General features: G+C 43.3%; 1 protein-coding gene and 1 long non-coding RNA gene across 2 annotated transcripts; one reads left to right on the top strand and one right to left on the bottom strand.

Moving 5' to 3' along the window:
* Positions 1 to 23,012: 23,012 nt before the first annotated feature.
* Positions 23,013 to 82,916, bottom strand: ADRA1B (adrenoceptor alpha 1B). The gene is made up of 7 exons (XM_029052040.2): positions 82,780 to 82,916; positions 82,337 to 82,470; positions 78,347 to 78,490; positions 67,284 to 67,351; positions 66,709 to 66,837; positions 48,231 to 49,374; positions 23,013 to 24,187 (listed from the first exon to the last, which is right to left on the bottom strand). Exons 6-7 carry the CDS (start codon positions 49,183 to 49,185, stop codon positions 23,607 to 23,609), a joined length of 1,536 nt encoding a protein of 511 aa, XP_028907873.1. The 5' UTR covers positions 49,186 to 49,374; positions 66,709 to 66,837; positions 67,284 to 67,351; positions 78,347 to 78,490; positions 82,337 to 82,470; positions 82,780 to 82,916; the 3' UTR covers positions 23,013 to 23,606.
* Positions 35,443 to 46,740, top strand: LOC114806612. The gene is made up of 4 exons (XR_003754658.2): positions 35,443 to 35,924; positions 36,739 to 36,892; positions 45,482 to 45,544; positions 46,685 to 46,740. It is a non-coding gene; the product is annotated as an uncharacterized LOC114806612 (long non-coding RNA).
* Positions 82,917 to 144,179: the final 61,263 nt, after the last annotated feature.

Here is a 144,179-nt window from a genome sequence, read left to right on the forward strand (position 1 = left end):
ATAGTAAGCCCTTAACAAATACCAACATTATTATTATTACTCCCACTGAGAGAGCAAGGTTTGCATGGGTTCTTGGACGTACAACTGGAGATGATTTATCAGTGTGCAATGGGTGAAATGCATAGCCAAGAGAAGAAAAAGAAAAAACGATCTGCACCGACGGAATGCTGTGTAAATGGCTCTGCGGCCCTCACCTAATTTTCAATCCAATGAAAGGGGGATTGGTGAATGCTACTTTTTATTGCAGTTAAATTAGTTCACCCTGAGAAGATAAATCAATGAATCGATCAATTTTATTCATTGAGCGTTTACTGTGTGCAGAGCACCTTACTAAGTACTTGGGAGAGTACACTATAACGGAGTTGTTAGACACTTTCCCTGCTCACAAGACTGGCTTGGTGGATGGAGCACAGACCTGGGAGTCAGAAGGACCTGGGCTCTAATCCCAGTTCCCTCTCTTGTCTGCTCTGTGACCTTGGGCATGTAGCTCCTTATCTTCACTCCCAAGCCCTGTCTTCTGCCTGACTTCCCTGTCACTGTGGATGGTATGACCATCCTTCCCGTCTCTCGGGCCCACAACCTCGGTGTCATCCTTGACTCGGCTCTCTCGTTCACCCCACACATCCATTCTGTCACCAAGGCCTGCCGGGCTCACCTTTATAATATCGCCAAGATCCGCCCTTTCCTCTCCACCCAAATGACTATCTTACTGGTACAGGCTCTCATAATATCCCGGCTGGATTATCGTGTCGTCCTTGTCTCTGAACTCCCTTCCTCCTTTCTCTCCCCGCTCCAGTCTATTCTTCATTCCGCTGCCCGGCTCGTCTTCCTGCAGAAACGCTCTGGACATGTCACTCCCCTTCTTAAAAACCTCCAGTGGTTACCTATCAACCTCCACACGAAACAAAAACTTCTCACTCTAGGCTACAAGGCTCTCCATCACCTTTCCCCTGCCTACCTCTTCTCCCTTCTCTCTGTCCATTGCCCACCCCGCACGCTCCGCTCCTCTGCAGCCCACCTCCTCACCGTCCCCCGTTCTCGCCTATCCCGCCGTCGACCCACGGGCCACGTCCTCCTGCGGACTTGGAATGCCCTCCCTCCTCACCTCCGCCAAACTAACTCTCTTCCCCTCTTCAAAGCCCTACTCAGAGCTCACCTCCTCCAGGAGGCCTTCCCAGACTGAGCTTCCCCTTTTCCCTCTGCTCCCTCTCTGCCCCCGCTTCACCTCCCCTCAGCTAAGTCCCCTTTTCCCCCTTTTCCTCTGCTCCTCCCCCTATCCCTTCCCCTCCCCTCAGCACTGTGCTCGACTGCTCATTTGTATATATTTTTATTACCCTATTCATTTTGTTAATGAGATGTACACCCCCCTGATTCTATTTACTGCTATTGTTTTTGTCTATCTCCCCCAATGAGACTATAAGACCATCAAAGGGCAGGGATTGTCTCTATCTGTTGCCAAATTGCCGAATTCCAAGCACTTAGTACAGTGCTCTGCACATAGTAAGCGTTCAATAAATACTATTGAATGAACGAATGAACTTCACTTCTCTATTCCTCAGTTACCTTATCTGTAAAATGGGGATTAAGACTATGAACCCCATATGGGACAGGGACTGTGTCCAAGGAATTAAATCGTATCTACCTCAGTGCTTAGTACAGTGCCTGGCACATAGTAAGTACTTAACAAAATCACAATTACTATTAGTATTGTTAATAATGATCTTAGTTTAGAGAAGGAGATAGGATTCTAGTTCTGGCTCTGCCATTTACCTGTTCTTTGACCTTGGGAAAGTCATTTCACTTCTCTGTGCTTTGGTTTCCTTTTCTGTAAAGGAGGTATTATTATTGTTATCATTATCATCATAATTATGATAATTGTTAAATGCTTACTTTGCGACAAGCTCTGTACTAAGCGCTGGGGTAGATACAAGATAATCAGGTTGGATTTAGTCCCTTCTCGACGTAGGGTTCACAGTCTAAGTAGGAGTGAGTAGGATTTAATTGCTATTTTACAGATGAGGAAACTGAGGCACAGAGAAGTTAAGTGACCTGACTAAGGTCACACAGCAGAGAAGTGGCAGAGCTGGGGTTAGAATCCAGGTCCTCTTTCTGACTTCCAGGTCAGAGAAGTAGCGTGGCTCAGTGGAAAGAGCACGGGTTGGGGAGTCAGAGGTTATGGGTTTGAATCCAAGCTCTGCCACTTGTCAGCTGTGTGACTGTGGGCAAGTCACTTAACTTCTCTGTGCCTCAGTTACCTCATCTGTAAAATGGGGATGAAGACCGTGAGCCTCACTGGGACAACCTGATGACCCTGTATCTCCCCCAGTGCTTAGAACAGTGGTCTGCACATAGTAAGCGCTTAACAAATAACCGACATTATTATTTTTCTGATTCCAAGGTCCTCTGACTGCTCTTTCCACTAGGCCACACTGCTTCCCTCCCTCTTAGACTGATCCCCACCCACTTAGACTGATCCCCAAAGGGAATCAGGGCTGTGTCTGATCTGAGTTGCTTGGACCTACCCCAGCACGCTGTACAACGCTTGGTAGCCGGTAAATGCTTAATCAATACCATCATCGTCATTTTCATGAGACTACCAGGTAAGACTAATGGGCCTGGCAACAGAGTTTTGCTCCTTTTCTCATATCCTCTAAGTGACCAAGAACTAAGCATGAGCCACATCTAATGTCAGTCAGTCAATCGTATTTTTTGAGTGGTTACAGTCTGCAGACCACTGTAGTAAGCGCTTGGGAGAGTACGCTATAACAATAAACAGACATATTCCCTGTCCACAGTGAGCTTACAGTCTAGAGGGGAAGACAGACATTAATATAAATAGATTACAGATCTGTACCTTAGTGCTGTGGGGCTGGGCGGGGGGATGATTAAAGGGAGCAAGTCAGGGCGACGCAGAAGGGAGTGGGAGAAGAGAAAAGGAGGGCTTAGACAGGGATGGCCTCTTGGAGATGCACCTCCGACAAGGCTTTGAAGCGGGGACGAGTAATCCATGGACGCTAGCGAGCTCTCCCTCCTTTCCATATGCCTAACTGAGAGCCTCCTTGGGTTGCCCTACAGTGATTCAGGGAAGATGGAAAAGCCTGAGACTGTCTGCCAGTTTGGGTTAGTGCTCGCTTTCCAAATGCAAAACTATATCTAGACAGCTCCCAAACAGTCAGCCTGAGGCTGGCACGGACTGACTGGTATAGAATCAGGGCTAAATTTTTCCTGGAAAATTCCAAAGGGAATAAACCACTTTCTGAGGTAAATGTGATGTTGTGTCTGGAGAAAATTGGTATCCTGGGCAGAGCAAGCATCAGGATGAGTTTCTAGAAAGTGGAACATCAATGGAAATGTTGCAGAACTGAAGAGGTGGAAGTGAGGGGGGCTAAAAGAGCCCTGTACACAGATGGACCTCCTGCCCAACAGACTGACCCCCAAGGAGCAGATCACATCTGTGCGGCAGGCTGAAAAAAAACCTGCCGAACAGACCCTGAAAGCTTTTTGTGTCAAAGATGAACAATGCCGGATTGCGCAGTTCATGGACTTGAATTTATAAAGTTTGGGGGGAAATGAACAAGGTGAGCTAGATGACAGCTTAAAAAGGTAAGATCTCATTCCCTCCTACTTAGATTGTGAGCCACGTGTGGAAAAGGGACGGTGCCCAACCTAATTATCTTGTATCTATCCCAACACTTAGTACAGTGCTCGGCAAGTACCACTGGAAAAAAAATCTAATTTTAATTTTGGTTTCCATAGAGTTTTATATGTACCCACTGATTTCTCTCTGCCTAAAACCGGTAGCTTTTCAAGATTGTTATGCTCCTTGTGGGCAAGTAATGTGTCTTCCAACTCGGTTATATGGTCCTCTTCCAAGTGCTTAGTACAGTGCCCTGCACACAATAGGCGCTTAATAAATATGATTGATTGATTATATAGTACTCCCCCAAGTGCTTAGAACAGTGCTCTGCACACAGCAAGTGCTCAGTAAATATGACTGTTTTTAATTAGTCGATAGGGGTTTCACATGGGGAAAATAAGAAGGGAACAGATGTTGCATTTCATTGTCAGAGATGAGGGGGGAGAAACTCTTAATAAACCAAAAGTAACAGAAAATCTGTTTCTGAAGAGAGTTTTTTGATGTTCTCTATGAAGCCTTTAAAGTATCCAGTGAGAAGACAAAGAAAGTTGTTTGAGGAGACTTGAAGTGCTCACTCGTGGTGGAGGAAGGTTTGATAGGTAATCTGAAGTGCTGGAGAAACCATCCAGAAACCTTCCAGTTACAGTGAGTGTAAAATAGGAACATTTTTTGCTTCTTTACCCCTTCTTCCTTCCTGTCTTTCTCCCCACTCCCTACCATTTGGATATGGAAAGGAAATAAAAATCTCAAGCCACAACTGGAATGGCTGCGCTAGCAAGACTGTTCCTTTTTAGGCTCAGCTGTCCTGGACTATGCAATTTATTCTGAGTTAATGGAAAATATTATCCGGCCCTCATGTCACACTATATTAAATATCACTTCCATTTAAAAGACTAAAATTATGGTGGTGCCAGTTCATGCCAGGCAATTACTAATCCCAGGTGTGATGTCAACTACTGCTAGCCCTGATCTTAGCCAAGGAAGCTGTGTCCATCTCCGGGATATTCAGATACCATGATCTAATGCAGTGCTGTTTATTAGGTAGCTTTGAGTTTTACCAGCCTCCATCAGAGAGGGGAAAAAGAGAGGGACCCAGGAAGGAAAAGGGCTGTCAGGAGTGGAAGTGGGGAAGGAAGTAGGAGTAGGGAGGACAAACGGTTTTTGCAAGGCAGAAGAAGAGGATGTTAGACGCACCTAAAAGATCCATCTCCCGTTTTGGCACTCAGTCCTGATTCATTCATTCCATTGTATTTATTGAGTGCTTACTGTGTGTGGAGCACTGTCCTAAGCACTTGGAAGAGTACAATACAACAGTAAGCAGACATATTCACCTCCCACAACAAGCTTAAGTCTGTATTCTGCAGAGACCCACCTCAAAACCACCAGCTCTCAGCCTTTCTAAGCTGTGGGCTGAAGAGACAATCTGTGTGCAGAGCACTGTGTTCAGTACATTGGATTGTTGCCTGGACTCACCTGCAATAAGGGAGCAAGATGGATGCTTCCTATTTCTGCTCCTTCTTACTTATAAAAGCAAAGGTTTGTTGTGCCCCCAATACTATCCAGAAGGCACAATCCCTGTCTAGCTAATAGATTGCTGCTTGGAATCACCAATAAAAAAAGGAAAAAGATGGATGCTTCCTATTTCTGCCCCTTGTTACTTACAAAAGGAAATGTTGGTTGTGTCCCCAGTACTACCTGGGACAGTGGGCATAATGTAAAAGAAAAGAAAAGAGTTGGGGAGACGACCTCTTATAAAGTGATACCAAGCCCTCGCTGTTAGGCTGGATCCAGGGCTACATGGCCAAAGAAAAGCAGACGGTGCAATATTGCCCATTCAATCTGGGATGTCAGTCTGGATATTGAATGACACCTCAACAGGAAGCTGGAATTAAGGATTTGGATGATTCTACTTTAAATCCAGGAAATGTTCCTTCCCAAGAAAGTGAGGAGTTTTTTTTCCCCCCCACCATTAAATTTTGAGGAAACAAATAAAACCAAGGGTGAAACTTGCAGCAACATCGAAACTTCCCAAACTAGTTACAATCACCTCCATTTCCAGGCTGCCTCTGGCTACTTCATCTGCCCAGGCTTTTCCCTGGGTAGTAGCAAGATGAACTCTCGTTGAGCAACATAAGCTTCCTTAATCGTACAAACATCAATGGGCGTTTCTGGAAATTACTTGGAAAATCCACTGAAACCCAGGAAAGTTGGGTGAGTGAAACAAAAAAAAATCACAGCCTTCTTGTCACTTTGGATTTCAAGGCTGTGGTGGATTTCTGTTGATACCCTAAACAGAGTTTAATTTTTTTTCTAAAATGTATTTATCGGCCCACCTCATTCCCATTCTTTCCAAGCCAAAGAAAAGACAATTAAAATCTTCGGTGAATCTGTTTTTCTGTTTTAAAAGAGTCGGTGATATTCATCTCTAGAAGCTACTTAGCTAAATACGTCACTAGGAGCATATTTTAGAAGCATTGATTAAGGAGGTGACAGACTGTAACCTTTCCGATCCATCGTCCAATTATTCCAGCATTTGGGTTTTTTTTTTTAAATTGCTGCGGTTCTTCTGTGGCAGGTTTTAGACCACAGGATATTAGTTCAAGGTTTTCCAAGTGCCTAAAATTACTGGAGCATATCACAACACTCTCCAAACCTCATTTTATCATTCCGAGCTGTGTGGGTAGACTCCACCCAGAGGTTGGTAAGGACACAACTTTTTTTTCTCCCAGTGACTTTTGCTGTCTCCCCCTCTACTGAATAGTGCTAAAAGCAGAGCAGTCACTACCAATTAGTTTACAGATGGAGTGACAGGGGAAAAATTAAAGGTCAAAGTGGACACGGGGGCACTCAGATTGACTCTAAGTTCACACAGTTGATCCTTTCCCGAAACAACCGCAGATTTTGTCAAACGAATCTGTTATTGATGGGAAGCAGCCTGCCTAGTGGAAAGAGGACGGCCCCGGGAGTCAGAGGACCTGGGTTCTAGTCCCAGCCCCATCACTTACATGCTGTGTGACCTTGGCCAAGTCCCTTCACTTCTCCGTGCCTCTCTTCCCTCATCTGCAAAATGGGGATTCAATACCTGCTCTCCCTTCTATTTAGACTGTGAGCCCCATGTGGGACCTGATTTTTGTATCTATCCGGCACTTAATACAGCGATTGACACAATAGTTCACGTTATGCTCCGGTGCGGTTGATAAACATGTTGGTAGATCCTTGCCTGTGAAGATACAAACTTTTGCGGTAGCTTTCTACTGGTATTTCAGTTCTTGGACATTCCAGAGGCTTTCTTTGCTCCTCCGACTCAGTGTAGGCTCAAGTGAATAATGATGATGATGATGATGATAACAACAATTAAGGTAACCGTTAGGTGCTTACCTTATGTCAAGCACTGTTCTCAGGGGAAGATATAATACAACCAGAGAAGGCAGAATCCCTGTCTGTGTCTTCTCTCATTGTGTTACATCTACTCCCGATGGAGTTCACGTGGCATTCACAGTCTGAAGGAGAGAGAACAAGTATTTAATTCCCATTTTACAGATGAGGAAATCGAGGGACAGAGAAGTTAAATGATTGGCACCAGGCCACAAAGCAGGCAGGTGGGTTAGAACCCATGTCTCCTGACTACCAGCCCCATGCTCGGTCTACTAGGTCACATTGTTTTTCTATGAAATCCACAGAAAATCCTCTCGATTTGAGGACTTAACATGCCTCCAGTCAGCTGCTGACTAAACCAAGACCTTCCCCAGAAGTGGTGAATGGACACTCATCTGGCCAGCAGTTGGCAGGCTTGATCCAGGCCTGGTGAGTCCTGCTTTGACAAATGAAAAGTACAGAGAAGAAATCAAAGCCCATTGAGCCTGAGGAACAGACGCCAACGGTCATGACTTCTCACCTCACTACACACTCCTCTCCAGGGCAGTTATTGCTCCTGCCTGCAGGACAGGATGGGGTCATGGAAACAATCAGGGGTCATGGGGAAGTGGGAGTCGCTCCTTCCACTGTAGCAGATTGTTCATGTTGGGGGTGGGGGGTGGGCCTGATTGCCCTCATTTCCTGCCAGCAGATTACAATTGAATGGCGCTCCTGAGCCTTGTAACATCCGCTGAATAGTGGTGAGGGGGTAAGGGGGCCTCTTCTGGAAGCTGCCCCTGAAGTTCGGCCTTCAGAACTGTAGTCCTGGGCAACGGACCCCCTGGGATCAAACCCAGAATAAATAAATGGCAATATACCAGCAAATTCTAGTTTCCTAGAGAATTCATTTTGCTTCAGCCTTTTGTTTGATTTTTACTAATTGTTTCAGCAATTTAGAGGAAAACGATCATTTTCTAAGATTGATTCAGAGCTCTGAATTGCCTGCTGGAGGCAGGGGCCTCCATAAATGATGCCCAGATCTGGGTATTCTTTTCTTCTCTTCTCAATCTACATTCACATCTTTGGGGAGTTCATCTTCTCTCTCATGGTTCAACTACCCCTTCCAGATGCACGGCTTCCAGATCTGTTTCACTAGTCCCGATCCCTCTCATGCAATCTTGCATCACCTCCTCCCTCCAGAATACCAAATCCCAGGCACCCATTTGACACCTAATGGTCGACACAACTAAAATTGAACTCATCCTCCCCACACCACCCTCTCCTCCTCTTAACTTCTTATCACCACTGACACCACCACCATCTTCCCTGTCTCTCAAGCCTGAAACCCTGGCATTATCCTTGACTCCTCTCTCTCTTTCAATCCCCCGTTTTTGTATTCTAATGTCTGTAGAATTCACCCCTTCCTCTCCATCAGATCCACCACCAGGCTGCTCCAAGCGCTTGTCATATCCCAACTCGATTCCTGCATCGGCATCCTCACAGGACTTCCCTAACTCTAGTCCTGTGCTTCTCCAGTCCATTCCTTACTCTGATGCATGAGACCATTTTCCTAAAATATAATTTTTCACACATTTCCCCACTCCTCAAAAACCTCCAGTGGTCATCTATTAATTTCTCCATCGAGCAGAAACTCCTGACCGCTGGCTTAAAAGCACTTGATCAACTCTTTCCCCACTAATTATTATTTCTCATTACACCCCAGCTTGCCCACTTTGCTCCTGTCAAGACAATAATAATTGATAATTGTGTTATTTTTTAAGTGCTTACTACATACCGGGCCCTGCACCATGCATTGGGGTGGATACAAGAAAATCGGGTTGGACATAGTCCCTGTCCCATGTGGGGCTCACAGTCTCAATCCGCATTTTACAAATGAGGTAACTGAGGTAGAGAGAAGTGAAGTGACTTGTCCAAGGTCACACAGCAGACAAGTGGCAGAGCCGGGATTAGAACCCATGATCTTCTGACTCCCAGGCCACGGTCTACCCTCTTTGTCATGCTCCACTGTGTCTTATTGTTCCCTCTCACACCTTCCTCCTACCTGGAACTCCGTTCCCTGGAACACCCTTCCCTTTCACATCCAGAAGATCATTTCTCTCCCCATCTTTAAGGTCCTGTGGAAATCACATCTGTGGATCCTGTGAAAAAGTGGTGTGGCTTAGTGGAAAGAGCATGGGCCCCCCAGCAGTTATGTGTAGATACACATCTTCAGAATCTGTTACTTCTTCCTTTCTGTCATGTATTTTATTGTCTGGGATGTTGGAGAAGGCTTTTGCCAGTGGATTGCCCAAAAAATAAACAAATGGGTTTAGGAGCAAATTAAGCCAACGTGGTCTTTGGAAGACCAAATGATTCCACATAAACTAGTGTATTTTGGAAACATCATCGGAGTACTCAATCTCTGGAAAAGACACTGATGCTTGGAAAAGTCCAGGGAAAACCTGGAAGAGGCAGACCAATAGCCAGATGGCTGGAGACCATAACAGGGATAACGGAAGAACCGTTAGCAAGATCACGGATTATGGCAGACGATAAGACACCTGGAGAAAATCTATCCGTAGAGTCTCTGCGAATGGAAAACGAGGGCATTTGATAATAATAATAACTCTGGGCATGTCACTCCCATCCTCAAAAACCTTTAGTGGTTGCCTATCAACCTTCACAAGAAACAAAAACTCCTCACTCTTGGCTTCAGAGCTCTCCATCACCTTGCCCCCTCCTACCTCTCCTCCCTTCTCTCTTTCTACTGCGCAACCCATAGGCTCCACACCTCTGCCGCCCACCTCCTCACCGTCCCCCGTTCTCGCCTATCCCGCCGTCGACCCCTGGCCCACGTCCTCCCGCTGTTCTGGAATGCCCTCCCTCCTCACCTCCGACAAACTGACTCTCTTCCCCTCTTCAAATCCCTACTGAGAGCTCACCTCCTCCAGGAGGCCTTCCCTGACTGTCTCCCCTTTCCCCCATTCCCCCTTCCCCCCACCCTCTGCTCATCCCCCTACCCCTTCCCTCAGCACTGTGCTCCCTTGTATATATTATTTATCACCCTATTTATTTTGTTAATATGGTGTGCATCTCCTCGATTCTATTTATCACGACGATGTCTGGTTTTTGTTTCGTTCTGTTTGGCTCTGCTGTCTCCCCCATTGAGACTGGGAGCCCGCCAAGGGCAGGGATGGTCTCTCTCTGTTGCCCAGTTGTCCAACCGGAGCGCTCAGTCCAGTGGCCTGCACATAGTAAACGCTCAATCAATACGATCGAACGGATGGACGGATGGATGATAAGCATCTTGAGGGAAGGGACCATGACTGCTAGGTCCACAGTCCTCTCCAGAACGCTTAGTAGAGTGCTCCTTGATAATGGGGAGGCGCTCAGTAGATCCTCTTGGGCTGGGACTGTCTCTGTTGCCGATTTGTCCATTCCAAGCGCTTAGTACAGTGCTCTGCACATAGTAAGCGCTCAATAAATACGATTGAGTGAATCCTCTTCGTCGACCGGTGTGGAGGCCCAGCAGCGATTGAGGGTCCTGGCCCGAAGGTGGCGCCATTGCCCCTGCCATGCCGGGCCTCGCAGCGCGGCGGGCACCATCTCACCTCCAGCTCCTGCAAACCCAGTGATCACAGGGCCTGGAAAACTGAAGGAAAAGGAGCCATTTCGCCGGAAAAGCAGCCGGAGCGACAGTGGAGGAAACAGAAAGGCCAACGGGGCGATTTAAAGGCCCGTTTCCCTTGCGAAATCGGCCGGGTTTTAATAACGCCACCCCCTTTGCATTCTACTCTGCGGGACTGGAAGGCTTGGGGAAGAGGTATCCTTCCCTCTGGTGCCTCTGCAAGCAGTCAATCAATCAGGACATCATGGGTGCCATCAGGATGTGTTTTGGGAACCTGCACGGTTAGCCGGAGCTGTCAGATCCAGGGAGTCAGGAGACACGCTGGTTATATCTCCCCCGGCGCTTAGAACAGTGCTCTGCACATAGTAAGCGCTGAACAAATACTAACATTATTATTATTATAATGACGGTATTTGTTAAGCGCTTACTATGTGCCAAGCACTTGGTGGGGGGGGATACAAGTTGATCGGGTTGTCCCCCGTGGGACTCACAGTCTTCATCCCCATTTGACAGATGAGGAACTGAGGCACAGAGGAGTCGAGTGATTTGCCCAAAGTCACACAGCTGACGAGCGGCGGAGACGGGATTAGAACCCATGACCTCTGACTCCCCAGCCCGGGCTCTTTCCACTGAGCTGCGCTGCTTCTTTAGTTATGCGACCTAGGGAAGCAGAGATGGAAAGAACACAGGCCTGGGAGACTGAGTACCCGGGGTCTAACCGCAGTTCCCCCCACTTACCTGCTGGGTGACCTTGAGCAAGTCATTTCCCTTCCCTGTGTTTCAGTTCCCTCATCTGAAAAATGGGGATTCAATACCTGTTCTCTCCTCTACCTAGAATTGCACTTGTGAGACCCTATTTTCTTGTATCTACCCCAATCGATCAGTTGATCGTGCTCATTGAGCACTTACTGTGTGCCGAACACTGGACTAAGTGCTTGGGAGAGTACAATATGCTCAGTGCGGCGCTTGGCAAATACTTAGTGCTTAGTAAGGAATTAACAAATACTACAATTACTAAATCCAGGATTTGTTTCACTGGTTTTGAACAGGGCTGCAGGGAAAGGTGGAAAAAGCACTGGAAAGGTGGAAAAAGCACTGGAAAGGTGCCAGACCCTTCAGTGTCATCTGTATAATGTTCCACCGAGAGTCCTTCCTGAAATCTGAGGTGACTTCCTCTCTGTGCAGGGGTCCCGGGCTGGTCAGTGGATTTTGCATGTCTATCTATTCTAAAAGACTAATAATGATGATGGTGAAGATGATAATTGTGGTGGTCATTAAGGACTTACTATGAGCCAAACACTGTGCTGAGTGCTGGAGTAGTTAGATGATAATCAGACTGGAAACAGTCCCTGTCCCATACAGGGGTCACTGTCTAAGGGGAAGGGAGACCAGGTATTGAATCCACATTTTGCAGATGAGGAAACCGAGGCACAGAGAAGTTATTCATTCATTCAGTCGTATTTATTGAGTGCTTACTGTGAGCAGAACAGTGCACTAAGTGCATGGAAAGTACAGTTCAGCAATAAAGAGAGACATTGCCGGCCCACACCAGGCTTACCGTCTAGAAGTGGGGAGAATGTTTTGTTTTGTTCTGTTTTGCTTTGCTGTCTCCCCCGTTTAGACTATGAGCCCATCATTGGGTAGGGATTGTCTCTGTTGCCCAATTGTCCATTCCAAGCGCTTAGTACGGTGCTCTGCACATGGTAAGTGTTCAATAAATACAATTGAATGAATGAATGAATGAAAAACAAGTGAACAGGCATCAATATAAATAAATAGAATTATAGATATATACACATGAAAACAAGTGAACAGGCATCAACATAAATAAATAGAATTGAAGATACGTACATATGTACACAAGTGCTGTGGGGTGGGGAGGCAGCGAGTGGTGACGCGGAGGGGACAAGGAGCTGAGGAAAACAGCAGATCTCCTGACTCCCGGCTGCATGCTCCATCCATTTGGAGCCATCCATCTTGGCTTCACAGCTCTCCATCACCTTGCCCCCTCCTACCTCACCTCCCTTCTCTCCTTCTACTGCTCACCCCGTATACTCCGCTCCTCTGCCGCTCACCTTCTCACGGTCCCACATTCGCTCCAGTTCAGCCGACAACCCCTGGTCCACATCCTACCACTGTCCTGGAATGCCCTCCCTCCTCACCTTTGCCAAACTAACTCTCTTCCCCTCCTCAAAGCCCTCCTGAGAGCTCACCTCCTCCAGGAGGCCTTCCCCCAGTGAGCCCCCCCTTTCCCTCTGCTCTTTCTCCCCTCCCCATTCTCCCTTCTCCTGCCCTCTGCTCTTCCCCTTCCCCTCCCCAAAGCACTGTGCATATTTGTATATATTATTTATTACTCTATTTATTTTGCTAATGATGTGTAGATATCTTTGATTCTATTTATCTTGATGATATCTGTGCCAGACTACTCGTTTTGTTTTGTTCTGTTTTGCTTTGCTGTCTCTCTCTCCCCCTTTTAGACTGTGATCCCGTTATTGGGCAGGGATGGTCTCTATCTGTTGCCGAATTGTACATTCCAAGCTCTTAGTACAGTGCTGTGCACATAGTAAAGCACCCAATAAATACGATTGAATGAATGAATGCATTTAGGCCATGCTGCTTCCCAGGAAGACATCAGCTTTGGCATTTCCCCTCTAGATTTTTTCTGAGATCACTAAATGACCTAGCAGATCACAGGTCTGGACCAGGTATGTACCAAGAAACGTCAGGATCCAAGCTAAGAGAAAGTATAGTTCTGGATTCTGATTGCGGCTTGGGTTCTGTCTTCCTCAGCAGTGGTGGGCAGGAGACTTCTCCTCTTTGGGCTTCAGTTATTTCACTTATAAAATGGAAATTACAGTTTGGATTGGAATGTTGAGGAGGATTTGTATTGAAGTGGAAAGCACCCCAAGTTTTAAATGCTGAGTAGAATGCCCAACAATAAATGCTGCTTGGGTTGATCTCTTGCTCATTTGGCTAAAGGGGATTTTGATTTAGTCTAGACCAAGTCTATCCTGTGATCGGTCCTGTTCCTGAAACATTGCTCAACACACATTAACATTCCAAAAAGCTCTTCCAATTCCTGTTCTAAGCCCTGGCTAATTGCGGTGAAACCCCCAATGGCCACCAGCCAATCCAAAGAGGAGACCGAGGCAGCCATCCAGTTCGATAGTTCAAACCACAGAAACCTGCTTTTATACTCTGAGAAAAAATGAGGTGAAAGGAATTATCCAGCTTATTTTCTCAAGTCCCAACTTCACTGTGGTATAGAGACCTAAACCAAAGAGCCGGCATCATCTTTTGGAAAGTTGACTGGACAGTCAGGAAAGGGGGGGGGTTGAAGTCCAGGTTCTGCCCCTGGCCTGGGTGACCCTGAGTGTCACCATCTCTCGCCTCACCTGTGAAATGGGGGTAGGACGACGATGACATTATGAAATTGTTTTTGATCATACGATATGAGATGAAATGAAGATCATGTATGTCCTTCTTCTCCCAGAGATATTGTGAGGGCAAAAAAAGATGTTTGTTGGGAACATGCTCTGGGAAAAATGAAGTACTGCAGAAATTCAAGGTACTATTCATTCAATCATAGTTACTGAGCACTTAATGTATGCAGAGCATTCTACTAAGCGCTTGGAAAGTACAATTCGGCAACAGATCATCATTAGTATCATTGTTAGGTGAGTCTGGCTCTGCCTGTGCCACTAGTAAAGGCTATTCTTCCTCCTCGGCTCTTCCTCTACAAAGTTGGGGATACCTGTGGGCCGGGAAGCTCATGCAGATGACCATTCGGACCTTCCGAGCGCAGTGCCTGCTGAAGGGTTTAACAGTCACCGCCACCCCATCAGTCAGAGGCAGGCCTGGGTTGCGAGGCAAGTTGGAGAGAAAAAAAATAATTGTGTGATATATTGGGCTTGGAAGGTACTGCTGGTTTTTGTGGGGACCTTAACAAAACATCACACTGGAAGCAATCATCACCAGTGAGGCGTAGGACCCAGGGGAGCCAGAAGAGGCTCAGATCAGCCATCTCCACAGTTGTGACCATTTACCGTGGATCCCTGAGTACATGGGATCAGAGCCAGCTAGAACCGGGGGCTCAGCAGGGTTTTAATCATCACTTGTCGAGAGCTTGCTGCTTCGGGGAGCTCAGCGGTTACTCTCACCATATCCTTACTAAGAGGGAAGAGCCACTTCTTTCCAAAGAGGAGGAAATGGAATAGCAAAGAGGGATATTCTCCAAGTCACAAAGGAAGCCAGTTTCTCTCTGCATGGAAAGGAGTGTGATCTAGTGGAAAGCGCATGGACCTCAGAGTCAGGAGACCTGGGTTCTAATCCTGCCTCTGCCAGTTGTGTACTGCCTGATCTTGGGTAAGTCACTTAGCTTCTCTATGCTTAAATTTCCTCATCTGCAAAATGGGGATTACAAACCTGTTCTCTCTCCCCCTTAAATTGCGAGCCCCATGTTCTACAGAGACTGTATCTGAACTGATTATCTTGTATCTATCTCAGTGCTCAGTACAGTGCTTGGCACATTGTAAGCATTTAACAAATAATGAGATGTACATCCCCTTGATTCTATTTATTGCTATTGTTTTTGTTTGTCTGTTTCCCCCAATTAGACTGTAAGCCCGTCAATGGGCAGAGACTGTCTCTGTCTGTTGCTGATTTGTACATTCCAAGTGCTTAGTACAGTGCTCTGCACATAGTAAGCGCTCAATAAATACTATTGAATGAATAATGACCTAGTTTGGGATTTGGGAGTTCAACACTCTGGCCTGCTCATTTTACAGGTGAATACATCGTTTTTTCCTTGACCCCTAGTACCCATTGATCCCAAGATAACTTTGATGACAGCCATTCCATTTTATATCTGTTTCCTCTCTCCTCATCCCCAGAGCCGGCTTCAGACAAGTGACCACTCTGAGTTGGGGAGAAATGTGCGCAAGCCACTCTGTTCAGTGTGATGTCAATCCATTTCCCTGGGTGGGGTACGTGCCGGGTACCAGCATATGATGTCAGATGATAGTCTGCCCAAGCGCCCGAACCCAGAGCTTTTCTCCAGAGCCCACCTGCCCTATCCCTGCTCTTGCTCCGGGGCTGCTGCATGCTCTGTGCGGCTCTGGATGTTGCCGTTGCCGCCCCCGCCATCTCTCCCGGCATGCAGGGTGATGTGAGCCTGTCTCCTGCCTCTGTGAGCCTGACCCCGCTGCCAGCTTCCCACTGCTCCCATTTCAGCCTCACCCAGACGCCAGCCCCTTCCCCGCCTCGGTTGCTGCTGCGGAGACCTCGGTCCCTGCTCCGCTGCCTCCGTGCCCGTGGGAGTGGGGATCCCGAGTCCGTCTGGCTCTGAGATCCCACTGTAGCTGTCCCTGGATGCCCTGCCTTCCTGCCTGCTTTCCCGGGGCAGGAAGAGCTGAGCCCAAGTCAGCCAGCCAGATTCACCCAAGCCCGGATCTCAGCCCCAGCCTGGAGCTAGGGGGAGATATATGGTGCCTGTCAGGGACGACTGACACAGCAAACCATTTTGAGTCTCCCCTGGAATACCACCCTGCTTCTTTTCACTTCATGGCCATGGATCAAGCATCGCTGTTGTCTCTGACCTCCCCACCCCTCCTGATTCGCCACGTTTCTAGGTTCTCCAAGACTCCCTGGCATGGCATAGTTGACGGAGCGCGGACCTGGAAGTCAGAAGGTCATGGGTTACAATCCCAGCTTCGCCACTTCTCTGCTTTGTGACCTTGGGCAAGTCACTTCACTTCTCTGTGTTCTCTGTTCCTCGGTTCCCTCATCTGTAAAATAGGGACAGAAACTTTGAGCCTCTAAGGGACGGGGGCCGTGTCCAACCTGATTTTCTTGTACCCGCCCCAGTGCTTAGTACAGTGCCTGGCACATAGTAAGTGCTTAACAGATACCATTTTTTGAGAAGCAGCATGGCTCAGTGGACGGAGCACGGGCCTAGGACTCAGAAGGACCTGGGTTCTAATTCCAGCTCTGCCCCTTGTCTGCTGTGTGACCGTGGGCAAGTCACTTCACTTCTTTGGGCCTCAGTTACCTCGTCTGTAAAATGGGAATTGACAGTGAGTCCCATGTGGGACAGGGACTGTGTCCAACCCGATTAACTTGTATCTTCCCCAGCACTTAGAATAGTGCTTGGCACATAGTAAGAGCTTAACAAGTACCATAATTATTAATTATTATTAAATATATACAAAATAGAAAGTCAAACCTTTCTAGTAGATTCCTTCATTTCAGTGGGGTAGAGGGGAGCGTTGGTAGTGGGTGAGGAAGCCTGAAAAACACTAAAGAAGGCTTCCTACATGCGGCAGAGGGTGGTGGGACAGTGGAGACACTGTGCATGTACAGCAGCCATCTTGCCAAGGACTCTGGTACAGGTGCCATTTTGAATGTCCCAAGCAGTAGCCATCTTGAGAAGCAGTGTGGCTTAGTGGACAGAGCACGGGCTTGGGGGTCAGAGGTCGTGGATTCTAATCCTGGCTCCACCACTTCTGAGCTGTGTGATTTTGGACAAGTCACTTAACTTCTCTGTGCCTCAGTTACCTCATCTGGAAAATGGGGATTAAGACTGTAAGCCCCATGTGGGACAACCTGATTACCTTGTATCTATCCCAGTGCTTAGAACAGTGCTTGGCCCCTAGTAAGCACTTAACAAATATGATAATCATTATTATTACTATTATTATCAGCATACATACAGCTGACCCTGCCAAATCACTCTGAAATGACTTCTTACTTCGCCTAACATCTGCTGCTGGCCCTTACCATTCTCTCAAGCCAGTTTGTCATTGTGGGCAGGGAATGTGTCTGCCAATTCCGTTGTATTTCTACTCTCCCAAGGCCTTAGTATAATGCTCTATACACTATATGTACTCAATAAATATCATCGACTGATTGAATGGTCTGTAATATATTTATCTCAGAGAGACCTCTCATAATCAAACCCTGCGTGGAAACTTCTAACTGTGTTTCATTCCAGAAAATAATTAGGCCTCTTCCCTGGGACCTCTAATTAAGTCATTATCTATTTTGGTTTTGCATCGTTAGCCCTAACGGGAAAAGGTATTTGTCTGAATATGTCCTTTTTAATACCATAGCAAAGAAGTAAATTGTAGCAGAATTTACCAGCAGAAATGTCCCCAGACTACTTACTTCAGCTCCGAACCACTTGCTCTGGGCTATCGGCAGCTGGAATACATCTGAAATTTCTCAGGCGCTGTGGTTTTCTAGGCTTACCCTCCACAGAGTCTGGAGGCGGAAGCTCTTTTGCAAAACACCACTCTTCTTGACAAACAACACAAACCCTAAGCTGTTAGCCTTGTTGATTGTGGACCAAAAGGACTGTAACCCAAAATAGCCTCCCAGACTGGTGAGGTGGAAAGGAAGGAGAGCTAATCTGCTTGCTGATAAGAATTCAGAGTTGGGGCTCTGGCATTTAAACATTGCAGTAATAACAGAAGCTGCAGATTTGGAAGTTTCTTCTTTCTTCACAGCTCGGTCCACTGACCAAGCTACATAAGGGACTCCTGGACCTTGAGCAGGCTAATCACGGATGACATCTAAAATTACTGGGATCAGGAGAAGGATGTGATATCACATGTTTTTTGGCAGATTGTAAGCTCCTAGAGGGCAGAGATCATAGCGACAAATTCTACTGTGGTCTCCCAAGCGATCGATAAAATGCTTGGCACATAATAGGCACTCAATAAATACTATTGGTTGATGGTCTGATAGGTCGGGTGTGCCACACGATATAATGACATCATACTTGTCATTTGGTGGAAGTTCACTGAGTTTGTCTGAATCTAGGCCATTTCTCCAGGGGGATCCCTACTCTTCCCACTTGCTCCAGAGCCTTTGCATTCCCCTCCCAGCTCCGGGGAAACACGGGCTCCACTTCTAGGCCATGAAACTTGGCAGCAGAGGTAGGCTGGAAGTGAAAAAAAAATGTTGGTCATAAAAGCATTCGGTGCACTAGGCATACCAGACATATCACCTGAGAGCCAGCCTATCTTAAAACAGGACAAATGGCCTCGGTACTCTTCAGTTCGCTGAAAGTGACTTCCTTTTGATTCATGCATTTCCACAGTGACCTTTCTGGTGCTTGTGTTTGTTGTCTCTATCTGTTGCCGAATTGTCCCCTCCAAGCGCTTGGTACAGTGCTCTGCACATAGTAAGCACTCAATAAATACTATTGAAAGAATGAATGTGACAAAATACTGTACACTTGCCTGTGTGTCCATGCTGTATTTGTAATAATAATAATAATAATTATAATAATAATAATTTTGGTATTCGCTAAGTGCTTACTACGTGGCAGTCACTGTATTAAGTGCTGGGGTGGGTACAAGCAAATCGGGTTGGAGACAGTCCCTGTCGCACATGGGGCTCACAGACTCAATCCCCATTTTACAGATGAGGTAACTGAGTCACAGAGAAGTGAAGTGACTTGCCCAAGGTCACAGAGCTGAGCCAGGATTAGAACCCATGACCTTTTGACTCCCAGACCCATGCTCTATCGACTCCCAGGCCTATGCTCTATCTTCTACGCCATGCTGCTTCTCAGCAGCATTTGGTCCCTCTAAGCTGAAAGCTCCTCTGGGTAGGGTTTGTCCTTTGAAACATTGCACCTAGAACTCAGCGGCCAATGACGGGTGTTTAGAAATGCCAAAATTTGATTGTTATTCAGAGTCACAGCATCAGCACGCTCTAGAGAGAGAGAGCTCGTAGCTTTAGACAGAATCGGGGAACAGGCCTATTTCTCTGCTTTGAATGCCTTTGTAGGAAAGGTTTGTGGCTTTGTAGCTTGGGGTTGGAGGAGAAGGAAGAAGGAAGGAGGGGCAGAAAATGTAGAAATGGACAGAAAAGGAAGTCAGGGGCAGGGAAGGGAGAGAAGGGCAGATGGGGAGGTGGGAACTTCTCATCTCTTATTTCAGTTTCATACATTAACTGGCTACCCCGGGATTTTTCAAATTTTACATTAACATTTGAGATTGCTCAGACAGAATATTGCATTTGTCTGGCCCTGGTCAGAAACCTCTGAGGAGGGGGCAGACTAGTCAGGTCTTAGCCCTTTTGCTCATCACCTCAGCTATAACCAGGCTCTGTCTGGTGAGATAATCTGTAAAGGGAAGTAAGGTTTCTGGGGCTACTTGGAGCCTAGTGGCCAAGAGCTCTGGGGTGGCACCTGATGTTGGGAGGAACTTGACCTTTCAGGGAGAATCAATTGTAATGGAGCATCTTAGTGGGCCTAACCCAACGCAGAAGATGTGGGTGTGGGTGTGGACAAGCAGGGAAAATGGCTCTCTGCTCCTTTTCATCAGTGAGATGCCAGAACCAGTTTGGAAATGTGCTCCACCCTAGCACACAGAGAGGGCTCCTTCACCATAGCTGGCACTAAGAATGTCTGTTTGCCCAAGGAAGAGTTGGGCCCAGCGGAGAGTGACTCACTTTTCAATTTACATCTTCTTGCTTTACCCAGTAGATAGTAAGATTATTGAGAGCAAGGAGCATCATCATGTTTTATGCGATGACCTCTTTCTTGACAAATCTACTCCATCCGAATCCTCCTAGACCTCTCAGCTGCCTTCGACACTGTGGACCACCCTTTCTCCCGAAACATTACCGAAACTCGGCTTCACCGACACAGGCCTTTCTCCTGGTTTTCCTCCTCTCCGGCGACCACTCCGTCTCTTTCGGAGGCTGCTTCTCTACCCCCGACCCTGTAACTGTGGGGAGCCCCTTATTCACTCTAAGGGCTTTAACTACTTACCTGTATATGGATGATTCCAAATCTTCATCTCCAGCTCTGACCTCTCTCCTTCTCTGCAGTCTCACATTTCCTCCTGCTTCAGGACATCTTTACTTGGATGTCCCACCGACACTTAACATATTTAAAACAGAACTCCTCATCTACCCCCACCCCCTACCCCCTGCCACCATGCACTGTCCTTCCTTTCCTCTTACTGTAGACAGAACCACCATCCTCCCCTTCTCACCAGCCCATAAGCATGGCATTTTCCTCCATCTATCTCTCACATTCAAACCACATATTAAATTTATCACCAAATCCTGTTGGTACTTTTCACAATATCATTAAAATCTGCTCTTTTCTCTCCATCTGCTAAGTTGATCTAAGCACTTGTCTTATCCCGCCTTGACCACCGCATCAACCTCCTTGCTGACCTCCCTCTCTGCCTCCTGTCTCTCCTCACTCCAGTCAGTACTTCACTTCGTTGTCGGGATCATTTTTCTAAAAAAATTCACTCCATATTTCCCCGTTCGTCAAGAATCTCCACTTCAAGCAGGAGCTCCTTACACTCAGTTTTAAAGTGCTCTATCAGCTTGTCCCCTCCTATTTTACCTCACTGATTTCCTACTACAACCCAGCTTGTTCAGTTCACTCTGATAATGTACTTCAATTTCATCTGTCTCACCGCCGACCCCTTGACCAAGTCCTTCTTCTGGCCTGGAATTCCCTTCCCCTTCATATATGACAGACCACCACTCTCCCCAGCCTCAAAGCCTTATTAAAATCTCATCTCTACCAAGAGGCCTTCCCCAGTTTAGCCCTGATTTCTTCTACTCCCTCTCCTTGCTGTGTTGCACTTGGATTGGTATCCTTTAAAGACTGGCTATTCACCCCACCCTCAGAACCATGGTACCTTTGTAAATATCTGTAATTTGTTTTAATGTCTGTCTCCCCGGCTAGACCTTAAGCTCCTTGGGGGCAGGGAACATGTCTACCAACTCTGTTGTATTGTATTCTCATTCATTCACTCATTCATTCATATTTATTGAGAGCTTACTGTGTGCAGAGGACCGTACTAAGTGCTCAGGAGAGTACAACAATAGACATATTCTCTGCCCACAACGAGCTTACAGTCTGAGCGGGGGAGACAGACATTAATATAAATTACAAAAACTTAGTACAGTGCCTCTGCACACAGTAAATGTTAAATGAATTAATCAATTAATTGATTAATTGATTATTCCTGTACAGATGGTACAACTGTATAACCCTCCTCAATCCAGATTCTGCTCCCTTCACCCCATTCAGAATGCCCTCTCCAAAGCCACCATTGATCTCATTCTTGCCAAATCCAGCAGTCATTACTCTATCCCAATACTACTAGACCTGTCGCTTCCTTTGACACCATTGAGCACCCCTTCCCCTAGAAACTATTTAATCTTGTTTCTTCTGAACCATTTCCCTCTTACTTGTCTGTCCAATCCTTCTCAATCTCTTTCTCTGGCTCAGTCTCTGCCTCCCACCTCCAATTGTGGGTGTCCCTTAAGGCTCGGTTTTGGGTCCCTTTCTCTTCTCAATTTACACTTGTTCCCTTGGGGAACTCATCCTCTCCCAAGGCTTCAGCTCCCTCCTCTATGCAGATGACTACCAAATCTATCTCGTTAGCCTTGACATCTCTTCTTTTTTGCACTCTTGCCTTTCCTCCAGCCTCCAGGACATCTCTAGCTGACTCTGCCCCTTGTCAGCTGTGTGACTGTGGGCAAGTCACTTCACTTCTCTGTGCCTCAGTTTCCTCATCTGTAAAATGGCGATGAAGACTGTGAGCCTCACGTGGGACAACCTCATTCCCCAGTATCTACCCCAGCACTTAGAACAGTGCTCTGCACCTACTAAGCGCTTAACAAATACCAACATTATTATTATTACCTTAAGCTCATTGAATTTCTTAATTTCCCTGGCAAAATCCTCTTCATCTCACTTTCCCATCACAATTGACAACATCACTATCCTCTCTGTTTCTCAAGCACACAAAATGGCATTATCCTTGTGTCTTCCCTCTCTTTCATCAATGTCACCAATTCCTCATGGTTCTTCCTCCACAACATTGCCAGAATTTGTCCTTTCTTATCCTTCCAAATGGACACCTTGCTTGTCATGATTGTCTTCCCTGCTAGACTCTAATAATCGTGGTATTTGTTAAGCACTTACTATGTGCCAGACACTGTACTAAGCACTGGGGTAGATACAAGGTAATCGGGCTGGACACAGTCCCTGTCCCACATAGGGCTCACAGTCTTAATCCCCATTTTACAGATGAGGTAACTCAGGCACAGAGTAGCAAAGTGACTTGCCCTTGGTCACCCAGAAGACAAGTGAGGGAACCGGGACTAGAATCCAGTTCCTTATGACTCTCAGACCTGTGTAACTGTAAGTTACTTGAGGCCAGGGACAATGTCTACTAATTCCAGTGCACCCTCCCAATCAACATAGTGTGCTGCACATAATATCTGTTCAATAAATACTTTTGATTGATTGAATGATTGTGTGCCTGGAGTGGGAAGAGGGAGGACTACGAGAAGGCATCAAAGTCCAAAGCTATTAATCCAGTTTTAGGTCACACACCAGAAGGGTTAACTCGTGGGAAATGACTTTTAATGTTTGACGGTTTTCTCTAAAGTGCCAACGTTCAGTGACGCACAAGGAGGGATTCGACAGAGGTGACGTGGACCACTGAGAGGAACAAAGGAAAATCACAAAACAAAGCGCCACCCGTTTCCTTTTAGGTTTCCACACATAATCTCCCCAGGGTACATACGTTCACACACACACACACACACACACACACCCCCTACACATATACACATGGTATATCTACTAATATACACATATATATGCTTATTTATATATATACGTATATATTGACTGGGGCACGGCATGGTGGACCATTTGCGGTCAGTCCTCATGTCTCTTCCACGGTTGGTGCCCAGATTTCTGTGGTATCCCTGGAAACGTGTCAGGTGTCCTGCCCCTCACCAGGGCAGCTGGACCAGGACTGAAATGAGGCTGGTCCTGCTGCCCCTCAACCCCCTACTCCCCTCACCACCATCCCCCGACCCCAGAGCCCCACTGAGAGTGAACGTCAGCTTCCTCTCAATCCCGCCATTCCCCTTCCCACCAGGGAAGCTGCCGGTGGGGTCGGACCCAGACGGAGGGACTACTGTTTGTCAAAACTGGCTCAGCCCGAGGGGCATATTCCTCTTGAAGCCAGCCTGGCCATTCAGCGTGGGCCCAGAGCCTCGGCAAGCCCCATTGCTGGAGGAGCCGTGGCCGCTCAGCCCCAGATGGCCGTTGTGCTCTGTCAGGAACTTGAAGGTGAAGAAGTGTCCGGGGTCCCTGGGTCTCCCCGGCTCGTGGTGGGGAGGGCTCAGGTAGGTGCTGGAGCTCTTCCACTCCTGGAAAGTGTACATCTCCACCTGGGGGTGGGTGACTTTGCTCAGGTAGCCGGGGCTGGGGGTGGCTGAATTCAGTGTCCTCTGGCTGCCGCTGAGGCAGCTCCCGCTGTCGTCCAGGGAATCCTTGCGGGATTGCTCAAAGGAGCCTCGGTTCCACGTCCGGTAGTTGTAGGCCCACCAGCCCAGTCGTTTGCGCCGGTGGCACTGGCACTTGAGAATGCGGGTGAAGGCGCGCTTGAACTCCTTGCTGGAGCAAGGGTAGATGATTGGGTTCAGGCAGCTGTTGAAGTAGCCGAGCCAGAAGACCACCTTGAAGACAGCCTCGGGGGCCTTCAGGGTAGAAAACAGGGACCCTGTAGGGGAGGAGACATGGCAGAGGAAGAGAAAGATGGATCAGAAACAAGTCCCCTTGGAGGGTGATAATCAGATCACCTCAGCCTCAGCCTCACAAATAAGCAAACTGACAGGACAACTCGTATGACTTTCTTTTATGAGCACTGCCTCCTCCCCTTTAAATTCTGGATATAAAATGAAGGACCTGAGTAGAAGCTGTGTGGGGGGGCAAGGCAGATACGGCCCCTGTAGTCCCTGTAGTCATGGGGCGGAGAGGCTCAAGAGAGGTGGGAATGAGCATGTGTGAGCAGGGCGTGCAGGGAAGTCCGGGCATGGCTCGGGATTCTTCTTTACTCACCAGAGAATCGTTGTGATGACCTGGTTAGCCAGGGTATTTCAAAGGTGGCCGATAGCCTGTAATGGCCTAAAGCCCGTCCCGAATTAAGACCACTGACTCGGACCCTGAAGGAATTAAGGGCCATCAGGGGAAGATCAGAAGTCTATTTGGAGGGAGCCTGGGAGACTTGGGCATGCATTTATTTTGAATGAAACTGAGTCCTGAATGAAAAAGCCTCAAGGCTCAGAGTGGTGAAACCTCATGAATTAAAATATGTAAACCACGTGATGGAAGAGTAACAGCAAATACATTTGGAGAAAAGGCTTATGATGAGTAACGAACAGCATTAATGAAAAAAAGCCTCGTGCTACTACTTCTTCAGGGTCAGTAGCCGAGAAGTATTGGATAAATAACCGATCCTGGTTACTACCCAGCTCAGTCTTGACATCCATTGCTTCTGCAGTTTTGCCTCCCACCCGTGGGCACTGAGCGTTTGCTCTCTAGCGGCAGCTCAGTTGAAAAACCAAGCCCACACCAGTCCCAGCTCCTCATCTTTCCTTGGCCCAAAACTGATTCAGATCCTGGGAAAGTCAGAGTCCAGTTCCTGAACCGGGTCCTCTCACCATTCCCCAAAGTGACCCCCATCTCTGCTCTACCAATCAATAGTATTTTTTGAATGCCTACTCTGGGCAGAGCACAGTATTATACCCTGGAGAGAGCAAAATAGTGTTAGTAGACATAATCCCTGCGCTCAATTTTAAAATCTATTGTCGGGACACATCCATATGCAGCATGTTGGGCTTTTATTTCTGTACCCAAGGGGTTGGAATCAGTGGCAGTCTAACCCAGGTCTCTCACACTGCGATACTACTCTCACTAACTGGGTAAGCTTCTTATGGTCCAGGCATCAGGCAGCCTGACCTAATCTTCTTGCTCTCAGGGCTCCCTGAGCAGAGAGAAGTAGCAAGGGACTTTCCTTTGGGGAATGGAAATGGGTTGTGGGGACACTCGGAACAAGGGCTCACTGTTTCTAATGGCCCCATTGAAACCAGAGCTAAGTTTGGCCGCTCTCATCGCAGGGCCCGGCACCTTGGTCTTGCCAGAACGGAACAGCAGCAGCTTCTGAACGTGCTTTGAATGCGGCTGAGTCAGCGACAGCCGTTAGTCCTGGAATGCCAGGGCTCTGGTGGTGAGAGATTTGATTCCAAACATATTTTCCTTTGGTCACAGGCCAGCGGGGCCCCTCGTGTTATGCATAGGTCTACTCTAAAGACTAGTGTTGGGCTCTATTTACTGAAAGAAATGGCTCCGGTGAGTGGACATTGAGGGTGGGGGTGGACACCCCGACAACTCTTCTTTCTCCTTACCTCCCTACCTGAAATTCAGTGGAGTTATGACTGAAAATGGGCAGGAGAAAAGAGCAACTTTTTTTTTGGACACTTACATTTTCAGGGATAATAGAGAGGGATGTTGAAGTGAACTGGTATGACACTGTACTGCACTAACAGCCCAGCAAATTGGACTTTAGAAGGATTATAAATAAGATGGGGTTGATTAGGAGATGTAGCTGGAGCAATTTCAATGAGTTGCAGAGTAAAATAGACTAGTAAAAGCATCATCCTCATTGGCTTGATTAGCCCATAATCAACTAGATTCTTTACTGAGTAGCCAAATAGTTTCTACTCAGTTTCTATTCTAAATACTAAAGGAATATTCTAATGTACGGGTAATATATCCTCTTTACCTAGGATACATAATTTACATAATATTTACTAAAGATTCTTCCTTTTTTATTTTGTGTGCGAATAGCTTGTTTAGCCTAGGGGAAGTGTGGGTTGGTGAGAAGATATTTTTACCAGCTGGTCAATTTTTACAATTTATCTGCAAGCATCTAGTCAACTGATTATACACTGAAAGAAAACCAAAAGTGGAATTTGCAAATCAAAGAGCTCTTGATTTATCTATTCTCTCACTTAGTCTCCCTCCTTCCTAAGGAAGCAGGCCTGGACCTTCTATGCTTATATTTGCGCCACAATTCTAGCTCGCACAAATCCTCTGTCCTCCCTTTCCACTCTTACTTAATAATAATAATTATGGTATTTGTCAAGAAATTAGTAGGCATCATGCATCATGGGGTAGAAATAATAAAACTAGACAAAGTCCCGGTCCCACATGGGGTTCATAGTCTAAGGAGGAGGGAGAACAGGTCTTTAATTTCTGTTTAACAGATGAGGAAACTAAGACACAGAGCAGTGAAGTGACAACAGGCAAGTGGCAGAATCAGAATTAGAACCCAGAGTCTCTGATTCCCAGATCTATGCTCTTTGCACTAGATCATTCAGGAGAATTCCCAGAAGAGAGGCAACCTGTACCCATGAACCCTTTCTCTTTCCACATCCCAATCCCAATCCCCCCATGGTCCCAAAGCTACTTGGTGAGGCATGCTAAAACCTAAGGAGGAGGAAGGAAGTTGCTGATGGTGGAGAGTTTTACACCCAAGGGTGACTGGGTCTTTTAGGGTGCATGCAATATGTGAGCCCAATGTAGGTGGAAAGGTCAGGCATATTCCTTGCCTGCTAATTATTTTTGCATCTTTTTGCTAAAGTGAGCACCGAATTGTTGTAGGGAAGACCTCTGCTGACTCCACTATATCAATCTGGAAACGCCAAGAGGGTTTCCCATTGCATAAAATTTGACTCTCTTTTCCTGTGTTTCCCTCAATAATTAAAATGTGCCTGGGCTGAGCTTCCTTCGGGTCTGAAGCCCTGGAATGACACAGGCAGACTACATCATGACTTCAAGGAGCAGACCCTCAATGACGGTCAGATGCACTGAGGGAACAGGTCCACTCTCCCCCGCTGCCACCCGGAACTGCTTGGGTTCTGGGCATCTATGTTGTTGCCCACAGACTTGCCTTGGGAGGTCCAACCTCTGATCTACAGGGTCTCTAGCAGTTAGGGGGCCAGGCAAGGCGAATTAACAGACCAGAATAGGCAGGGGCAATTGGCAACATCTCCAACACCAAACGTGGGACTTGGTTCAAACTGACCACCCTGGAGCAAATAAATGGATCCTCAACATAAAGAACAAATAGATACACTTTATCTACTGCAGAGGCATAACTCAAACACCCATCTCCAAACAAAGCACATTCTGAGAACTCCACTTTAATTGTGAGAAAAAATGGTGGAGAAGCCAGTATTTCCCTAGCAAGTATTTCTTTGAACCTAGCCAAAACAGGACAGAGAATATCAGCTCCTTCACTTTCCAAAATGAAGATTTACAAGTTAATGTTGGTAAAATGATCGGGGCCTCTGAGATGAAAGGAATCCTAAAAGAACATAGAATGATTATTGGGGAAAGAGAAGTAGGATAGGAAAAAGTCAGTGATTGGGGTCACTTTTCCCATTATTTGTTATATTTTCTACTCTTTCATCCTTGTGGGAAGTGCATTAGTTTCTTCCTTTCTCTCTCTCTCTCTCCCTTCAATCTCTCTCTTTTTCTGTCTCTAGTTTGCTTCTTCTCTTTCCTGGCTGAAGTTTTCCTTGCTTTTGAACTTTCTTTGCAGGTTATATTAAGTCAGATTGAGGGCCTATAACACTCTCCAAATCATGTAAGGCTGTTTGCCTTTGTCTGGAGATAGTCATTGGATTTCTTTTTTTTTTTGTTCCGAGGACCGAAGTTATAGTGATCATTTCTCTACCCACTCTCCCCCCTTCCCCTCCCTTTCCCTTTCCACTGCCCCCCGCCAATAAAAACCTTCTCCTGCAGGGGCTCTTCACCTCTGACCCGAGATACCTCAGGAAGTCTAAATCCGAAAGTTCTAATAAAATCTGGGTTAAAAATGGCAGGTTCCATTAAATTGGTTGGAAGACTCTGTATTTTTTTTTTATAACAGCCTTGTTTTATGGTGAAAACAGGGTATTATTGCTGTCAGCTGGCAGTCATTCAGTCTGGAAACTGTTCTAGACATGCTGGGGGTACTTAATAAATATTTGTTGACTGGCTGCCTATCTCAATCCTGGGAATTGAGATGAATATTCAGCCCAAAAGTCTTCCTTATAAGGGAGCCATGATAGAAGTATTCCACTCAGTAATGCAAAAGTTGAGTCGATTTACTTCCCAGGAAGTAAAACTGTCCATGGCTGGATAAGAGGTAAGCCCACTCTCACCTCATCCTGCTTTAAACTCCCTCCCAACCCCACAGCTTTTAAAATTATTTGCTCCCAATGCCCCTATATCCCGTCTCCCTTTCACCTCTTCCTGGGCCGATGCTACTGGGACCTTCCCAGCCAGCATTAGTTGGGAATGCTATGAGGGAAATTAATCAACCACTTATATTTATTAATCACTTTCAGAGCACTGTATTAAGTGGTTGGGAGATACTACTAGAGTAGACATGATGTAAGCTCGTTGTGGAAAGGAAAAGTATCTTCCAACTCTGATATATTGTACTCTCCCAAGCGCTTAGTTCAGTTCTCTGTACACAGTAAGCACTCAATAAGTACGACTGACTGATTGATGATACAACAAATTGACTTCTGGTAAAGTAACTCCTTAACACCAATTCCTTTGTCTCCCATATCCTCCCCATCCCTCCCCACGTCTTTCACAGATTTATCCTGAGATGCCCTGGGGGGGTGAGATTGAGACTGAACAAATATCAAAATGGAATTCTCAGACATCAGGGACCGGAGGGAAGGGAAAAGCAGAAAACTGTTGTGAAACTGCATCGGGTAAACTTCGTTTTGCAGTGGAATAAAACTCAGTCTGATTTTATTTAGGTTCTAGAAGAGGTGGGGAAACTATTGCCCATGAACTAGATCTGGCCTTCTAAACCTCTTACTCCAGTTTGGCTTTGAGGAAGCTGCTTGCTACTCCGGAGACTCCTCCTGCTTCGCAGAAGTCGTCAACACACTAAGCACTTCTTAGCGAACCATGGCTCTGAAGACAGCAGCATGACAGGGCTCAATGAGCCCCTTCCTGGCTATTCCTGAGACAAGTAGAAGTTCATGTGCAGAACTGTGAATTGACCCTTTCCTCCTTCCTCCATCCCCTCCAACTCTTATCTGTCTTATGTCAGGGACCCACAGGCCAAAATAACTGCTCACCCCTGACCTGGAAGCTACTCTTCCACTCTATCACAGATTCAAGGAAGCTGCTCAGAACTTGGCCTGAAGGAGGAAGAAGGAGTGGTTCGCTCACATATTCTTTGCTGATGTTCACAGGACAAATTGGGAGCTAAAATAAAGGGCAGAGACATAGACTCATCTTCATAGAATTAAAATGAAAGAACTGTTAGGAGGCAAATTTTCAAAGGGGCAGTTTCAGACTTACTCATCCCCGGGAGATTAAAAGCTGGGGGTTCTTCACAGCCTCCCTTCAAGCACGTTCAGCCCTAGTTCCTAGTGTGCCCTTTCCTCCAGGTGCTTTTGTGGCTAATTTTAGACTGAAGCAGGTGGTGACTGGAGGCAAGATGGAAGGGAAGGAGGGGTAGTGAAGTGTATGCCTGGGGGCCCTTAGGATGGCCATGAGGGATCCCCTGAAAGAGCAGAAACCTCCAGAGAATCTTTCTTGGGGTCCTCTCAGGGCAATGAGTCCTGTCCATTTTGCCTATTGGATAAAGTGGCCTTGAATTAAGTCAAGAGAGGGGAAATATTATACTTATTTTGCCTAATTGCAGGAGTAAATAGAGATGCAGCATCACTAAATGGGTAAAGCATGGGCCTGGGAGTCAGAAGGTCACGGGTTCTAATCCCAACTCCGCCACGTGTCTGCTGTGTGATCTTGGGCAAGTCGTTTCACTTCGCTGTGCCTCAGATGGCTCATCTGTAACTTGGGGATTGAGACTATGAGCCTCTCATGGGACAGGGACTGTGTCCAACACGAATTGCTGGAATCCATCCCAGTGGTTAGTACAGTGCCTGATTAAAAGTAAGTGCTTAATAAATACCATCATTATTGTTATTATTAAATTGAGAGTTGACTGAGGAAAAATTGCAATGCAGAAGGCAGATCTAATTTCCTTTCAGGATGATCTGCACATTCTTTACACAGAACTTTAGGGTGTCTGACAGCCCCTGTCTGGAGTCGAATTTGTTGCTGTGTCTTAGAAAAGGGCAACTCGCACAGGAGCAAAGATTGCCTTCCTCTTCTTCTAGGCTATAGGCACCAGATGTTCGAGCCCCAATTCTCAAAATGTCACTGAGTCTCCATGGATCATTTTGAAAAGCAGCGCCATGACTCCCGTAAGCAAGCAATCAGGCAGAAGAGAATGGAAAGACTGATCTACGTGGAAAGGTGGTTTTCAGCTTGGAAAAGGTCTGATCTGTGGGACTCTCTCATTTCTCTCCCCCCATCCCATCTTTCTCCACATGCAGATGGTGGTGGCAAGGAGAAGAAAGTAGGGATAACGCTCCCAGAGATTTGGCACATTTCTGTTTGAGTTTGAGCCAGAAAGGAATGTGATCCAAGGGAGGTAATGAAAAACACTAGTGTGTGAAAAACTGAATCTGGCACAGTACTCACAGAATCATTTCTATTCTGAACAACAAACCCAGAAATCGGTCTTTCTCAAACTATCCCATTAGTAGTCACCATGTTAACTGATTTGCATGAGACTCAGGAAGAGGATGCAACCAGAGGTCTTTAATTCCAGTTGAAGCAGGAGAGTGTTGGATTAGACATAAGGAAGCGCTTTTATGACTGTGATTAATCATTTGAACTGGTTACCTGGGGGACTTGGGAATCCCCCTTGAGTTCCTTCAAAAACACTCGTAGTGGTCTATACAGGTGAACTCTATGATTCATTGGCAGGATGGGCAATCATTCAGGAAGAAGAGAAAGGACAACCAAATCTGTTGGGATAGATGGCTTTCTCTCCAGTAGGCCACCTCACCTTCTAGAAATGAGGGGGGCATTTATCCCATTTGAAACTGGGCCATCTGGTTTTGGAAAGTTTGTCCCCTATCCATCATTGATTTGGCACTACATGCCTCTTTGGCTGGTTTTTCTATTTGAAATTCCCACCTTCTTCTCACCTTGGCTCCTGCCACCAAGTGCTAACAGAAGCACCCAGATTTATAGAAAGGGCTCACAGTGGTTCTGGAGAAGGGGATTCCCCTTAGGACAGGCCTTTGGCTCTACAGATTTTTGTAAGAGGTTCTCTATGACATCATCCCATTAAGGTTTGTAACATATGCCTATTTCTTCCAAGTTGGCAGAACATGGCCAATATTTGTAAATGTCATCAGCTGCTACTTTATCTGGAAAACACCCAGATAGTAAACCATTACCTAGTGGAAATGGACCTGAGAATCAGGGGACCTGGGTTCTAATTCTGGCCCTGCTAATTGCCTGCTGTGTGACTCTGAGCAAATCACTTAACTTCTCTGCACCTAAATTTCCTCTACTGTAAAATGGGGATTCAGTACCTGTTCTCCCTCCCATGAACTGTGAGTCCCTTGAGAGCCAAGGACTGTGTCTGATTTAATTATCTTGTGTCTACCCCAGTGCTTTGTATAGTGCTTTGTCACCTGGCAAATATTATAGTAATATAATACTATATTATAATATTTGTAGTTGTCTTAGGGGCTTGTTAACAAATATTATTATTAGTATCATTGTTAGTATTTTAAATACAGGGAACTCCAGTGCCTAAAAATACGTAATGGCCTTTGATATGAGAGACAACTGTGCTCTTAAGCACAAGACTTAAATTAAGGTAGGAGGCTTGAAACTGGATTCTTGTTCTACCAGCTACAGAAGGTATCGAGTACTAGGCAAAGCCTATGTACTATCCGAATTAATGCATGCATGGGACTAATGAATGTAGCCCCTCATCAGTAAGAAATCTTACAGGAAACATTCAGGAGTTAAAAAGCATTTTAAAGAGTCTCGTGTCCCACACTATCAGAGCAGGGCAAGTTGTGCCTGACATGGTGGCAGAGAATGGCCTCAGCTGTTCTTGTGCCGTCAGAGAAGGAGGCAAACTCCCAGAACAGGGGCCGCCCTCTCCAACCAAACCACAAACATATAAACACACAAGACCTACTCACAAACCAACCAACCCTTACGCAAACTCTCATACATCAACTCCCGACCCCCACCACCAACCAAACACAGACACACCCACGGACACACAAATACACCCACCCATCCAGCACTCCGGCCCATCCCCACCTGGAGGACTGAGAGCTTCTCCCTCTTAGGTTTTAGAACACTGGAAAGGTTGTTCTGGCAGTGACCACACAATGCTTAGAACTATGCTTGGCACAAAGTAAGCACTTCACAAAACCATTATTATTATCTCTAGAAATCCATGCCCTAAAAGCAGTTCCTTTAGCCACAAGGTTCTGGGGCTATTTTTGTATTTATTGTCTTTGTATTCTTACAATGTTTTATCTTTATCATTTCATTCTTTCCTCATATCCAATTACCAGCCTCCCTGCCCTTATTTTACATAGTGAGTCCCCTGTGGGTCAGCGTCCATGTCTAATTTATCCTCTATTGTAATCTTCCCCAGGACTTAGTACAGTGCTCTGAACTCAAGTGCTCAATAAATACTGCTGACTGACTAAATGAATGAAATTCAGCAAATGAAAAAGATTCTGAAGGCAGGTTAACAATGTTAGTCACTATTAAACTGATGAGAAGTAAAGTACTGCTTCTTAATTAGTAGGTAACAGTATCATTGACCAAATTAATAACCATAAAGATGCACGGATGAATAATACAGGCACATCTATAACTTTGACAACCCTCGGGAAGGCAGGAGAGAATAAAAGACACTTTTTGAGTTATTAATGTGGTTTAATCTAGATCATGGGCTTAATTTCAGGCTTCTTTTCTCAATAATGAATTTGGTAAAACTATTTATATGCCTCACTACATCACACGATCAAATATTTTTGGGCTAAAATAAAAATTGTGCTCATTCAGTTTCTTACTGAATTGTATCTAGTATTAAACCTTTCTCTGTTTGTTCAGCTCTGCCCTTTGGAAAGGGATGGAAATATGCTCAGGATACCTATTTTGTTTAGACAAGGTGTTTTACTGTGATTCATGGAACAGGATGTCAAGAAAAGATTAAACCTCTGTAAGAAAAACAGACATACATCATACAACCAAGTGCCTCTGGATTTTAGTTTCATGGGCTAAATATGTCCAAGTACTCTCTAATTAGCTAATCTTGGTAAAGGGAAGGTAGAGACTAAGCAGCTGCCTATGCCTAGGGCACCGTGGGAATGAGTTGATTTGTTCAGGCCTTTAATGGGGCTTTCCTAATTCAACTGGATATCATGCAAGAATAGTCTGAGAAGAATGACATGGAAACCAGCTTCAGGGCCACAGCCACGAGCAGGTCAATAGGTAAAATTACTATTTTTTTAAAATGTTATTTGTTTAGCACTTACTATATGCCAGGCATGGTACTAAACACCGGGTTAGATACAAGATAAGTTGGACACGGTCCATGTCCCACATGGGGCTCCCAGTATGAACACTGTACTATTCTAATGAAAGGAGTTATTTAGTGAATTGACTCCCACTAGCCAAGACTCAGCGCTGCAGAGAAGTCTAATGTAGGGCTTAGCTTCTCAGTCCATTAGGCGGACATTAGTGAGAAAACTAGAGTCCTGTTATAGCCCAGTCCACTTCCTTATATTTCAGCCACACAGACCCTGGTGTAGGTATGTAGAAAGCATGCACTTATATGCACAAGACATGTGTACTCTTTTTTTTGTAGCAGTTATGCAAATAATTGTTCTTTCCTTGGTGTGCTTTTCTTAACTTCCTTTGCATTTCCCTCATTCTGTTCCTTTTCAGCCTCCAGTTCGATTCAATTTAATTGTATTTATTAAGCACTTACTGTGTGCAGAGCACTGTACCAAACGCTTGGGAGAGTACAATACAACAATAAACAGTAACAATCCCTGCTTCAGCCATTTTGCCTGCAGCACTGGAATAAGCAGATAACTTCTTCTATTTCAGATAGTGGGAAAAAATTTTCAATATGCCGGATACTGCATTACAGGAAACTAAGAGAGCAAGAAATACATGCTGCCATGAAATGTAATTCAGAGTGACACAAATGTGAGAGCAGCTTAGCTTAATAGAAGTCTTTAAAAATGGGACCATCTTTGGGAAATGATCAACATGGACCAGAATAGCCGAGAATGAAAAATAACATTAGAGTGAAAAATCCTTAGAGACAGATCTTCACATTCGTAGATTCTCCAGGTGCTTTATTTTTCCTCCTCTTTTCTGCTAGGCAGTGCCAGTCATGAGGAATAGGAAGTGATGTAAAACTCAGATCAGTCAATGATGCAGTTGTCAGTCAGTCTACAGTATTTATCAAGTGCTCTGAGAGCCAGAACTGGCTTGAGAAATATTACCAGGAATAAAAATAATACTAATAGTAATGTAATTTGTTAAGCACTTACTACGTATCAAGCACTGTTGTGCCGAACTATACTTTTCAAGAGCTTAGCACAGTGTTCTGCACACAGTAAGCACTCAGTAAATATGATTGAATGAATGAATGAACGTTGTAAGTGCTGGGATAGATGCAAGTTAATCAGGTCAGACACAGTCCCTGTTCCACATGGGACACACAATTTAAGTAGAAGGCAGAACAGGCATTGAATCCCCACTTTACAGATGAGGAAACTGAGGCCCAGGCAAGTGGCAGAGATGAGATTAGCCAGGTCCTCTGATTCCCAAGCCTGGCTCTTTCATTTAATCCACATTACTTCCCCAGGAAAGCAGTGAGAGACCCATGCTAGTATCAATATTTGCAGGTTGAAGATTAGAGGGGCAGTTGTTAGAACAGCAGAAGATCATGTGCCCAGCATGAACAGTGAAATTCTGGAACATAGTCTCCTCACAATCCCTGAAGTTTTGGGATGCTATCAGTCTCCTAGCTTTGAAGCCATGCTCACTATGACACAGCTGAGTGGAACACATGAAGAGAATGAACGACAGCTGAATGGAGAACTGAACTTGGAAAGCTGAAAGCAAGAAGAGCAGAGGAAATGTTTTAGGGACCTGGAAAAACAGAGCCTCAGATAATGCTGCATCCCAGCTGAAAACTGGGAGTCCACTGGGAGGCTGGCATACTGTTATCAGAAAGAGAATGGATCTCTTCAAGCAAAAGCTTCATGAGGACCAAGAGACAGAGACAAAAGAGAAAACAGTGCCACTATTGCTGGAAACCTTAAGCATGACAACAAGGGACAAGCTTTTTGTGTGCCCAATGGAACTGAGACTGCAGGTCTCTTGTTGGCCTTTTTGCTCATACATGCACTCATAAGTGAACGTTATCATCAGATGTGTCTTATTTGACTATTTAGGATAAGTACATGTGGCCCGGCTCCACACGGTTTCTTTCCTGTTCCAAGGAGAAGAAAGGAGAAGACAAGGTTGTTGCTACTACATAGTTTCTATTCTAGTAGGGAAGGCAGGATCAAGACCAAGAAATATATATATATAATTACATGAAAATATTCACACAGTCGGCTACCTCCATATAGAGAGGTAGTCCCAAGTGCTAAGTAATCAAGGATGTGGGAAGGAAAAAAAAGATGTGGTAGGAGAATTATTAAAATGATTGGAGCAAGGTGAGGTTGTCTGGAAACACTTCCTGGAGGAGATGTGTTGAGAAGAGTTATGAAGAAGGAGAGGGACCTGATTTGATAGAAACAAGAAGAAGCATTTTAAAAGGAAAATGTTATGCAGATTGCCTGAGAGCATTGAGCCTGGGAAAAGGAAGCCTTCTACTAAACTACCATTCAAATTAGCCTGGATTCACCTAACTCTTGGTTTGAAAGAAATTAGGTTGGATCTTTAGAATACTGGATATTGGACTTAAAATGAAAATTTGTATACTCAACCCAAAACAGATGTTCTGAATTTCTCCCGATCACCAGATCTCACTCTATGACATTTTTAATTTGCAAAAGCACTGGTAAAAACTCATTTTCAAGGTGATGGGTTTTTTTACTTACTATATGCACTTACTCTATGCTAGGCACTGTAGTAAGCACTGGAATGAATACAAGCAAATCGGGTTGGACACAGCCCCTGTTCCCTGTGGGGCTCACAGTCTCAATACCCATTTTACAGATGAGGTAACTGAGGCACAGAAAAAGGAAGTGACTTGATAAAGGTCATACAAACACAAGTCGATCTCCTAGTACTTGTGGATTTCATTTATCATTCCTTCGTCTTCTTCAGCTTAACATGATAAACTCATCCGGATGTATCAGAATATAGTCACCCCGACTCTTCAGAGGATCTTGTGAAAACCCTGTTTTTCTAGTCATTATCAGATGTTCAACTCAAACATGACAGCAGTCATTCAGTTTCAGACCAGATAGCAGCAGATAAGGTAATTAGATCCTTAAAAGTAATTTGTGCAGCAACAGTAAATTTAATTACGGTATCATTTGATGTTATAACTGATTTTTAGTGAACCCTTTATTATATCCAACTTTGCAGCTCAGTCAATTGTTTTAAATTAAATTATTAGAGCAAATATGGTGCTGATATCAAGGAAATTCCTTTAAAAAATAGGTGGTGGTTTTTAACTGAGACATTTTTTTCCATTTGCTTTTTCATCTGTGAGTTTTCTTGCCTGCCAGAGTTTCTCCTTCCTCTTGTCTCTTCACTTCATAAAATATTTGTTTTTCTTCTTTCTCTTTACTTATATACTGAGTATGAGTTAGCTGATATTTTGACATGTTTTGGCTGCAGCTCTGTGTGAACCCAATGGGAAGAATGTTTTTAGCAGAGAGAAAAGACCTAATGAATGAACAGGAAAACGGGAGAATACTAGACAGAGATATGGGCAGTCATAAAACGTGGTGACCCTCCTTCTCCCTAGGCAGTACAGAGAAACCTACCAGAAAATGGAATCATTCTGCCTCGGAAATAAGATCGGGTAGGGTGGCATCATGGGCATGCCTTGCTTATGTATTGCTCTAGTCCTAGAACAGCAAGCTTCATTTTTCATAATAATAAATAACAATCATAATCACCACCATCATCACCACTGCGGTATTTGTTAAGTGCTTACTATGTGCCAAGCACTGTAATAATAATAATAGTGTTGGTATTTGTTAAGTGCTTACTATGTGCAGAGCACTGTTTTAAGCACTGGGGTAGATACAGGGTAATCAGGTTGTCCCAGGTGAGGCTCAGAGTTAATCCTCATTTTACAGATGAGGTAACTGAGGCACAGAGAAGTTAAGTGACTTGCCCACAGTCACACAGCTGACAAGTGGCAGAGCTGGGTTTCAAACCCATGACCCCTATCTCCAAAGCCCGGGCTCTTTCCACTGAGCCACGGTAGATATAAGATAATCAGGTCCCACATGAGGCTCACAGTCTAACTAGGAGGGAGAACAGGAATGTGGAATCATCATTTTGCATATGAGAGAACTGAAGTTAATCCATCAGTCAAATGTATTTATTGAGCACTTACTGTGTGCAGAGCACAGCTATTTTGTGGGGGATAATAGTAGAAGAGTACTTTTGAGATGTAACTGGTACCCTGTTCAATAAATGCTGTTGAGGGCGATGATGATGAAACACGCAAGTGACCCGAAGGGAGAGAAGACCTTATGTTTTATTCTACCGTTCTTGATTCAGTAAAATGGTCACGAAGGGGAAGCTGCTAATATTAGTTCTGGTAAAATTATCTTTGAAAAGTCTCAGAGAAAAGTTGGCACTGGAAGTTCAGTGAATTCATACATGAAAAGGAATGGAAAAAACCAAGCCCGTTTATAATCATGGAATGAAAAGCCCTTTATCATTTCAACTAATGTCAGAGGAGAAGTTATTGTTTCAGTTATGCTATTTCCCCTTGCTTTAGGCAAAGCCATTCTCTGGGAGGAAAATGTCTCTGTTGAGAGGATTCCACAGTAGAGATGTCTAATTTCCCAACACTCTTTTTATCAGTTTTGATTCTTTTTTTCTGAAACTCCTCCAACATTTTTTATTCAATATTTTGTTCACAGTTGGTCAGACCTGGTTATTCCCTTTCAGGAACGTCTATCCAAAATCAATCAATTGTATTTCAATCATATCTATTGAGCTCTTAAAGGGTGCAGAGCACTTTACAAAGTTATTGAGAGAGTACAATATAAAAGAGTTGGTAGACACATTCCCTGCCCACAACGAACTTACATTCTACAGTCTAGAAGTGTGTAGGAAAAGACTACCAGCTGTCCATTGCATAATATGCCTTACTTCTACTGTAGTGCAAACTCAAACCCAAATTGTGGCTAGCTCCCCATGTCTTCTGACTTCTTCCTATTTATATTCTCTTCCATCCAGTTATAATGGCTGATTCATTTTTCTCAGATACCTGCCTCCTTGCTTGGTAATAGAAATGGATGCTGATTATTGGACTCATTTTGGGAAATGGTGGTTTGATATTAATAACCACAGACCCAATGGAAAGGAAATCTATTTTTTTAAAAGAGGGAACACAGATATTTCAGCTGTCTGGGGAAAGGGCAGAGATGGATGACGCATGAGGTTTTTTTTTCACTTTCCCAACTAAACTGCTCATGAATGGGGATAGACTGGGGAAAGTGGAATTGATGCTGGAGCCAGGGGAGAATAGATTGAACAATGCAGTTTCCCACAGTTTCTCCAGTCCTTTTTCTCTCCTTGAGCAACACAGGGCCATTTCTGCATCTTATCCAGACCCTCTGGCTCCAGTTCTCAGACCTTCCCAGCCCCACTCTGGACCACCTGGCATCCCGCCTGTTCTTCTTGATACCCTCTCTTAGCTCTGCAATCATACAGGCAATCATAACAAATCATAGAGTTAAATGCCAGTGACTGAATGGCATCCCTGATTTCCTTGGCCAATGCTCAGCTCCCTAAGATTTGCAGTTTTAGATCATAAATAATATGAGGGGGAAACATGACAAATAATTCTACAATTTCTTGAATTCTGAATTCAAAAACTGAAAATTGTGGTTCTCATGCAAGTGATTTTTACTTGAAATTATCATAGTAGATTCTTAATCTATCTACAGGGAGAGGAAAATCAATGTTTTAAAACCTACATATTTTATCTTTGTGAATTGGGTATTGGTTTTCCTAAGTGACAGATTCTACTAACCAACGGAATATATATTAAAACAGAATCACCTTAATATTGAGTCACATTTCTTATTTCCTTTCCTTGCTGATAGCCAATTGAAATCCATTTATATCATTTCTCTGTCCTCACTTCTAGTAGCAGCACCTCCGAATTTAGTATCATACGAAAGTGTCACAGTCACATGGTGAATTACTCTTTCACATCAATAGGCAAGGTCAAGATCAAGGTCAAGACTCATGACCTGAACTCTCATTAGCCTTGTAGCTACTCACTGAGAAACTTCCCCAGATAATGCCACACCAAGACTTATTTATTACTCCCTCCCTTCCTCAGCCAGTTTTCATGATGCAGTTATGTGGCCCTTCAAGTCTGGTTGAATTTTGCAACAAAATTTTGAACAATTCCTGTCTTCTGTCCTAAGTACAGAATCTCCCCACTGTTCCCCATTGGGTGGCAGAAAGACCTGCAGGGGACGGAGAAGGAATCTTTTATGAACTCTTTAGCATTGCTTATGTCTCCACTGTTCTCTCGCTGTTTATGGATTTTCTCTCTTCTGTATTTTTACTAAATATGGACAGCAGAATTACCTTCTGGCTATTATGTACACCAAAAGTCATTGCCAGCTCAAAGACAGATCCAATACCATTTTCACACCAGGCTGGGGTGTGATTTTTTTTTTTTGTTCTTCTCCATTCCTAGTAAAATGGCCAGGCACAGACCTTCTCCCTTACTGTCCTCTAGTAGTAGTGTTGGTATTTGTTAAGCGCTTACTATGTGCAGAGCACTGTTCTAAGCCCTGGGGGAGATATAGGGTAATCAGGATGTCCCACGTGAGGCTCAGCCTAATCCCCATTTTACAGATGAGGGAACTCTGAGGCGCAGAGAAGTTAGTGACTTGCCCACAGTCACACAGCTGACAAGTGGCAGAGCAGGCATTCTAACCCATGACCTCTGACTCCCAAGCCTGTGCTCTTTCCACTGAGCCATGCTGCTTCCCTACCCTCTACCCTCTACCCTCTTTGGTGAATGTTGTGCAGCCTTATTCATTCAATCATATTTATTGAGCACTTACTGTGTGCAGAGCACTGTACTAAGTGCTTGGAAAGTATAACTCAGCAACAAATAGAGACAATCTCTGCCCACAAGGGGCTCACAGTCTAGAAGCTTTATGAGAATGCAACCCACAAACCTGACAAATCATAAAATGCCAGTGAAGTCTGCACCAAGATAATTGAAGCTATTGGTAGCTTGGGAGGCAGTGTGGACTGGTGGAAAGGTCAGGAGACTGGGAGGCAGAAAACCTGGATTCTAGTCTCGGTTCTTTCTCTGGCCTGATGTGTGACCATGGCAATTCACTTAACTTCTCTGGGCCTCAGTTTCTTCATCTGTCAAGTGAGGATAATGATACTCACCTCCTAGGGATGTTGTGAATATAAAATGACACAATTGAAGTGAAAAGCGCTTTGGGAAATAGCATTAGATGCAAAAAAAAGGGGGGTTAAGTTTGGTCATTAAGTTCACAGGGTGGACTGATCAGCAGATGTCAAAATAAGTCGGGGAAACCCATATAGGACAAATGAAGACCTTTCTTCTAAAACATCATGCTCATTAGCGGGAGTGCTGATTATCTTTGTGGGCACTTTAACTGTGGTCTGGTCTAAAGCTTGTGTGCTTGAGTTCTTTCTTTACAGCAATGCCCATTAGCCTGGCTGGAAATCTTATCTTGAAGTAGACTTTCTAGAGAATGAAAAGCAATCCCAAAATGGGTACAGACCAGAGACAGTGTTCCAGCTGAGTGAGATGCAGTTTGTGGCAATTGCTAAAAAAGCAAAAAGGTTTCTGAAGAAACATCTCCATCTCCATATGTTAGTACATTCTGTTTCTGAACATTGCAGCCTGGCTTCCTAATGATGAAAGCATATAAATGTAACTTTTATAGCACTACTGACATGCACACCCCGAAAGGGAGGCCAGACTCTTGCCTGCCCAAGCTCCCAAATAGCCCTCAGGCAGCTACCTCTATGTTGGAGCAAAAACACGCTGACAGAAATGAGCACTGGGATCTAGGCTTGTAGGAAAGAAAGACCTGTGGCTTTAGGGATAAAGAAAGAAACTAGGATCCCTTCTCCATCATGATAGAGGAGGCAGTATCTATTTAGAGATTATAAAGTAAACATCTTTTGAGATCCCTAAAAGCAGAATAGATAACTATTAGATCCCTCTAGACTGTAAGCTTGCTAGGGGCTGGGAATGTGTCTGCTAGTTCTGTTCTACTGTATTTCCCCAAATGCTTTGTATAGGGCTCTGCATATAGTAAGAACTCAATAATATCTCTGATTGATCGATGTTTAGGCATTCACCTTCCCAGAGGCAGTGATATGGAGGAGATGATGATCCCATAAAACTGCTTTATGACTCTATGATTGGGATGGGGAGAGAGAGAGAGAAAGAGGAGCAGCAGTACGGATCATCTGCTGGCAATCTTTTTTTCTCTAAGGATTGATTGGGCACCCCTAACTTTGGGTGCACAGGCTAAAAAATCCCAATTGATCATACATCCCACAGTCAAACAAGGCTCAACCTCTCACACTCAGCAGTTAGGCCTATGGCTGTTCCTGAGGGATCCCCAGGACTTTGAAGCCCAACAGGAATATAATGAGTCTGGCACCTACATGGTAAGGGCAGTGGTTGTGATCTCCTCAGCTTAAAGAGACCTGAAACAAATGGAAGGCAGTCCCCGCTATTCCAACCCATTCAAACCCAAGCCAGCCTGTATTTTTATCCAAGACGTGCAGGGCGCTACCCCTAACTCACCTGTCTTGTATTCCTCCTCTCAGAGGATCTCAATTTATGAGCTTCTGGCTGATTCAAGCCTAGGGCAGCCTCTTCACCTTCGAAGATCTCAAGTTTCACCAGGAGTTGAAGGGTGGATGGGGTGCAGAAAGAGCTTGTAAATCTCTAAACACAGCCCTGCCTCCCATCATATAGTTTTATAGGCTCCTCATATGGGGCACCTCTTGGTAAACAGATTTTTTGTGTTCCAACTTTACTTTTCATTTATTCCTCCACTGCAGGTACAATTGTAACTTTTCTTGCAGGTCCCCCTGTTTTGAGGTGAGATCAGGTAAAGGATCCCGTCGAGTTTTTCACTTAACTTTTGTCACACAGCCCCTGTTCCAACTACTATCTATTCATCAAGAAATATTCAGCTGATTCCAAAGCCATGGGCAGTTTTTAAAAGACCCCCTACTTCCCCATATTTTCTCTCTTTTCCTTTCCCTCATCTCCAAATTTAAAAATACAAAGGAAACCTGCAAATGTTCGGCCATTCTACATCACTGTTCTGGTGTTTAGATTAAAGTAGTCTCACTCTGCTTTTTCACCTCTCTCATGAGCCTTATGCTTTAAGAGGTTAAGCTTTCAATGCACAGGTCAGAGATTTGGGTTTTTTTTTTTCTGGAAAATTTTTGGAGCCGAACAGATGACTATCCGAGGGCGAAACATTCACTGAGAGATTCACTGCCTGGGTTGTTTCAAATGAGCCAATTAGATGCTCTTTTTCCCTGTAAGACACCCTAGTCTAAGTCTCTTGGCATTTCATTAATTACATTCATGCATGTTCAGAGGGATCAGCTTCTGACCAACCACTTCTAGCCTTTAACTCTCTATTCAAAGGTCAAGGAGGTTGCTGAGGTTGTGTAGTCAACAAACTATGAACAGGGAAGTTAACACATTCAGCCAGGTGGTGAACATATAGTGAGTTCCAATTCCCATCCAACTGTGAGCAGGGCCCAGAACTAGTTTCCACTTGATGTGTTTAAAAGCGTAGCACAGGCGATCTTTTGGAATGCATAAGGCATAAATGAAGGGACCTACAAAAAGGCTCCTCCTATCCCTCTACCTTAAATGAAGGTACTTCTTAAATTTCACTCTGGGTCTTTTGGTGGGGACAGGGATAAGAATAGCATTTTGAAATAAAGAAGTTTCTTGTATTTGAGAAAAGGAATGTAAATATACAGTCAAAGAATGTACAGTATTCTGGATTTCCGAAGCCATCTTACGTTGCTAAGTATTACAAGTGGGACTGAAGGGGGAAAGGCAGGAATCTGGCCAATGTGGAGGGTTCCATACTACATATAGCTCTCCCTCCTGCTGACAAAACCTCCTCAAACAAATACTTTTTTCCCTTATGGCCTTGTAAGTTTCAATATCTCATCAGTTAGAAACCCTATTGATGAAGTGTCCAGGAAGGGGGTGCATGGTTCTCATCAGCCTGGATATTTCATTCAGAGTAAGGTGGAAATATAGCAAATCCATTTGAAAGGGAGGGCTGGAAAATTACCAGGGAAGGATTTTGGACCCCACACTCCAGGGTTGGTTTATTTTGGGTTCATTTTTTTTTTCTTTTTGACAGGGGACAGAGAGGAGTTTCCTGGTGCCTTTCAGCATTTAAAAAGGAAAAGAATTATTTTAAGCCAGGCAAGACTCCAGTATTTTCTAAACGACTCGCTAGATTCAGCTACCAGTTGGCAGGCTGGTTAGTAGTTAATTTTCCTTACTGCAGCGCATATCATTTAGTAGCAGAGCTGCTGCTTCGTACGGATCAAGGTTTCACACTAGTGGTGATGACTGGATCCACGATTGAGATTCAAAACAGTTGATTCTACCCAGAAAACTTGCTAATATCTCATGTAGTCGGAATTCCACTCTATTACGGTCCAATTATCACTTGTCCTTCCAATCCCTGCTTCTGTGCTCTGAGGACACGGGCAGAACAGCAAGATCTTTTTGGGTTAGAGTTCTGCTCCTTCTTTGCTTACTGCTCTCCTCCCCCATCAGACTCTATCCTGGGCCACACAAAAGTGGGTGAAGAGAGGAAGTCCAGGCTTTGTGGTCAGGACAGAGTCTTCCATCTGCCATTTGGAAGGACACAAGGAAAGCACAAGAGCCCTCATCCATTGTCAAGGCGACTTCCTCATTAAGATGAAGACCAGGCAAGGAAATAAATTGGAAAAAAATTGGTCTTCAAGCATTCTTGCTGAGTGGCATGCTCTTCGAACATACTCTCAGGAGATTTCATCCCCATCATTTCCTTTGGAAGTCTGTTTACTAACTAGTGGCATGCTGTTTCTATCTGGAATTAGCTTCCATCTTCTTAGCCCTTGGAAGAGCTTTGCAGAGGGGTAAATGCTTCTGTGGTGTTTTACGATCCCTTTACCCATCCCAGCCTGACCCTCTTAAAACTTTGCCTTTAGAATCCACTAATTTCGAAGAAATTAATATTCAGGGCCTAGTTTTGACTCAGGCAGAGAGAAGCAGGGACAAAACCATTTTCTAAGGTGAAAAAATGATCTCTCTAAAGCCAACCAAGGTAAGTTCCTATACCAAGGACCATTCTTGGCCAAATTTTCAGGTAAGAAGGGAGGAGAGAGTCAGGGTAAGCACACACGTGATCAGAAGAGCATAATGGTGAGAGTGAGACCCAATCACCTGGCTCTTCAGTGTGGGTATGCAAGTCCCTAAGAAGCCAGAGTGGCAGGTCCTTGGGAAAGGCATGGACCTAGGGATGGAGGGAGAGGGGAGGGAAAGAGGGAGATGTCAGAAAGAGGGGTAAAAGAGAGAGGGGGAGGATGAAAAGGAGAGAGAAATGGGAAAAGGAAGATAGAAGAGTCAACAAAGAGTGTGGAGAGTTAAGGAGAAGGAAGTTGCTTTGCAGCAGGGAGTAGCTTGCCAATTTTATCTCTCTTTTACCTTTTTAGTGTTTCAGGATTTTCCACTGCAGTGGTGGGCTGGCTTTCCTGAGCTATCTTGTTGTTTCTGGTCTAATTTCACCTGCAACCTTTTCCTGTTTTCTCCTAGGCTTTGCCAGTTCCTGATACTCAGGCCTAACCCCAGGACTTTGCATTCCCAAGAGAACTGGGGGTAATAATAATAATAATAATAACAATAATGATAATAAATGTAGTAAGTCTTGGGGTAAATACAAGAGTATCAGATGGGACACAGTCACTGGTCCCATATGGATTACAATCTAAATAGAAGTGAGAACAGGTAATGAATCCCCATCTTATAGTTGACGAAATGAGATCCAGAGAAGTTAAGGGATTTGCTCAAGTTCACACAGCAGGCAAGTGACAGAACCGGGATTAGAACCTAGGTCCACTGACTCCCAGGCCTGTGTTCTCTCCACTAAGCAACACTGCTTCTCTCATAATATTTGCACTCACAATCCCATATTTCTCTAACTTCTAATAAGGATGTTAGACTCAATTTCTGACAGCTATGGTAACAAACCTTAACACCTCAGCCAAGTGAAAGAGTGGTAGAGATGTGGTTAATCATTTTATTTCTTTCTCCCTCAAGAGCGATCTTTGACACTAGTTTCAACAAAATTTGACAACAGCCAGCAGTTCCAAAGAGTCTTTAAAAAATACAAGTAACTTTTACCATTAAAATTACAAGTGACACTTAAGATTAAAATTAAAATTCATTAATATTTCATTAGCCTCAAGATGGGAACTTTGTGTGACTTGGAGCATTGAAAGATGCCTAACTCCACACACTGTTTCGCCGACTGAAAATAAAGGAGCTAGCAAATGAGTAGGAACAGGCATCTCTCTTTTTGAGGCAGACAGTGGTGAAGTAAGGAGAGTAATGGATGTTGGACTTAGTTTGGACTTGGCTAGGATGGACCAGGAGGACAGATTCTCCTAAAGAAACAACAACAATAATAATACTAGTGGTATTTATTAAGGACTTACTATGCACCGAACAGTGTGCTAAGCATTGGCGTAGACAAAATAATCAGAGCAGACACAGTTTCTGTGCCACATGGGTCTCCCAGCCTAAGAGTTTTAGAAATGAGGAAAGAGGCACAGAGAGATTGAATGACTTGCCCAGGGTCACAAAGCAGGCAAGTGGTGTTGTTGGTACTAAAATCCTGGACTCCTGATTCCTGAGCAGAATCTGTGTAAGTTCTAGAAAGACCGAACCCCAAGTGTCATTTTTCAGAGAAGGTTTCAGTCTCCTGTTCCCAGGACTAAGTAAGTCTGTTTTTTTCAGGTACAGTGGTGCAGTGGGAAGAGCCATGCAGTGAGATTCAAAGATCTGGGTCCTGGTTTATGCCACTGTGTGGCTTCAGGCAAGTTAGTTAACATTCCCGGGTCTCAAATTTTACATCTGTTAAAAGGGGAAAATAATTCTTAGTCCTTCTTATCTCATAGGGTTGTGAGGATAAATTAGAAACTAAATGTGAAAGCCCTATGAATTTTCAGAAGAATTGTGTTATAGAAATGCAAGGCATTATTCATTTCTAGTCCACTGGTTCGGGGAACATACGAATTCTATCTAGTAAAGAAATCCTCCCCTTCTACCACACGGATGGTTTCCCTTATATCACTGATTATTAAGAGAGGATTAAAAGGTCTTTAAAAGAGGCCATCAGGATTTCAGCCGTCATTAATACAACGTGTCAAAGTTCTCCTGGCTGCTGTCTGTAAACTCCTGTTCTCACTCCAAGTTCTTTTCCTGCATGAATCTCTGAATGCTTCATGTCAATACTTTTGGTTCCATTCCTTTAGAGGTAGAACAGCAAAAGGAAATCTTAACCAAAGAAAGAATCCACCTAATTATTTTTTATTAGATCGGTACCAATTCGAAGGCCCATCCCTATAATTTGAATTGCAGCAGGAAGCAAAGGGATTGGGAGGGGAGCGTTGGGTCGGGGTTGGGGGGAGGGCAAAATTGTAGCTAATGATACGGTGTTCCATAAGACACAGGAGCTAGGCATATTTCTGTTTAATAACCTCAGGACCCCAGAAAGAGTAAGTTACGGTCTGCGCCTTTCATGTTTCTCCCATTTAGCTCCTTCAAGAGGCTGCGATTGATCTGAGTTGCTGGGAACAACCATAAAATTCTTTGAGAACCGGCAATGAAACAAGAGCAGCAACACTACAGCTAAGCACGAGGAGAACTGACAAGCTAAGGGGAGGGAAAATTGCCTTTGAACGGCTCTGGGCGGGAGGACTGTTTGGTGAAAGGCACTTTAGAAACATTTTAACCGAGAGCTTTGGTTCGGTCCAAGAAATGGTTTTGAGCTTCTTAAGCTAACTCACCACCAATGTGATAACTGTTTTATGGACCGTATTAGTAACACGGTTTTAGCAGACCAAGCGTGTAATTGGAATTTATTAAAATAATGCCTGAGATGGCTCAATCTATTTCTCAGCCAAGCTAGAGCATACATTTGTTGGAGCTTTAAAATTTCTAAGTGAAGAATGCCAAATGGATCATTCTTATAATGTGTCGAGGGAGATTTTCTCTGTGATCATATTTCAGGAACCCCGTGGCGAGGGATGTCGAACGTTTAACTAATTTCTGAGCCGGTACAGAGCAAGCTGCAGACCGTGCAAAATGTTGGCAATGTGAATCAATTTAGCTAGGATCCAACCCGCACCCACAGACAGACATCCGCCCAACCACCACGCGGGTACATATATACACAGACACGAGCACGTGCACACCCCACGGTCTCAACCAGCTGGCTGAAAATGGCAGTTATCACACACTGAAATCCCTTTCCGCCAGCAAGTCCCGGCCCCCAACTTACCGAGTGGCAGAGCTATGAAGAAGGGCAGCCAGCACAAGATAAACATTCCGACCACGATGCCCAGGGTCTTGGCCGCCTTCTTTTCCCGGGAGAACTTGAAAAGTTTGACCGAAATGGAGTTCCTGGGATGGTGCCCTTTGGCCTTGGTGCTACTGAAGGTGTCCTCGTGTATGTTTCTGTAGTGGATTCTTAACGTCAGCTCCTTGGAGTCGGACATCTCCTTCATCACCCCCGCTTCCAAGTTCTTGGTGGTCTTTTTGGCGACCACGTAGACCCGGCAGTACATCACCAGGATGACGATCAGCGGAATGTAAAAGGAGCCCAAGGACGAAAACAGGGCATAGAAGGGTTCCTCGGTGACCCCGCACTCCTTCTCATCATTGGGCGCGGGCTCCTTCCACCCGAGCAGGGGCCCGATGGAGATGACCATGGACAACCCCCAGACGCTCAGCAGGGCGAGGATCGCTTTGCGCCTCGTGACCAGGGTCGGGTACCGGAGGGAGTAGCGCACGCCGATGTACCTGTCTATGGAGATGGCGCACAGGCTCAGGATGGACGCCGTGCAGCAGAGCACGTCCACGGCCGCCCAGATGTCACAGAAGACCCTCCCCAGGACCCAGTAGCCCAGCACCTCGAGCGCGGCCGAGAAGGGCAGGACGGTGAAGCTCAGCAGCAGGTCCGCGATGGCCAGGTTGACGATGAAGTAGTTGGTGGGCGTCCGCAGGTGCCGGTTGCAGGCGACGGAGAGGATCACCAGGATGTTCCCCACGATGGCGAAGAGGATGAAGGCGCCGAGCACGATCCCCACGGAGATGGCCCTGGTGACATCCAGGGCCGGCAAGCTGGAATTGCTGACTGTCCGGTTCGAGCCAACCAGGCTGTCATTGCCCAGGGAGGCGTCTTCCAGGGAAGCGGGTGTCGATAGGTTGAGGGTCTCATCCGGGTGGGGATTCATCTTAGAAATCGCCCTCCATAGCAAGGGGAAACCGGCTCCCCAGGCGGTGCGCAAAGGCCCTCAGCGTTCATTCAAGTTTCTCCTCTGGGCCCAAGTCTTCACTGCCCGGAAAAGAACACTCCCCTGGAGAAGCCTCATCTCCCAGGGCAGAGAAGTAAGCAGGCATGCGGGGAGGAAATCCTCTGAAGCCTGTTGAGGAAAAGAGAAGACAGAAGGCAGTCCAAAGTTGGTTTATTTCTCCGGGGGAGCCGGTTCCCAGTGATGCAGCGGCTCCTTGGAGCCTAAGGGAGGCAGGATCCGGTGGTTCTCTGGCCTCCGCTCCCTGGGGCTCTGCAGGGAGGAGAGCTTCTGCCGAGCTGTGGTGACAGGCTTCTCCGAGGACCGTTTGCAAGCCGTTCGGCAGCTTTCAATGAAGTGGCTGCCTCGCTTACTCTGCCTGCCAGTGACATCAGGGAAGGAGAGGAGCCCGGACATGTTGCAGCACTAGAGGGCAATGCGGCTTCAGCTAACGAGCTCCCAGCAATCCCAGCAGCTCAAACCGTTGGACCCCATCCGTTTTAATTAAAACATTGGCCCCTTATAATAGCCGCCTTGAAGCCCTCTCCTTTTCCCTCTTCCTCACTCTCTCTTTCGCTCCCACTACTGAGGAATCTTCTAAAAGATAAACAGAGTGGAGGCAAATCCAGGGCAAATCCATCCAACCTCAGGAGCTCCGCTCTCCAGTATGACACAATTTAAGACTTTTAATCCTTAGTGATTCTCCGGCTGCCCGGGGGGTGGGTGGGAGGAAGGGGAGAGGGGAGGGCCTACCTTTCAGCTGCTCGCTGGACAATGAGCCCAGGATGAGGAGGGTAAAGTTCAGGCAGACTTGATGGTAAGGGCTGAAGCACAGAGAAACCCCTGAAATAAGGGTAAAGAAACTTCTAGGAAGGTATCTACAAATCAGAACTCCTGGTTTGGCAAAGCAACTAGTCCCCAGCACAATCACTTATCCCTGGGAATAAAGGGAAAAACTGAATTCTCTTTAACCGATACGATGCTCGGTCAATTCTCTGGCTGGATTTTACAGTTATTCGTTCTCCACTTTCAGAAAGCGGACAAGGGTGAAAACACGAAAATTTATCTCTGTAATGGCCAGAGGAGATCGTGCCTACTTGGAGAATTTTTCCTTCAAGATTTCTAAAAACAACTTGGCAAAGACACGTCAAAGAATTCAACAGACGGAAACCTCCTCCTTCTTCTTTGCCCACCCCTTTCTCCCCCAAATAAGAACCCCATTTTAATAGAGTATTATAGAAAATAAGGCCTGTTGGTGAGGGTTAAAGGAACTGGAATGGTCAATCTCACCATAGAAAAAAATTGTGTACTGAGTGTGGTGCCGAGTCCTCAGGGCTGGCTTCAGGAATTTCTCCTCCTTGCGTGGGGACTGAAAGGGCCAAGCAACTCCCTCATTTGAAAGATGCCATCACCTGCAGCTTTTTGCACAAGCAGCATGAGATACTGGGGTTACTATTGAAGTCTACCCTTTCTCCATCTCTGCCACTGCACTGCCATCAGTCCTGCATACACTCCTCAAATGACCACCCCAGGAGCGTGGCTCTGAGACCCTGACTTATGCCCCGCTAATGGATCGCCAAAATCCTGACACCATTTTTGAGAAGGGAAGTGTGGCCATCTTGGAGAGAAAACTTTCAGCACCCACCTTTGGATAGGGCAGTGATATGACTATTTTTGAGAGAAGCCACATGGTGGCCATCTTTGAGAAGGGCCCAAGTGACCACTAGATTTGGAAGTTCTGGGATGGCTGCCAACCCCTGTAGCTCACTGAGGGAAGGAAACATGTCTACCAACTAAGCAGCGTGGCTTAGTGAATAGGGCAGGGACCTGGGAATCAGAAGGATCTGGGTTCTAATCCCAGATCCACCACATGTCTGCTGGGTGAACTTGGGCAAGTTGCTTCACTTTTCAGTTATCTCATTTGTAAAGTGGCGATTAAGACTGTGAGCCCAATAAGGGAAAGGGACTGTGTCCAAACTGATTACCTTGTAATAATAATAATAGTGGTAATAACTGTGGCATTTGTCAAGTGCTTACTACATGCCAGGCACTGTTCTAGCACTTAACTAGTACCATAATTATTATTCTCCCAAGCACTTAGTACAGTGCTCTGCACACAGTGAGCATGGAGGGATTGTCTTTCTTTATTGATGAACTGTACCTTCCAGGAGTTTAGAGCTTAGAGCTGGGTTCCAAAAGTATTCTGACAATTCAGAAGCTCTTCATTTTGTCAAACCTAACTCTTCTGCTGCAGTTGGAGTCCATGTGTCTTGTTCAATCTTAGATTCCTCCCCCACCCCCACCCCACTTGAGTTTAGGTCCATGTGCACTTTCTAGTCTCCAGTGGAAGGAAGGGTAATTTTCAGGGCTGGCTTCAGATGATAAGCAAGGCCTATAATCATCATCATCATCAACAAAGGTATTTATTCATTCACTCATTCAATCGTTCATTCATTCATTCATTCAATAGTATTTATTGAGCGCTTACTATGTGCAGAGCACTGTACTAAGCGCTTGGGATGAACAAGTCGGCAACAGATAGAGACAGTCCCTGCCGTTTGACGGGCTTACAGTCTAATCGGGGGAGACGGACAGACAAGAACAATGGCACTAAACAGCGTCAAGGGGAAGAACATCTCGTAAAAACAATGGCAACTAAATAGAATCAAGGCGATGTACAATTCATTAACAAAATAAATAGGGTAACGAAAATATATACAGTTGAGCGGACGGGTACAGTGCTGTGGGGATGGGAAGGGAGAGGTGGAGGAGCAGAGGGAAAAGGGGAAAATGAGGCTTTAGCTGCGGAGAGGTAAAGGGGGGATGGCAGAGGGAGTAGAGGGGGAAGAGGAGCTCAGTCTGGGAAGGCCTCTTGGAGGAGGTGATTTTTAAGTAAGGTTTTGAAGAGGGAAAGAGAATCAGTTTGGCGGAGGTGAGGAGGGAGGGCGTTCCAGGACCGCGGGAGGACGTGACCCAGGGGTCGACGGCGGGATAGGCGAGACCGAGGGACGGCGAGGAGGTGGGCGGCAGAGGAGCGGAGCGTGCGGGGTGGGCGGTAGAAAGAGAGAAGGGAGGAGAGGTAGGAAGGGGCAAGGTGGTGGAGAGCCTTGAAGCCTAGAGTGAGGAGTTTTTGTTTGGAGCGGAAGTCGATAGGCAACCACTGGAGTTGTTTAAGAAGGGGAGTGACATGCCCAGATCGTTTCTGCAGGAAGATGAGCCGGGCAGCGGAGTGAAGAATAGACCGGAGCGGGGCGAGAGAGGAGGAAGGGAGGTCAGAGAGAAGGCTGACACAGTAGTCTAGCCGGGATATAACGAGAGCCCGTAATAGTAAGGTAGCCGTTTGGGTGGAGAGGAAAGGGCGGATCTTGGCGATATTGTAGAGGTGAAACCGGCAGGTCTTGGTAACGGATAGGATGTGTGGGGTGAACGAGAGGGACGAGTCAAGGATGACACCGAGATTGCGGGCCTGCGGGACGGGAAGGATGGTCGTGCCATCCACGGTGATGGAGAAGTCTGGGAGCGGACCGGGCTTGGGAGGGAAGATGAGGAGCTCAGTCTTGCTCATGTTGAGTTTTAGGTGGCGGGCAGACATCCAGGTGGAGACGTCCCGGAGGCGGGAGGAGATGCGAGCCTGAAGGGAGGGGGAGAGGACAGGGGCGTGTTTATTGAGCACTTACTGTGTGCCCAACACTGTACTCAGTGCTTGGGAGAGTACAATGTAACAATATAACAAACACATTCCCTGCCCACAATGACTTACAGACTATAGGGGGAGACAGACATTAATATAAATAATTTATTTAATAGGAATTTAATTGGGAATCTAACCAGCCACCTCAGAATTCCTCAATTTCTTGTTTCCTTATTTAGTACATCGATTTACTGATTCACCTTAGTTTCTGACTTACATTTATTCTCTTACTTTTTCTATACCTGGCAGTCTATGTCTGTTTGTTTCCCCCATTAGAGTGTAAGCTCTTCCAGGACAACACTTCTGTGTTTTCCCCGAGAGTGTAATGGGCACAAAGCACTCAGTAAATGCTCCTGATGACTGTTTTTAGCCTGGGGAAGAAGTACAAGGATGTGAATTTAGACAGGATTCTTGAGGGTCTTGATAAGGGGAAGAACTGACAACAGCCATCAAGGGGAAGAAAAAATGGGAACGTTCTGCCAAAACAACAGGGCAGCCATTCTAATGCAGCAGTGTGTTACTGCTGGTGGAGCTGGTCCTTGGGCTCCTTCCTCTCCTCTCCAAGCAAAGCCACCCCTTGTTACACTGTCTCAACCTTTCGAATGACCTATCATATGGCAGCATGGCCTAGTGAAAAGCACTGTTACAGTGTTTCCTTCATCCCAAAGAAAATCTTATGGTATCATGACAAGAGGCTTCAAAACTAGAAGAAGAAACTGTAGGGCCTAGATGAAAGAGCTGAGGACTGCTCTTCCAGAAGTCTGAGTTCTAGTCCTGGCTCTACCATCTGTCAGCTGTGTGACCAGGTGTTTGGGAAAAGTACAATAGAGTTAAAATGTACGGTCCTTCCCTTGAGGAACTTAAAATCTAACGGGGGAATGCGAATAGCCACAAATTGCTAATATATTATAGATGAAAGAAGCACAAAAGAAGTGTAAAAATTAGAGTAAACATTCAAAAAAAATAAATAACAATTAAGCTGGAATCTTCAGGGGGTTGTGGGGTGGCATGACCAGGAAGATAGGTAATTAGCCAGGGCTTTGAAGGTGGGGAGGGATAGAGTTTGGCAGACTGATGGAGGTGTGAAAGCACTGATGCAAGAAGACTGAGCTCTGGGAATTATCACAAATGCAAATAGCTCCTTGTGGTCAGGGAACACGTCTACTAATTCTGGAAAATTGTACTTTCCCAAGAGCTTAGTACAGTGCTCTGCAAAAAGTAAGTGCTAAAATCAATTGATATGATTTATTGGTTGAAATGTTTTGTAGAGGAGCTGTCCCAGGTTTATTCTGGCTCACTCCCAACTTCCCCAGGGTTTCATCTCCCCATCCACACAATATACCAAATTACAGAGAACTCTCAATATCGTCATTCTCTGCCTGCCATGGACATGAACTAGACTTCTGGCACACTTCAAAGGGATAATTTTCCAAACGTGTCAGAGCTGTGGTGTCAGCAACCTAACTAGCTGCAGTTTCTCGGCAGCTTTCTGAAGAAAAACCGCTATTGAGAAGTTTGCCAGCCAGCCCCATGAGGATCCAGGAACTGTGTCTAATTCATTCATTCATTCAATTGTATTTATTGAGTGCTTACTATGTGCAGAGCACTGTACTAAGTGCTAATTCCTCATCTGTGTATTGCTTCCCAGTGCTTAGTGGAGTGCTTTGCCTTGTCGTATGAGCTCAATACATACTATTAATACTACTACTAATACTGCTGATTAATTACTGAAGATCTGTCACTTTGGGCAGTCTGAAAGTGGGGCATGGGCCCCAGGGAGGAAATGTTCCTTCTAAGAAGCTTGGGTTGGACATCTTCAAAGGGACTCAGCTGTGTCCTCTTCCTTAATAATTGTGGTGTTTATTAAGCACTTACTATGTGCCATACACTATACCGATCACTGGGGTAGATATAAGTTAACCATGTCAGACATGGTACCTATCCCATGTGGAGCTCAGAGTCTAAGGGGGAAGCGGAACAGGCATTTAATCCCCATTTTACAGATGGAAAAACTGAGACACAGAAAAGTAAAGTGACTTTCCTAAGGTCACACAGCCAACAAACGGTGGCGCTGGGAATATTCACTCAATTGTATTTATTGAGTGCTTACTGTGTGCAGAGCACTGTACTAAGCACTTAGTAAAGTACAATATACAATGCTCCATGGGGCTATGCGGCTTCTTCAATCCACTTTCACTGCCCTCTAGACTGTAAGCTCCTTGTGGGCGGGAAACGTGTCTACCAATTCTGTTATATAGTACTCTCCCAAGTGCCTGGTATAGTGCTCTATGCATAGTAAGTGTTCAATAAAAAACCATTGATTGACTGATTGATTGAATAGGGAGAGAAATCCTTTCACTTGGGAAAGCACTCCTTCAGGGGATAGAGAGCTTGTTAGTAAAAAGTGATTTCCAAGCAGCAAATAGCCACAGTTCAGAGCACCCACAAAGAGAAGATTTCAATTCCACCTGGGACACAATTGCTTTTCTTTCCTGTGATTATGACATGCCACTTTCTGATGAGCACAGGGATTCCATTCCAGCAGTGCATTCTTTTCTTCAGCTGGGTGCAGTATCTTGGCTAAGGTTAAATTGCCAGATCATCAAAGGACTGAATTCAAAGCACATATTTGGGAAAACTTCAATGAGTTCTTTACAAGGGCTTACTGTAGTGTAAATTTTGAGAAGAATGGTGCTTTTTGAAAAAAAAGAAAAAAAACAGCTTTCCATAGCCAGTGAAACCATGTGTCTGTTTTCCACTTTTTCTCTCAATAACCTTGCTGATTGGGCCAAGGAGGTGGGCATCGCCAAAGTCAACAGTGAGGTCAGTGGTTTTCTCTGCAGCAAAAAGGGCTTCGTTCCCCATCACTGTCTCCTGCCTGCTCTAGGGCTTGGCAGGCACAGGTGAGCAGGTGGTTTCTGCTGCCATCTCTCGCTCTCTTTTCTCCTGCACACATGATTTTCCATCTGTGTTTTTTTTGTAGTTCTCGAAGACTCCATTCTCTCTAACCAAAGAAGGATAGTGGGAATGAATTTATTATAATGATAATAATAAAGATTATAACTGTGGAATTTGTCAAGTACCTAATATGTACCAAGCACTGTAAAGCATTAGGATAGATATGAGATACCCTCGTCAGACACAGGGGACTCACAATTTAAGTAGGGGGAGAACAGGTGAGAAAATTGAGACACAGAGAAGTTAAGTCTCTTGCTCAAGGTTACACAGCAGGCAAGTGTCAGAGATGGGATTTGAACTAAGGCCAATGCTCTTTCTACCAGACCATGCTGCTTCAGCATTTCAATGCTAACTACTATGAAACTTTGCGAAAATGCTTCTGGCCTGGCTGGGAATTATGATCAAATTCCATTCACTGCTCTCTTTGCTGTAATTTCCTTGGAGGATGATCACTAATGTGGAGAATCCTATACTAGCTGCTTGATCTAATGCAAGAAAGGTTTTTGCCTCTGCAGTTCACTGGATATAGTAGTTTGATTTTCCTGGGACACCCTCACCTCCACTTTACTTTTGACTAACTTTCCTCAATCCCTGGCAGAAGGACTAACCCAGTGCCTCCTCAAAATCTGAATCTCTTTCCAGATCTTCCCTCCTCTCTTTCTCTCACAGAACCAGGTCATCTAGCCATTCTGGGAGATTTTCAATTCCAGTGGCCACGAAGTTCAGAGAATTCCAAGGGAAGTGGTGGATGCCTTATCCCCTGAGGCTTTGAAAACTTGATTGGTCAAAGCTTTAGAAAGCAATTTGGCAGAAACAGTGTTTCCCTGGAGGACTGAGGAAGTGATGTAACAGGACTTTCCCTGCCCTCTCTCCCCCCGGTTCAATGGAAGGGGTTAAACTTGAGCATTCCAGGTCATTCTGTGGAAATGGTGCGTGGCATCGCCAAGGGACTCATAGACACAGGAGGCTGATGAGAAAGGACAAAACTTGTCCTTACCCATCTACATCCTGATAACGAGGAACACTGGGACAGGAAATACCCAAATTTGCTGGGATTGTTTACAGAAGCTTTGGCCAAGGAGAATTTTGGAAGTTTGCCTGGGTATGCAGCGATTCTTCCAAAGTCAGTGAACAAGGATGTTGCTCTGTCACCAAGCCCCTTGCAAGATGACTTGGGTGTTGCCTGGGCTGGAAAACGATTTTGGAAAATGTTGGGAAAACCAGAGTGACTCTCTCTGCGAGCCTCAATGAAGCTACAACAGGGACCTGAAGAAGCAGCCAAAGAAACATGGATCCCGTTTTAATTGTCAGTGGACACCTGAGTGAGTCCCTTCCTAAATTAAACACGTGGTTAACCAGAAGTCCTGGACCTGCAGGAGATAAAATCAGTTCTCTTCACACATGTAATAGTTTCTTCAGTACTTATACACAAGAAACTCCTGGTGACTAAAGGGCAAAGAAATTCAAATCAATCAAGGAGAAAGTTGGGGGCGACCTAATCTGAACTACATTCTGATACATGTAACTAGTTGGGTGATTATATACGATTTGTACTGGGCAAAGGGAGCTGGCTTTTTTAGCCAGAAGTCAGGAAGTGGGCTGACAATGTAAATGTGGATCTTCATCTTGTATCCTCCCCAGGAAATACAAGTGGTGTGTTCCACTTGGAATTGGAAGGAGGCAGGCCTGGAGTGCAACCATCCCTTTGAAAACTCTGGTTAGGGACACAACTGGAGACAACACTCCCCACTTCAATCTCGGAGCCATTCGGTTCCGCACCCTTTCTCCCTTCTCAGCAATGCTGCAGAGACTGGAAGATTGATTGTAAGGAGGGGAGGGTTTGAGGCCGGCTGGCCATGTGGAAGGGAGTGGGGTTGGGGGGTGGTTGAAGGTTGGAGCAGCCACTGAAGAGGAGATGACCCTGCCCCTAGCTGAGCATTCCTAGTGCCCATGAGATGCTACCCACAGAAGCTGCCCCACTTCACTTTGTCCCAGTTTGCCACTATGCATCCTGGATCCAGAAAGGACGATCGCCCCAAGCATGGAGGCCAGAAGTCCATTACCACTGAGAGTAGACTCATTTCTATAAGCTCAAACTGCATTGTGAAGAATGGCAAGTTAGTTAAGAAGCTCTTTTTTTGAGTTGTTAAACAGTGAAGCAAATTTATGGAATCCCTTCCTTGAGAGATATTTTAAAATAGAGTAGATTTTTAGGGAAAATTGAAATGGAAATCTCCATGTGAGCAGAGAGGTGGACTAGATGATCTCTGGATGGCTCTTTTGACTCCATGAGTCCTATAAATCAATCCATCAATCAATGCATCAATCAATGTTTTTTATTGAGCACTTACTGTGTGCAGAGAGCACTGTACTGGGGAGAATGGAGTTCAAAACAGTAGGTTCATATGATCCCGGCCCTCAAGGAGTTTACAATCCAGTGGTCGAGGCAGACATTTACGAAATATCGGATAGGAGAAGAGCACATACGGCTAGGTACATAGGTAGGTAGATTTGATGAGCACCAACAATTTTCTTTTTTTCTAAGTAGTTCATGACTGACATAAACCATTCATCCTTGAAAATTTAAAGTCAGAGAGTCTATAACTTGCCTATGAGTTCAAACATGCTGAGGACTCTAAAATACCAGTTACCTATGAACTTAATTCTGAAATCTCTGCACATGCAGGACTCCCTAAGAGTTTAGACTCCCTGCTGTGCAGAGGGAATGTAAGATCAAGCCCTAGTTAGTAGCCTAAGAGAAGGACATTCTGCTTTTAATCCACGAGCACAAGTCCAATTAGTGTCAACAGGAATTTTCCATGTGCATCCAGCCATGTAACTTTGCAGACTGTAAAGTAGCATAGCATCACGGACAGAATACTTTACGCACAATTGGGGGTGGGGGAGTGAGTCTCACACATTCGTTTCCACCCCGCAGCTGCTAAATGCACTGATTCCAGGCTGATTCCTAGGGAGGAAGGACCCAAGGCATGTGGCCAATGTGGTAACAATCAAAATAAATATTTATTATAAATTAAATTTCATGGGCTGATCAGATCTGCGAAAAGAGCAAAATTCAATTTGCAGTAATTGTTTCAAGGCAGGCTGGGGAAAACTCTTTCCACGAGAAGCTGAAATGACTCCAAGGGCAGAAGTTTAGTCTCTATCCCCAGTCCAAAAAAAATGTGCAAAGTCATCTCTTCCCTCTTTCATTTTTTAAGGTCTTCAGTATGTCATAGGCACTTAACCACATACTACAAAAGAACTCTGTTTAAATTTATTTTGGTTTCTATCCTAAATTGAGGGAGCTGCTTATTGAAATTGGCAAATGCCTGGAACTACCCATCCCCAAATTTAGATCTCTCCTTTTCCTGTTACCCTTTCCATCCCCCATCATCACACAAGAACTCTCTTTCAAGGGTGGCTTCAAACATCAATTTCTAACACCATACCCCTCATTTATTTCAAGCGCTTAGTACAGTGCTCTGCACATAGTAAGCGCTCAATAAATACTATTGAATGAATGAATGAATTTATGGATACCTGGCCTCCTCCTGGGCATTGAAAATGCCTCAGCTGCCAATTAATTGCCATAGGATGCTAAATTCATTTCAGGCACTACCCAAAATGTTCATCTTAGGCCACATTGCTTTGGACTGACCACATCAAAATCTCAATATGTTTAGTTTGACTAGCTGTAAAGGTCACTAACTACTGGATAAGAGAATCCAAAAGGGAAAGCGCATTGTCTTGAACAAATGGAATAATGACCATGCAGAGCAAGTGGAAAGGGTTTCTCACCATCCCTGGATGAACAAATATTTTTGTCAACAAGTTGTTGCATATAGGGACTCCAGTTGTGTGTGTACCCCTTTCCCTGGACACTAGACACCTACTGCCAGAAATATAGGAAGGAAGAAATACAGAAGCATCATGGCCTAGTGGATAGAGCATGGGCCTGGGAGTCGGAAGGACCTGGATTCTAATCATGTCTCCATGGCTTGTCTGCTGACCTTGGGCCAGTCACTTAACTTCTCTGTGCCTCGGTTACCTCACCTGTAAAATGGGAATTAAGACTGCGAGCCCTCTGTGGCACTGGGACTTTGTCCAGCTTGATTAGCTTGTATAATAATAATAATGATGATGATGGTACTTGTTAAGTGCTTACTGTGTGCCAAGCATTCTTCTAAGCACTTGGGGAGATACAAGTTTATCAGGTTGTCCCAAGCGGGGCTCATAGTCTTCACCCCTATTTTACAGAGGAAGTAACTGAGGCACAGAGAAGGTAAGTGACTTGACCCAAGTCACACAGCTGACAAGTGGCAGAGCTGGGATTAGAACCCATGACTTCAGACTCCCAAGCCCTTGCTCTCTCCGCTAAGCCACGCTGCTTCATCTACCTCAGCGCAGTGCTTAACAAGTATCATAAAAAACAAAGAAAAAAACCAGCTCCCATCCCTGAAGCATGGCACTCTGAGAGGCTGGGCGAGATTCATTCTGCTCAGTGTCTGAGCAGCCTGTTACTGATGGCTGTATTTCCTTCAAAACAATGGAGAATCTCCGGGGAACCTGGTCCCCTGGGAAAGGTTGAGCTCTTCCCATGGCCTCTTCCCCCAAAGTGGTGCTCAGAGTCTTCATGTTCCACAAGCTGCCTCATATTAATGAGGCTCTGGGAATGATCTCTGTAAATTACAACCACAGACTAGCTGCCCTCCATCAGCGTTCCTTTTCTCACCCATAAAAGCAAGTTCTAGTCTAACATTAGCATCCTGCATCTTCTCTGACCAAAAACCTTTGATGTTGGGCCTGCCTAGTCTTCTGCACAGATGTTTTCTGTTTCCTGAAGTCCAGCCTTAGGCAGGAGATCCATCTCATCTCCCTCCTGCGAGCTTCAGGGCCCACCCATCTTTGTTCATCTGTTTTACAGAGAAGTTAAGTGATTTGCCCAAGGTCACACAGCAGACATGAGGGAGAACCGGCATTGAACCCAGGTCCTCTGACTCCCAGGTCTGTGCCCTTTCCACTTGGCCCCATTGCTTGTCCTGCTGTATTTACTGACCAATGTGCTGAACTCGTTTCCCCAAATAGAAGTGCTTTCATTTTTTTAATTTCTGTACTATTTATATGAATGTGTTATTCAAGGAATATTTTTGCACACCAATTTAGTCTTTAAAAGATTATTCTCTAGGTCAATTTTTCGGCCATAACATCTATGAATCTTGGATTCTTTTCTTCCCAACACCACCAAGATCTTGGCCTAGAGGGTGGGAAAGAGTTGATGAGACACCAGAGTGTAAAGACCAGTACATCCCCCTTATACCCCTGCATAAAAAGCCCAGAGTTTCCACTTTCAGAATACTGAATGGGCCTGTTGGACCAGAAAGGGAGTTAGAGGTTGGACATTACCACCATTCCACATTCCGTCATAGAAGGATGAATTTAAGTGTTCAATTTTCTACTGTTAAATGTCTGAATTACTGAGTTACTATGTTGAATTGAATGCCTGAATTTTTCTCCGGAGACCAGTCTGTCCTCACCACTTTAGACTGTGAACCCCTTCCAGATCAGGGGCTGTGCCTTTAGCCTGTCTCTTCTTATTAGACAGCCTGTCCCTGTCAAAAATGAAAAAGAAATCTCACATGATAGAAATCAAACATCACACATTTGGTGACTGTGTGGGTGAGACAATCTCAGAAATTAAGATGAAAAAGTAAGACCTCTGCCTTCTAAAATCTGCCATTTTTCACATAGGGAAAGCAGAGATAGGCAGCTCACCCTGGGTCAGAGGGGAGGTCGGCTAGGGACATAGTGAAAATGATTACAATTATCCATACAAAGGACTTTCCCTCCACAGATTTGGAGGAAGAAAGGAGCTCCATGCTCATGGGTTTCCCTTCTCCTTTGTACCTGAATATTTTTGATGAAAATCAATTTCCAAACTATTACCACGTAATTAGGCTTAAGACATAATGCATGGGGTTCATGAGAAAGTTTCCTTTCTGTGGGATTGTCTTTGTGAACTGTGCATATCTCCCTTAGTTGATGCAGGCAGGATGTCTTGTAGTTAAGAACTTTTCAAGTGATTGTAGTGTGATTGCCAAATTGTTGCTCACAAGTGCGAAGTTTTTCTGAAAAAGGAAGCAGCTCTAATGTGTAAGGAATGTTTCAATAGCAAGTTGATCAACTGGGAAGATTAGAACTGTGTCTCCTTTTGACTACAGCACATTAGGTGCTCAGTTGCACCACCCTTTGTTCCCTGGGTAACCAAGTTGTAAGATAAGGAGATTTACAGTGTAGCCATCACCAAGCTAGTCCGTGATGCCGGTCACTGGTCACTCGGGGCATCTATTACTCCAGTGTCTGTTTCCATGACAAGCCCATTAGGAAGAAAATGAATAAATAAGGTCCAGGGAAAGAAATTTCTCTCCCAGGACGCTGGAGCCCAGAGAGTTGAGTGGGTAGAAACAGAGGAATGGTGTTTATACATTAAGAAGAGCAGGAACAGTTTAAAAAAAACTAGATACTGGAGGTCAGGGTCTCAATTTATGATCAGATTTGTTGCTGAAAATCTGAATTTCATAGAAAGCTTCATCATTCACTCTTTCAGAGGCCAGGAAGGGGCAAGAGGGTTACAGGAGGAAAGAGGAAAAATGATATTTCCTCTTGTTTGTATTTCTGATGTTGAATAATTACTGATGATCCATGATGAGCCTCAATAACATAACGGTATCCCTTGGGTTTTAGGAGTTTACACTGCCAGGGCATGGGTCGTACTTACCCTCCACATGCATATCTCACCCTGTTATGTGAAACACTTTCAATTTCCTTTTGATTTTGAAAGGTAGAATTTGGACTCATGGTAAACTTTTCTTTCCTTTTCTCAATTTTGGTCTCCATTCTGAGCTTACCTCTCATCACGTATCCAGGAGGTTGGTGGAGGTTTTGAGGTGTTAGAGGCACTCTAACATTTAATGCTCAAAGGTCCATGCCTTTGAGTCTACTTAAAAAATGGAGGATGTTGAACTTTACTCCAGAGTCAGACTGAACCTTAAAAGCCATCATGTCATCAAGAGGCTGAGGAGATAAGAACTTCTGAGTTCCAAATATAAGGAACAAAAATATTTTGGGTTTTTAAATTTGATTTGATTATTTGATTAAATTTTGATTGGGCTATCCTCTTTAAACCTCCTTCCAGGCCTCAAAAACCTTTATTCAATAGTATTTATTTAAGTGTTTACTATGTGTCAAACACTAAGTGCAGATATAGGTACGATTTAGTCCCTGTTCCACATGGAGCTCACAGTATAAGTAGGAGGGAAAAAAGGTATTCCCATTTTACAGTTGAGGAAAAATAAGGCACAGAGAAGTTAAGTGACTTGCCCAAGGTCACACAGCCTATAAGGTCACACAGCACGGCCAGAATTACAACCCAGGTCCTTCTGACTCCCAGGCCCTTGCTCTCACCACTAGGACACACTGCTCTGCTTCTCTAAGTGCTTATATAACACTTTCCAGTGTAGCACAGCTGGCTCCTTCTTGGCTTTTCCAGCTCAAAAAAGGACTAAAATCTGGCCTGTATAACTAATCAAGATTTTGTTCCAGTGACCAATCCAGGTTGCCTAGAGAACTGTGGAACCATACTCTATTCCCTCAAATTAAGATCTTTCCTGCTTGCAGAATCCACTTATATTCTCTATGGAATCTTTCTCCAAGCCAGAGGCATGGGGAGGATTTTAAAGGAAGTTGTTCAGGGTAAGAAGAGAATCACAGTGTCACAGCAGTTACATCAATAAAAAAAGTTTCCGTGAGGGTGTTCCCAGATTTTCGAAGGTACCTACCGATAGGAAACAGAATAAGGATTTCAGTACCAACAGTTGTTGCTGTCGAACTAAAAGTGTCGGCTGTTGCTGCTGGTGCCTATTTTTGTTCTACCTTGACCTTGACTGTTGTCTCCCCGGGCCTCCTCCCCTTTTAAAACCCTGTCCAGCAGCCACAAAGCTGAGGGGCAGGAGGTTTTGTGGTTCTGGATATCGATGCTGCCCTGTGGCCCCAGCCATGGCTACTCTCCGCTCAACTGTATATATTTTCGTTACCCTATTTATTTTGTTAATGAATTGTACATTGCCTTGATTCTATTTAGTTGCCATTGTTTTTACGAGATGTTATTCCCCTTGACTCTATTTATTGCCATTGTTCTTGTCTGTCCGTCTCCCCCGATTAGACTGTAAGCCCGTCAAACGGCAGGGACTGTCTCTATCTGTTGCCGACTTGTTCATCCCAAGCGCTTAGTACAGTGCTCTGCACATAGTAAGCGCTCAATAAATAAATACTATTGAATACTCTCTGGCTGTTTGCGGTAATCACCACCGTGCCTCCGGCAGCTGGAAAGGAGCAAGTCCTTATGAAAGAGGTAGAGGGGTAAAGTAAGTTGGGGAGGAATCTGCTTGGGCCTGGTTAGTGCAGGTGGGCTAAAGTTTCCTGGCTCAGCTTTGGGCTTCTCTGTTACCCTCAGCTCTTCTGTTCTGCTCCGTGGCAGAGTTCAAATTGCAGGCACCCAGACCCTCTAGCACTGAGCACAAGCCATCCTTTGCCCTGTGCCCCGAGTCCATCCATTATACCCATTCTGCTAATGCCTTTCTAAGCCCTTTCAACTTAGCATGACTAAAGATCAATTTTCAGAAGTGGTTTGGGAACTACACAAGGAAACAAGATGGTGGTTAGAAACATCAGAAGGGCAAGCTAGTAATGTATGCAACTAGTAAATATACGTAGCCTTAGAAACTAAGCAGAATGAATCACAGTAATGCAATAAAATGAAGTGTTTATTTTTTTTGTGATATTTTCGAATTTATGGTTTATCATGTCCGGGGAACTTGCATGTCCTGACTGCACGTCTTTGCTCTGAGCTAATAAAGCAAGCAGAAAGCCCGCCACAACCGTCTTGGAGGTTCTAAAACTGAAGAATACATGTGGTGTGGTCTAATAATGAATTGATTTGAGAAACGATATTGTCAGCAAAGCCTGTGAAGAACTACAAAGACAGCAAGCTCAGGGCTTAACTCCTGAGGCTTGCCCTTTGGGGCAGTGCTATTATTATTGTAGTGATTGGTGTTACTGTAAAGAGTGGGGTTAGAGCAGAGAGCAGACACAGGCTACTTGTCATAACTGCCAGAGCCTGCCAAGGATATTTTTGTTGAGGAGTCAATACCTCATGTCACTGTACTGCCATTGGGCTCTTGGTAAATTGAAAGGAGGAAATTGGAAACCTGGCAAGAAAAGGAGCTAAAAGTGACTTCAGTAGATCCTAGCTGATCCAGTTCCTTCCCCCAGAACCAGTGAAAACCAAAACACTCAGGATAGCCGACTCCACTACCACCCTGAGTAGTCTGATCCAGTAGGAAGTAGGAAGTAGGAAGCTTTCCTTTTTGTTTCTCTTGCTGCAATTTAAGATAATTTCCTCTTGTTCGTTCCTCTGCTTCTAGGCAGGCAAAATGGCCAAGTGGATAGTGCACAGGACTGGGAGTTAGGAGAGAGGTTCCTGTCCTGGTTCTGCCACTTGCCAAGTCATTTAGCCTTTCTGTGCCTCAGTTTTCTCATCTGTAAAACGGGGATTAAATGCCTGTTCTCCCTCCCCTTTACACTGTGAGCTCCATGTGAGACAGGGATTGTGTCTGACCTGATTACCTTATATCTACCCTAAGGCTTAGTTCAGTGTTTTGTACATAGAAAGTGTTTAACAAAGACCACTATTTATTATTATTTTTATTATTATATGGTGGGATTATAGAGTTTGAATTTCCTGTCCAGTTGATGGGTTAGAGTCATTTTTGCTAATGGGGATTAGGAATTGAGTGGCCGTGCCAGCAGGAGAGAGCAGTTACCAGAGGCTTGCTGAAGCCTGACTGAGTTTCTGCTAGCTCTTTGCAGATTGATAAACGGTTTGTATATTGGTAGCAATGAGTGACTCTGGAACTAAATTCCTGTGTTTTTCCCCCTCATCACTCCTCACCAATCCTCACTCTGTTTCCTTTACACTTCCTGAATTTCTTGTTATCTCTTCCATGAGGGTCTAGATTTAATGTTCCATAAAGTTAATTCTCTGAGGTTGATAGACTCCCATTTGGTTTCTTCCCCTAACAGGTAGCACCTGCCCATTTTCCCTTAGCTTTAAAAAATGGGAATGTGAAAAATGGCTCATTTTGGTTTAGCCTAACTCTGAGCCTCTCCTAATTTCAGCATCTCTGAGTAAAAAATGGGATATACACACCATCAGAGTGGAGGCTCCTAAAAGGCGGGGACCATGTAGTTGATCAATCCATCAACCTATATTTATTGAACCCACTAACTGTGTGCAGAGCACTGTACTAAGCACTTGGGAGAGTACAAAAGCAGAGTTGTCAGACATGGTTTCTGCCACAAGGAGCTTAAATAACAATGATAATAATAACAAAATAATAATAATAAGGGTAATGCCTGAGGTATTTGTTAAGGGTTTACAATACACCAAGCACTCCACTAAGCACTGGTGTAGATACAAGGTAATCAGGTCAGATATAGTCCCTTGTCCCCAATGGGGCTCACAGTCTTAAGTAGGAGAAAGAACATGTATTGAATCCCCATTTTACAGATGACAAGATGATGCAGTCTGCTTGTTTTGTGCAGCCCCAGGCCCTACCAACCAAGTTTGTCTAAGCATCGCTTTGGGAGTTTAAGACAACCCATTCTCTCCCTATGCAAGAAAGATGGGATGGGAGGGGGAAAGGATGGACAATCAGGATCCTTATTTAAAGCAATTAATACAAAAATTGCTTACTCACGGTTATGCAAGGAATATTTTTTGTTTGTTGCCCATTAACTCATCACCACAAGGCCAAATCCAGATCTCCTCATTAAGGAAGGTGGGCTTTGCTCCAGGAAGAGGATTCTATGTTTTCTCGCATTCGTTACTAAGAGAAATAAATGTTTTTTATATCAAATGACGGGAAGCACTACATGTCCTTGAGGTTTTTGTCAAGGGGATTATTATATTTACAACTGGCTCTCAAATGAAGTGATACTGATGAGAACATTACCCTGCACAGTGAGAGTCATAAAACAGTAATAGATTTGACAAAGATCCTAATGGGTTTTTCAAAATGTTATTGATTTTACCTCACATTTTGTTTCTAAACAAAAGTTCCACATGTGGCTACACACAGTGCTATTCTGGATCCACAATAGGTGCCCCCTGCAACATTCCTCCTTTCTGCCAACAGCCTTTTAAAGTTAACATTTTTAAGAAAACTTAGAAACCTCAAGGACATATTAAATATCTTTTAAAATTAGCAAGTACATGTAAACCTTTGGGAATTATAGCAAGTGTTGTTATGGAAATGTGTCTCTAAAACACTACCTGTTTTCAATGGTAACAGTTTGCTTCCAAATCTGAAGGCTGTTAAATTCAAAATCTCCAAATAGAATCTGAAATAACCAAAGAGGGAAATGTTTTCCATTCATTAAATTTTCTCACTGATTAAAAAAATTAAAGCTTTCATGAAAATTCAAGGCTCAATTTATGTTTTAAAGCTAGTTTTCTCCCCACATTTATGACAGAGAAAATGACACAAAAAATGTAAATGGAAATGCCCCTCTTTTTATATAAAATTTCCAGGGCAGGAGCTTGTAATAGGTTATTTTTGTTCTCTAAAAGTCAATACTCGGGGCTTGGAAAACTTCAGCCAGGTCTGTAAAATACACTTTGTCTTGAGCTTATATTGTCTTATTTCAAGGTAGTAAATTTTTGCTCTTCATCCTTTAGGGAAGTCATTTTACTGAGACATCACTACCTATTTTATTTAGGTGCCATCTTATGACAAACACTATCTGAAACCACCTATCAGTCAAAGGAATTTATTGATTGCTTACTGTGTGTGGAATACTATACTAAGTGCTTGGGAAAGTAAATAGAGTAAATAGACACAATGCCTGCCCTCAAAACATTTACAATCTAGAGGGGCAGACACTGAAATAATTTACAGGTAAGGGAGGCAACTGAATGTAAGCATAAGTGTTGATAATAATAATAATAAAAGTACTTGTTAAGCGCTTAGTATATGACAAGCACAGTTCTAACTGCTGGCACAGACACAAGTTAATCAGGTAGGACATAGTCCACGTCCCACCTGGGGCTCACACCCTTATCTCCATTTTACGATGGAGTTACTGAGGCACAGAGAAGCTAAGTGTCTTTCCCAAGGTCACAGAGCAGACATGTGGCAGAGCCGGGACTAGAACCCAGGTCCTTCTGACTTCCAGGCCCATGTTCTATCCACTAAGCAACACTGCCTAGTGTTCTGGTGGTGATGGTGACACTTAAATGCTTGAGCAGTAGGGACTCAAACACGAGTGATGCAGAGGGAGGGAAAATAAGGTGGGGAGATGAGAGATTAGTCACATCGTTCTTCAAGTTTATTGTTTGCCCAGTTCTAAGAGGGCCAGAACCTCATCTACAACCTCTCTTAAAATACTTTTTTCCTTTCTTTGTGTTGGGTTTCTTGCCTGGAAATTCTGAGGCTGAGCCCGGCCAGAACATAATTGAATCAAAGAGCTGAAAGGTGTCTCCAGAGGTCACAGAACACCTAACTCAACCACATCATCAGACCTCAATCCTATTCTTAACAATATGCTAGAAGGAAGGGTGATCATCAGTGAGTGTATCTAAATCAATGTTCCATAAGTGTTTTTTTTTAATTCTCCAATCTCATTTCCCAGGAGAGATCATGTAACTGGGCAGGGCCTTTCTCATTAGTCGTAGCAGTATTTACTGAGTGCCAACTGATGCGAAGCTCTATTCTAGGCACTTGGGAAACAGGCAAAGGAAGTAACAGATGGGGAACCCTCTCCTGAAGCAGCTTTGGAACGGATGGAGTAGATAAACATAAACTGATTGATATTCCAGAGTTAAGAGCTAGAGAACAGATATACCCCTAGCACAGACCCCTTGAGCAGCCTCTGTTCATCTCCCTCTAGATAGATTTTCCTCTTACAGAATCCTTCTCCTGGCCAAGCCACTAGTGAAAAAAAGAGCACTATCTCCCCTTGTTCTCCAGACTTTGACAGATTTTTTAAACTATTTTTTGGGATGCAGACAAAGAATGGTCCCCGATGCATTGATTTGTTTACTGATCCAGGCTATGTAGCATTTAAAAGTCAGTGTGTCCTAGTGAAATGACCGTTGGAACCTCAAATCAATCAATCAATTTATTAAGCACTTACTATGTGCAGAGCACTGTATTGAGTGCTTGGGAGAGTACAATACAACAGAAATAGCAGACACATTCCCTGCCCATAACAAGCTTAGAGTCCCCGCCAACCCCATTTCAACAGGATTAATTTAGATCTTGGAAGGTCCTGTAGGTGACAGCTCAGTTTGGACCTGCTTGTTCAGAAAGTCTTGTTTGATCCAAAACTCACTGGTCACTTCAGGGGGAGTCCCTGGAAACTCCAGGGGTAGCCCCCAAACTGAGTCAGGATCGGGTGATTTTCCTTGAAGATGACGACCAGAGCCAGCTTGTTCCCCTTGGACTGCTGGGGCTCCCCAGCAGCCTCACTCCCCACAGCCAATGCTAGTCTAGATTCTAGGCCAGTCTACCTAGAAATCAAACAACTTAGTATATAGATTGAGGGGAGATTGAGGGGATTGGCTTCAAAGCTCTCCATCACCTTGCCACCTCCTACCTCACCTCCCTTCTCTCTTTCTACTTTCCACCCCATACACTCCTCTCCTCTGCCGCTCACCTCCTCATGGTCTCCCCTTCACGCCTATTCTGCCGTCGACCCCTGGCCCACATCCTACCGCTGTCCTGGAATGCCTTCCCTCCTCACCTCCGCCAAACTAACTCTCTTCCCCTCTTCAAAGCCCTACTGAGAGCTCACCTTCTCCAGGAGGCCTTCTCAGACTGAGCCCCCCCCTTTCCCTCTGCTCCCCCTCCTTTCCCCTCCTCACCCTCCCCCCCACTGCTCTTCCCCCTTCCCCTCCGCTCAACACCGTGCTCATTTGTACATATTATTTATTACCCTATTTATTTTGTTAGTAAGGTGTATATCTCCTTGATTCTATTTATCTTGACAACGTTGCCTTGTTTTGTTTTGTTCTGCTTTGCTTTGCTGTCTGTCTCTCCCGTTTAGATTGTGAGCCTGTCATTGGGCAGGGATTGTCTCTATCTGTTGCCGAACTGTACATTCCAAGCGCTTAGTACAGTGCTCTGCACATAGTAAGCGCTCAATAAATGCTATTGAATGAATGAATGAATGAGAGTGTGGGGAGGGGCTTTAATCATGCACACGGCTAAATTCTATTTTCTATTGGCTCAGAATTGATGGAGTACAGGCCAGGAAGCAGATGGTTTGGGTTCTGCCTTAGCACTGCTTCATATTACGTGACCTTTGGCAAATCACTTTCCCGTTCTGGGTGTTGGTCATTCATTCATTCATTCATATTTATTGAGTGCTTACTATGTGCAGAGCACTGTACTAAGCGCTTGGAATTCGGCAACAGATAGAGACAATCCCTGCCCAATGACGGGCTCACAGTCTAAACGGGGGAGACAGCAGAGTAAAACAGAACAAAACAAAAACAAGACAACATTATCAAGATAAATAGAATCAGGGGAATGTACACCTCATTAACAAAATAAATAGAGTAGTAAATAATATATATAAATGAGCACAGTGCTGAGGGGAGGGGAAGAAGGAGGAGCTGTGGGGGGAGGTGAGGGGGAGCAGAGGGTAAGGAGGGGCTCAGTCCTCTGAGGAATAAAGAGAAGAGGAGCTGTCCTTTCTCCCTCATTGGGGACTCCTGATAACTCAGAGAAGAATGTCTTTGCAGCAACTGGAACTGTTGTAGAAATACGATTTACCAATTGTGGGGTCTCCAAAAAAATAGCTAATAACAATGATAGCCATAATTATTATGTTATAACAGTGGTATTTGTTAAGTGCTCACTATGTGCCAAGCACCGTGTTAAGCACTAGGGAGTTGCAGAAGTCCTAAGAAGGAACCACCTAGATCTGTTCATCTTCAAGGGAAAGGATCCAGCAGACTCTGACTCAGTTTGGAGGCTAGCCCTTCAGTTTCAAGGGGCTCCCCCCTAGAATAATCATGAAAGTCATAGATCAAACACAGTTCCAGTCCCACATGTGGCTCACAATCTAAGGAGCAGGGGAGAGAAAAGGCAAGTAATCCCCATTTTGCAGATGAAGAAACTGAGTCCCAGAGAAGTTATGTGACTTGCCCAAGGTTGCACAGCAGACAAGTGGGATTAGAACCCAAGTCTCCTCGCTTCCTGACCTGTGCTCTTTCCACTAGGCTACTCATCCAAACAGGTCTCTAGCATGATTACCATACGTTGGCAATGAATCAGCTACTGTGTGTTAAGGGTGCTCTAGCCCTGCTTTCAAGAGTGGGCCAGAAATATTAAGCAATTCTCTCCCACAAACAGCCTGCCTCAAAGCTCCATCTATATGCCCGGTAATTTTCCAAGCGCAAGCCCCTACAAAGTAGTAGTGGAAAGTGGGGTTGCTGAAATATGTTTCAGCACCAGCAATCTTAGCTCTCCTCCTTTCCCCCGCAGTTAATTACTCTAATCGCTACCTAAGAAGAATGGGGCTGAGCTATCTGTTTTCATGTTTTCCTTTAGTTAATGCCACTTTTTTATGGTACTTGTTAAATGCCCATATACCATATATACTATATACCAGACATTGTACTATGTGCTGGGTAGGTACAAACTAAGCAGGTTGGACCCAGTCCATGTCCTACCTGAGACTCATTAACCCCCATTTTACAGATGAGGTAACTGAGGCACCGAGAAGTTAAGTGACTTGTCCAACGTCACACAGTACACAGGTAGCGGAGCCAGAATTAGAACCCAAGTCTTTCTGACACAATTTCCCAATCTTTTTGATAGAAAACCATCAGAAATTATCAATTTCTCTGTTGGACAGTTCCTGTGATACAGAATTGCTCTTGTAGTAGTGAGTAGGCTGAGGATGCCTCTTACAAGGACCGTTTTAACTACTTATTTAAATGTTCTAAATTTATATTGTTTTATATTTAAGTTGATCTCATTATAGGTTGCAATTTATACTTACTGTTCTGTGCATTTGTCTTCCTTCACTTAGGTTGTTAGCTTACTCTAACTGTAGAAGTGAATGCAAGAGCACAGCCCTGGAAGTCAGGAACCATGGGTTCTAGTCCAGGCTTGCTACTCACCTGTTGTGTGACTTTGGATAAGTCACTGAACTTCATGGTCCTTCATTTTCCTCATCTGCAAAATGAGGATAACATATGCATTCTCCTCTGCCTCTGTGAGACAGGGACTGTCCAACTCTGTTATATTGTACTCTCCCAAGCACTTAGTACACTGTTCTGCTCAAAGTAAGCACTCAATATATACCATTCATTGACTGATCGTGAATCTACCCTGATGCTTGGCACTTAGTAAGTGCTTAATAAATATTATCATCATTATTTATCTTGCATATTTGCTATTGTTCTTGTCTGTCCATCTCCCCCGATTAGCCTGTAAGCCCATCAAAGGGCAGGGACTGTCTCTATCTGTTACCGATTTGTACATTCCAAGTGCTTAGGACAGTGCTCTGCACATAGTAAGTGCTCAATAAATACTATTGAATGAATATTTACTTCAGTTCTTAGAACAGTGCTTGACTCATAGCAAGCACTGGACAAATGCAAAAACAGGGGTGGATTTTCACAATCAAATCAGAATTGCAATGTTGAACTTTAATCATGTACATTAAGTACCAATTCATTCTCTATACAGTAAGGCCCTTATGGAGAGGGAACATGTCTATACTGGATATTCAACTCTCCCAAGGACTTAGTTCAATCCTCTGCCCCTCTAGACTATAAGTTTCTTGTAGGCAGGGCATTTGTCTGCCAACTCTGTTCTATTGTACTCTCCCGAATGCTTAGTACAGTGCTCTTTGCACAGTAAGTGCTCAATAAATACCACTGACTGATGGATTGCACACAGTAAGCACTCAACAAATATGATTTATTGATTGCTTATATGAAATTAAATTTTGCCCCACAGCATGACCCAGGGAGTTGTGTGCCAGGACAATTTATAGGTTTGGGAATGAATAACTGGCATTTGATTTGGTTTATTTCTTTCCAATCCCTGTTCCCTACAAACTCCTTTTTCTTGGTCATATTAACTCTGTCAGCTTGAACCTCATCTCCTTTTGACTAAATTTGCCATCAGAATGACCCATTTTACCAGACCGCATTTCCCAAATTGATAACAAGGACATAATGATCCTGAGGCTTCATTTATCCTATATATAATGAACCTGTATGTCTAGATAGTGTGCCTTAATGAGCTCAGTTCAGAGACAAAAACTGTGTTTCAGAAGTACAGTATGATATTACCACTTTTAAAATAAGCATGTGTTAAGACACGGTGCCATGCTTTGTCTTAATAAACTACTCTCTGGAAGAACCTTGGATGTCATGCGATTAAATGCTAGGGTGTCATTTCAACTGTCAGCTCTGAGCTCTAATTAAGTGATCAAGCTATCTTATGTACTTGTGAAGCTAAAACCCTGAAAGAGAAAGATGTTTTTTTCCCTAGGACCTAGGACCCTAGGACCAAACAAAGCCTAGACTTCAGGCGGGACAATCTCAAACTGGACAAAGAAGGCCAGGTAAATGGAAAAATGAATCAGCATGGTTGCACTTGAAGAGCCTCTCTATCCTCTGTGAAATCCAGAGTGCCTTTGAGACTGTTTAGTTGAAGGTGAAGGTGAGCTAAGGGTAAAGCATGGGAAAAAGGCTCTTAGTGGGCACTATGAGAAAGTATGTTTGACGATGAGAAGCCAGAGAGAAAAGATGTATTTCATTGTCTCACATAAAGGATGAGCGAGAAGTCTCCTTTCTCCCATTTCACTCAAAGTCTCTCAGGAAAGGATGGCAAATAAAATGCATGCGTTGGGGGCCAAATGGATAATGATCCCCCACAAGGAGGAATTTGTGAACACTAAAAATTTACTCTACTTAGGTTCCTGTGAAGATATTTAAATAGAAACTGGAAAAGCCGTGAACTGTCGTCAGTTTAGTTAAATTGAAGAGAAATCTTGAGGAGGCTTGAGGTTCGACTTCTCAAAATAGGTTTTCCTGGTGAAGCTTGCCAATTGAGGCTTTGCCTAAGGCTCTTTCCATGAGAGGTAGTGGTCATTTTTGACATCCAGAATTGTGTCTGAAATTATCAGGCAACAGAGGGGTGAGCCCAGTAGTCTGAGGGAGCAGAGGAAAGGAGGGAAGAGAACACATCTAATTCCAGATCATTTATCATTAAGCAGTTGTCATCTACCCTCAACCTGGAGCTTGTGAATTCTCCTAAGGAGGTGGACTGGTCTCACGCCTCATTGTTTGCTTAGTCTCAGCTTTGCTAAGAAGCAAATGGGCCATGACGTCGATCATATCCCTACAAGGTAACCAACCCTGTTAATCAGGAATAAAGCTAATTATCCAGGGAACAGGACAACAGCAGAAATTCCAATTCCATTTTGGTGAGAATTCCGCAGTAGCACTAATTTTGCCCACTAATAAGGAATTTCCAAGAAACCACGTCTCCCTTTGCTGACTTCAATTAATACCTATGTTTCATATGATTATAAATTATATGCAGTGTTTCTCCTATTTCCCCTCTGAACACTCTAAGCACCTTGTGGGCAGGGGCTGTGTCTACCAACTCTACTGCACTGTACTCTCCCAAGTGCTTAGTACAGAGTGTGGAGCTCTGACTGATTAATTGACTGTTTGATTACATGCTACTAAAATGAAGGGGAAGAGAACAGAGGCCACAAAGAATGAGTACAATAATTAGAGAAATTATCTGTTAAGCGCTTACTATGAGCCAAGCACTATACTAAGTGCTGGGGTAGAAACAAAATAATCAGGTTGGACATAGTCATTTTCCAACATGGAGCTCTCACAGCCTAAATAGAATGATATAGGATTTAATTCTCATTCTATAGATGAGAAGCTGAGGTACAGAGAAGCCCAGGGTCACTCAGCAGATAAGTGGCAGATCCAAGATTCAGATTTTCTGACTCCATGCCCCGTGCTCTTCCAAATCTGCCCTGCAGACTTGAAAATAGAAGAGCAGAACCGATCACTTATTACAAAATCTGAATTTTTTTTTCATTTGCCAGAGGGTTAAAACACAGCAAATTGGCCATAAATTTATAATTCCTTGTAAATGATACTACATATCGTTAATAGTACTAATAATTATGGTATTTGTTCAGGGCTCACCAACTGTCAAGAACTGTGCTAAGCGCTGGGGCACCTACAATCAGATCAGATCCAATCCCTGTCTCACATGAGGTTACAGTCTAAGGTGGGAGGGGGAACGGGTGTTTAATCCCGATTTTATAAAGGAGGAAACTGAGGCCCAGAGTAAAGTGACTTTCATTCACTCATTCAATCGTATTTATTGAGCACTTACTGTGTGCAAAGCACTGTACTAAGCACTTGGGAGAGGTCACTATACAGAGTACACATTATAACAACAAACAGACACATTCCTGCCCACAATGAGCTCACAGTCTAGAAACAAACTCACAGTCTAGAGACGAGTTCACATGCCAAAGGTCACACAGCAGATGTGTGGCAGAGCCGAACGTTGACAGGCTCCCAGCCCCGTGTTTTTTCCACTACATTATTCCGCTTGTCCTGTGCATCATACTTTGCTGCAGCTACCTCAAATGTTTAGAAACCAGGCTGTCATTCAGTTACTTTCTTCTGTTCCCGCCTCACTGGCTTTCTCTCTATTTTTGCAGGCCTGAGGGAAGGAAGTGATCTTTGGTCCACTGACTCTGCTCATCAAAGACTGAGGCACTGCTTCAGTAGTCTGTGTGCTCCCCAATCCCCTACATACTCCCCAGAATGCCCCGAGTATCACAAATAAGGGGTCGAGGAATTGCTTGGGATCAGTGATTGGCACATAGTAAGCACTTAATAGGTACCATTATTGTTGTTATTATTATTATTAGAAGATCTCTAGATGACGGTTTGGGAAAAAAAATTCAAGAGGGAAAATAACACACTGTGTGAATGAGCTATCCCCTTTCTTGTGGTATTTATTAAGGGCTTACTATGTGCTAGGCACTGTACTAACCGCTGGGGTAGATACAAAGTTGTCAGATTGGACACAGTCCCTATCCCACATGGGGCTAACAGTCAATCCCCATTTTACAGATGAGGTAACTGGGGCTCAGAGAAGTGAAACAAATTCCCCAAGATCACACTGAAGACTAGTGGCAGAGCTAGAATTAGAACTCGGGTCCTTCTGAGTCCTAGGCCCATGTTCTATCTACCAGACCACCCTGCTTTTAAATATACTTTTCTTAAAAAAATTAGCTGTCCAAACAGCACACTATTCAGTACGGCCCAAGACAAAGAAGCTATTAATTGAACCTCTCAGAGGGCTCACTTTTCCCTTTTCATTTACTTCAAGTACGTGTGTAGCACAACAGTTGAGAAAAATATGAATTTCTACTTCTCCCACTCCCACATGCACATCTTCCTTTTTCTTAGAGAACCTGCTAAAGATTGCTGCTTCTAACCTTTTAGACTAAACACTCGGTGCACTTTCACTCCCACTTCATGATAAAGATGATGGAAGAAAAATCCGTGCTAGTATGAGTCACCGACGCATAAGTCTGCAGGACAGGATCAAGCATCTCTGGGGACCTTTATTTTTATCCCCAGGCAGCAAGATGGATTGTTCCAGAGGCAAATGGAATAGCTCCAAAGGAATTAAAGTGATGTATATCAATAAGATAACTGAAATACTTCATTCCCACCATAATGCTCTTTTATTGTCAACATGTTATGGCAATTAGAGTTCAGAAAGAGCTGTGTCATCCTTAAGTCTGCAGGACCCTGCAGTGGCTGTGGCGGGAAGAGCATTTGCTGAATTTTATTAGTTAGCTCTCAAGAAAGGGATTTTTCTCTCCCCAGATGCGCTCTCCATGTTAATCAGTTCAAACACACCACAGTCCCTAACTAATGTAAAACTCCATGGATCGCGTTGTTGTGTGGTGCGGGGAGGACACTGGCACCATTAGATAAAATGTAGATCCAAATGATACACAATCTGATGGGTACTGAAATGACACTTTATGGGCACAGCCAGCTAAAGGGATTCCAAACACCAAGAGGAGACATACCACCAACAGTGAAATCAGGTTGGGAATCTGTGGGAATCCACTTAAGGCAAATGAGAAGAGGTCAGATATTTCAAAAGTAGATTAATAAGAATATACGAAGCAACTGTACAATTGATTCATTCAATTCACTCAATCGTATTTATTGAGTACTTACTATGTTCAAAGCACTGTACTACGTGTTTGGGAGAGTACTCGCCCCTGGAGCGATGGGCTATAGTGTCAAAGGTTTCTCTCCTTCCCCCAGTTCTCTTCTGCTGCAGCTCTGGGAGCACACACTGACAAGGGTAAGGACCATTTCCAGGAGCAGGAGGTAGAGGCACCATACAGAACGCTCACTGTTTATAAATCACTTTTGCCTTCCTGCCTTGCCCTATTAGATGGTAAAATACTTGAAGGGGTATAGAATCTGTGCCCTGCTTTGGTTGTGCTCTCTCAAGTGCTTAGAGCAGTGCTTAGCATCAGTAAGTATTCAATAAATATCATGATTGATTTGCCCCATTCTCACCAAGCTCTCTTTTCATCTTCTCCCACTTTTCTGCATCGCCCTGACAGGCTCCCATTATCCATCCCCACTCCTAGCCCCACAGCACTTATGTAGATATCTCTCATTTACTTATTTATATTAACGTCTGTCTCCTCCTCTACACTGTAAGCTCGTTGTGGGCAGTGAATGTATCTGTTTATTGCTCTATTGTACTTTCCCAAGCACTTTGTACAGTGCTCTGTACAAATAAGTGCTCAATAAACACAACTGACAGACTGACATCCTTTTGCTACCCAAGGTATTAAATTCAGAAGGTTTTGCTTCTTGTGATTGAAAATGGGGCCTCTTAGGTGTACAGCACCAAACTAAGACTAAAGTTGATCATTCTATATTCAAAGCAAACCTTGGGTGATGCAAGACTAGATATGCCGGCCAGAATCCTGTTGATGGCTCTGTGGAAGGCCTAATAATCATGACCTAACCAGATTCCCAAACAGAATCATGGCCAAAGTCAAGGGATGGTCAGTATTATAGCCTGGAGAGAATTACTAAGGTGACATCAAGATTGAAGTTTAAAGAATGATATTTACAGCCACGGAGGTTTAAAGCTATAAATTACCAGAAGCCACCTATCTTGGGCTTGGTCACATGGACTCTGCTTGGAAAAAGTGGACGGAAAGGGCAGCAGATTACTTCACCCTAGCTTCCTTTCTACCCAAGGTATAACTTACATAGCTAGAAATACATCACCACATGGAACACGTCTTCTGGCCGGGGCCCAGGGGAGCAGCAGACAGGAACCAGAGTTCTAAATGCTCTACTAGATGAATTGTGTTTTTTTCCCCTGCATTCCACTGAGAAAAACTCTGCTGCACCTAGAAAAAGAGAAAGCTCTCCATTACTGGCCTAGAAGCCCAGTTCCTTCCGAATGTCCCAAAAGTTTCTGGGAGATGTAGACAAAACCAGCCCTTTGGCATTCTGGATTTTATACTTTTACTTGCCCTTCCTTTCTTGTAATTCTCTTGTCAGCTTTTCACCCAGGCCTGTTTGAAAGGACCTTAAACCATCTCGTTTGGCCTGTGATCTCACTGTGTAATTCCTTGCTTTTTTTCCCATCACCCTCCGTGGGCCACTGTTCTTGCTCATCTGCTGTATCCCTGTTGAAATCAGGGAAGCTTTCCTTGATGAAATGCACCCAGTTTTCCTCCAGTAAACACTTTCAACTACTTCTTGAATTGACAGCCTTTGCATAATGATCCACCTCATCTTCCCTATTTTAGGCTCCTTAAGGGCAGGGTTCAGGATTGAATTCCAAGCTCCTGTAACAGGGCAGCCACCTTGGGATTGCTCTGGCCAACTGAACGATGCAGCAAAAACCAACAAGTATTGGTAGCCTGGTGATCTGGGTCAGATTTTCCATTTTCTTTAAAATTCTCCCTTTCCTGAACCTGACTCCTGGCTTATGGGCCTGACTCATCTGCATAGCTGACAATCAGCCAGACCAGTGCAGTGGCTACTAAGCTACATTAGCATTTCCTCAGTGCTCCAGAAGGTATTTCAATCCCTGCGTATGTCTCCCTAGCCAAATCCGTTTTCCCAAAAGCATCGAACTCTGCTATATTGTACTCTCCCAAACACTTAGTACAGTGTTCTGCACACAGTAAATGCTCAATAAATACCATTGAAGATGATGATGAAGGAAAATGTGACCTAGTGGATAGAGCATGAGCCTGGGAGTCAGAAGGACCTGGGTTCTAATCCTGTTTATGTCACCTGTCCGCTGTGTGACCTTAGGCAAGTCATTTCACTTCTCTATGCCTCAGTTCCCTCATCTGTAAAATGGGGATTAAGATTGTGAGTGGGACAGGGACCATGTCCAACCTGATTATCTTGTGTCTATCCCAACACATAGTACAGTGACTGGCACATAGTAAGCGCTTAACAAATACCATAAAGAAAAGAGAAAGAGCCAGGGGAAGAACAGGTAATTTGATCTACTCCGCAAAGGATTTCCAAATGGCTTGGCAGCTTGATAACAAGAGAGTGTTGTAAGCCCACCGACCAGGAGAAGTGCAGGCTTGGAGACAGTCATGGCTGCCCCAGTAGGACACTCAGGTCTCTGTGGCAGAAAGGACACACTGCGCTGCAGTCAGGAGTCCCACTCCCACTGATGGAAACCAAGCGTGCAGGGTTATTAGAAGCTATCGGCACTGAACAAAGCTGACCTCAAATTATGGTTCATCTCACTTGGGTTTGTTCAATTTCCCTCACCCTCCCTCGATGGCAGGCAGAAGGGTTAAATCTTGTTGTTTTCAGATTTTTCTTTCAAATCAAATTCCTGATAAATACAGCACTGCTGACAAGGGTGAGTCAGCTGAGGAGTCGTCCCTGAGGAGCCAAGGGCCGACGCCTGATTTATGGGCAGACTCTCCCTCTCCAGAAACCACATCATGCTTCCTTTCAAGAAGAGACGTGCTACTTTTCAAGCACCAAAAGCAAATTACAGAGACCCAGCCCCATGTTCTATCAATTTTCAGTAGTCATGAAGAAGAGAGAGGACCTAGAAACAGAGTGTGAGTATAAAAAAAAATACCCAACAACAACAACCAAAAAACACCCAAAACATAAAATGAGGAAATTATGCAGCAAAGTCCCCAATAGAAAGAGGCTTGCACTGGTGAATCTCCCTTTACTCAGAAATACTAAAAGGCTCTGATGCTTCGGCCTTAGCCCAGAGGACTTTGCAGAGGCCAAAGGCTGATCCCCTGCTATTGCTCTCTGTGGCAAAGCCAAGTCCTAGGAATAGGAATCAGGGGATCTGGTTACATCCCTAGATCCGGTGCCAATTCCCTCTGTACTCACAGGCAGGTTGCTTAACTTCTCGGTGACTCAATTTGCTCATTCTATGAAGCAGGAATGAGAATATTGCCACCAGATATTTAACAGCTCTCAGATCTTAAGTGAAAAGGCAAGAGGGAAAAGCTAACGTATCGGCCATGACTTCTGACCTTTTCCCTAGAAAAAGTGATGTCCACAAGACACCATAGAGGATACAGTGCTTCCAGCCAGTTTCCTGAAGAAATGGCAGTGACTCACTGGGTAACCGTTGACACTTTCTCTTTACTAGGAGGTGGAAGGCAAGGTTATGGAACAGGTGCTATAGGGTAATATTACATGCCTTCCTCCTCTGATTCAAGACCAACAGTGCCAGAAGAACACTAGTTAGCAGGAGCAGCAACAACATCTGTTGATCTCCCATTTGATGCAGGGTAATGCAATAGCTGTCTGGGAAGTACAGAATAACGAAGTGGCATATTCCCTGCCCATAGGGAACCTACATTCTAATAGCGGAGACAAACAAACAAAATATTTACAAGATTATAGAAATGATCTTTTCCAACAGGGTCTTTCAAGAAACCATTAGAAATTCTCTTGGAAGACAACAGATTCATCTCTCCTTTCACAATCTCACCTAAACTAACATCTAAAACTGACATTGTGTTCCCCCGGAGGCTTGACATCCAACTGATCTAGAAGGGAAGCAAAGAACGCAAAAAGTCTGAATTACGAGACAGAAGGAATTAGCTGAAATTAGAAACATTTGTAAAGGACTCTAGGAAGAAATTAAAAGGATATTAAAGCCACTGATAAAATTGCGGACATTTAACGAAAACCTCTCCACTTTGAAGTCGTTGGTTACCTAGGTTGCCTTATTTTGAGGACAAGTACAACAACAAGCACAACAAATACCATGAAAAAAGCAGAAACAAATAAAATTAAAAAAATGACAATTGTGGTACCTAAGGTGTCTGTTCTTTCTAAGTAGAAGACAAAATCTACTCACTGCCACTATTAAAACAAGACAGACAAAAATAGCTTTAATAGTGCTAAAATGTGTATCATTAAAAGATACAGGTAAAGATGTCCCAAGGAATATATGTCAAAAGGAAACATACACTCCTAATAGTTCTTCAAAGATATTCCTAAATTTCTTTTGAAATTTTCGGTCCATAAATAGTCATTTATGATTTCCATGAAAAAGGAACATTTTTGCAATATATTGTGAACAAATGAATTGTAAAAGCACTTCTATGGAAACCAATTGTAAAAGCCAGTAAAGCTGTTGTTAGAGAGGAAAGAAATGAAAAGGAAACAAAAAATAAGTACTGGCATGAGCACTGAAAAAATGATGAAAAAAGGTAAGCAAATCAGTCAAAATCTGAGATGCACCATGGCCTAGTGGATAGAGTATGAGCCTGGGAGTTAGAAAGATCTGGTTCTAATCCCAGCTCTGCCACTTGTCTGCTGTGTGACCTTGAGTGAGCCACTTAGCTTTTCTGTGCTTCAGTTACCTCATCTGTAAAATGGCAAATACTGTGAGCCCCATATGGGACTGGGACTGTGTCCATACTGATAAATTTGCATCTAGCCCAGCACTTAATAGAATGCCTGGCACATCGTAAGCACTTAATAAATAGCACACACACAAAAAAAAGAAATGAGGAGGGAAAAAGGCAGGGTAATTATGGAAAAAAATTGGTATGGATTACTTTTCAGAACAATTTAATATGTAAAATGAAAGACTAGGACTCTGGAATTTTCATCAAACTGTTTAGATGAATCCCTCCCCCAAACCACCCCTTATATTAGCTTGATTTGTTGATTTGGGCTTAGCAATTGTAGCCCAGAGAGCATCAACCTTGTAAGTACAACATCCATACCTAGAATCCGGGGAATGAGATCCAGTTCCTTAACCTCTAATGCACATATCTTCTCTCTCCTAAGAAACTCCAAAGAACACCACCAGGACATTGAAACTGAGATAGAACATTTCATTTAGCCTCTATTCCAAAAACTGAAACATGAGGTAAAAAAAAAAAAAGAGATTAGGCCACACGTCATTAAGGGAATTAATAACTAGAGCTGGTAGTTACATTTCATTTTTGGTTTCCTTGCAAAACGGCTTTCCTTTCATTTAGACTGTGCCTGCTTTGCACAGTGATTTTCCCATCTTCATGAATGATTTATGACTTTCCCACCAGGCATCCCACAAGATTACATAAGGAATGGAGAAAAACAAGTGACCCAGCCAAATTGGAGCAACTAAACATTTAAAAAGTGAATTTCATTTTGGCTCAAATCTGCAAAACATTTTCCCACTCACCATTCTGTGTCCCCTAATTTCGATTTATATTTTTTTTCTCATTCAGCAACGTCTCCCAGATTTTCTTTTCCATATGTGCCAAATATTTACAACTCATCTTGATGTCTGACCCCCAAATGCCAACAAGAACTCCAATCCTCAACTCATTTAGAATGTGAACTTCGCAATTAAATGAACAAAACAGCTTCATTGGTTTGGTTAATAATTACAGAGTGAAATTGACATACAGTGCTCTGTTATTGCTTTGTCTAATTTTTCTAAATGACCGTACATGAAGCAGGTTGCTTACCTTTCTGAAAAAATTGGTTTTTCAAATGAATTCAATTTAATCTCTTTGTTTACCAGCAGTGCCAGTACTGAATTTCTCACCTTTTTCCCAGTATATTCTCAGAAGAGTAGGATTTCGATTTCAGTGTGTGAGTGAATTTCAGGTTTAAAAGCAATGTAAATATTTAAAATCAATTGCACACTTCATTATGTTGAAATCTGGATGATTTGGTTTGCTTAAGCTGAGCAGGCTGAACATAGTGTTCATCTAACTGAATCGGTGCAATGTAGGGTTTCACATGATGAACAAACCTCTGTTTAACGAGCACATCACCTACTGCTCTCAGAGCGTGCCTCAACTGTGCCCATGGGATTACTGATCTGCCCTCTGCAAGGTCACAAGGGGATGGCTAGGTTGTGGAGGCTGGTGACAAAAGTGAACAATGTAAAAAAACACTCCTGAAAAAGACAGTCACGCAATCAGACAATGTAATGAATGGCAAGCGACTTCCTTCCTTTTCCAACATCTCTCGTTCCTTGTAAAGTGATTGACTACATTCCACTCTTCGCTCATCTCTCCTTTTATTATGCTTTTGGCCTACAATGGAATGATCGTGGATACAGATGAAACTATAGCCTTTGGCCTTACTCTGCTCTGACCTCCCTCAAAGATCACGTTAAGAAGGGAGCCAGTGAGGATAAATATTCTCTTTGGGTGGTGGCTCCTATCCTTCAAGGACTGGGTCAAGACCAATAGCTCAATTCAGGCACATCATGTGTTGCAGCTGACAAAAAAACTAGCCCACAGTCCACTAGACTGTAAACTCCTGGAAGGCAGGGATTATGCCTTCCAACTCTATTGTTTCATGCTCTCCCAAGTGCATAGTACGATGTTCTGCACACTAGTAAGCCCCCAGTAAATGCCACTGATTGATTCATTGATTGATTGAATCCTTTTTCATTGTTTGAAGTGGTCTATTGTCAGAGTAAAAGAATACGGGGTCTGCCAAAAAGTATAATTAATTTGAACTATATTGTTCATTGTCAGCAAAACATTAGCTAGATTGGGATCATCGGATTATGTTTTAGAATGATGTAAGAAGCGGAAAGAACGCAGCTGGATTGTTTAGTTCTTCTTTTGAGCTCATTGTGCTGGCAATGAAGAAACGGTGTGCGGAGTTATGCGTTGAACCAATCTTATTATTATTTGGATTCTTATTAATGCAATTTAACTGCAGTTCCATCAACATTTAAAGTTGTTTCAGAAATGTCTATTGTTGTGTTTGTATTCCCTAAGCCTTTTTATTATCTTTTCATCTCAAGAATATGCCTGTTAAGGCCATCTGACCCTAAGGTTTAGGTCAAATTTTGACTCAAACTTTGCTTTCACAGATAACACATTGTGTTTGTAGATTTTAAAGCCTTCTCTCTCTCTACTGCCATTCCAAGATGTTAGTTAGTTTTGATGGCTCATCTTCACAGGAAAGTGGAAAGGAAAATGGTTTCAGAGGTTCTCGCCCCCAGTATCCGAGAAGGGAGTCACATTGGCAACGGTTCTTTGCAGATCCAGCAATTGTAAAAAGTGCAAGTTTATATGAAAAGGTGCTGACATCCCCCGAGGCAGCTAGAGGGTTGGATGTGAAATGATCTGGAGAGAATGACAACAGATTTAATCATCAGCGTTCTTGGAAGCAAGAGAGAAAAAGATTTTGCAATGAGACGTATTTTACTTTTGCTTTGAGATTAACAGCTTCATTCATGGGGTACGGAGCCAAATTCAGATCATATAATTTGTGGAGTTCTAAGATCTTCTGATGGAAAACTTTCCCACTGAAAACAGCAAAGGTGTGGATGTTTTGCAGCCCCCTCCCAAAGTGATGCCTCCCCCACCCCGCCCCTTGGTGCTCTGTGGCCCCTGCAACATCAGTGTCTGCTCCAGGTTACACCCAAGCCCTGATGCCATCCTTTAAGTAAGCTGAGCCAAGAAGCAAAACATCCGTAGCAACATAAATGTGTGCCTGGTCCTTCCTTTAGCAGGACCATGGCCCTCCGAGAAGTTAATGCAAAATCGATACCAACTATTGGTTTGCAAGTATAGAAGCCCCTCTTTGTGGCTATCTGAGAGACCTAGTCAATTTTGGAGTGGAACTGGATTATGGAATTTGTTATGGAATTTGGGCTCAAGAGAGGTTTCAACAAATTCCTTGATAAAAAATCCATAATGGGTAACTAGAGGAAAAGTTTGGGATGTAGGGCATACCCCTGACCTCTAGGATAAATGTAAAAAGGAGACCCATGCCACATTTCCCCTAAAAACTTTCCTGGATGCCACTGCATCATCCAGCTAGCCTCCCCTCTTTCCCCCATCTCTCCTTGGTCACTCCCACTCTCCTTGAGTGGACCACATGCACCTGCTCTCTCCACTTCCTCTCCTCCAATTCCATTCTTACTCTCCATAATCTGATTTTTGCTCCCTTCAGCCCACTGACACAACTGTCTCCAAGGTTACCAATGACCTTTTCCTTGGCAAATCTAATAAATTCTATCCTAATCCTCTTTGACCTCTTGTGTCTTTGACACTTGTAGACCACTCCCTTCCTCTGGGAATGCTATCTAATGCTGATTTTATTGATGCAGTCCTCTCCTGGTTCTCTTCATTCTCTGGCCACTCCTCTGTCACTTTTACTTTTTCTGTCACTTCTTTCCAACCCCTAATTGTAAGTGTCCCTCCAGGCTCTATTTTGGGTCCCTTTTCTAATTTTGCATTTGTTTCCTTGCTCCCATGGCTTCTACTATTCACTCTATGCAAATAATTCCCATACCTAGCTCACTAACCGCAACCTCTCAGCTCCTTTCCATTCTTGTATTTCTTCTTGCCTCCAAGACATGTGCACATGGATGTGTTGTAGCATCAGTATGGTACAGCGATATGGTTAAAATCGAACTCATCTTCTCCCCAGCTAGGACTGGGGGGACAGAGATGGATCTGGACTGAATTGTAGAGAGGCAGAGTATAACAGTGGTCCCCTCCCAAGCCTCTACTCTTTTTAGCCCCTCCAAAGCAATTCATAATCTCCTTTTCCTTCACCAATTTCTTTCCTCCTCCTTTAAACCTAGCAGCATTGTATAAAATTATCTCTCTCTCTCTTCCTGCCCCCCATCAAATTAACCTGTGAAGGCACTCAAACTCATAAATTGATCTTAAAGATGAATTCCAACACTACCTCCAAAGCTCTTATCATTTTGCTAGTGCATCACCAGTATGCAAACTCAGGCCCCACTTGAGCTACAGTTCAAATTCCTCTCCTCCCCTCTTCCTCACTCTTCTTTCACAGTGTCATTTATCAAACAGCAAAAGCTGGAGGAGGAGGCTGAGTTGGACGGGGCTCCTGTGCAGCATCTGTTTTCCCTGTGGTGGCCGCAAGAACAAGTTGAGGCCACACTCCAGGAGCAAGACATGGCCCTCGGCCACAGATGATGTCTTAGGTTATTTCTCCAGAAAGAGAGAAGGCGACCCACCCCCTGGCCCCTGATGAGCACTGGTTGCACTGGAAGGGTGTAGCTTTCCTTGCAAGACACAAATTTTTTCAGAGTGGCCAGATAGCTAGAACGGAACTGAATTTAATGCTTGGACTCCGGGTCCTAGTATGGCTCAGCCGAAAGAGCACGGACTGAGTCAGAGGTCATGGGTTCTGATTCCGGCTTCGCCACCTGTCAGCTGGGTGACTTTGGGCAAGTCACTTAACTTCTCTGTGCCTCAGTTACCTCATCTGTAAAATGGGAATTAAGACTGGGAGCCTCACATGGGACAACCTGATTATCCTGTATCTACTTCAGTGCTTAGAACAGTGCTTGGCACATAGTAAACACTTAACAAATACCAACATTATTATTATTATTGACTGGAGGGAGGGGGCAGAGCCACCTGTGCAGTGTAAATCAATCAATCATTGGCATCTTTGGAACACTTACTATGCATTAAACCAGTCTCTAAATTGTAAGCTCATTGTGGGCAGAGAATGTGTCCGTTTATTGTTATAATGTACACTCCCAAGCGCTTAATACTGTGCTTTGCACACAGTAAGTGTTCAATAAATACAAATGAATGAATAAATATTAAGCACTTGGGAGAGTACAGTACAACAGAATTAGCAGAAATGTTCCTTGCCCACAGTGCTTTTAAACCAGTGGAACTCTTAGTTGTAGGGAGGCAGATTATTACAGTGGTCTACTCCCAAGCTGTTACTCCTTCTAACCCCTCCAAAGCAATACATAACCATCTCCTTTTTCCTTCCCCAATTTGTTTCTTCCTCCTTTAAACCCATCAGCATTGTATAAAATTCTCTTTCTCTCTCTCTCTCACTCTCTCTCTCTCATCTAATTAACCTATGAAGACACTTGAACTCGTAAATTGATCTTAAACAAAGATGAATTTCCAACAATACCTCCACAGCTACTAGTGGTGTTTCCCAACAGACAGCTGGTGCTGTGCTCTGCAGGTAAACCAACCACTGTGGTGTTTGTGTTATCGAGGGAGGAGAGGAGCAATTTGTTTTATTCAGTGATTTGCTTTAGGACAGTGCTTTCTTTATTGAAAAGGTGTTATTTATAATTAAAGGGAACTAGGTCTCTAAATATTTTTTCAGGCCTGTGTTCTGGGTTTATCAGCTGGCTTCTAGTGGGCCTGGACAGGATCAAGTGCTACGTGGGAAGTCTCAAAAAAGGCAGTTGGACAAAAACTGGCCTAAAACCTTCTTGATTTTCATTGCCACTGTTATACCCAGGTTAGAAATATTTACTGGTTCTGGGAAAATAGAGAGTTAAGTGAAAGGGCTCCATAGGAAAGAGTGTGAAGTGGATTGAGTGTTTAGTGTGCGGGCTGGGCTGGGCTGTAATAAGAAATCAGTGAAGTGAGGTCAGAGGGGATGAGTTGATTGAGTGCTTTAAAGCCAATGGTAAGAAGTTTCTGTTTGATGTGGAGTGGATGGGCAACCACTAGTGGTTCTTGAGAAGTGAAGAGAGTGGAATGAACACTTTTGACTAGTTCTGTCTTGGGGCCAGAAAGATCTGGTTGGACTGTCCAATTGAACAGAGAATCACACAGTCCTTCGCATCTACTGGGCTGTGCAGAACCAAACTGTGGGCAAATTATTTTTTAAATGTGGAAATTATAAGATTCTTCAAGCTATTAAATGAAATGAAAGGCAAAGGTCAGGATTATATATATTGCCAATAACTACAGAAACCCCTTTTCTATTCTATATGGTGCTTTTGGGTTCGTTTAGTCATTTGGTTGTGCAGTTGCATTTAAGCAAGGCAAATTTATCCTTTGTTTTGAAGAGAAGAAACAAACACTCAGGTCTGTTTCTTATCATTACACTATTTAGTAGTTGGGCCTGGAAGTACTTCCATGAAAGACTCATAGGTCCAAAGATAGAGAGCCCTCACACTGGCTCCAAGGCAAATATTCAAAATTGTCCCCAGTGAGGAAGCTGCTTCTACATGCTGCCAAAATTGTCAACCAGGAAATCATACATTCCTTCTTCATAGCTGAAGCTGATCTTTGTTTACCATGTAGAGGTGTTGTGGAGTTTGAAGATGTCACTGATGGTGAGAGATCGAATCTATGGGATTATACTTTTTATTGAACCACTAGAATCTGATTTCAGTTCCCTCCATCCGAGACTGCACTTTTTAAAGTCACCAATGAAACCTTCCTTGCCAAATCCAATTTTCCCTACTCAATCCTATTCCTCTCTGACTTCTAGGATGCTTTTGGCATAGTTGACCTGGAAATTTATCCTGGAAATGCACTCCAACCTTGGTTTCATGAACATAGTTTTCTTGTGGTCCACAACCTAAATCTCTGGTCCTTGCTTCTTAGTCTCACTTCCTCCTCTCCCATGTCTCATTCTCTAACTGTGGGTGTATCTCTTGGCTCTTGAAGGAAATGTGATCTTAATAAAGCTTTGAATGTGGGGAGAGTGGAGTTCTGTTGTCTCTGAAGGGGTCGGGCACTCCAGTCTAAAGGGAAGGTATAGGCAAGGGGTAGTGGTGAGATAGACAAGAATGAGGTACAATGAATAGGTTGAAGGTCAAGTAGGAGGAGACAAGCTGAATAAAGCTTTAAAGCCATTGATAAGTTTCTGTTTGATGCTAAGGTAGATGGGCAACCACTGCGGGTTCTAGAGGTGTGGGAAGATGTGGACGGAACTGAATTGAAGTGGGGACAGAAGGAGGTAGGGAAATCAGAGAAGAGGCTGAGGTGAAGGTAGAATATGGTAAGTGCTTGTGTCAGCATGGTACCAGGACTGGAATGGCGTAGTGGATAAAGCACGATCCTGGGAGTCAGAAAGTCATGGGTTCTAATCCTAGTTCCACCACTTATCTACTGTGTGATCTTGGGCAAGTCACTTCACTTCTCTGCACCTAAGTTATCTCATTTGTAAAATGGGGATTGAGACTGTGAGTCCCTTGTGGGACAGGAACTATGTCCAACCCGATTTTCTTGTATCTACCACAGTGCCTGGAACCTAATAATAATAATAATAATGATATGCATTTAAGTGCTTACTATGTGTCAAGCATTGTTCTAAGCATTGGGATAAATACAAGATAATCAGGTTGTCCCACAGGGGGCTCATAGCCTTAATCTCCATTTTACAGATGAGGTAACGGGCACAGAGAAGTTAAGTGGCTTGTCCAAGGTCACACAGCAGACAAGTGTAGGAGCAGAGATTAGAACCCATGTCCTCTGACTCCCAAGCCCATGAGCTTTTCACTAAGCCATGCTAAGCATTTACTAAATACAATTACTATGACAAGCAGCGATGCATAGTGGTTAGAGCAGGGGCCTGGGAGTAAGAAGGTCATGGGTTCTAATCCGAGCTCTGCTGTTTGTCTACTGTATGACCTTGGGCAGGTCACTTAACTTCTCTGTGCCTCAGTTACCTCATCTTAAAATGGGGATTTAGGCTGTGAGCCCCGCGTGGGACAAGGGACTGTGTCTGACCTGATTTGCTGTATCCACCCCAGTGCTCGGCACATAGTGCCCAGTACAGTGCCTGGCACATAGTAAATGCTTAACAAATACCATAATTATTATATTTTTATCAGTTTAGATAGTGAGCAAAGGACAGATTTTAGCAATATTGCGAAGGTAGAACCAACAGGATTTGGTGACATTGAATATATGGGTTGAATAAGAGAGATGAGTTGAAGATAAAGCAAGGTTACAGGCTTAGGAGAAAGGGAAAATAATGGTGTTGTTTATAGTAATGGGAGAGATCGGGGAGGACAGGATCTGGGTGGGAAGATGAGGAGTTCTGTTCTGGAAATGTTTAATTTGAAGTTTCAGTGAGACCTGAAGGCAGGAGCAAATGAAAGATTGCAAAGAAAGAGAGAAGTATAGGCTGAGGAGGTAGATTTGGGAATCATCTGCGTAGAGAGGGTAGTTGAAGGCATGGGAGAGAATGAGTTTGCTGAGAGAGTGGGTGTAGATGGAGAACAGAAGAGGACCCAGAATGGAACCTTGAGGCACTGCCACAATTAGAGGGTGGAAGATAAAGGAAGAGCCCAAGAAAGGGACTGAAAAGATAGGAGGAGAACCAGGAGATGTGAGGCCAAGGTTAGATAATGTTTCAAAGAGAAGGGTATGGTCCATGGTGTCAAAGGCATCTGAGAGGTTGAGAAGGATTAGGATGAAGCAGAGTTCGTTGGATTTAACAAGAAGAAGGTCATTGGTGGCTTTAGACAGGGCAGCTTTTGTGTAGGAAAGGGGGCAGAAGCCAGATTAGAGACAGTCAAGGAGAGAATTGGAGTAGTTTAAGTGGAGGAAGTAGATATAGACAATTCACTCAAAGAGTTTGGAGAGGAATGGTAGGAGGGAGTGCTCTGATAAGGTGCAAAGGGATGGGGTCAGAGGCACAGATGAAGGGGGTCGATTTTGAGAGGAGATGGGAGATGTCATTTGAAATACTACTAGGAAATACGGGAGTCAATGAGGGGAGGTGGGAGGGACTGGAGATGAGTAGGGTATATTTTAGAGAGATCACGCCTGATGGTTTCAATTTAATCAGTAATAATAATAATAATGATGATATTTGTTAAGTGCTAACTATGTGCCAAGCACTGTTCTAAGCACTGGGGTAGATGCAAGGTAATCAGGTTGTTCCATGTGGTGCTCACAGTCTTAATCCCCATTTTACAGATGTGGCAACTGAGGCAAAGAGAAGTTAAGTGGCTTGCCTAAGATCACACAGGAGACAAGTGGCGGAGCAGGTTTAGAACCCACGTCCTATAACTCCCAAGCCCGTGCTCTTGCCACTAAGCCATGCTGCTTCTTTAAAGTGCATTATAGCTTTGCCCAGTGCTATGATATTGACTTGACATCATACTGGACAGACCATATATTACTAATATATTATGAGTCCCCTTTCTTTCTGAACCATAGTCTCACTGTTCTACAGCACCCAATCATACTGAGGACAATTTAGCACCATGCTAATTGGATGCTAGACCCAGGATAAGTAAACTTCTTCAGAGTTTCTCTTTTTCTGGATCAGAAATATTAAAAAAAGAGATGGTTTACCCTGATTTTTGCCCTTCTGGTTCAGGATCTAATTGTACACTGCTGAGCCATCAGAAGAGGTATGGTATGAAAGTGCCAGTTGCATAGAACGAAAGAATGGAAAAGAAAAAGTCCGGTCAATCAATCCATCAATAGTATTTATTGAGTGCTTACTAAGTGTACTCAATAATACACTACACTGAGTACTGGAGAGTACTTTATAGAAGATAGTCATCATCTCTGCTCTCAAGAGGCGATCTGGGTGACAATCCGCTGAGAAATTCAGTGTGAACACAAAAGGCAGCTCTACACCCTACTTTGTGTTAGATAGGAGGCAAGGGACAGGGAAATTACACTTTCCCAATAGCTTCCCTTTCCTGGGCCAACAAATGGCAACACATAGAGGAGGAAGAAAAACCAGCCATAAAGAAAGGAAGCTTACTTGCTTGCAGCCTAGAGTCAGGGTCTTTGTATCTGACATCCTCTAAAACATCTATCTTGTAAAACTGAAGGTGAGAAAGGGAATCTGTTCCATTAGAACGAGGAGGTCAAGAATTAAATGGATACCTCTAGTTCCAAAGTGAACCAATCCATTCATTCTCACCAATAGAATCTGGACCATTATTTTAATCATTTTAAAACGGCTCCCGAATGCATCATTCCACAGATAATTACTATTTTTAAAAGGCTTCAGAGGAAAAGTGTAAAATGGGATTCTGCAGACAATATCACTCTTCACTGCAAAATCTTTTTTGTCTGCTCCTCTTCATTAGGAATACAAAAGAAGTCTCAAGATAAGCAGAATTATGCTGAGCTTCTGTAATGTCACAATAATGACTTGTAGTATCTTTTAATAGCAGTTAATAAATCCTAGTTGGCCAATGCAGCTTGTTTGTAATTGTCATTCCCATTAGTCAAAGTGGCTTTCTTTGCGTTTCTGTTAATGTAAAATGCAGCAGTAAGAGAAGCAGGGTAGGCCTAATGGAAAAAGCAAGGGCCTGGGAGTTGGAGGACCTGGGCTTTAATCCTGACTCTGCCACCTGCTTGCTGTGTAACCTTGGGCAAGTCATTTAACTCTCCTCTGTAAAATAGGGATGAAATACCTGTTCTTCCTCCTACTTAGACTGTGAGACCCATGTAAAACAGAGGCGATGTCCTAGCCGATGATTTTGTTTCATTTCCAGTGCTTAGTGTAGTCTTTTGGCATATAGTAAGCACCTAACAAATACTATTATTATTATTATCATCAACTCCATTTGAGGGCAGTATGGGGAAAACATCGGGGACAAGGCATGGAGGTTTATAGCCATGGGGCCCTGAAACCTATTCAAGACTCACTGAAAGATCTGGGCCAAAGCCAGTGAAACAATGTGTAAACTGCTTCCCTAACTAGAGATAAAAGTGCCCATGTAAATGTGATATAATCCCAATCTTCCAAATAAAGTCGTTTGAATTTATGGAGGAATTCAGCAGGAAGGTTGAATGATCTGAAACTTCTTGCTGAATGCACAGTTCATTTGTACTGCCCAAGCCTGGTGCATCCCACCAGCTCCCGCTAACTGGTGATGGTCGGAACTCTCACATAAACGGTTTGGTAGTTTGAAAATAGAAGCTCCCTTGTGTTCTGATCTGCATCTCCATCTCTCCCACATTTAAGGAGGAATATCATCTGCAGCTTTGTCATGCTTTGAGTTTCAGATCAGGCTGTTTAATAAGAAAAACTCCTCTCTTCTTACAGTGCAATTGATGCAAGTAGTTTTTAAAAGCATATAGCTGAGAAATGTCTCTGAAATTTCAATGGGGAATAAAAATACCAGTAAGGGAAGAGCAGCTGCCTGGCTTCTAAGAGGAGACATAATTTCTGGAAGCAGCTCTGTACACAACACAAAAATGAGCAGAAGAGGCAGAGGAATCCTAGCACTTTTTTGTTTTCATTACTCTTCATGACCGAGTGGAGAGGATAAAATGTCTACCAAGCCTACAGGGTCTGCAAATTATGCATAGTAATAGTGTATGTCAAGGTGAATTGTATTGACATAATTCACAGACTTCTTATTAGTAAACCCAATGTTGAGATTATAGGCTTCAAATAAGTTGAAACTTGTTAGCCAGCTCTACTACAAAGATTAGGAAGAAGCTCCTGGCTACCCTTTTCTGTTTCCTCAAATCATTACATATTGTATTTACTAGCATAATTTGCTCACTTTTTGGCATAATTTTTGTAACATTAAACTAGGGAAGGGGGTTTTAAGAATTGAGTCTAACAATAAGGGAAGGCCAAAAGGAGGAGGAGGGAAGGAAGGGAGAAGGTAGAAGAAGGTAAGAGGGCACTTAAAACTGTATCTCTCACTTTGGATGCACTCTTCCACATACAGCATTCAATTGGCACTCAGTGAATTAACTCCTCCCTCTCCCTGCTGTGTTCTCTGCCTTCTCAGCCTTCCGCTGCTCCTCCCTAGTCCCATGGCTAGTCGTTGACTATCACCACCTATAATTATGTAGTACAAAAAATAATCTTTCATTTCCTCCTCAAAAATCAGGGTGGGGCAATTACGTGGTGGAGAACAGCAAACTGAAAAACAAGGGTGCAGAAAAAGAACATTTTGTTGCTGAATATCTCTTCCATCCAAAGATCTCAAAGTATTTTATGAGTGTTCTCTTGCTCTTCCCCACACAGCACAAAGCCCGCAAAGCCCAGGGCTGACAAGCACCACACCCTTGGTAATACCGATTGCCCATGGTGAGTCAGGTTCCTCTAGAGCTAAAGAAAATCTCTGTGAGTTAAATTAGAGCCTTTTGGAGCAATATTAGCTCTTTCCAACCTTCAGAATAGTGATTCTTCTGTGAATGAAGACGAATCACTAAAAAAAGAGTAGGTGCTGCTTCATGAGGGGTACAGAACTATTAGACTCACTGAGTCACTTATTCTGACTCAAAATTTGAAGCCCCAAGTAGCAGGCGAATCTTGACGCAAGTGAACAGGACTTTCTCCTCCTTTTCCTAGCACGCAGAGCGTGCACTTTAAATCAGGCCAGAGATAGATGATGGCTCTGACCGGCCTGGGGCCTGGACACCCCAGAGGGCTCCCCAGACAAAGTTGATCTCTTCCCACCCTGCTGAGTCTGCATGGTGTACCCCTAAGCTTCCCCCTCTATCTCCTTACTAGTAGACCATTATGGACCACTCATCAATGAATCACCTAAACCTCTTTAATCTATTGATATTTCCTGCTCATACTAACCAAAGGAATAGCTGGTGCACTTTCAAGAGGAGGGGGCAAATGCCAGTGATACAAAATCAGGATCCTTCTGATAAATGACTAAATATCCTTATAGTTGATTGCTTCCTTTACCTGTGATTTATTTTATTGTCTGTCTCCTCCACTAGCATATCAAATCCTTTAGGACAGGAACCCTGCCTATTAACTCTATTGTACTCTCCCAAGCATTTAGTCCAGTGTTTTGCATGCAGTAAACATGCGATGAATGCTATTAAGATGGTGCTGATTTGGTTTTGGGTGGTTTTTTTAAATATTCTCTCTATTCACGTAATACCAGCATGGCTAGTGGAAAGAGCACAGGACTGGGACCCAGAGGGTCTGGGTTCTGCCATTTCTGCCAGTTGCCTGCTTTGTAGCCTTGCACAAGTCACTTCACTTCTCTGTGCCTCAATTTCCTCAACTGTAAAATGGGGATTAAATACCTGTTCTCTTTCCTACTTAGACTGTGAGCCCCATGTGGGTCCAACCTTATCAACTTGTATCTACCCCGCACTTAGAACAATGTTTGACACATAGATTTCCTTAGCAAATACTATAATAATATTAATATTAAAAAGAAACATCAAACTATATTGCAACTAAGCAACTTATGTGATTACTAAACATTTGAGAGTTACCCTCTTTTCTCTCCCTCTCAAATAAACCTATGATACAGAAAGAAAGGAAAGAGAGTAAGAACACTGGTGTCCATCCCTTGGAAACTGTGTGAACCACTGCCCCTGTGAACTTGGCATTGTGGGGCCAACATGATTTGGTTTCACTCCAACATCTTTTTGGCTAGCTGGTCCCTCTCCTTGGAGCCAGAAAGGGGCCAGAGGTGGAGCCAATAAGGCCACTCTACTCCTTTGCCTTAGCCAGCTGGATGATGTTCCCATCCCCGGGACCTGTTGAGCTGAATCATCTACTTTACCACTCTCATGCTTGTATAACTTTTGTCACAAAAAACTTGAACTCAGAACAATATCTACGTCACTGATAATACTAAAAAGATTAATAGTTCTCTATAGTCAAATATCTCAAACTGCTTTCAAACCGCTGTAACATGCTTTAATTGTGGGTGACTGCATAGATAGGCCATTTCCCAAGTGGGCCTGCACAGGCCTTTGGGAATTCAATGACATAATGGTAGATGTGGATGTTGCTTTGCACAGCTGGAGAAACGGTGACCTCAAAGTTTGGAGATGGAAAAATATTCTGGATCCATTTTCAACTGTACTTTAAGGAGGTGGGGAGAAACATTTGAAATACAGACTTATGATTTCATATCAGATTCTTAAAAGCTAGGCAAACCACTGGACTCATCAGCTTTTTGTTTCTTATGTCACTAAACTATTGTATAGACTTATGTGAAGGAGAAAAAAGGAATAATTTATTAATTATGGGCTAAAATTGCATTAAGAGGTTTTAGGGATAGTATAAACAGCAAATGATTTGTAGACTTAACCAACCTAGACATGAAAACCCCATAGTCCCCAGAGTGACATTAAATGGCAGTTTAGACATAACACCTGTGATTCCTCAGGGTACATTTAAGAGACTATCCCTGAATAATCCCAGTCCCATTACCTGTATCTGACCCTGTATCTCCCCCAGCGATTAGAACAGTGCTCTGCACATAGTAAGCACTTATCAAATGCCAACATTATTATTACCTGCCTCCCCCTAATGTTGGAAAAACAAAATCCCAAAAAGGCCACTAGAGTCAGAGTGGCATTTTTTGGAGGAAGCTATCATTCTATTGTTAACCAACCCCAGGTCCTAATGGCAGCTACATTTCTTCCACCTTCTCTCAGGTAGTCAAGTGCTTTTAGACAACCTGATATTAATTGCAACACTCCAGGTCAGATTAGTCTTTCAGTTTGCAGAAGCTGGAAGGAAGTTTTAATTTCCTTTCTCTTTCTGCCATCAGCAGCCTCCATTGTATTATTCCCTTTTTTTTTCCCATTCAAGAAGTTGTAGTTGAGACTTGCCCTTGAGGAGGAATTCCTACAGGAAGGTAATATTTGATATTTGGAGGTTCTTAGGATGATAGGAGGATGTTTCTAGATGCAAGAACAGACTTTGTGGACTCAGAACTTTCTTATTGGAAAACTTTCTGAGTGTTTTTCCACAGAATTGACAAACAGCCTTTCCCATTCATTCTGGTTATTCACAGTCATTTAGCATGTGGTTTTCCTGTTATATTACAGAAGACTATTTCATATCTGAAGACATTAAACCATCTCCCAAACATTTTGTGGACCATCACAAGGCATTCTCCTCTTAATGGTTTTCTGTTTATATAAGGAAATAACTCTTCTCACCACTTGGTGATACTGGCAATTTCCATGGTTCCTTTTGTTAAATTTCTAGGTAAAAGGCAAGAAAAGAATGGAATTGTATCAGGGGACCCACTGAGTGTTTATGTTTAATTTTCGTCAGCTCTCTGACATCTCTGTGAAGTCCAGGGCAGAGGCAGGGTCTCCACTAAGATATTTTAGAGGAGCAGTGCTGGAATTCTGGGGGTTGTGAAGAAGTTGCCCAACCACTTCTGCATCAAATAGAAACCTCTTACCATGGTCTTTAAGGCACTCAATCAGCTTCCCCATACCTACCTCACTGGAATATCTCCTACTATATCCCAAACCATACTGTTTGCTCCTATAACACCAACCTACTCAATGTTCCTCAGTCTCATTTTTATTGTCGTTGACCCCTTGTTTGCAACCTCCCTCTGGCCTGGAACCCTCTACCCCTTCATAGCTGACAGACCATCACTTTCTACATCTTCTTTCAAAGCCTTACTAAAATCACATTTCTAGGAGACCTTTCCTTTCCCCTGTTCATCCACCCTTTTGTGTCATCTCTGTACTTGGGTGTGAAACCCTTAAGCATTTAGATATTTACCCCATCTCCAGCTCCACAGCAATTATGAAAATAAATTACAGATGGCTATGTATATGCTTGTCTCCTCCCCTAGTCTGTAAGCCCCTTGTGGGCAGAGATCGTGTCTACCTGCTTCATGTGCTATACTCTCTCAAGTGCTTAATACAGTGTGTGCACATAAGTGCTCAATAAATGCCACTGATTAATTGATGTGCATTTGAATTTGATTTGCATATTCCTATAGGTCTACCTAGATGATATGGTATGAACTCACAAAATCTCCAAAATAGTATATGATCCCAGTTGCACTTGGGTTTATTGATTTTTCTCTTCTCTCCTCATTTCTCCACTGTCACTGAACCAGATCCGCTGAATAGCAGAAATAAGGAGTCACCCAGAGAGAGCAAAGGGAAGGGCAGGCAGTGGGAGGGAAGGGCAGGCCGTGGGGTTGGGGTGTGTTCTGAAATGTATCTAAAACTTTTTACAGGCGTCTACAGGTCTACAGGTCTCTACAAGAACTTTTTAGGAGGGGTGTGTCAAAAGCGTTTTCATTCAGAGATGCTACTGATTTCAAGGGGACCTTGCTTCTTCAATAATCAATGCTACCTGTTAGCAGATGGCTCCAAAAGCCTTAGAACAGGTTGCTTTAAGAAATTCATTTCACAGAAGCCCTTTGTTGTCCTTCCCTTTTTGGCAGGAAGCTTGAAGTGGAAAGCGGATTTTCAATATCCCATTCTCCACTTCAAACTGGGTGGTTATAAAAAGAGAGCAAGTTATCATCGCTGAATTGTTCTTTGTAAAAAGGAGCCAGCCGGTGATGCTTTGGAAAAGAAATCCACATGACAAATGCCCTTTTTTGCTAATGGACAGAGGAAGAAGCAACCCTTTCTGACACTCCTTTGAGATTGGCTGGGTTAGAACTCAGCCAGCTGGATTTGAAGCAATGCTCTCTCCATTGCTTTTCTGAAGGGACTCCAAAGTTAGCCAGATGATCACTGATATCAATGCAAACTGACTCCATGACTCTTTACAGAGAGATTTTCTGCCAGCCTTTAGACAACCTGCCCTCTCTAGCATCTAATCCAGTTCGATGCATCAAAAAATAACCCAATGATTCTAGTTCACTGAAAATGGTAATGCACAATATGATTCTCATTTAGGAATATTTACTACCAATTATTTACTTTAAGATAATGACATTACCCAGTGACTTTGGCTAAAAGTTCTGTACAAATTATATCTGAAGAGTGAGAAAGATTCCTAATGAAGATAATTAAAATTGAATCTCTGGGGCAGAAATGTGAAGGCCAAAGCTAAAACTATCTGCGATATTGCTTGTTAGAAATGGTTTAATTTGCAACAAAGTACAATATTTGGAATTTCTAGGTCCTTTCATTATTCAGCGAAAACAAATACTCTCCAGGAATCATTACAAAAACACTGTCACTACAAAACAATCCTAAAAAACTTCTGGTTAATTCAAAGGCACATCAAATCAAATGTGTATTTAAATTCTCATCGTGTATCTTATTGCTTATCCTCAAGATAACCTGAGACACCTGCTCCAAATGCTGTTTTTTATCCTAATGGCCTTAGGCATATCTTTTCCCAGGTAATTTGAAAAGACCTTTGCTCCATACCCTTTTAAAAACTGTACAAATCAGTTTCTAATGGGCTTATGAAGGAACCGAGGGACAATCATTTATATGACTCTCCAGCTCCTATTGATGGAAATCCATTTACGTTGGTAGCTGCTGACCTGTGAGGCAACAGCCCAGATGTTCCAGATGAAGTCATTGGGAGCTGAGGAGAGCGGGAGGGAAACACTCCAAGAAAAATTACTGTTTACTACTTTCTTCTCTGATTTTATTTTAGTATTCAAAGCTGTTTTAACCAGATTCAATAGTCATAGGAAATTGCACTGTTGCAGTAAAGTCTTTGAGTCCATTATGAATGCTATCTTCTCTAAAGAGAGCACGGTTCACAGGTCCAGAAATTCTACAGATAGGACATTCCAGTCCAAGCTACACCAGTAGGACTCTGCATGGTGAAGGAACATGAAGGGTGCAGAGGGGAGAAGTGGAGAAGAAGAAACAAGTTGAGGTGGATGGGGAGATAGACTAGTGACACCATGGTGAAGTAGTCACTTACAGCCTGAACTTTGAGCAGGGGAACCCTAGGAAACAAAGCAAGCAAGAAGGTTTACTATAAATGGATATCTTACTCCAGCACTCACACTACAACTTGACAGACATGCTTCACCTATTGTTTCTCTCTTTCTGTGACTCACTCCAGCATGATGATCAGGGAGTATCTATGGGGATGAACTTCCTCTCCTGTTCTGTAACTACATTTAACAGATGGGAAAACAGAGAACTAGGGGATGAATTAGAATTCGGAACTCAGAAGCTTCCTCTATTGCTAAACTGTAGAGTCTGAGGTTAAAATTGATTTCGAGAGAGAATGTATGACATTTTTCTTCCTTCTACTTCCTTGAAAGCAACTTTCCCTGTTGGCTGGAAAGTCATACAAATCAAACGCTTTCTCTATGATCCCTATACAGAGTGACTGTTAGCTTCCCCAGGTAAGGATAGTACTGCTCCCAGAGAGCAGTCATTCAGGAGACTCACTCCCATCTCTCTGTTCAGGAGGGTTTAGAGAGCCATAAAATCTCTCATAAACAAACAGGGACCCTTTCATGTTCGCTCTCTTTTTTGACTGTAAAACCTCAGAGTCCAGACAGATAAGTGGGTTGGAAGGAGATCTGCAAAAACCCCCAGCAGCAGCTTGCTTTGCCAAGAGAGCTGGCAGGAACTTGAGTCACATGACGAGTCCAACACCAAGCCCCCTCTTCAGGGAGGCTTAGAAAGAGCCCATGCGACTGGCACATGTCCACAAACACGTGAGACTTTCTCAGGTGGCTCTGCCAGCCTACACTGCTATTGCAATTACAAAGTGATTAGTGCGCTCAGGAATGAGGTCAATTAACTTCTTGGTATTCCGTGTACAGAAAGACAAATGGTTTCTCATAATGTCTGGCAGCTCTTTCTGTGACTCAGACCATAAGGAGGTTGGGAAGTAGCAGCTAGCCTGCGTCTATTTTCGCAGCAAATTTTCAGAGCCTGTTGGAAAAACACTCAGTGTGTTTGGTTTTCATATAGGCCCATGATCTGTTTTCCAATCCATAGAAAGGAGCCTCAGAAGCATTCATCTCGAGGTCCTTGCTGGCAGGGTTTCCACCTGGAGAAATGAGGTAACCAGGCTTCTCTTTCTGGTGACTCCAAAACAGTTCCCAAAGGAAACTGGGGGTCTGGGGTTCCCTCGCTAATGGGAGTGAGATCCCAGCCAGGAAAAAAGAACAGGTCCAGCGCACACAGCATGTCTATGGGGGCTGTCTCACTGCTTGGATGATGATATGGATGAGGCTTGGTCTGAGATCACTATGGCCACTTACAATTACTTTTTCCTCCTAAAAAACAGTCACCACTGACCACCTGCCTGTCTTCCTTTTGGAATGACTATAATCAGCAGGGGCAACTTTTCATTTGGAGTGTTGAAGACAACTTCAGATAGAGTCCCCAGGATAAAAAAAAGAGGAAAGTGACAGACACACAAGTCCCAGGATGGAGGGCAGGCAAGCACACACACACAAAACACACAGAAACACAGATACACTCAGAAAAAAGTGTTCAAGGCTTGGCAAGGAGTCCATTCTTGTTTGAGGCTAAGGTCAGATGAATCCTGAGACAGTCACCCCCAAGCTAGACACTGCGGCCAGATCCGAATCCCCATCTGGAGTTTGCTTGCTCCTCCAGCTTCAGGCTGACCTAATTTTGTACAGCAAGGAGGGGACTGACATAGGTCCTAAAACCTTGTTTCACGCTTCACTACTCAATTCTGTGGGGTGATGACTATCCTGGACTCCCAGATTGACACCCTTGAATGAATCTCATTTCTGGTCTTGCTCTCTTCCTTCCCAGTCAGCCTATGTGTGGCTAGAACAGCAGATGGAAGCTATGTAGAGTGTTTGCCAGCCAGGTGCTGACCTATGTTGTGGATGGATAGCATCCCACTGGATTATCCCAGGTGGCTACTGGAAGTCATCATTCCGTGGCTCCTGTTCATTACTTATTCAAACAGAGAACAGCAACAATTGTAAAGTAGAATTGTGCTCTCATGGACGTTCTCGTAGAGATAAAAGAACATTTTTGCAAAAGGGCAATAATTTGGAGCACGGATTTCCCAAAGAAAATGCTCTAGGTTTGCCAGTTTCCACAAAGAACCATTTTTGTGTGCTATCACTCTTTAAATATTAATGCCTATATAATTAATCAGTCAATGGTATTTACTGAGTGTTACTGTGTGCAGAGCACTGGTACTAAGTGCTTGGGGAGTACAATACATAGAGTTGGTAGACATGTTCCCAGCTAGAAGTAATGTAACATATGTGTGTTGTGTCAGGCCTGGCAAAGGGGTGTCCGGGATTCTTCATTCTTTTGACAGCCTTCAGTTTAATGATCATTGGGCTGTGAACACAGTGCTCAGACACAGATACAGAATAATGAATACTAAAAAATCAATTTGGATCTTTTCAAATAGTAGGCTCCTTTTGAGTTTGGATTGAAAAACTTTTTTTTCCTCACTTCTTTATTCATTTATATGTTTATAAGTTCCAATATTTCTCATCATCAGATCAAAATGCCTGGTAGGAACATATTTCCTACAATTTCTCCAATGGAAGTCATCCAAGAATTAATAAAAGGGAGAAAATAAAATGGGGATCTAGATTTCATTTCACCAGTGACATTAAGAGACATTTACAAATTCTAGAAACAAGTGAGATTTCTGAGAAATGCTGACCATACAGATGTTCATGGTTTTGAGTTTTAAAATTATTTTAAAAGTTAAAACATAATTAAAAGCTTAAAAAATCCTGGGAGTTTGAAATACTTGAAAGTTTGAAATGTAATCTCAATTATTACCTCAAATTTTAAAAAAAAAGCCTCTTTGGAAACCTAATTATATATAAAATCTCCAGAAACTAAATTCCATGTATAATACATAGTTACCATAATTAAATAAAGCATAAAAATTAAATATACATATATAACCTAAAAGAACTGTACCCTACCTAAATGAAGCATATTAAGAAATGACAGTTTCTCTGACCTTGAGATGATCTCGCACCAAATACTTGTGTACAGATTTGGGGATGGTTTTGAAAGAAACTCTTACTACGTCTACATAAAATGCATTGGCTTAAAAGCTACCTATTTGACAAGCTACCTATTATAATAATGTTGGTATTTGTTAAGCGCTTACTATGTGCCCGAGCACTGTTCTAAGCGCTGGGGTAGACACAGGGGAATCAGGTTGTCCCACGTTGGGGCTCACAGTCTTAATCCCCATTTTACAGATGAGGTAACTGAGGCACAGAGAAGTTAAGTGACTTGTCCAAAGTCACACAGCTGACAAGTGGCCGAGGCGGGATCGAACCCATGGAACTCTGGACTCCAAAGCCCGTGCTCTTTCCACTGAGCACGCTGCTTCTCTGCTCTTCTTCTATATTATCAGCATACAGTCATTTTCCTAATCATATGATGGTTGCTTTTTTGCAAAATCTTGCAATAAGAAAACCTTGCATTGTAAATACTCATCCTTTGCCTGACCACAATTACTTCTGTTAACACTGCATTACAGTATACCCAGGCAGATGTATAGTGTTGAAGAAATGTTCCCTAATCCTGATGTTGTGTTCTATACAACTCATAGTGAACTCATAGTGAAAACAGGTATTCTGAAAGAACTGCATGTACTACATTCAGTGCCTCTTGAAAGCTTTTAGGACATTAAATGACCAGTGGAACATTTGGATAAGTGAAGGGAAAATAAACTGGGGACATATGGATTAAATTTTCCAAACACTGAGTTTTTCTATTCTCTAATGCCTTTCGATCGCTTCTTGTCTGAAGCATAAACCACCAGCCTCAAGGTTTTGAAGCATGTTCCTTTACCTACCTGCTCTATTTATCAATCAATAGTATAGTATTTTATTGAGTGTTTTCTGTGTGCAGAGCACTGTACTAAGCTCTTACCCCCAATTTTGCTCTTGCTCTTGATTTACCCCATCTCCTAGGCTTATACCTCTCTGATCCTGTACTTGGAATGCTCTCCCCTTCATGCTTGGCCAGACCAAGCTCCTCAAAATGGACCTCTTCCAGAAGGCTAGCCTGATTGATTTCTCCACTTTCCAATTATACTATTTCCTCAGCCTCCTCAGTACACTTCAGCACTTATTCACTTCTTGGTTTCTGACTGATGATGCATTTATTTTCGATACACATCAATCCATAAATAAATCATATGCAGAGCAATGTACTAATTCACTTGGGAGAGTACAATGTAGCAGAGTTTGGTAGACATGTTCCCTGCTCACAGGGAGCTTAACAGTCTAGATGGGGAGCTTATGTATAATCATTAACTTATGTTCTGCTTGTTTTCCTTATTGGAAGGAGTCTCCTTGAGGACCTGGGTTGTACTTTACAATAATAACAATGATAACATAATAATTATATTACAAGGTATTTGGGGTTAAGCACTATACTGAACAATGGGGTAGATACAAGATAAACACAGTCTTCTGGATGCCTCCCATGCCTCCCATGTTCTACTGGCATAGAATATTACTGAAAATGATTGAAATTGCACTTGAATTTCAACAGTCAGGACAAAAAAAGACTCTGAGAATTATTCATCATGGATGCTTTTCAATCCTTTAGATTTGAGACATTTTGGAGAAGCTTCCCTGAGCCTAGTAAATCCAGTCTGGTTTTCACAATGGTAACCAGGGAATTCTCTTCCGTGAGCCAAAGAGTTTCACAGAATTCTACTTAATTTGTTTGTCACTTCACAGCTAGACAAAAGATAAAACTGTTAAATTCCCTTTACCATTTTGCAATGCTTAAAGCAACTTAAAAAACTGCTAATTGTATTCAGCATTGGGGTTTTGCGGTGAAATGTATCATAGTCATCCATTCACTTCTAATGTAACATGCTTTACCAGCTTATTCTAATTTTTCTTGGTGCACTCTGCTTTTGATGTTTCACTTCTACTTTCATCTCCAGGAACCTCTAGTACTCCTTGAATAAATCATATTTGTTTTTATTTAAGACAAGTATACGTATTGAGGTATTATCCATGCTACATAATAAACATATATTATAATTACTCTGATCATTTTCTAAAAATCATATTCCAAATAATAGTAGTGACAAAACTCAACAAGAATCTAGTTGTAGTGTCACTGTCATTAAAAACCCATTAATACCCCATTATCCAAGATAAATTAATATTACTCATTTCCTGTCAAAGTTTTATGCAAACACATTGCTATTAGGATAACCATAAGATTCTGAAAGTTGGATCTAGCATTCTAGAGCTTGAGCTTCTTGCTATAAAATAAAAAAAAAGTACATTTCATTATTCTTTTTCAGGAATGTAAAGCAGGAAAGACAGAGAAAAGAGATTTGGTGGAGAAGTTGAAGTGAATAGGGTAATTGAAGTATAACGGTATAAAGTAAATTATCATCCCAACATCTTAGCACTCATTTACATTACTTATTTATATCTTTACATAATTATATCCCAGTTTCTTATCCTGATATATCTTCCCTCTGTCATTGTTCTCCCTCCTGATTTCACTACTTGCAGATAATTCTTTTTCTGCTTCTTTTAGGTCTGGGAACATGGATTTAGTACAGTGCTTAGTATTGAGCAGGTGTGTGATAAGCAGTGATTGTTTAGTTATTGATATGCTAAATGGGAGACTTATTGCATTTTAGCCTCCAGGTGTAATAATTGTGATATTTGTTAGGTGCTTACTATGTGCCAAATACTGTACTAAGTGTTGAGTTAGATAAAACATCATCAGGTTGGACACACAATGCCTGTCCCATTTTAGGCTTGTAGAGACAGCTCTCTTGCAACCAGATTTTAATCTCAGCAATAGGTACTCTTTAAGCTGGTGAGCGAGTTATATGGCAGAGATTCAGTGTGCTGGACAGCAATAGGCAGATGGAAGGGGAAACCAAACGTGGGACAGTGAGAGAGAAAGCTCCTAGAACTGCTGACTAGGTGAGGGAGAAGAAGGGAGAGGGAGAAGGCAGAAAACACAATCTCACCTACTTTAGTCAGGATCTCTCTCTGTTTTGGTCTCTTCATGTGGAGAGAAAGAGGTTAAGAAAAAGAGAAGATGGTGTGCATTGCCTCATGTGTTCAAAAACGACGATGTAATAAAAGGGGAGATAGAATAAGAACCAAAAAGTGTCAAACACGGCATATATATAATGATAATAATAATAATAATTGTATCTGTTAAGTGTACTCCGTCCAAGGCACTATACTCAGCATGGGGGCAAATCAATATAAGTGATAGGTCATAGCTCCTGTACCATGTGGGGCTCCAAGTCTAAGTAGAAAGGAGGACAGATATGTCATTTCCATTTTAACATTTGACATATGCCTAAAAGTTACACAGCTGGAAACTGGTGGAGCTGGGATTAGAACCTAGGTTTCCTGACTCCCAGTCCTGTGTTATTTCCCCTAAGTCATTCTGCTTCTCAAGAGGGCAAAGCTACCATTTCCCCAATCTGTAATTTATTTTAATGTCTGCTTCCCCGTAGACTGTAAAAGTTCACTGTGTGCTGGAATCATGACTACAAACTCTATTGCATTATAGGTATTGTCCGTTCCTAACTTATTGATTGACTGAAGAAAAGTGGACAGGAAAGAGAGAGAGAACTATGGGTGATGATAGAGAAGAGACAGGGGCAAATGCTGGCAACAAAGAGTCAAAAAGAGGGAAAATATTTTTAAAAATGAATTTTTTACAATTTTCCAAGATTGTACTTGGCCAAGGACTACATTTCTAAATGTTTAAACCTTTGGCCCAGCCCCAGGGCCTGATGAAGGCAAGAAAAACATCCTGCTGGTGGGGAGTGAGGGACTGTATGGATATATTGAATGCACGCTCTAATTTGCATCTTAACTCTTCTTCTACCTCTCCATGTTACTGCTGCTTCTGCCAACAGGTAAAAGGAACTCCATGTTAAAAATTTATTCCTGTTAAAGACAACAATTTATATTGTGTTGGATTTAATCATGCCACTCTCCATATTGTTCTGTAAGCATAGGGTTTATGGGTAACATACATAGTGTTTACTCTGCCCAAGCGCTTAGTACAGTGCTCTGCACACAATAAATGCTCAACTAATACACATTGACATGAATGAATGAAAGGTATTCAAAAAATAACGATAAGGAACTTTCAAAAGGGCATTTCCACTTGAACTATTTCCACTCTGCTGTTGCTGCACTCATAAAATATGCATTGCCTTTCTCCTTTTGTTCTGTTCTATTTTCCACCTGCCTTCAGACCTACAGTTCGTTTTGTGAGTTATTTTGAGGGAAATAGAAACGGGACAGCCCACGCTTACTCAACAGCAGTGACTTAGCCTTGAAAGCATGTGAGAGTACTCAGAGCTGAGCAGCAACCTGAGGGAAGGAAGCTGTGTCAATCAAGCGTGCTAGTTAACTGGCTGCAAGGGAACACAAAGCATTGTTCTTTTTGGTGATCTGGAAAATTAGTAACTGAAAGCATTTCAACTTGGTTTTCTTTCTTTTTGGTTTCTTTCTGTCCCCATGTTAGAAATGACTAGTCTTCATTAGATAGTAACTTAGTTAGTGAGTGCAGTATTGAAATACTCCACTTGCTGTTTATTGAGTTCTATTTGTATGCTTTCTGGAGTAAGCCAAGGCAGTTCCCTTTCCTCAGAGTTACAGATCTAAGGAATGCTAATCCAGTGAAGGGGGGATACTAAATCACATTTGGGTTTTGCCTTAAATTTTTCTTTTAATTCATTTTTTATTAAACCCATCAGAAGGAAACTAGTCCTGCGAAGAAGTAGTTACCAATCTTCAGAAGGGAGCCACAACTTAAGCCCACAAATTTTGCTTATTTTTTGGAACACTGATTGTATTTTGAGAGTAGAGGTTGGAAATGAAATTTGGGCTTATCTATGCCGACCTCCACTGCCATAGAAGACTCAAGGTTTGGCTGTATTCATAACATTTTTCATTTCTACAAGCAGTGCTATTGGGCAAAGTGTCATGAATCTAGCTTGTGGAATGAAGAATTCAGTGTCAGTGGCCTGTAGGACTAAATCCAAATTGCTGTTGGAGACAAAACTGGGCATGAAGAAGGAGAGTCAGTTCCCCAGTTGCTATACAGTTGGCCTTTTGAAAATTCCCCTCACTTCTCCCCTATCTCTGAATTCCTGTCTCTTTTCTGTCTGTTTTCTCCTTTCCACTCTTTCCTTTTCTTCTCCTACGCCTCCCATGCATTAATTAGACACCTGTGGAAGCCCTATCTTACATACCACTTGGAACCTGAGAAAATCTGGGCATATTAATATTATGGTATTTGTTAAGTGCTTACTATATGCAGAGTGCTGGGATAGATAAGGGTAATCAGACTGTCCCACGTGAGGCTCACATTTTTTAATCCTCATTTTTTTACAGATGAGGTAACTGAGGCACATAGAATTAAGTGACTTGCCCAAGGTTACACAGCAGACAAGTGGCGGAGTCAGGATTAGAACACATGACCTTGGATTCTCAAGCCCGGGGCTGGTGAGGAGTGAAGTGATCAAAGGTAAGAAGAAGGAGAAACAAAGAGCCTAGATCCTCTAGACTATAAGCCTTGTTGTGGGCAGGGAATGTGACTACTAACTCTGTCATATTGTAAGTCTCCCAAGCACTTAGGACTCTGTGCACCCAGTAAATGCTCAGTGAATTCCACTGACTGAGACCCACAAACGGATACTGACTCTGAATAGTCAAGAAAGTAACTATAATGGGTGGACATAAAAGCTTGCCACATTATTTCAAAACCCAGTTCTCACTGTCCAGAAAGAAATTGCCTCATATGGTTTCTGAAGGACCACTCTTCATAACTAGTTGAAACAATAAGTAATGAATTATTACTTCCATTTGTACTTATTAGAGCAACACTATTTGTGGTTAATGGCTGTGTTGTCTGAAGGGAGATAAAGAATTTAATTCCATGGGAAGCTCACTGTCTTTCACACTAAGTCTCACTTAATGGAAAGGAAACACATTTTTCATGAGATTTATAATGTGATATTTACAGTTGTCTAAATAGTTTTGACCATTTTAAAGAGGATGCTTGAGCCCTGGGAGTCAAGACCTGGAGCTTCCACTCCGGGAATGGATTTTTACCCCCGTACTATCCCAAACTCCACTCTCTGAAACCGTTCTTGGAGCTCCTCCACTGCCTCATTTTCAATCAATCAATCAATCTTATTTATTGAGTGCTTACTATATTCCAGGCACTGTACTGAGTGCTGGGAAGTACAAGATAATTGGGTTGGACACAGTCCCTGTCCCACAACTACATCTTAATCCCCATTTTACAGATGAGGTAACTGAAGCCCAGAGAAGTTAAGTAACTTGCCCAAGGTCACACAGGAGACAAATGGTAGAGCCAAGATTAGAACCCAGGTCTTCTGACTCCCAGGCCCATGCTCTATTCACTTGGCCATGCTGCCTCACTCCCTCCTCCCAGTGCAGTTGAGACTCTCCTTTTCAAAACTCTCCTTTTCAGACAGAAGTTATTGGACAGTCTGTAAGGAGAAATGGCAGTCTAAAAATGGTAACTGTAATCTCCTGCCAATTAGAATGGCAAGGCTGGAGCTGGGGACTCTCTCATGATAGAGAAGAGGAAAGTAATGTTTTTTGATTTTTTCTTCTTAAGAATCCTGAAATGATTACCTAAGATGAGTGCTGGATTTTTCTACAGGTCAAAAAGGCTTTGGGTCTAGAGTAACAATTTCAGGGACCAGGAAATTTTTGTGGCAATTCTTTGCCTACCACAGAGCAGCCCTGAGATCCCAGCACTCAGGAAGATGAAGACTCAGCTATATTAGTCCAAACCTCCAGCCCTAGAATTCCCATCCATTCTCCTCTCCCTCCCCATTCTCAAACTCCCTATGCCAGGAGGATTAAATTAATAAATTGGAAAACCTGGTCCTAAACAAAAAGTGAGTGGATTAGGATGTTGTGCCAGGCAGGAAATTGAGAGTTGGCTCTCCTTAGCTCGCCCAAGCCTGCTTGTTCTCTCTTCGTTTGGCTTTTAGTCACCTCCAGATTAACAGAAGCGCCTAAATCAATTGCAGTGCTTTGCAATATGACAGACAAATACATTCCAACATTCAAAGGGTCAGGAGAGACAGACCTGGGTCCTGGGTGGGCGGGGCCAGGGGCCTATGGACTGGGCCCCAAGTTTACCTCCCTTGACCGGTGAGAGGTCAAATTCTTCATGGTTCTCCAAGGAACGTGGCCAAAGTCCTGCTGACAGGTAACTCCTCAGGGGAGTCCTCAGAGGGAGCCAGATGGACCCTTGGGGAAAACTTCCACTGAAGAAACAACACAATCCCTGCCGTGACTCCACAACCTCTGCAGATTCCCCTCCTCTATTCCCGGCTTTGTTCATCAACACCTAGGCCCAAGCATGCCAGCGTTTAGGGTTGGAATGGCAGCTACCTGGCCAGCAGTCTAGTCACTGCCTCTGAGCTGATCTGTGACCTTGATCAAGTCTCTTAACTTCCTGAGCCTCATTTTCTCCATCTTACAATGTGGATAATATATACCCCTGCAAACCTAAAAGAGATGTTATCAAACTGCAGTAATAGAAGAGGACATGGAGAGCTAAAGTGAGATTTAAATGGAAGTATTCCACAGCTCAGTTAGCTATACCTATTAAGTAAGTGTAGTAGTCTCAATCCTTATGCTGAGCTACCAGTCAGTGAATTTTTCCTTCAGGGCCACTTGTGTATTTGAATAAGAACTCCTTATGTCTCTAAAGATTGCTTAGGGTGATTTGCAATTACAACAGGACCTGCATTCCTTTCCACCCACTTTTTCACCCACCACTCTCAATCAGTCAATGGTATTTATTGAACATTAATTTTGTAGAGAGCACTGTACTAAGCACTTGGGAGAGTGCAATAAAATGGAGTAGGTAGACACATTTCTCAGTGACCCAATTTGCTTATCCAGGATGTATGCAGCAGAATAAGAGGATATTAGAGATAATAAATGGCTACCAAAAAGGGTTACTGGGTCATGGGTTGGGGAACACTGGTTTAGGGTAATGTTGCAGTTATGTTGCCTTTGAAATTCAAGTTCTAGCCCAGCTGCAAACATTTGTTTCATATTTCCTTGAAGCAGCTACTGGCTCTGCTCAAAGTTCAAATGCTTCAGATTCCACAATGCTGAACTAGGGCACAACAGTGGCTGTGGCTTCCCATACACTTAAAACACATATTGATAGCATATTACAGATGAAAGGTACAACTGTGAGCCACAATCACATGAGGATGCATCAGAGACTGCATTCTATAAATATTTTGAATTATTTGCCATTTATTTGAACTCTGATCTATACACCTCTGCCTCCTGAAACCTGTTCAGAAGAAATACAGGGCTGAGCATTCTTGTTTCTTGACAATTATCTAGCATTGTTTATTTTAGGAACATTTGCCCTCTGTAACTGCTTATCCTTTGTTATTATTCACCCTGATAATACTCATTATAATTTCAGATGCCAATATTTAGAATGGTGCTGGTAATTATGAAGAATTACATTGTAATTCTGGTTTAATGACTCCTCACTGATTATTACGGGCTTCTATTCAGTGCCATGAATTAAAAATTTGAACCTGAAATTAGTTCAAAGGAATTGGGAGGTATCACTAAGTTGTGATTGTGAAATAATCTGCAGAGAATTTCACTGATGTGTGAGTCATGCTATGATGCAGTCAAATGAGAAAGTCAGAAATAGTAAAATCAATCTATGGTATTTATTGAACACTTACTATGTGCAGAGCACTTTACTAAGCGCTTGGGAGAGTACAACAGAATTGGCAGACTTGTTCCCTGTCCACAATGAGCATAGTCTAGAGGGGGATAATCTTATAGTCATTTTACAATCTCAATTGAGTCATAAGGGGTGGCACAGCCTTTTCCAACTGAGAATCCAACTATGCTTTACCAGTGAGTCTGACCCTCTCTGTAGTAGACAGGGAGAAAACAGTCCTGCCTTTCTACCTCCCACTAGTTGAGACCAATGGACCAGACCAGTACTCTGTTTCTGACAGTGGCACCAAAAGATGGGTGAAAGAATTGTGTTCTGGTTTCCCTCTTTCATCTTCATGATCATCGCTATACTGGACTCTCAAACATACACTCGCTGCTTACCATTCCTTAACTCCCATTCTCTCCTGGACTCCCTCCAATCTGGCTTCCATCCCCTCCACTCTACCGAGACTGCTCTCTCTAAGGTCACCCATGACCTCTTTCTTGTCAAATCCAATGGCTCCTATTCTATTCTAATCCTCCTTGACCTCTCAGCTGCCTTTGACACTGTCGACCATCCCCTTCTCCTCCACACCTTATCTCACCTTGGCTTCACGGACTTGGTCCTCTCCTTGTTCTCCTCTTATCTCTCTGGCCGGACATTCTCGGTCTCCTCCGCAGGTTCCTCCTCTCCCTCCCATTCTCTAACTGTTGGGGTTCCCCAAGGGTCAGTTCTTGGCCCTCTTCTGTTCTCCATCTACACTCACTCCCTTGGTGAACTCATTCGCTCTCACGGCTTCAACTATCATCTCTATGCAGATGACACGCAGATCTACATCTCTCCCCCTGTCCTCTCCACCTCCCTTCAGACTCGTATCTCCTCCTGCCTCCAAGACGTCTCTACCTGGATGTCTGCCTGCCACCTAAAACTCAACATGAGCAAGACTGAGCTCCTCATCTTCCCTCCCAAGCTCGGTCCTCTCCCTGACTTCCCTATCACTGTGGACGGTATGACCATCCTTCCCGTCTCTCAGGTCCGCAACCTCTGTGTCATCTTTGACTTGGCTCTCTCGTTCACCCCACACATCCGATCTGTCACCAAAACCTGCCGGTCTCCACCTTTATAATATAGCCAAGATCCGTCCTTTCCTCTCCACCCAAACGGCTATCTTACGAGCTCTTGTAATATCCCGGCTAGATTACTCTGTCAGCCTGCTCTCTGATCTCCCTTCCTCCTCTCTCTCCCCTCTCCAGTCTATTCTTCACTCCACTGTCTGGCTCATCTTCCTGCAGAAACACTCTGGGCATGTCACTCCCCTTCTTAAAAACCTCCAGTGGTTGCCTATCAACCTCCACGTGAAACAAAAACTTCTCACTCTAGGCTTCAAGGCTCTCCATCACCTTGCCCCCACCTCTCCTCCCTTCTCTCTTTCCACTGCCCACCCCGCACGCTCCGCTCCTCTGCCGCCCACCTCCTCACCGTCTCCCATTCTCGCCTATCCCGCCGTCGACCCCTGGGCCACGCTCTCCCGCGGTCCTGGAATGCCCTCCCTTCTCACCTCCGCCAAACTAATTCTCTTCCCCTCTTCAAAACCCTTCTTACAGCTCACCTCCTCCAAGAGGCCTTCCCAAACTGAGCTCCCCTTCTCCCTCTACTCCCTCTACCGCCCCCCTTCACCTCTCCACAGCTAAACCCTCTTCTCCCCCCATTTACCTCCGCTCCTCCCCCTCTCCCTTCCCATCCCCTCAGCACTGCACTCATCTGATCAACTGTATATATTTTCATTACCCTATTTATTTTGTTAATGAAATGTATACCTCCTTGATGCTATTATTTGCTATTATTTAATGAGATGTTCATCCCCCTTAATTCTATTTATTGCTATTGTTCTTGTCTTGTCTTGTTCCAACTACTTACTATCTATTCTGCAATGTGTGGTTTTCCTCTTATTGCATACAAAAGAGTTCTTCCTTGGGCTTCCAGTTAACCTGCCAGGTTATCTTTATAAGTAATAATGTTGGTATTTGTTAAGCGCTTACTATGTGCCGAGCACTGTTCTAAGCACTGGGGTAGACATAGGGGAATCAGGTTGTCCCACGTGGGGCTCACAGTCTTAATCCCCATTTTACAGATGAGGGAACTGAGGCACGGAGAAGTTAAGTGACTTGCCCACAGTCACACAGCCGACAAGTGGCAGAGCTGGGATTCGAACTCATGAGCCCTGACTCCAAAGCCCGTGCTCTTTCCACTGAGCCACGATAAGTATCTTCCCTGCAAGAGTACTGCTTGACTGAAGACATTGGTTTAAAAACCCTGAACCTGAACCATGACAATCGCATAAGAGGTGCAGAAGTTTTTCCACCTTTCTGTCCTTGCTCCAAGCACATCTTTGAATCTCGAAAAATGTCTTGGTGTGTAGGAAGCTGAGCTTCAGTTAACCGGGCTAAAAGCCAGAGGCCAGCAGAATTGGACACCAGGATCTTAGGCAGGATCTGTCAAACTGGCTGGGACATTTATCAGTCCTTTAACTCAGGAGCTACCACACTGCTGAATTTAGATGAATCACTTCTTCTCCTAATTGGACCAAAAGATGAGGCCTCTGAGGACCTTTAGATAGACCATGAAATGATCAGATTGCTGAGAAGAATGGCTTTCGCTGAGAGCCAGGGCTCAAATAACGTCATGATCTTAGATGGGTAACAGAGTAGTTGGGGGGCAGCAGGATCCCTGTGCAATATGGTGGCCATCTTGCATGGCACAACATGGTGGGCAGGGATAAAATCACTACTTTTACTGTTGCTGTAACTATGCTGTGAGACATACGCAGGCCCAGCCAGCCTGTTGGTGTCCAAATTCATCTGTACTTGTTCACCCACTCTGCTCTGACCAGGCTTGGTCTCTGGCTCCTCTGAGTTCAGATGCAGCTCTGTTGCAGCAAGCAGTCAGAGATGAACTGCGCACACTCCTAGGTCAGCTAAGAGTTTGTCTGCTGCACATTCTGTATGAAGGTGATCTTGATCTCTGGCTGCTTCTCCAGAGACATGGCCAGGTATATCCCAGGCCCATTGGAAACCAAGTTTAAGAAACACATGAAGCAGTAGATAGGTGGTTCATTCATTCATTCAGTAGTATTTATTGAGCGCTTACTATGTGCAGGGCACTGTACTAAGCACTTGGAATGTACAGTTCGGCAACAGATAGAGACAATCCCTGCCCAATAACGGGCTCACAGTCTAAATGGGGGAGACAGACAGCAAAGCAAAAAGGAACAAAACAAAACAAGACAACATCAACAAGATAAATAGAATCAAGGAGTTATACACCACATTAACAAAATAAATAGCGTAATAAATAATATATACAAATGAGCACAGTGCTGAAGGGAGGGGAAGGGAGGTGGAGCGGGGAGGGGAGGAGGGGAGGAGGAGCAGAGGGAAAGGGGGGCTCAGTCTGGAAAGGCCTCCTGGAGGAGATGAGATCTCAGTTGAGCTTTGAAGAGGAGAAATGTGTTAGTGGTTGTGGCCCGGGCCCTTCTATCAGAGTTTCCAGTAACTTCCATCCTTGCTATTACTGTATAACGGTATTGTATTGTATAACAGTAGAGAAGCAGCGTGGCTCAGTGGAAAGAGCACAGGCTTTGGAGTCAGAGTTCATGGGTTCGAATCCCGCCTCGGCCACTTGTAAGCTGTGTGACTGTGGGCAAGTCACTTCACTTCTCTGTGCCTCAGTTACCTCATCTGTAAAATGGGGATTAAGACTGTGAGCCCCACGTGGGACAACCTGATTCCCCTGTGTCTACCCCAGCGCTTAGAACAGTGCTCGGCACATAGTAAGCGCTTAACAAATACCAACATTATTATTATTATAGCAGTACTTAACATACTCTGAAGTTCCAGTTTGTAAAATGGTCCTTATGAAATGTTTTGATTTTAACTCCCATTTAAATTAGATCTCATGGAGGAGATGTGGTTTAAGAAGGCCTTTGAAGATGGGGAGATCTGTGGGCTGTCGGATGTTGGGCTACAGTAAGTGGGTAAAGACGTGAACGAAAAGTTGATGGTAGGAATATGAGGAAAAGGCACAGTGAGTAGGTTATTTATTTATTTTGTTAATGAATTGTACATCGCCTTGATTCTATTTAGTTGCCATTGTTTTTACGAGATGTTCTTCCCCTTGACTCTATTTATTGCCATTGTTCTTGTCTGTCCGTCTCCCCCGATTAGACTGTAAGCCCGTCAAACGGCAGGGACTGTCTCTATCTGTTGCCGACTTGTTTCATCCCAAGCGCTTAGTACAGTGCTCTGCACATAGTAAGCGCTCAATAAATACTATTGAATGAATGAATGAATGAATAAATTGTTAGAATTTTCCATTTTAATCCTAAAAGATTTTCCCCATTAAGATATATTTAGAAATTTGTCCATTAGAAAATGCCTTGAAAGATTTTATATATCCATCAATCAATCAATATTAATGCTCACTGTAAGCAAACCATCTATTAGGCTAGACTACTGTGTCAGTCTTCTAACCTGTCCTTCATCTCTCTGCTGCCCTAATCGTTTTTCTAAAATATGCTGCATATGTTTCTCCACTATTAAAATCTTCCAAATTCTATCCACTCTTCTATGCTCAAGCAGGAACTCCTTGACCATTGATTTTAAGACACCCCATCAGCTCCCTCTCCCTCTTACTCATCAGATCCATTCTTCAACTACTATCCAGCTGTGTCTCTCCTTTTCTCCTAAATTCACCACCTCTCTGTGCTTCATTCTCATCTCTTCCATCTGTGATTCCAAGGTTACACCCTTCCTCCTGCCTGGATCTTCTTTGAATCCTTCAGACTATAGCTGTGCCCCATTTTTAAAACTCTGCAGAAACCCATTTCCTCCAGGAGGTCTTCTCCCTTTGCTCTTTACCTCTGATTAAGCTCCATCTTCCCAAATTATGCCATTTAGAGGTTGCCCTTCTAGGTATATGCCATGGACTTATGCATTGCCCAAGAAAAATATGTTTATGCAATCAATAGTATTTATTGAGGGCTTACTATGTGCAGAGCACTGTACTATGCGCTTGGAATATACAATTAGGCAACAGATAGAGACAATCTCCCCAATGACAGGTTTACAGTCTAATAGATCAATATATATTTTTGTATTAATATTCATAACTGTTCAGTTAACATTTCTGTCCTCCACTCTTCGAAAACTCCCAGTGGTTGTCCATCCACCTCCACGTCAAATGGAAACTCACTACTGTTGGCTTTAAAGCACTCAATCAGCTTTTTCTCTCCTACCTACCTCATTGATTTCCTAATACAAGCTCTTTTGTATTGTACTCTTCCAAGCAACTACTACTGTGTGCTCTGCACACAGTATGGACTTAATTAACACCACTGACTGATTGATTCATAATGCAAGTATCTGTCGGTAACCTTGTTAGGTTTGTAAGCTACTTGAGGCAGGTTCTTTTCTCATTCATTTGTACTCTCCCAAGTAATTAGTGTAATGCTCAGCATACAGTAGGGTGCTAAATAAAGACTATTGATGGATTGATTGACCTCATGGGGTAGTAGGGGAAAGGGGAGACAGGCAGCAGCACCCCCCTTGCTTTTTGCTATGAAAAGAATCAATCAATCATAGTTATTGAGTGATTGCTGTATGCAGACCACTGTAACACTGTAATGAGCATTTGGGAGAGTATAATATAACAGAGTTAGTAGACATGTTCCCTGCCCACAAGAGGAACTAATGAACATAATTTCTAATACAAAAAGCTTGTTTTTTTTCCTTTGTTTCCACACTCACTACTCTAAGTAACCTGGGCTAAAATGTGGATATTCCTCAGCAGAGAGACATTCTGATTTCAAATGTCTCTCTGGCTGAGGAATATCCACATTTGAAAGAAGATTTTGGGGACAGCTCAAAGTATCCTTTTCAAAGTGACAACGAAGCTCAGGCTAGACTAGAGGAGGTCACTGATTGGCTGGTTTGGCACATGTCACTCATTCCAGATTAGAGAAAAGGAGAGGAGGATGTAGTGAATACTCTAGCCCGTCATTCCCGAATTTGGTTGAAATTGGAGAGGAGTGACAGTGATGTCCTTTCATGTGTGCTGATCTTGTTGCCTTCTTAAACCCCAATTTAATTTGAAGATCATTTCCATTATGAATGAAAGAATCTCTAGACTGTGAGCTCATTGTGGGCAGGGAATGTATTTGATATTATATCATACTCTCCCAAGCGCTTAATACAGTGTTTTGCATACAGTAAGTGCTCAATGAATGTGATTAATATATAAATTTGAAAGTTTATATATAAATTTGAAATTTGAAATATCTTTTCAAATAATTAAAATAAATGGATAATTATCTCCTGTAATAGGTCATTAAGATTTAAAACTGACATTCTGTTTGTTACAAAGGCCCAATTCACCTAAGTTGAAAAGGATTGGTCAAAGGAGGAAACACTTTTCAGGAGCTCAGTATCGGAAATTTAGAGCAGTGGAAAAGGAACTTTGTAAGATGCTAGCTAGCGTCCTGTTCACAGGTTGGAGTAGGAGCAAAATGGAGAAGGTGAGTGATGATGCAAGCTTCCAGCAAACAGCTGAAGAATAAGCAGGGACAGTGGCTCAGAGGAAAGAGCCCGGGCGTAGGAGTCAGAGGTCATGGGTTCTAATCCCAGCTCCACCACCTGTCAGCTGTGTGACTTTGGGCAAGTCACAACTTCTCGGTGCCTCAATTACCTCATCTGTAAAATGGGGATTAAGACTGTGAGCCTCACCTGGGACACTTGATTACCCTGTGTCTACCCCACCGCTTAGAACACTGCTCAGAACATAGTAAGCTCTTAACAAATACCAACATTATTATTATTAAAGAAAAGAGCCATGTGACATTTGAAGCTAGCATAAAGCTCATTACACTAAAACCAATGATATTAGTTAGACAGATGTATGCTTACAAGAACACAGTCACTGAAGCACTCAAGGACATTAATTTGGGCCATCTAAATATCTGTTGACCTCCTTTTCTAGGCCTCAGTAATGTCAAGTAGCATTCAGAAGCAGATAATTCTAAATGGACCTGTTCAACTGATAGGTGTTAGCTTTTCCAAGAATGCTGAAGCCACATGTTCACTGCTAGCCATCAAGAAAGATTATTACCAACGGCAAGAGGATGTGTACAGATTGATCATTCTGTTCAGGATTTAAACATTGCTTTTACTGTAAATAATTTAAAAATGATGATATAAATCTGTCTTGAAAGACTGGCTTTACTAACAAGAGAAACTCAGCTAGAGTTCTGAAACAGCAGGAAACAAGCAGTAAGCCTTATTTGAAAAGTGAACACTGCATGCAAACTCTGAAAAGGTTAAGTCACACATCAATTAATTCCCTTCAGCTGTATTTTTTCCAACAGAGAAAGAAGTCTTGGTATAGAGCTTTGATGAGGGCTTTAGAAGCTGTCAAATACCTTACCAAATAATTACTCGATTTTTGCAATAGCATAATGATGAAAATGAAGTTGAAATTTGGTTATCAATCAGTCATTGATTGAGCACTTACTGTGTGCAGAGGACTGTACTAAGCTCTTAGGAGAGTACAATATAGGAGAGTGGGTACACATGTTCCCTTCCCACAAGGAGCTTACAGTCCAGAAAGGTCCACAATATGCTGAATAACTTTTAAAGATTTTTCTCATTACAGTTTTAATGAGTAGAGTGCTTGGCACATAGTAATCACCTAACAAACACCATTATTATTTTACTTTTCACTTTGAAGCATCCAAACAAAGTGGATATCATGGTCGCTACTCTCAAGAACCAACTATTTTGAAGTCCATGATAAATCAATCAATCATATTTATTGAGTGCTAAGTGGAGAGTACTGTACTAAGCATTTGGGGAGAGTATAACACAAAAATACAACAGACATATTCCCTGCCCGCAATGAGCTTACAGTCTAGAGAAGGAGGCAGAAATTAATATAAATAAATTACGGATATGTACATAAGTGCTGTGGGCTGTGTTTAGGGTAATATAAAGGGAGCAAGTCAGAATGACCCTAGAAGGGAGTGGGAGAAAAGGAGAAAAGGGGTTTAGTCAAGGAAGGCCTCTTGGAGGGAGAGTGTATCCTCAATAAGGCTTTGAAAGTGAGGGGACGTGGATTGTCTGCTGGGAAGCAGCGTGGCTCACTGGAAAGAGCCGGGGCTTTGGAGTCAGAGGTCATGGGTTCGAACTCCGGCTCTGCCACTTGTCAGCTGTGTGACTTTGGGTAAGTCACTTAACTTCTCGGTGCCGTCAGTTTCCCTCATCTGTAAAATGGGGATGAAGACTGTGAGCCCCATGTGGGACAACCTGATTCCCCTGTGTCTACCCCAGCGCTTAGAACAGTGCTCAGCACATAGTAAGCGCTAATAAATACCAACATTAAATTAAAATTAAGATATGAAGTCAGAGGGCATTCCAGGCCAGAGGCAGAATGTAGGCAAGAGAAATCTACAAATCCAATCTCTCTTCCAGGCTTAAGCAAATTCAGCAGAGTAGATACATAGTGCATGTGCCCTCTCCCATGCCATGTCAGGGGTAAATTATTCCTCCACACTTTCCTACCCCTGAAGAATTCCCAGCGTGGCTAACTGGAAAGAGCACAGGCTTTGGAGTCAGAGATCATTGGGTTCGAACCCCGGCTCTGCCACTTGCCAGCTGTGTGACTTTGGGCAAGTCACTTACTTCTCGGTGCCTCAGTTCCTCATCTGGTAAAATGGGGATTCAAGACTGTGAGCCCCACGTGGGACAACCTGATTCCCCTGTGTCTTACCCCAGCGCTTAGAACAGTGCTCGGCACCATAGTAAGCGCTTACAAAATACCAACATTAATTCCCACTGTTTGCTCTTTCCAGTTGTATCTAATTAGGCTTGTTGTAGCACTTTTCCTAACATGGCCCAACCAGAACTGTGACTTTGTTTAATTTCTGCCCCACCCCTAAATCAAGGCCTTTGCTTCCTTCAGTGAGTAGTGAGGACTGAATGTTCTGTGCTGGGATTTTCAGGGGTGGCCTACATCAGTAAGATGGTGATGTAGACTGCCTTCTTAGAAGAGCTAATGGTCAGCTGCACCTCTTTCCTCCCACTTGCCTTGGAAGTGGCTGTGCTGATACTTTGGCCTCAGTAAAGCTCACATTCTCTCTGAGCATTTTCCATTAAAAATATTCCAAGCAAATGTTAACTGTGCCAGAGTCCCTGCCTTAACAGAAACCAACCATTCCCTTTCACATGAAAAAGAAGAACCCAATTCAAAGAAGAACCCAAGTCTCTTCATACTAGAGACTTTTAAAAGTGACTTTGCATTAACTTATATTCTCCCTTCCCACATGAGGAATCCCTTTCTGTGTCAACATATATATTTCTGTGTAATTCAAAATGATCCAGATTCACTGAGATGCTGGGAGATAAAGGAAATTGAAAAGGGGTGTCGGTGTTTGATCTGATCCAAGTGATTTCTGGATAGCTGAGATAAAAAATGAGTGAGTGCTCCAGTGCTTAATTTCCATATTAATATTACAAGCCCAATTCCGCCACTGGAGTCATCTGTCAGTCATTCAACAGTATTCACTGAGCACTTACATGCGCAGCACTGCATTAAACATTTGGGGAGAGTAAATAAGTTTAGTAAAAATGATCCTTGCCCCTAAAGGAGTTTACATCGCTCTCTGTTCTCTCCATTTATACATTTACATATATATGATGCATATAAGTATATCTAAATATCCTATATCTATATAACTAATATATAAGCACCTCCTCCAAGAGGCCTTTTCAGACTAAGCTCCTCTCCTCAGCTTCCCCTCCCTTCTGCATCACCTCCACTTGCTCCTTTTGCTCTCGCCCCCCTGCCCCACAGCACTTATGTATATATGTATATACTATGATTCTACTTATTTATATTGATGCCTGTTTACTTGTTTTGATGTCAGTCTCCTTCCTGCCCTAGATTGTAAAGCCATATGGGGCAGGGATTGTCTCAATTGCTCTACTGTACTTTCTGAGCATTTAGTATAGTGCTTTGCACACAGTAAGCACTCAATAAATATGATTGAATGAATGAATATATGTAGGTATGATCTCTCTTTTCTATATATTTATGTATATGTAGGGTCTTTATATTGGAAGGAGACATCACTGACAGTGAGGCCACCAGGAAGACAAAGAGACAAGGGTTGGAAAGAAAACTGAAATGGGAAGGACTAGAAGTAGGTCCCAGTCCCACTTCTGCTAGTTGTTGTTGTCTTGACATTGGCCTGGTTTATTTATCATTCTGGCCCTCAGTTTCCACATTTGTAAAATGAGAATAACCTTTGACCACTGTATGCCACAAAATGTAGTGAAGATTAGTTAGATCAGTTTGAATAACTTTATAATGTTTTGTGGAGGAGAAGTTTGGAAAGTCAAAGGAAAAGCTAGGGCTGTTAGAGCTTACATTCTGAACTATGTCTGTTCCAAACGAGTAGCAACTCTCACAAGTTATTCTAACATCCTGCTGATAATCAATCAATTATATTTAATGAGTGCTTTGTTGTGGACAGAGCACTGTACTAAGTGCTGGGGAGAGTAAAATGTAATAGAGTTGGCAGACATGTTCCCTAAACACAAAGTAGTCTAGAGGGGGTTACAGATATTAATATAAATAAATAAATTATGGATATATACATAACTGCTGTGGGGCTGAGGGAAGGTGTCATTAAAGGGTGCAAGTCAAATGCAAGGGTGACACAGAAGGGAGTGGGGGAAGAGGAATGAGGGGATTAGTTGGGTAAGGTCTCTTGGAGGAGATGTGCTTTTAATAAGGTTTTGGGGGTGGGGAGACTGATGGTCTGTTGGATTATGAAGAGAGAGGGCGTTCCAAGTTCAGAGGGAGGATGTGGATGAGAGGTTGAAGGTGAGAAAAATAAGATTGAGGTACAGGTGGGTAGGTTGGCATTGGAGGAATTAAGTAAGCAGGCTGGGTTGTAGAAGGAAATCAGGGAGGTAAGGAAGAAGAGGGGCAAGGTGATTGAGTGTTTTAATGACATTTGTAAGGTGTTTCTGTTTGATTCGGTGGTGGATGGGTAACCACTGGAGGGTTCTTGAGGAAGGGGGAAATGTGGACTGAATGTTTTTGTAGAAAAATGATCTGGGCAGCAGAGTGAAGTATGAACTGGAGTGGAAAGAGAAGGAAGGCCAGGAAGAAGGCTTATGCAGTAATCAAGATTGGGATAGGATAAGTTATTTGGATTACCTTGCTATCAGTTTGGATGGAGAAGAAAGGGAGGATTTTAGTGATTTTGTGAAAGTGTGGAGCAACAGGATTTAATGACAGATTGAAAATATTGGTTGAATGAGAGGGATGAGGTGAGGATAACACCGAGGTTATGGGCTTGTGTGACAGGGAGGATGGTAGTGCTTTCTAACTTTTCTAGGGCAGTCAGAAAGTACCTGTTCTGGCTTTAGCCTTTACAGCTTTCAGTTAAATATTTGCTATTTCCACCAAGATCAGGTAGTGGTAGTGACTCACCTGGACATCTCCCTTTCCCTCTCCTCTTCTCCCTGCAGCCTCCTATTCAGTGTATCTTGGCCATGGAGAGCCAGCAATGGCCACATAATAATAATAATAGTAATTATGATACTTGTTAAACACTTTTCATTCATTCATTCAATAGTATTTATTGAGCGCTTACTATGTTGCAGAGCACTGTACTAAGCGCTTGGGCATGAACAAGTCGGCAACAGATAGAGACAATCCCTGCCGTTTGACGGGCTTACAGTCTAATCGGGGGAGACGGGACAGACAAGAACAATGGCAATAAATAGAGTCAAGGGGAAGAACATCTCGTAAAAACAATGGCAACTAAATAGAATCGAGGCGATGTACAGTTCATTAACAAAATAAATAGGGTAACGAAATATATACAGTTGAGCGGAATGAGTACGTGCTGTGGGGATGGGAAGGGAGAGGTGGAGGAGCAGAGGGAAAAAGGGGAAAAAGAGGGTTTAGCCTGCGGAGAGGTAAAGGGGGGGATGGCAGGAGGGAGTAGAGGGAGAAGAGGAGCTCAGTCTGGGAACGCCCTCTTGGAGGAGGTGAGTTTTAAGTAGGGTTTTGAGAGGGAAAGAGAATCAGTTTGGCGGAGGTGAGGAGGGAGGGCGTTCCAGGACCGCAGGAGGACGTGACCCAGGGGTCGTACGGCGGGATAGGTGAGGACCGAGGGACGGCGAGGAGGTGGGCGGCAGAGGAGCGGAGCGTGCAGGGTGGGTGGTAGAAAGAAGAAAGGGAGGAGGGTAGGAAGGGGCAAGTGATGGAGAGCCTTGAAGCCTAGAGTGAGGAGTTTTTGTTTGGAGTGGAGGTTGATAGGCAACCACTGGAGGTGTTTAAGAAGGGGAGTGACATGCCCAGATCGTTTCTGCAGGAAGATGAGCCGGGCAGCGGAGTGAAGAATAGACTGGAGCGGGGTGAGAGAGGAGGAAGGGAGGTCAGAGAGAAGGCTGACACAGTAGTCTAGCCGGGATATAACTATGTGCTAAGCACTGTTCTAAGTGCTGGGGTAGGTACAGGTTAGTCAGGTTGGACACAGCCCTTTCCCATATAGGGCTCGCAGTCTTAATCCTCATTTTACAGATGAGGTAACTGAGACCAGAGAAGTGAAGTGACTTGCTCAAGGTCACATAGCAGACGTGGTGGAGCCGGGATCAGAACCTATGACTTTTGACTCCCAGGCCCTTGCTCTATCCACTTATGCCCCACTGCTACTCCAAGGGCCAGTGTTCCAGTGCTCATTTTCAAAGGCTGGTCCTGTAAGTACCCCATGGAACAGGCAGGAACGTTGTTTTCTTGTGCCAAATTGTGAGTGCAGCACCCCTCAAGCATAGGCAGTTGGCCTGGTAGAGTCCTTGCTTCACCGCCTTTAGGAATGCCTCAGCTCTGAGTTCACTTTTCATAGATCCCACAGCATGCTCACTGGCACCAGGCGTCCCTTGTCCTAGAAGTTTATTACTCTCTGTGTCTTCTCAGCTACTCTCACATCCCAGGAATGAAAGCAAAAGGCTGAAAAGGCCACTGGGACTCCTGGTGGGGTGTGAGAAAACCAGGGTGTGAAGGAGAAAGCCCTGCTCCAGTCCAAGTGAGGGAATACAATTAGACTCTAAAATGGCTATTAAAAGAAGTGGATGGAGAGAGGGGGTGAGAGAGGCATGATTACTGTGTCCCTTGATCTTGGCTCTGGAGAATGGAGAAGTCAAATCTTGGTGAACAGGCTGAAGGCATGATGACAGATTGTTGGGTAAACCCCAGTAATGTGCAGCCAGATCTGCTGGAGCAATAGCATAATGGACCCCATAGCCAGGAGAGAAAAAGGACCCTTCCGCTTATCTGGCACTGGCCCTTCTTCCCTTTGAAGTCAAGAAAGTCAGCCCCTGACAGAGCAAAACACATTTTACCAACAAAGTTAACCAAGAAAATCAGCCCCAGGCCAAACTAAGTGCTTGAGGTTTGAAATGGCTTTATTTTTTGTATCCTCCAACCCTATGTTCACACTGGTTGCTGCTGATGATGCAGAAGGACAAGTGTATACCCTGCCTCTATTATTTGGGGCTTGGAAGCTTGGGGATAAGCATTAAAACAAGTCAAAGATATCTTAACAGCAAGGCAAGCAGGTACTAAAGACTTTGGGAGCTTGGTTGGAAAAAAGAGCAGAGGTAATATATTTTGGACATGTGCCTGCGCGCACGCACACACACACACACACAAACACAATTTGCTCTTCTAACATTTCAATCCAATAGAAAACATAAATCCTCAATTCATGTAGCATTGGTTTAGCAGTGAAAGCAAGAAATCAACTGTGATGGTGGTTAGTGAACACAATGTCTCTACAGAAAGGCAATTCTTTTGCTATCCATGTTGGCCATAAGAAAATGCACCTGGGAGAGGGATGCCAGGGTGACATTCATTAAAGAATAATTAGATCTATGGGATATGAGAGATAACATTCAATCTGTGCCTGGATTGCAAACCTACAAATTCGTGGTCATAGTCATACAGACTCCCTTTCCCCTTTCCTCTCCCTCCTGGATGGACTGACTTTTCCCCCCACCCAACCACTCTATACCCATGACAGACATCCTGCTTATCCATCACCTCGACCCACAGATTATGAGTGTAATTCTACTTCCCCTTTCCTCCCCTCCCCCTCCTCTTTCACTCTGCTTTCCCACAGCCTCATTCATCTACATGCCTTGCACACAGATGGGCTGACACAGAAATTCCAAACACAGACTTATATCCTCTTCACATACAGACTAATAAACATGCAAGCCTGCTAATGCATTTTCATACAGTAGCAGTAGGACAGCAGGACTCAGGATTAGATCTTCAACAGTGAGGAGAGAGCAAGCGTCGGGGGGAGCTGTCTCCAGCACCCCTATCCCAAAGCTCCACCTCCCTCCTTCTCCCCTCCCAAGCATCTCAGAATTATCCAGGGCCGTCACCCCTGTGGCCCTCTCCTCCTCCTTCTCCTCTCTCTTCGTCCCTTTCCTCTTCCTTTCTACAGGGGTGTCTCACTCCAAATGGCATTACATTTTCCAGTTTATTGAGTACAAACACCCCAACCTGTTGGGCTGCTCATGCTTTCTCCCTTCGGGGAACTGATTCCATGAAGCAGAAGGGAGAGATAAGAAACTATAGTTCTGCTACCTCTCAGCATGGGAGAATTAACACAGATTTAGACAATGAAGCCACATGTCATAAGAGAGATAAAGTTGTGTGCGCCAAAACAGGCGAGTCTGATCTTTTGAGAACATTTAAGGTCCAGAGGGAAAACATTCTTATCTGAAATCAAAATCCTCCTCTTGAAGGAACACCACATCTGGATCCGATTACCTGCAACAAGCCAGTGACTGGCATTAAAAAGAGTCTGGCGTAGGTATACTTGAGGCAGTCACAATAAACCCAAAGGAATCTCTGGGGTTTGAGTGAGCCGATATAATTTTCTCTGAGATAAATATTCCTGCCAAAGTTAATTTTTTTGCAGTTGTTCGTAAATATACAGTATTTCAGCAAGGGTACAGAATGTCCTTCAGTGGTTGACAAGCAAATAGTTTCATAAATAACCCTCTTGACCACGTGCAAGATGTTAACATTTTTTGAGGTTTTGGGCAGGGGCAGAAGAAAACTTAATTGCCTGCTTCAGTTTGAGATGCAACTAGGTTTTTATTCTACCCCTTGGCAGTCAACAGAAATATTTCCTTTGGCTAGAAACCCCTTGTGAGTCTCCCAGATACTCCCATCAAATCCACTGCTCCCCTTCAAAAATACCCTCCTCTTCATCTACATGCTTAGTCTCTCAACAGCTGAAACTCAAACAGGCCAACTCTTCAAGATGGTCTTCTGGCAGTGATTTAATTAGGAGGTGAATGACCAGGACATTGGACAATAAATAAAATGGAGTTTATGGTGTGAAAGAGGGTAACTATCTGCAGATCAGCAAATATTGAATGTTTCAGATTGCATCAAGCAGAGCTGGCAGTTCGTAATGGGGAAATTTCAGTAGGAGGAGGGTTTTCAGGAAAGCCACAGATTTTGATTTGCTTTACATGTTCCTCTCATCTCCCCCAACCTCCAGAATTTGGTACATCCCTTCCAACCCACATCATCTCACCAATCCAGGAAGCTATAGAAGTTTGTGTATAGTTAAAATTGCAGAACTAGGAATGATACAGTTTAGCCATGAAAGTTAAGGGGGTAAGTTTGAATTCAGAACCTGAGAAATGAATTAGAAATTTAGTACCACCTGTCTTTTCTGACTGTTAATACTTACTATTAGATTAAAATTATCAGTCTGCTGTTCATAAGTGTAACTATGGTGCGTGAAAAAGCCGGTTTGAAAAATTATCGATCCAATTTCCAAGGCTGCTTTAATGTCAATGATTTGAAAGCATCTCCAGGAACATGTATCTAAAGCCTGTCTTTCACTGAATCGATTTGTGATTATTGAAGGGTAGTGCATTCTAGGAGCGAAAACCTTTTTGTTCAGATGCATGTTAGATTGTAATCTGTATATCTATTAACTAATATACCAAGCAGAAACTTTATATAAACGCATAAAGAAGCAATCTGCAGAAAGGTATTTGACAGGTTATACAATAAACCTCATCATTTTGCACTTCATTAATTTGGAATATATAATCATATTGTTTGGACACTATAATTTATCTTGCTTCTTTCTTTGACATTTTTCGATTGTTATGAAAACAGGCACCAGATAGGTAGAAACACGTACAGATCTGTAAAAAAAAAAAAAAAGCTTTCCCCAAATCCTTTACTTTTCCCCTGTCAGGCAGGAATTAGTGAGATTTTATTTTTTAAAGGTACATTTCCTAATGTTAACAGTTATATCTTTCAAGGGGGTTGGTGCAGTCCATTTCAAGGACTTTAAGTTAAAACAAAAAAAGGTAGTTATTGGATTTTCACCTAAGTTTATAGTTGGGACCATCTTTTCACTAATCCTTTTGAAAGGATCCTTAGCTGCTGGTCCATGTTTTCACTAATCCTTTTGAAAGATCCTTAGCTGCAAAGGCTCACTGCTGCCTTTTATCTGTATCTTTGCTACTCCTGCTAAGCTGTTGTAGAGAAAATGGGAAGGACCATCACAATGAACAATGAGAACCAGTCTGAGGACCCTTAGGGAAAAGGAAGATGTCATTTTTACCTACAGGATGACTTAGGATAGAGACCACAACAAAAGAGATGGAGTCTTTCTTTCTTTCTTTCTTTCTTTCAGTCCCAAGAACTTGGGTGTCATGAACATGGTTTTGGTGCGATGGTGCCACTCACACTCTCTTTCTTGTCAGTCATGTTCCCTCTGGGGTCTGGAATGCAACAAGTGCGTAGAATGGCAAAGGTGCAGGACATTGCAAAACACATCTAAAAGTTTCAGAAGCTTCTTTCTTCCTGGAAGCTGAAGTGACTGCAGCTCCCAATTCCATGCCCACAGTGTTACAAGCAAGGCAGTTGGCTGGGCAGCCATTACTGTCTATGCTGCTCACATCAGCTAACTATTTTTCAGGATCCTTCTGGACAAGTCTACTTCAGGTTGCCCTAGGGTGGTGTTCTGAGAAGGAGCGTGGCTAGTGGATAAACTGCTGGCCTAGAAGTCAAAGGGACCTGGGTTCTAAGCATGGTTCCGCCATTTGTCTGCCTGTATGACTTTGGACAAGTCACCTAACTTTCCTGTGCCTCACTTACACCATCTGTAAAATGGAGATTAAGACTATGAGCCCCTGGGTGGGACATGGATTGTGTTCAACACTTGATTAGTTTGTATATATTCCAGGGATTAGTATAGGGCCTGCACATAATAAGCACTTAACAAATACCATAGAAAAGAAAACTTCACCAAGTATGGCCTTAGTCCAGGCAGCCAGTCAGACCCAGGGCTAGAACCTGGATCTGTTGATTTCCAGGCCAGGGCATTTTCCACTGGGCCGATAGAGTGTTCATTGACCAGGCTCAATATTATGTTATTCTCAGGGAAGTCACTAGATCTTGGTCTATGTTGTATATCAGGATTTACTAAAGTTTGGATCCACCTGATCTGACCCCAAAGTCTTATGGGAAATTAACCCAATTGCAACTGAACAAATAAATTTCATGCTATTCAAAGAGACACATGATCTCCTCCCCTCTGAGTGTGAATGGGACAGAGACAGAAAGACAAATAGAGAGAAAAAGTAACTTCCCTAAATGACATAATTGATGTGAAAATGATGCAGAAGTGTACAATTCTGAAGGAGCCATGATTTTATTTTGATTTTAAAGGAATTCTCACTTTCTTGCCTTTGCTCAGTTTCATTTATGGAAGCAATCCTCCCAAACACCAAGGAGCTTATTTCCACAGCAGGAATGCAAGCCATCAACTCAAAAGGCTAAAAGATGTCGCTGCCTTTATCAACTCAAGTTAATGGCATCTCCTCTTCCCTTATGATTTCATTGTTAGTAATAGTCGGCAGTTCTCTCCTTCTTTCATTTTCAGAGCCCAAAATTATTCTCTGTTTATTTTTCTTTTTTTCAACTTCTACAACTCCTTTTTGATTTTCCAAAGCTATTTTTAGTAACTCAGTTGTGCCCTGAAGGAAATAGTTGACGTCTTTGTCCCTGGTGGTTTTTTAGCTCTTTTTAGTAAGAGAGGATAGGACATATCAACAATTCTTTCAGTGTCCATGTCATTTTCCCCAGAGGACTCTAGAAGAACAAAATGTCTCTCTCAAATGGCTTTTAACCATTCATTCTGGCTGTCATCTACTGTACATCACCATCCGGGGTGAGAATGAATGAGGGGAATTCCAGATTCATTCTGCCAAAGCCAATGTTCTTGCTATTCTTTTTGTTCATGTTGGACAAGTTTTTATAGGTGAATGCAAATAAGGAATCAAGCCGATGCAGATGTCTCACCAGCCTGAGCTTCCCTGAGGTCACTCACCAGGAGGAAAATGAAAGAAATCATTATGCAATTTCATTTTGCCTGCTTAAACTATTCCTTATCCCTGGGTGGCTAATTGGGCTAATACAGCCCAAAGATTTTTTCTAGTGATGCTGAGACTGGTGGCTCAGAGACAAGGAAATCAGTGGTCCAGACCAGATTTGATTTATATATAATAATATTAATAATTACATGTCAACATGCTATATATAATAATAAGAATACTATTACGATGAGGACATTTAGGAAATATTTATTTTGTATGTGCTAAGCACTGGTAGTAGATCAACCAGATACTTTATCCACTTTAATGAACTCATCACTACCTGACTCAATCAGTGGTATTAACTTTGCTTACTGTGTAAAGGAAACTGTACTAAGTACTTGGGAGAGTACAATAGCATTGGTAGAACACAAACCCTGATCTCAAGGAGCTGATGGTCTACTCATCCCTAAAGAAGCTGCTATGTATGATTTAACCACAGTAGCATAGTGGAGCATAGAATGCTCCTTCCTTATCACAGCACACTTGAACTTTGCAGTGAGATAGAGAGCTACACCAAGTCCCTGAATTGTTAGTCATCAACCTTAAAAAAAAAGTAACATCTTCAGCATAACTGGCTCTGATAACTACAAAGTAGATTTAACTGCCAATTGGAAATTCGTTCAGATCCTAAGATTTCTCCATGAAGGCATTACGCTAATCTCTGCTTAGTACATATGTAGTCTATATAAGTTGCTTTATACAGTGCTCAATAAATACCACTGATTGAATTGATAGTTGAGTCAGAATTGACTTACTCTTTTTCGTCACCATTAGAGAAAGTATAACCAGTCCTGTTCGGCTCTTTCTAGCTGCTCTGTTTAAAGACGGGACAAGGGACATAGAAAACTAGTGCTATAATATGCTTTTTATTCCCCAGGAAATTATTCTAACAGGCTATGATTATCATCGAAAGTATTTGAGAAAGTCATTCAAGATTTATGTGCCACTGTCATTGTATTGGAGGCAAATATACCTGAAGACATGAAAATGGTTTATAAACTGATTTGCAGAGTCAGCCAGGGCTATGGTTTAACAATAAGGCTAAAGAACATTGAGGTTATGTGTCAAATAGGGCCCGGGACCCTCCATTCAAACCGAAGATGTATCTGTCATCAAATTCTGCTATTAAGACATTGCCACTGCCCAATGAACTATAGATAGGCAAGGAAGTAGAAATCAAGTAAGAAAGGCCAGCACAACTTTGGTGGAGAAAGAACCATCATATATCAGCTTCATATCTTCACTGAAGACTACAAAGCAGTGGGAATTTTTGTTTGTTGTTTTGTTTGTTTAATTGGTATTTCTTAAATGCTTACTACGTGCCAGAAACTGTAGTAAGTGTTGGTGTAGATATAAAATGATGGGATTAGTCACAGTCCAAATCCCCCATGGGACCCACAGTCTTTATTTTACAGCTGGAGTAATTGAGGTAGACAAGTGGCAGAGTAGGGATTAGAACCCAGGTCCTCTGACTCCCAGGTCCATGCCCTATCCACTAGACCACATTACTTCTCTGTTCAACCTTCTAAATAGCTGTTGAGACTTGCACCTACCACAGAAGGCACATTCAGCTTCTAAAGCAGTGGCATTCTGCATCATCGAGTTACACTAAAGATCACATGGCAGGACAAACAGATCTCTTTGGTGCCCATCAACAAGGAGGTCCTATTGATCCATTCAGTGGTACTTATTGGATGTCATTGGTCAGAGTGCTGTACTAAGTCCTTGTCCTTGACCTCAAGGAGGTTCCATATAATGGGGGAAAATAGACACATAAAATCAATTGCAAATAATTGGGATTGGTGGGAATAATGAGCATTAGAAATGGAGGTACAGCAAAAATGTTGAGGAAGCATTTAGACAAATAGCGCAATATGCTTATTTAAAAAAATCACTGAGAATTCATATAAATACATAAATGCTAAAAGTGGCTGATGCATTAGTATAATTTTAGGAGTAAGGAATTAAGTGGGGAGAGCTTCCTGGAGGAGATGAAAATTCAGGAGCACTTCGATAATAGCGGACAGGGGTCTGTAGGGAGAGCAACTTCCAAGGCCAGGGGAAATCTTAAGTAAAGAGTTGGAAGTGAGCCAGATCAAAAGGCATGGTACAAATAGAAGAGGAGGTCTTGAAAGGGACAAAGGTGTGCACCTGGGAAGTAGCTGATAAATAGCAGTCAATTACCTATGATGAGAGAAGGCAGGTGGAGATTCATGAAACCAGTGGGTATGGAGGTGTTTAGTTTGATGTTGGAGGAAGGTGGGAAAATTGGGGAAGTCCAAGTACTCGAAGTGATGATTCCAGAAAGATGATCCTGGAAGGAGTATGGAATTTGGGGACTGAAGTGGGGAGAGGGAGACTGGGAGACGTAGTGAAACAGCAATGTGATGAGAATTGGACCGGGTGACAGCTGTTTGACTAGAGAGGCAGAAAAAAAGAAAAGTCCAAGAAAATCGATACTTGGGGAGACAACTGCAGCAAACTAGTGCAGCAAATCACTATCCTTGAGCAAATACTACTGGGAACAAGGGAGATCAAGCAACAGACACTTCCATTTGTAAACATTATTACAGCAGAGGACAAATTTAAAGCATAGCAGTATAGAATAGATTGTTGGTGGGGCTTAGGGGGTTTTCAGCCACACTACTTGGTGTGACTGGGGTTTCATTTTCAATGTTGCCATCTTAAAATACTAAAAGCATTATATATATATACTAATACATTTATATATATATATATGGAGAGTGTGTATGTATAAAGGAGTTTTGAGAAGAGGATGCAAGATAAAGTTTATAAAACATTTTATAGTTTCAAAGCAATTTAATGAGCAGAATAGGATCTGTAGTTCATTTTGGTCCTCATGCTTCTGTTGATGTTCGGTACGCATTCCCATTTGTTAGACAAGAAAACAGAGTCACAGAGAGGTTATCTGATTTATGCAAAGTCACACACGAAGCCCTCAAAGCAGAGATGAAATATCCTCTTAGCAGTGGAGCAAACAAAGCCTATTTACAATGTTCATAACTCATTCACTAGGTCCGTTCTATTCTGCAGAGTCCTAAACTAATCACGCTTGTGAGAAAAACTGTTCTCTTTGCTTTTGGATCTATTTGAATATGTCAGTCAGTGAATAGCATTCTGAGTGGGCTGTAAATATTTCAAGAGAACATCTGTTGACACTTATGATGAGTACAAACAAAGGAAATAGACTAATTGGAGGAGAGCAGAAACTAGTAAATCAAACATATGTCAATAAAGGAAAATGACTTCAGTCTACCAGTGTTTATAAAGCACGGAATGAAAATATCACGTTAAATGCATCTGCAAGATAATTTCATCCTTTTGTAGGCATTGTACTGGCGCAAGTTTGGTGGTAACACTCTTGTATGCACTAAAAATAGGCATTAAATGTAGCACAGCACCTATACACAGAAAGGGAAATTGCTTTGGGCTGTAGAAAGTGCTGGTTTACTGTTTCAGTATCAGTTTTCCAATTAATAAATACCCTTTTAGCAGAATTCCATAATAGCATCCATCAAAACCTAACTGGAGAATTTGTAAGGGAATGAAAAGTGATTTGATTCTTATTAAAAGAAAGGGTATTTTGGGAAACTCTAAACAATAATCTATTTGGCAATATACTTCAGAGCACAAGAAACTAGGAAAAATCTACATGGCCAGTGAAAATCATTTTTAGATAAAATGAATTTCCTTCTATGAGAGATGTTAGAAGACAGGTGTCAAGGGGGGATCAATTAGGTGTGCAATATAATTTAACTTCTGTAAGGCTTTGGACTCTGCTCAGGCATGATCAACAAGCTAGAAATGAGTTGTCTTTTAAGCACGACTTTTACTTCCAGGATTATGTCCCAAGTCGTCTACTACAATTGTCTGTACCAACTGTGGGTACTCAATACTAATACTTATCCTAAACCTGGCAACACCAAAATAGTCATTACTGACTTGGACTAATGACTATTCAGTGTCTCTTTTAATACTTGGACAAAAGAAAAACCTAGCATTGAATGAATTTTCTGAATTAATCAGGACAAAGGCAAATATTGAGCTCTTAAAGGGTGCAAGCAGTGTACTAAAGTGCTTGGGCGAGTTGTACAATACAAATAGCTTTGCTAACATTGGATGGGGTTGTTATAGTTTGAAAAAACCCAGAAGTAAAATCAAAGTGGGTCTTCATGAAAAATGAAATTCAATTGATTCAATTCATTATTTATTGAGCATATATATCCGGGTGGCAAAATCCTGTCCCTATCGGTGCTTAGGGACAATACACAGCAGTTAAGAAAGATTGAAAACGATGCCAACTTTTCAATTTAACATTCAGGTGTGAAAGAGGCTCAAGGACTATAGGAGGGATATGGGAACTGGTCTCATTTTCCCTCCCACTTAGAGAACAATATCTGTTCCTCTGTCTGTTTAGAGTGGACTGAGCCCCATGAGGGACAGGAATTGGGTCCAATCTTATTATCTTGTATCTACCCCAGTACTTAGTTCAGTGGTTGGTAATGATAATAATAATGTTGGTATTTGTTAAGCGCTTACTATGTGCAGAGCACTGTTCTAAGTGCTGTACCCCAGAGGGTAATAAGGTTGTCCCACATGAGACTCACAGTTAATCCCCATTTTACAGATGAGGTAACTGAGTCACAGAGAAGTTAAGTGACTTGCCCACACTCACACAGCTGACAAGTGGCAGAGCCGGCAGTCGAACTCATGACCTCTGACTCCGAAGCCCAGGCTCTTTCCACTGAGCCACGCTGCTTCCAAAATGGTTTCCACCCACTTTCGAACCGGGGACCTTTCGCGTGTTAGGCGAACATGATAACCACTACACTACAGAAACTGTTAGTTCATAGTAAGCACTTAAAACATCATCATCATCATTGTTATCATCATCATTATTGGAGGAGATAGGCATCAAAGGGCTAATAGTTTAGAAAGTCACCACTATGTGTCTTTTCAACCCTGACTGGGGATGAGCCAGGTTAGTAGCCCTGCTCAAAATGGTGTTCAACCCACTGCCTCCATGGAGATGGCACTTAGAGGGACTAATAGTAATAGTAATGGTACTTATTAAGTAGTTACTATGTGCTGACCACTGTATCAAGCTCTGCGAATGACTGCACAGGAAGGAAATAGACAAGGAGCCCATATGAATCAGCAATAGTCTGCCAATATTATAAAAAGCCAACATGGCACTGAATTTTAACAAGAGTATGATATGTATATTAATAGTAATTATAGTAATGGCAGTGTGTAGGACTGAAACAATCTCTCTGCAATGGGAAGATGCCTAATAGAATACTGGATTCAGGTTTGATCCTCACAGTTTAAAAAGAACATGCAAAGGCTGGATCGAACTTGGTTAGATATAGGATGAACTTGGCTTTCCCAAATAGGTGACATCTTCATCTGTAAAAAATGCTAAGAACAGACAACCATCTATCCTGTCTTTTCTACTTGGAGGCAAGGATGAGAACAATCAATTCCATCAAACCACATCTCTCCTATACTCCAAAACCCTTCTGAAAAAGCCACTCCTATGGGAGACAATCTCAGATTAACACATCCATCTTCCTAGTCAAACCACCCACTTCAGTCATTTGGCACTCTTACATAATTGTTTGTGCTTAACAGGCTGAAAGCACCATCAAAATCTTTGAGAATGTGGCCCAGCCTCAGCTTTAATAATAATAGTAATAATAATAATAATAATAAAAATGTGGTACTTGTTAAGTGCATACTATGTGCCAAGAACTGTACTAAGCACTTGGATGGATACAAGCAAATTGGATTGGACATAGTCCCTGTCCCTCTTGAGGCTCACAGTCTTAATCCCCATTTTCCAGATAGAGTAACTAAGGCCCAGGGAAGTGAAGTGACTTGCCCAAGGCCACACAGTAGACAACTGGTAGAGCTGGGATTAGAATTTATCACCTTCTGACTCCAGGTCCATGCTCTATACACTATGCCATGCCACTTCTCCACTGCTTTATGCAGATAATGGCCCTAGAGGATAATACACAAGAAGACATGTAAATTATTATGAATTGCTTTGCAGGTTCAGCACGGTACTCTTATCTGACAAAAAGTCTGAAGAAAATAGAAATCATGTACCAGGATGCACTCTGGAAACCCTATACCTTAACCTTAGAGAAGCTGCTTAGAGAAGCAGCGTGGCGCAGTGGAAAGAGCATGGGCTTTGGAGTCAAGGCTCATGAGTTTGAATCCCAGCTCTGCCACTTGTCAGCTGTGTGACTGTGGGCAAGTCACTTAACTTCTCTGTGCCTCAGTTCCCTCATCTGTAAAATGGGGATTAAGACTGTGAGCCCCACGTAGGACAACCTGATTCCCCTGTGTCTACCCCAGCGCTTAGAACAGTGCTCTGCACATAGTAAGTGCTTAACAAATACCAACATTATTATTATTATTATTAACCAACAATACAGAACGTAGAGAAGTGAGTGAATTCTGCTACATAGGCAGTTAACTGTCCAGTAATCACAGGAAAGGATAGAAAAAGAATAAAAACATCAGCACGCTTTTTGTACAGCCCCACTTAAAGGTATTATGGTGGATGATATAACTCTGGACACCCTATCCAATATTATAATGCCACAAATATCTGATGTTTTTACTTAGCCTCATTTCCTTGAGTTCTAAATCATGCGCAAAAATAATCTCGAACCCAGGAAAGTGCACAATGTCTTTGGGAATGACCAAGATTAATGAGATGTGCCTGAAAACTGAATATTCCTCCAGGATAAGTTCAGAGGTCTTGTAGTTTATATTTAATTGTAAGTTTTCGCCAATAATCTGCAGTTCCAAGAACTAGGAACATATTTTCCACATCAGATACCTTTTTAGGAACTGGACTTGCAAAATTCTGAGAGCTATAGTCACTAAAGTGCAGTTCAAAGTGAATGACAACTGAACATTGAAAATATTTCTCAAGTCTTCTTAAAAAATTACCAAATATACACACATTTCTAATCTATTAGAAGATGTGGTATGAATATAGAAGGGAGTACTATTTCAAATACTATAGTTGTTTGCAGTATATAATAAATAGGAAAACTTTGTTTTACTTCAATATGTGTCCCCCATACAAGGGTATAAATGACACAAAACAACCTTTAAACATCCTGAGGTAATGCCAGAATCTTTCTTTCTTTCTAGAAAGACACAGCTCTTGCATTCCCTTTCCTTTCAATTCACATCTCAGTAAACACTTCTCAACTCATAGTTATCAGATGCCATCATAAATGGACCACTTAATTAACAGGCTGCAATTGTACTGGGATTAACTAGGAGCTTAAAGTAATTTAAGGAAGCTCACATTATTTCATATGGCAGAAACAGTAGGGACACTCCATTTCCAACATAAAAAGTATGCCAATGTTTTCACACTTAAACCGCTTCATTGAGCAGAGTACCCTTTTGTTCAATAAATCAGCTCACTGACTTTTCTTTGTTTTATGGCACTACTGGGTTTTGTCAGACCAGGGTGGAAACATGGGTACATTAGAATGTAAGAAATGCCACTGCAAGGACAAGCCTACCTATGGTCCATCCAGAAAGTATTCTGTCCCTGGAAGTGGCAAACAGAATTCCCAGAGGGACCATGTTGTGGTGAATCTTCTTGACATCCATCTTCCATATCATTTCTCCAGCCCAGTCCCTAGGAGACCCCACAATTTACATTTCTTCACCCTCAAAGGTGGCTGCTAATGTCACCTTTTGTTTTCAGCCATTTAGACATTTTCCATCCATGACAAAACTTGCCTTCAATACAGTTATTTTTGTAAAGGACTTTGGTGAGGGACCTTGTCAGTGCATATTTTTATATTTGGTTGCTTCCATATATTTGGTTGCTTCTCTCTACCTTCAATTTATTTTAGTATCTATCTCCCCCACTAGGTTATAAACTCTTTAAAGGCAGGGATTGTGTCTATTTACTCTCTGTACTCTCCCATATACTTAGTACAGTGTTCTCTACACAGTAAATAACTATTGCTGATTGATTGATAAGAACTGGGTTACAGTGTCATACTGATTGATGCTGAGAAGGAGCTCAGAGATACATTCCACAATCACAGACAGCATTCCTGACCTGAAAGTGTACAATTTGGGCCATGAGGGAACTGGAGGGATGTAGATGGCCCAGTGCCCACTCTCCCACTAACACATTTTAGTTCCTGCCCCCACACAGCAGAGCAAATCCTCCACCCCCAATGAGTGGAATTTTAATCCAGGCACCTACTTTGTAAGCCAATTAACACAAGGTCTGGGAAGGGTGGAGAAAGGAGGAGGGCTAGTGTAGGGCTAAACTGTTTCTACTCCTTTTTATCTAACAAAACTACAGTGAGAATGCTTCAGTTCCCTCATCTGCAAAATGGGGATTAAGACTGCGAGCCCTACATGGGACTTGAATTGTGTATGCCACCAAATTATCTTGTATCTATCCCCAGTGATTAGTACAGTGTCTGGCATATAGTAAGCATTTAGCAGATACCAATTTAAAAAATGCCAATCCTCCAGACCAGGCAGCAATAAACTGACTCTGGTCTATATCTTCCTGAGCAATGTCAGACGTTTTTGTAATCTGTTTTATGGATGCATGGCCATTGCCAATTGTAGAAGTTTCACGGCACACTGATGACTCACACTCCTATTATTAGAACCTGATATGCCTCTGCATCATAATTCATAAGGGCTACTTCTGAACTGATGTGACATCAATGCAGATAAAGGGGATGATTTGGATGTGCCAGATTCAACTTGAGATGCCCTCCACCCCCAGCATTTTAATAGTCCACAAAGAGCCCACCCAGCATCCTCAGAACAGCTATGATGTCAATTCTATTGCAACTCACTGAGAATTATTATCTGAGCTCACAGGACTATCTAAAACCTACCACATTCCTGCCTACACTTTCTGAAATTCACATTTGCTTGGTCTCCGTGTCAAATAATTGAGGTTAGCACAGGAACAGGAAATCTTTTGTATGGCATTCAATGTATTGAAAGTGCGAATCTGTGTGTATGTGCATCTCTGTACTTATCTATCTGTCTTTCATCTTGAAAGTGATGACGCTGACAGTGAAATTTCACTTTGGTGGGTTGTGTCTGAAAACATCTCACTCCCACTGTTCAGATGTAAAGAGTATAGGGAGACTTTTCTAGACCTTTGCCCAGAAAGTTGCCAAAAGGTACTGTTGACTCTTCAACTGAGACACCAGAACAAGACTATTTACATAAGCCATTATTATGGTATTTGTTAAGCATATGCTATGCACCAAGCATTGTATTAACCACTGGGATAGATTCATTAATTCATTGTCAGTCATATTTATTGAGGGCTTATTCTGTGCAGAGCACTATACTAAGCGCTTGGTAATTACGTTGGACACTCTCCCTGTTCCACCTGGGGCACACAGCCTAAGTAGGAAGGAGAACAGATATTTACATACCCATTTTACAGATGAGAAAACTGATACAGCAAAAATAAGTGACTTGCCCAAGGTCACACAGCAGACAAGTGGTGGACCTGGGACCCAAGTCCTCTGATTTCCAGGCATGTGCTCTTTCCACTAGGCCTTGCTGCTTCTCTAGTTTTGGGGGAGGATGTGGGAAAGGAGTGTCCTATGGTCACTAGGATATGCACATAGTGTATTTTTCAGCTTGGATGATGGGTTGTTCTAAGACACCTATGAACTCTGGTTTACCCCTCATGCAGTATGGGCATAGAAGGTATTCCCTCTGGTCAATGATTAAAACATGACTCAATCAATTGTAAACAACTGGAATATCTGGCTGGTACAGGAGCCTTGAAGGAGAGCTGTTGCCAGCAACCTAGGGCCACCAGAGGTGACTACTGCTGCCATGGCACTTAACAAACACCATCATCATCATCATCATCATCATCATGGCCATGGCAGCTGAATGAGGCTTGCTGGACTCCCTGGTCCAGTTTTCTGATGTCTGAAAGGCCTCAGGTTTCCAGCCACCACCATCACCTGGAGCAGGTAGGAAGAAGACCCTTGAAAAAAATCCTACTGGTCAGCTACAAGCCCAGGGAACAATGGCATTGAAGTGTGATAGAGGAAAGCAGCAGGAGAAATAACATTCCAGGAGGGAGAGCTGATTTCGTGGCGCAGTGGAAAGAGCATGGGCTTTGGAGTCAGGGCTCATGAGTTCGAATCCCAGCTCTGCCACTTGTCAGCTGTGTGACTGTGGGCAAGTCACTTAACTTCTCTGTGCCTCAGTTCCCTCATCTGTAAAATGGGGATTAAGACTGTGAGCCCCACGTGGGACAACCTGATTCCCCTGTGTCTACCCCAGCGCTTAGAACAGTGCTCTGCACATAGTAAGCGCTTAACAAATACCAACATTATTATTATTATTATTGTTATTTCCAGGACAGGTCATAGGTCAGGAACTCCAGATGAGCAACCTAGAAGGGTCAGGATCCGGTTGGCATTCTTTGCCTCCCTGAAGAGAGAGGCTGGAGAGGAAAGAGAGTTTCTGTAGAAAGTGTTTGTTTCCCTAAAGGAGTTGGGAAAAAAAAATCTCTTGTAATAAAAGTGATCTGGTCCTGCCCCAGCATTTAACACTTCTCCAGTTATGAAAGTCTAAAAATTGCTTTTGAAAATCAACTTCTTGCACTTCCAGATCTCTGGGTCAGTCAAACAGAATTCTTACAGGTGTTCTTGACTTAAGCCTCTCAGCCCATTTAACAAGCCCTTAAACATTTATGACCACAGAATCCAAAGGCCGGAAGGTGTAATATTCTTACGGTTCAGTAATCCCAGGCAATTATGAGTGAGAAGGAACATAAATTTTAATATAAATCCCAGCATGAAGTGTGTCCATTACAGGGAGGGCTGAGCAGCTGCAACATGTTAGGGACCATCTCTCAATTCTTCTCTGCTACTCTATTTCCTTATAAGAAAACACCTCTGAAAATCAAGTCCACATCTTCCCTCTTGATACCACATATTCAATCTGTCACTAAATCCTGTCAGTTTAACCTTCACAATGTTACTAAAACCATCCTTTCCTCTCCATACAAACAGCTACCATGTTAATCCGAGCATTTATCCTATCCCACCTTGGTTACTGCATCAGCTTCCTTGCTGATCTCTGACTCCTGTTTCTCCCCACTTCAGTCCACACTTCACTTTGCTGCCTGGATCACTTTTTTCTACAAAAACTTTCAGTTAATATTTCCGTGCTTCTCAAGAACCCCCAGTGGTTGCCCATTCACCTCTGCATCAACAGAATCTCCTTACCATCGACCATTTACAGCACTCAACCACTTTGCTCCTCCTATTTCACCTCACTACTCTCCCTACTACAACCCAACCTGCACACTTTGCTCCTCTGATGCCCTACTTATTCACTGTACTTGATCTCATCCTATCTTGCTGCCAACTCTTGTTCACCTCTAGACTGTAAGTTTGTTTTGGCACACAGTAAGCACTCAATAAATACGACTGAATGAAAAAACATCCTGCCTCTCGCCTGAAGGCCCTCCCTCTCGACATCCTAAAGACAATTACCCTTCCACCTCTAACATTATTGAAGGCCCCATCTCCTCTAAGAGGCCTTCCCTATTTCCCTCTTCTCTCACTCCCTTCCTGTGTCCCCCTTGATTTGCTCCCCTTTATTCACGCCTCCCTCAGTTGTCACAGCACTTAAATACATATACGTAGTTTATTCATTTATATCAATGCCTGTTCTGGCATTAGACTGTGAGCTCACCGTGGGCAAGGAATATGTCTTCCAAGTCTGTTTTACTGTTATATTGTACCTCTCCAAGTACTTAGTCATACCTGCTTGCACACAGTAAATGCTCAATTCCTATTATTGAATTACTTCCAAACATAAATGAGAAACTACACAAAACTTACAGAACAGTGAAGTAGGGACTGGACTACATTACTCTCTAGTAATCATTAACCTCCTTCTTGTCAGATCTTTGAGAAGCAGTGTTGCCAAGTAGCTATAACAAAGGCTGGCAGTCAGAAGGAGCTGAGTTCTAGTCTCAGTTCCACCACTTGTCTGCTGCGTGCCCTTGGGCTAAATCACTCTTATTTCTCTGTGCCTTATCTGTATAATGGGGATTAAGACTGTGAACCCCATGTGGAACGTGCACTTGTGCTTCAACCCTGACAAAGATGAAGTAGCTTGCATCTACTTCAACGCTTAGTATAGTGGTCTATCACATAGTCCCCTTCTGCATCTCCATCTACACCCACACACTTGGAGAATCCATTTCGCTTCCTTCGGGCTTCAGGCTACCATCACTCTATCACAGATGCATTCACCGAAACTGTACACACTGTGGCCCTCAGCCGCTCCTAACTCTCCCTTCTCTGCTGTCTCTGCATTTCCTACCTACTTTCAGGACAATCTCTTAGATGAGCTTGGTACCTCAAACCTAATATATATGGAACAGAACTCCCTCATCTTTCCCATCCAACTCTGTCTGCCCCAGATTTCTCCCACACTATGGATAACATCAATCAATCATATTTATTGAGTCACTGACCATTGCAGAGCACTGTACTAAGCATTTATGAGAGTGCAGTAACAACAGAGTTTGGTAGACACATTCCCCTCTAGAGCAAACTCACAGCCTGGAGGGGAGACAGACATTATATAAAGAAATAAATTATGGATTGTACATGAGTGCTGTAGGGTGAGGGATGGGTGAATAAAGGGAGAAAATCAGGGCAACAGAGATGGAAGCGGGAAAAGAATAAATGAGGGCTTAGTGAGGCCTCTTCTTGCTCACAAGTCCATAACCAATGACTTTATTCAGAGTCTGTTACCAAATCCACTTAGATCTACTTTCAGAAAATCTCTAGAATCCTCCACTTCCTCTCGATCCAAATGGCTACCATGGCTCATCCAATCAATCAGTTATGTTTATTGAGCACTTATTATGTTCACAGCACTTGTAGGTTCTTGGGAGAGTAAAATAACAGAATTGGTAAACACTTTCCCTGCCCCAAATGAGCTTTCAATTATCATTATCCTGCCTTGACTAGGGGAATCAGCATGGCGTAGTGGATAGAGCACGGATGGGAGTCAAAAAGACCTGGTTCCAATCCGGCTCTGCCGCTTGTTTGCTGTGTGACTTTGAGCAAGTTACTTAACTTCTCTGTGCCTCAGTTACCTCATCTGTAAATAAGGATTAAGACTGAACCCCATGCAGGAAATGGATGTGTCCACCCCAATTTGTTTCTATCTACTCCAGTGCTTAGAACGGTGCGTGAACATTGTAAGTGCTTAACAAATACCACAGTTATTGTTAGTGCAGCTTCCTCGCTGACCTCCCTGCATCTTGTCTCTCCTCACTCCAGTCCTTACTTCACTCTTCTGCCCAGATCAGCTTTGGTTTTTATTAAAAAAGTTTATAGCCCACCAGTCTCCATTCCTTGAAATCCTCCTAATTGCCCATCTACCTCTGTATCAAATAGAAACTCCTTACCAATCAATTAAAGAATCAATTGTATTTATTGAGTGCTTACTGTGGACAGAACACTGTACTAAGTGCTCTGGAAAGTACAAACAATAGAGTTGGGTAGACATGCTCTCTGACCACAAGGAGCTTAAATCAGTTTGAAAGCTTTCAATCAGCTCTCCCCCTCCACTTACCTTGCTGATCTTCTCCAGCCCAACTTGCACACTTTGCTTCTTCAATTCCAACTTACCTCGGTCTTGTCTGTCTTGCCATGAACCTCTTGCCCCTGTTCCTCCTCTGGCCTAGAATCCCTCCCCTTCACAACTCACGGACCACCTCTTTGTTATCTTCAAAACCTTCTAAAATCATATCTCCTCCAAGAGGCGATCCCCTGACTAAGCCCTACTTCCCTATTCACCATCCCTTCCAAGGCACTTAC

Source organism: Ornithorhynchus anatinus, chromosome X1 (assembly GCF_004115215.2).
Source record: "Ornithorhynchus anatinus isolate Pmale09 chromosome X1, mOrnAna1.pri.v4, whole genome shotgun sequence".
Taxonomy (NCBI): Eukaryota; Metazoa; Chordata; class Mammalia; order Monotremata; family Ornithorhynchidae; genus Ornithorhynchus; species Ornithorhynchus anatinus.

What these genes read in the sequence shown, in the direction of transcription:
- ADRA1B (XM_029052040.2), bottom strand. Translation starts at nt 49,185, where the DNA reads ATGAATCCCCACCCGGATGAGACCCTCAACCTATCGACACCCGCTTCC. An exon ending in CTTCATAGCTCTGCCACTCG is followed by an intron (nt 24,188 to 48,230) that starts GTAAGTTGGGGG and finishes CCTCCCCTACAG; the next exon opens with GGTCCCTGTTTTCTACCCTG.